Genomic DNA, 109,064 nt, shown 5'->3' on the forward strand with positions numbered 1-109,064 from the left:
TGATTACAAATAGTTTCAAACATAAGGAAACTTCCATGTAACACATTTGAGTTTTCACAGGTACTTACTATTTCAGCCAAATTGCATTTTGCAGTCAAGAGCTACAACTGTTAACATATCATAGGTCAGTTGTATCTCTTCACGTCTCTACCTAGTGTTTGTCCATGATGCTTAGGACTAGTTTGACACATGAGGAGAATTGCATCAAACACATTTGGGTTTTCACAGGTCAACCAAATTCTCTTATTTGCACCCACGATCTAAAACTGTTAACATATCGTAGGTCCCTGGGATCTGTTCACGTCTCCACCTAGTGTTGGTGCATGATGCTTAGGACTAATTTGGTGCATGATACTTAGGACTACTTTGATACATGAGGAAACTTCAATCTAACACATTTGGGTTTCCACAGGTACTATTTCAGCCAAATTTGCATTTTGCAGTCAAGAGCTAAAACTGTTAACAGATCTTAGGTCAGTGGGATCTCTTCAACTCTCCACCTAGTGGGATCTCTTCAACTCTCCACCTAGTCCATGATGCTTAGTACTAGTTTCACACATAAGGAAACTTCCATGTAACACATTTGAGTTTTAACAGGTACTTAATGTTTCAGCCAAATTTGCATTTTGCAGTCAAGAGCTAAAACTCTTAACATATCATGGGTGAATGGGATTCTGTTCAAATCTCCACGTAGTGTTTGTCTATGATGTGTGCTAGTAGTTTGACACTTGGGGAAAACTGCACCAAACACATTTGTGTTTTCACAGGTACTTATCTCGTTTTGCAATCCTGTGGTAAAACTGGTAACATATCATAGGTCAATGGGATTCTGTTCAAATCTCCACCTAGTGTTTGTCTATGATGCGTGCGAGTAGTTTGACATGAGGAAAACTGCACCAAACACATTTGTGTTTTCACAAGTACAAATCGTGTTTTGCAATCCTGTGCTAAAACTGTTAACATATCATAGGTCAATGGGATCTCTTCCAGTCTCCACCTAGTGTTTGTCTATGATGGTTATGAGTAGTTTGACACACGAGGAAACTTCCGCGCAACACATTTGTGTTTTAAAAGGTACTTACTATTTCAGCCAAATTTGTATTTTCCAGTCAACATCTAAAACTGTTAACATATCATAGGTCAATGGGATCTGTTCAAATCTCCACCTAGTGTTTGTCTATGATGCGTGCGAGTAGTTTGACATGAGGAAAATTGCACCAAACACATTTGGGTTTTCACAAGTACAAATCGTGTTTTGCAATCCTGTGCTAAAACTGTTAACATATCATAGGTCAATGGGATCTCTTCCAGTCTCCACCTAGTGTTTGTCTACGATGGTTATGAGTAGTTTGACACACAAGGAAACTTCCGCGCAACACATTTGTGTTTTAAAAGGTACTTACCGTGTTTCCCCGAATATAAGACAGTGTCTTATATTAATTTTTGCTCCCAAAGATATGCTATATCTTATTTTCAGGGGATGTCTTATTTTTCCTGTGTTCTGTTCTTCGGGCATGCTTCCAAACAAAAACTTTGCTATGTCTTACTTTCAGGGGATGCCTTATATTTCACACTTCAGCAAAACCTCTACTATGTCTTATTTTTCGGGGATGTCTTATATTAGGGGGGAAAGGGTACTATTTCAGCCAAATTTGCATTTTCCAGTCAACATCTAAAACTGTTAACATATCATAGGTCCGTGGTGGCGAACCTTTGGCACTCCAGATGTTATGGACTACAATTCCCATCAGCCCCTTCCCATCAGCCCCAATTGGCCCAATTGTAGTCCATAACATCTGGAGTGCCAAAGGTTCGCCACCACTGTCATAGGTCAATGGGATCTGTTCAAGTCTCCACCTAGTGTTTGTCTATGATGCTGAGGACTCGTTTGACACATGAGGAAACTCCCATCTAACACATTTGGGTTTTCACAGGTACTTACTATTTCAGCCAAATTCGTGTTCTACAATCCTGATGAGCGACTTGGGACTCTCTACTGTCCACTCCTTTCTGGGCATGGAAGTCTCTGAAGAAGGGGCTAGAAAAAATCTAACAGATAAAGCCATATCTTAAAAATTGGTTGCTGCCCACCCATACCAACACACAATGCCAAACAGGCTTGAGGAACAATCTGGCTCTCTCCCAGCCACCTGGAAGATGTTCCACCGGAAGACTAGAGCACCTGGAGTCCTGTGTTCAGTTCTGGTCGCCACATCTCAAAAAGGATATCGAAGAGGTAGAAAAAGTGCAGAGAAGGGCAACGAGGACGATTGAGGGACTGGAGCACCTTCCTTATGAGGAGAGGCTGCAGCGTTTGGGACTCTTTAGTTTGGAGAGGAGACGTCTGAGGGGGGATATGATTGAAGTCTATAAAATTATGCCTGGGGTAGAAAATGTGGACAGAGAGACATTTTTCTCTCTTTCTCACAATACTAGAACCAGGGGGCATTCATTGAAAATGCTGGGGGGGAGAATTAGGACTAATAAAAGGAAACACTTCCACACGCAACGTGTGATTGGTGTTTGGAATATGCTGCCACAGGAGGTGGTGATGGCCACTCACCTGGATAGCTTTAAAAGGGGCTTGGACAGATTGATGGAGGAGAAGTTTATTTATGGTTACCAATCTTGATCCTCTTTGATCTCAGATTGCAAATGCCTTAACAGTCCAGGTGCTTGGGAGCAACAGCCGCAGAAGGCCATTGCTTTCACCTCCTGCATGTGAGCTCCCAAAGGCACCTTGTGGGCCACTGCGAGTAGCAGAGAGCTGGACTAGATGGACTCTGGTCTGATCCAGCTGGCTTGTTCTTATGTTCTTATGTTCTTATGTTGAGGCAGAAGTTAGCTGTGAGATACGTTCTAATCCCATTGAGCCAGAGAGACAAGTTCTGGAAGGTTTGAGAGACTTTAAGTGAATAATAATAACAATAATTAATCAAAGTGTTCAAAAGCATTGTCTGCCTGCTGAGTAATCCTCGGACACTCTCAGAAGGGTCAGGTTGTACATGAGGTCTGTGTTTCTTGATCCACTGTTGCAAGTGATGGCTGATGTTTCTTCAGCTCCTCTTGGTCCTGGGCAAGGTGGAGGGTTCCAGCAATATTTGGGTGGACCTCTTGAAAATATTTCTCCAGCAGAGGCCACAGATATTCAAAGTCCCTGAGGAACTGGATTGGCGAGACAGCGTTGAAAGGCAGGGTGTTGGGGTCCCAAATCTATGTTCTGTCTCAGCCGGGAACCGGATGGAAAAGAGAGGCCACCAATGGAAATCATTCTAACCATGGAATTCTGGGAACTGCTGTTCTAGGAAGAAAATGGGGGGGGGTGCTTATAGCCCAGATGAGGTCGTGGCAGCTGTTGCAATAGCCAGCCAATCCATTACCTGCACAGCCAGGGGAAGAAATGAGGGGAAGGGTTGAAGATTTACTGAAGCTAATCTGCTCTTCACACAGCTGGCCTCTTCTGGAAACAGGGAGAATCCGTTTTTCCCCCTTGGGCCCTGGATGGATCTCATGCCTAATTTCAAACCAGGAACGGAGTTTGGATCCCCAGTGGACTCGTGGCTCAGGAGTTCGTGTGTTCAGGCTATCTGTAGAAGAACCTGTGACACAGTTTCTGTCACACCGTAAATTTTTGTTCTGAAATAATGACCAAGAGGCTACTGAAGACATTTGTTCTGGTTTCTCATTTATTGCTCTCTCTGGCTGACAGGTTCTTGCCTGCCCATTGAATTCTTCTCTCTTCCCCCTGACTCCTCAACCGACCGGCTTCTCTGACCATCTGCCCAGCTTTTATCTTTCCTTCAAGGAATCACTTACTAGGACCTCTAGGTGCCCTTTGGGGTTTTCTCCTGGTGAAGACCCAAATTCCTTCTGGGGATCAGAATCCAATGGCTCATCCACACCCCCTTCCACTACATCCTTTCGACTCTCCTTGTCCTCCAGTTTTTCTTGTTGTTGTACCTGGGAAGCCAAAAGGTCCAGAGTTTCACTCCTCCACGCTTTTTCTCCAGCGTGGCACTATGGGGGCAGGACGTGCCCCCCCCCCATCCTTGCAAATCTGACTAGAAGCCTCTCTCTCTACCATATCCTGTCGAGAAATGGAGCTCCTTGCAATGAAGGAAGCAGTTCAGTTTTATAAATGTTAAAAATGGCACCAGGTGTAACTTGGTTTTTAAGCAGTACACAAGTTAGGCGGTACTCTGCTAGGTCTCTTTAAGAACATAAGAACATAAGAACAAGCCAGCTGGATCAGACCAGAGTCCATCTAGTCCAGCTCTCTGCTACTCGCAGTGGCCCACCAGGTGCCTTTGGGAGCTCACATGTAGGATGTGAACGCAATGGCCTTCTGCTGCTGCTGTTCTCGAGCACCTGGTCTGCTAAGGCATTTGCAATCTCAGATCAAAGAGGATCAAGATTGGTAGCCATAAATCGACTTCTCCTCCATAAATCTGTCCAAGCCCCTTTTAAAGCTATCCAGGTGAGTGGCCATCACCACCTCCTATGGCAGCATATTCCAAACACCAATCACACATTGCGTGAAGAAGTGTTTCCTTTTATTAGTCCTAATTCTTCCCCCCAGCATTTTCAATGGATGCCCCCTGGTTCTAGTATTGTGAGAAAGAGAGAAAAATGTCTCTCTGTCAACATTTTCTACCCCATGCATAATTTTATAGACTTCAATCATATCCCCCCTCAGACATCTCCTCTCCAAACTAAAGAGTCCCAAACACTGCAGCCTCTCCTCATAAGGAAGGTGCTCCAGTCCTTCAATCATCCTCGTTGCCCTTCTCTTCACTTTTTCTATCCGATATCCTTTTTGAGATGCGGTGACCAGAACTGGACACAGTACTCCAAGTGCGGTCGCACCACTGCTTTATATAAGGGCATGACAATCTTTGCAGTTTTATTCTCAATTCCTTTCCTAATGATCCCCAGCGTAGAGTTTGCCTTCTTCACAGCTGCCATGCATTGAGTTGACATTCCCATGGAACTATCAACTAAGACGCCCAAATCCCTTTCCTGGTCTGTATTATACCCTGCTGAGGTACAGCCCCTCCCCAAGCCCTCCCCTCCCTGTGCTTCACCCTTAAAATGCGCAGGTGTTTCCCAACCCAGAGCTGGTAGCCCAAATACAGGAGCGACAGGATTTGGGCACAAGCCAAAGGAGAGGCTTTTGTGCTCTGCTGCTGAGCTTGAGAGATCTGCCCAGCTAATGTCATAGTGCAGAACTCATTCAGGCTAATGTGCCCAGGAGGCGCGTCACGTTCCTCCCCAGGGTTGGAGTCCCACAGCCCCCCTTTCTCCAACCTTCCAGAACATGCCTCTTTGGTGTGGAGTTTATTTATTTTATTTTATTTATTTATTGTTTAGTTTTATATACCGCCCTGTCCCCGAAGGGCTCTGGGCGGTGTACAACAGTCAAATCATAATACAACTAAATACAATTAAACTGAACAATTAAATTCCAATATAGATAGATTACTAATCCCCTTTCAAAAACCCCTTTAAAAACAGCGGTTAATACAATTAAATCAAAGTCAAGGCACTCGGTAAAATCTATTTTTAAACCCCTCCCTAAATGGGAAGACTGTTGGCTCCATCAATAAAAGATGTAAACAGAGATGGGAGCAAAAAAGGAGGGGAGGGGCGGGGAGGGGAGGGGAGGGGAGGGTGGCACCATCAACGGCTGGTTACTCCAAAGTTAGCACAGACCTCATTGGTACCTCCTTCCCCAGTGACCGGTAGATTGTTCAGATTGTTCTTCAGAGAGGACAGCCATCATAGGTTAGAATGGATGGAGACCTACCCAGTTCCTTTATTATGGCCTCATCTTTTAAATTTTTCAACCCCTTTTTTTAGCCCAGAAAGTGATGGACAGCGGGATCCGTGGGTGCTTCTCTGGTTGCTCCGTGCAGGGAGGATTGGCAGCCTTAGCCTGGTATGTGGGGAGCCGGCTGGACAGGCGGTGGCCGGGAAAATATCCCACGGAAGCCCCAGAGTCCTGCAGAAGATCTTTGTTGTCTGTTGGGCAGCAACTGTCTTATTCCAAGTGTCCTCCTCCAGGAGACTCTTGCCTCTGTGATTTTGGGCTCTGTTCATGACTTGTAGCATTCAAGACTGGAAATCGAGGGAATCTGGAAGGGAAAGAGATTGTAAAGCAAAAGCTTCAGACCACACAGAAGTGCATGTGGTCAGATTCTTAACAGAGGGAGCCGCAGTGTCCTCTATTCCCTCAGTGACAAAGGCCCAAGATGCGAGGAGTCGGTTGCCAACTGCAGCCTGGGAAATTCGTGGAGGTGGGGCCTGTGGAGGGGGGGTTTCGGGAAGGGGGGGAGCCTTGCAGAATCTTGGGATAAAAAGATCTCAGGTGTTAGAAAATGCCTTTCTCTGCCCAGTTGCCTCGGGAGCCAATGGAGAGCACTGAGCTAGATCTGACTCAGCCTCTCAGGTTGAGCTGGTTTCCCAGTTGCCACCAACAAGAAAACATTTCTTAAAAGTATTTGTTTCCCTTCAGCCTTTAGATGGTGAAGTCTATTTTCTTCCAGTTTTGGAGGTTTCCACAGCGGATGGATTCATAAATAAATAAATATTTAAAGAAAAAAATTAAATAGAATATATAACTGAATAAACCTTCATATATAAAAATGACAAAAAGTACACGTGTGTGTGTATAGAGTCTTGACTTTAATCATTTTCTAAGTTAAATAAAGCCATTCTTATCTATCACTATTCCAGTAACATAACTCTAGTAAGATTAACCTTTTATAGATCAGAATAGATGACATATCTACTACACATTAATTAGAGTACCAGTAACTACAAATCAAACAGTTGCCCCCTTATCAAAAACATGTAAGATAATAGTATATTGGATCTATTTTTAAACATTAATGCCATGTCTTTGTTGCCTTTTTTCATTCTCCAAAACATTATTTAGACCTATTTGTACAATGGAGGAAATATAATTTCCATTTCTGATGAAACTCCCATTTGGGGTACTTGTCTACTACACTCATAAGCTTTGGCATGGCAGCTTGTGTAGGGATGGAGTCTTGACCAGTGAACAGTCCAGAGCCCATTGTGATGTCACCTTGGACCCTGGCCTGCCTTGTCAGTTGGGTGTCCAGTTCTGGTTCAATTGTCAACGGACAGAGGGACTAGCATCCCTCTGACAAGAAAAGCAGTATTATTTATTGAAAGATAAAACAGTACTGCATACAGTTATTACAGTATTGTATCAATATACTACAGCGCTTTAACTGTTGTACAATAACTACAGTACAAAATCTATTATGCAATAATATACTGTAGTACAATATCTGTAGTTCAGAGACCTGAATAATGGCTGAGAACATGGTAAGGAAGATTTCCTTTCTCTTTCTAAAGGTTGGAAGGATGGGGGCAGGGGGCTGGCATATGCTGGTGCAAGTGGAAGACCAGAGAGATTTGGCTGGGCAAAGGGGGGGGGGGCCAAACGGACAAACCCTTGGATGGTAAAATGTTCTTATAAATCAGTTACCTCCTCTTTTTTGAGAGGGTAGCCGTGTTCTCCTGACCTGCTATTCTTCTGTAGATCATGTTAGATCTGTTACTAGAAATAAGGTGTCGAGTAGGCAGTTTGGTGCCCTTTCAGGGTTATCAGTAGAGTAATGTGGGTCACCTTCCATTGCAGAAAAGTAAAGTTTGCCCCAATCTCTGGGGATTTCATGTTGGCTTTTTTGAGCTGTGCCTTCGGGGGGAACACCGGACACCCCGCCTTTAAAAAAAAGACCTCCTCTTCTGACCTTCCCAAAAGCTGCTGACCTGGTGATCTCTGCTCCCATCCAGGAACCGAGATTTTTTGAAAGAAAAATGCCCCCGTTGGCCTTTTCTTCCACACGCAGACGACCAACACAACACAGGTGTTTTTTTCCTCCTCCATTTTTTGGGAACTTGTGTTGGCAATCACAAGGACATTTTTCCAAGAAATACCTGAGTTTAGGGAAGCCCAAGGATCAAGGTGAGGGGACACATGGAATTGGGGGGCAGCCCACTCACCCACTCCATCTCACCTGGATCCAGCTGCCATGAGGCCATTTGCCTTGTCTTTCAGTTGCTATTCCTACCAAATCAGTGTAAGCGCAGAAGAAAGAAAGAATGATAGAAAGTGGTAGAAAGTGAGAGAAAGAGAGAGAAAGAGAAAAAGGATTTCAGATTTACCAGAAGGTTATTTCTTCCTTTTCTCCATTATTTAGGGAAAATAATGGAGAGAAAAAGATTCTGACAGAAATACAGCTTAAAGTCATTTCACAGAATCATAAAAAGTGTCTTTGTTAAGAAAAAAGCTTTCAGTGTTCCTACATTCCAGAAAAAGATACATCTTATGCTTGTGTGAAAAGACAAAGCTCATGAAAATAATGTCTTCAACTAAAACATATCTAAAGCACAGACCCAGAAATTAGAAAATAGAAATAAAGCATTTAAACATTTCAACTGAAGTATACTTATATGTAACTTAAGCAAGTTTTCTTGAAGACATTTTAGTATTAAGAATTATTGCTCAGAGATAGCAAAACAGCCCCTATTGTCTCTTCCCACATGCCAAAGAAAAGATACTTTCACTTAGCAACGAGCTGAGAGGGTGTGTGTAAAGGAGAATAACTGGTCAGCAGAATTAAAGCAAAGAGAGAGAGAGTCAAGCCATGTGAGAAACTATATTCTTAAGAATGCTATTTAACAATGTATCGCCATGATTAACAATGATGGGAATACTGAAACGTCATGAATTGACAGGGTTTGGCTTTGCAACATTTATGATGCATCAGCTGTCTTCATCCTATAAGAACTGTGACTTTTGTATACTCAGCGTGACTCCTCTGATTCTAAAGCAGACCCTCTGAGGGTTTGGAATAAAAATTATTTATTTAATTATTCCTTGTCAGCTCAAGCTTATTAGCTTACTCTTATTAAACACGTTACTCCGTGCTAACATCAGGATACCTGGAAAGTGCTTGGGGGAGAAATATTAGGGAGATGGTCTTCCAGGGGGACTTCTGCCCACATAAATCTCTAGAAGTGCTAGGGTTGCCAACTTCTGGTTGGCAGATACCAGGAAATTGAGGGAGTGGAGACTGAGAACGGTGGGATTTGGGGGGGGGGGGGTTCCGTGGGTTATAATGCCCTGGAATCCACCCTCCAAAGCAGCCATTTCCCCCCGAGGAAGTGATTTCTGTCACCTGGGCATCAGTTGTCACCTGAAGAGATCTCAAGCCCCCACCTGAAGGTTGGAAACGCAATGTAGCATTACACAGGTTAATTTGTCCCACCTATTCCAGGTGCTTTTAACAAGACATCTAAGTCAGTGTCTATCTTGGCATGCCAACCACATGCTAATCGTAGGTCCCCCTGGCAGAGAAAAGTGGGGGAGAAACGTAATGACTAAAACAAATACATTTTTTTCATTCTTATTTGTTTGTGAAGGAGTCAAGGGTCTTAAATGAGACTCTGGAGCTTTTGACTTCCCAGCTGCAGCAACAAGAAGAACTGGAGGACAAGGAGGCCCCCCAGGAGAGTCGAAAGGATGTAGTGGGAGTGGCTGTGGATGAGCAGTTGGCAGCTGACCCCCAGAAGGAGTCTGTTCCTTCACCAGGAGAAAACCCCAAAGGATACCTAGAGGGCCCAGTAAGTGATTCTTTGAAGGAAAAACTCAGAAAAGCTGTGACTAGCCCAAGGTCACCCAGCTGGCATGTGTGGGAGTGCACAGGCTAATCTGAATTCCCCAGATAAGCCTCCACAGCTCAAGTGGCAGAGCAGGGAATCAAACCTGGTACCTCCAGATTAGAATGCACCTGCTCTTAACCACTACGCCACATTGAAAGTGATGCTGTTTCAGGGTGGGGGATAATCCACCCCCAAACAGCGTCACTTTCAATGTTGTTTAACTAGGGACCCCAGATTCTCCCTTTAAGGTGGATCTAGTTTAAACACCACTGAAAGTGATGCTGTTTGGGGGTGGATTCCTGCATCACAGTGGCTGCCCCGGGGGTGGGGGGGCGGCGCAAAACTCAGATTTTGCACCAGGCTCCATTTTCCCTCTATGCCTCAGCCCAGAGGGGAGGGGCAGGGGAGGGCAGGGCAGGGGAGTCTGCCATCCCCGACCTCGGAGAGCTGCTTTTATAAGCACTAGGCCTGGGGCGGGGCTTGGGGAGGCGTGGCCATGCCCTGGGGCGGGTGGGGGTGTGGCCCCACCCCGAACCCCCCCATAAAAAAACTATACCTACGTCCCTGAACAGAAGACAGTTCTTGAGAGCAAATTAAAGAACTAAAATAGCGTTCAGTCGCTTTTCCTACTAGATCTGTGTACCAGGAAGCACTTGGGAAGGGGAATGGGGAGGAATCATAAAGGGAAAGTCTCCCGGTGGACCTTCCAGCCACCGAAATCTCTACTGCCTCTAAGCCAGGTAATTTGTCTTAGCTGCTTGGAGCTCTTAGTTCAAATAGCTCAAACAATTAAATTTCCATTGTGTTTGTAGAGAAGGCAGCTGTGATGATTCTCAGAAGGGTCTTGAAACCTTGTCAGGATGTTTTGGTTTTTCAGCAGCCAGAGCCGGAGCAAGAGAAAGAGGAGGCCCCCCAAGGCAGCACAACAGCCGGGCCAGGAGGGGCTGCAGGTGAACCCCTGAGTCATGACGCCAAGGGGCAGTTTTTGCCTCAGCCGGGGGAGAAGCGAGAACACCTGGAGGTCATCGTAAATGTGGTGAGTCCTCAAAGAAAAGACAGAAGCTGGGCAGATAACCAGCGAAGCGAGTCTGCTTTGGGGTTGGGGGAAATGAAGAAGAGAGAAGAGTTTTGGATTTATACCCCCCCCTTTCTCTCCTGCAGGAGACTCAAAGGGGTTTGCAATCTCCTTGCCCTTCCCCCCTCACAACAAACACCCTGTGAGGTAGGTGGGGCTGAGAGAGCTCCGAGAAGCTGTGTGTAAGGAATTCCATAGAAGCAGAAATAAAAGGCTTTTGGAGTAAAAGTCCATTTATTAAGACATCTTAGAAAGCTCAAATACACGCAGTGGCAGGAATGACACTTCCCGCCAGAAGCACAGGTTATAATACCAGTCACCCCATCCCCCCTTCCTGCTTCCCATGGGAACAGAGGCTTCATCTCCCGCGCAAAGATAAAGTCTCCGCCGATGCATCTGGCCCATCGCCCGGGCTGTGGAATGCACTCAAGGTTACCTCACCATCAACACCATTGAATCCTTTACACTGTGACTAGCCCAAGGTCACCCAGCTGGCGTGTGTGGGAGTGCACAGGCTAATCTGAATTCCCCAGATAAGCCTCCACAGCTCAGGCGGCAGAGCTGGGAATCAAACCCGGTTCCTCCAGATTAGATACACGAGCTCTTAACCTCCTACACCACTGAACAAATACATGAGCTCTTAACCTCCTACGCCACTGCTGAGAGAAGAATTCAATGGGTGGGCAAGAAGCTGTCAGTCCAGGAAAGCAATAAACCAGGACAAAGGGAAGGTGTTTTAGGTCAGTCAAAGCTGTAACAGGTGAATGACAGGAAAGACCTCAGGGTGAATGCACATTTTCACCCATTATTTATACAACAAACTATTATCAAAATGCTCAGGGTTTATCCCTGAGGAAGACATGGGCTAGGTATCATCCCATGAAAATAAGTTACAGCTCCAAGACCACAGAATGAATGAGAGGGTCTGTCAACAGCCAGGAAGGCCCAAATCTTCATGCGAAGCTGCCTGACGCGGCTCCCAAGTGCCCACGCCCGTAGTCTTGTGTCCTATGACTGGCACCTCTCTTGAGCAGGGAGTGCTCTTCTCCAGCACCCAGGAGCCCTGTGGTAGCCAGGTTAAACCTTCCACTTGTACAACTTAGGCACGGGGCCTTCCATGAACATCAGAAGGGGCCTTATGAACAGACGGACACTTGGTCTGCCTGTCTTTAGTATTGTCAACTCTGACTGGCAGCAGCTCTCCGGGCAGATAAGTCCTTCCTCAATACCTGCTGCCTGAGACTCCTTAAGTGGAGGCTCCTGAATCTGATACCTTCTGTGTGCAAATCATGACCACTGAGTGGCCACCAAGAAATGGGTCCTGCTCACGATCAAACATCCCCTGGGGAACCAAGGCCTTTCCCACACAAACGTCTTGTTCAAAGCCACTTAATCCGTTAACCTCACGGCTCTTTGCCCTTGCGCTGCTACATCAGGGTCCCCCTCATATTGAGGGGCCCGCCGTCCCCCTTCTTGGGGTAGGTTTTAATTGGGGTTTTCTGGACGCCTCTTGCTTATTTATTTATTAATTATTAACCGCTGTTTTATAAGAGTTTTTAGAATAGAATAGAATAGAATAGAATAGAATAGAATAGAATAGAATAGAATAGAATAGAATAGAATAGAATAGAATAGAATAGAATAGAATAGAGTCTTTATTGGCCAAGTGTGATTGGACACACAAGGAATTTGTCTCCGGTGCATATGCTCTCAGTGTACATAAAAGAAAAATACATTTGTCAAGAATCATAAGGTACAGCACTTAATGATTGTCATATAGGTCTAGTAAGCAATCAGGAAACAATCAGTAGTAATGAAAACATAAAATGTAAAATCATAAAATAAATGAAATGAAATGTCAGCACAGGCTATAGTCATACAGTCATAAGTGGGAGGAGATGGGTAATAGGAATGATGAAAAAAGTAGTGCAGTAATTATATAATATTATATAATTATATAATAAATATATAATAAATATATAATAAATTTAAGATGTTTTATTGATTATCAATGAGATGGAGCCTATGTGTTTGTGTACTATATATGATTTGCTCCTGTTTAATATTGTTTGATTCTTGTTGTTCACCGCCCGGAGCCCTTCGAGGATCGGGCGGTTTAGAAATTGAAGAAATAAATAAAAATAAATTAAAATAAATAAATAAACTAAAGGCAGCGGATCAACCCCACTCATGGTTCTGTGCCAAATAGGACTGCCAGGCCCTCCACGCAAACGGAGATTCCCGGTCATTCCCAGTTGATCTCCTGAGCACACAATTCAGTTCTGAGGAGAAAATGGGTGCTTCTGAGGGTTGGCTCTTGGGCGTTAGACCCTGTTGAGGCCCCTGCTCTTCCCAAACTCTGTCCTCCTCCGTGGGCCCCACAATCTCCAAGAATTTCCTACGTGCAGCTGGCAACTCTTGTGCCAACGCCTCACATCTAGGGCCTTTGTCACTGAGGAGGGAAGAGAGGACTTTGCGGCTCCCCATGATAATCACCTGACAATACCCATTCTTGTATGGTCTGGAGCTTTTCTCTGGTTTTACATCCTCTTTCCCTTCCAGGTTCCTTCAATTTACAGCCCTGACCGCTGTGAGCCAGTGACAGGTAGCCCAAAATCACGGAGGCCGGAGTCTCCTGAAGAACACCTACAGGAAGACAGTTGCTACCTGAGGGAAGATGAGGGTCTCCTGGAGGACTGTGGGGCTTCCATGGGGTACTTTTCCTTCTACCACACATCTAGCCATCTGCGTCCATACCGGGCCAAGGGTGGCGATTCCTCCCGCAGTGGAAAGCCTCTGCAGCCCCAGAGCAGTGGTGAGGTACGTGCTAACCCTGTCTAGCCAGAGGCAACTTCTGGAAGGTTGGAGAAAGGGGGACAGGGGGCCTAAAAGGAATATACCTTGGGGAAGAGTGGAACACTGCTCCTGGTCACATCAGTCTGAATAGGTCCTGCACGGCGATAGTAGCTCAGGAGAAAGATACCGTAAAAGGCTTCTAACCTTGTCAAATTTGCTAGGATGGGAGGCACATCCTGCCCTCACGGTGCCAAAGTGGAAGAAGGAAAATTTCCTAAGAGTAGCCATCGACACATAAAACGGCGAGCAAACAGAACCGCAGAAAGGAAGGACGTTCAGTGTCTTGACTTATCTGTCTCACTGACTCTCTTGTGGTTCTCCTCTGAGGCCCAGGTTCAAGAGATAGCACAAAGGGCTTCCCTTCCAACACAGCCCACCCCTCCAAAGTAGACATTTTCTCCTGAGGAACGGAGCTTCATCGTCTGAAAATCAAATGTCACAGCAGGAGATCTCCAGGGGCTACCAGGAGGTTGGCAACCCTTTCCTATTTGCACAAGTTCTAAGTAGCTCTCTAAATGGTTGAATCTTAAATTTGTCTGCTTCAATGGGTCAGTTCCTCTGGCAGCTCCACCCTCTAGAGCAGTGGTGGCGAACCTTTGGCCCTCCAGATGTTATGGACTACAATTCCCATCAGCCCCTGCCAGCATGGCCAATTGGCACTCCAATTGGCACAACCTTTGGCCCTCCAGATGTTATGGACTACAATTCCCATCAGCCCCTGCCAGCATGGCCAATTGGCACTCCAATTGGCACATGCTGGCCCATCCATGGGATGATGGGAATTGTAGTCCATACTCATCTGCCAATAGAAGGGCCAAAGGTTATCGCCAATTCGGAAGGTCTGGTAACCCATGCCTAACGAAATAGATACTGATCCAACTCCTCTAGAGAAATTCACAAAGTATCCATGTTGCTAAATCCTAGAAGGGTGGCAAATTTTGCCTCTTACAACCCCCCCCCCCCCAAAAAAAATGGCCCAATTTGCGGCAAACAGTATCCAGCTCTGCTTTTAATCCAAAGGATGTTTGGTTTGTGTGGGAATGTATGAAATCTGGAGGACGTCATTTTATCGGTAAAAGGTATCCTGGTCCTCACTGTGTAGCGATACCTTTGAAAAGGTGTCTCAAGCGGCTTAGTCCACATCCTTTCAGGCTGCGTCAAGGAATCACGTAGAACTTTATCCACATAAGCAGCTGCCTTTAATTCTGGCCTCCCAGAGTCGGTGAAGGATGAGCAACCCCAGTTTGGTTTGTGGGGCAAAGAGGTGGGGCGAGGGAAGGGAGGAAGACAGTTTCCTCAAACAAACCGCAGCCAAAGCCAGACCCCCCACTCCCAAAGCCCATCTTGACCTCTTGGTCCAAAACCAAACCTCTGTTCCTTGAGGAGAGATTCCATTCCCATCTGCATAGCCCAACCCTGCTTTGGGCTTCTTGGTCACTTTACGGTGTGACAGGCTGTTTGACAGATAGCCTGGACACATGAACTCATGAGCCACGAGTCCACCTGGGATCCAAACTTGTTCCTGGTTTGGAAATAGGCATGGGATCCATCCAGGGCCCAAGAAAAAAACCCAATTCTCCCCATTTCCAGAAGAGACTGTATTCACGTTTGTATAGCTTATGCCAGTGATGGCGAACCTTTTCGAGACCAAGTGCCCAAATTGCAGCCCCAAACCCACTTATTTATTGCAAAGTGCCAACACGGCAATTTAACCTGAATACTGAGGTTTTAGTTTAGAAAAAACGGTTGGCTCCAAGGTGCTCGTTGCTCAGGAGTAAGCTTGGTGAAGCAACTGTTCAACACTTCGAATGGGTGCATCACGACCCTAGGAGGGTTTACTCAAAAGCAAGCCCCATTGCCAGCAACCGAGCTTACTCCCAGGTAAAGGATTGTGCCCAGGACAGCCTAGATGTGTGTGTGGGGGGGGTGATTTTCCACCCCCCCACATGATGAGCTCTGGGTGGGTGTGCCCACAGAGAGGGCTCTGAGTGCCACCTCTGGCACCTGTGCCATAGGTTCGCCATCACTGGCTTATGCCAATAAAGGTCTATTGTGATTGTGTGACTGGCTGTGTGAACAGCAGATTAGCTTCAGGAAATCTTCAGCCTCCCTTCCCCTCATTGCTTCACCTGTGCAGGTGACGGATTGGCTGGCCATTGCCACAGCCACCACTACCCCACCTGAATTATAAGCGCACCCCATTTCCTTCCTAGAACAACAGTTCCCAGAATTCTTTGGTTAGAACAATTTCCATTGGTGGCCTCTCTTTTTCCTGCAGTCCCCGGCTGAGACAGAAGATAGACGGGGGACGCCACCACCCATCCCTTCAACGCCGTCTCGCCAGTCCGGTTCATCATGGGCTTTGAATAATTTCGCCCTCTGCATGAGAAATATTTTCAAGAGGTCCACCCAAATATCAACGGAACCTTCTGCCGTGCCCGGGACCAGGAGGAGCCGCTGGAACCTTGGCCGTCGTTTCCAGCAGTGGATTAAAAAACACTAACAATGTGTCCAGCCCCACCCCTGCTGAGGGTGCCTGAGGAGAAATCAGGAGGCAGGGAATACTTTTGATCAGCATTTTAGTATGTTTTGTTACAATATTCACTCATTCATTCATTATATGTCTGTACAGTTTTTATTCTATTTATTCTCATTCCTCTGTTTCTTCTTATTGTTTTCTGAATAAAAGCAGTAATATTGAAAGCCATTAAACCCACTTCCAGTGATTGCTTGTTATTAGTAGCATTCTTTGATTCTGGTTTTATTATTATTAGTGATAATACTTTCTTATTCTGAAGAACAAGGACTTGGGACTATTCCCCTGGGACTTTAGAGTACGGCATCCCTTCGTCTACTGAAGTTCCCACCACCAAACAAAGAAGCTGGACAGATTTGCTCCCCCCACCATTGGGAGTTTTTTTTTTTTAGCCTTTATTGGCATAAAATAAACATACAAAATCAGCATACAAAATTTGCCCATTATTGCTCACAATTATAGACACTGGTACTAAAATACTAAATACTAAAATATATACATGGTCCTTCTGTAACTATATGACATTCCTTCAGCTAAGTTAACTCACTTAAACGTCATCGGATACTGACAGAAGCTAGAAAAATTACTGCTGGCTATATGTGGTCATAATACATAGACATTGGTTGGTATTCATCTAGACTTACGTCTATTATTGTTAGCAGAAATTTTGCTACATTCTCACACACTGTGGGATCCATGTTGTTCAAAAGCATAGGTATCTTAAGAGCATCAGTTAGATTGTTATACAGAAATGGGATAAGTGCAGATTGTGACATTCTGATTTTTGCAAACCTTACACAATGAAAGAGGGTATGATCGAGTGTCTCCACCTGACCCATATTGCATGGACATAGCCTCCTCTGTTTATCAATTTGTTGATATCTGCCATAGAGCAGCATAGACCATTGGGAGTTGAAGGTCCCTCTTGAGGTGGACTCCACCCCCACCCCAATCCTTGGCCACAGGTGCTCCTCAGAACATGGCCAGCAGCACAGAGGCAAAGGCGGGCATCTGCTCCAAACCCCAAGTGGGCGTCCACCCCAACAGCCCTGCCATTTCTCAATACATGGAACCCCCCAAAGGCAAGAAGCAGCGTCTAATTGGTGAGGCTGGCCGCTGAGTCCGCCCTTCTTCGTTGCTCCTTACAGCTTTGTCATCTGCTGACTGAATATCGGCCAGTCCCCTCCCGGGGAGGTTAATGCCAGACATCATCTACTTATTTTAATTGTGGAAGATCAGTGCTGCTCGTGTTTTAATGTTTAATTTATTTATTGTTTTAACTTAAACTATTTGTTGTATTCAAATGGTGATTGTTTTATGAACCGCCCTGAGCCCTTCGGGGGTAGGGCGGTCTATTAAATTTAATAAATAAACAACAACAACAACAACAACAACAACAACAACAACAACAACAACAACAACAATAATAATAATAATAATAATAATAATAATAATAATAATAATAATAATAATAATAATAATAATAATAATAATAATAATAATAATAATAATAATAATAATAATAATAATAATAATAATAATAATAATAATAGGCACTTTACAAAAGGGGCCTAAGCCAGGCTGGGCAAAGACTCCCGCTAATTGGCTGATCTGCTTGCCCTTAACATGGATCAATTCCTTACAATTTTCAGGGCAAGCAGATCAGGCAAAGATTCACTATTTAGACACCATGTTGTGTATCAATGAGTTTAGGAGAATTGAACTTCAGCCTTATCAAAAGCCAACTGAAAAAAACAGGGCATTACATTTTGCATCTTTTCATCCTAAACATTTAAGAGTCAATCTTCCATTCAGTCAACTCATTAGGGCCAAACAGAACTCTACTAAGGATAGTGTGTTTTTTAAAGAAGCTAACCACATCATGCAAAACTATTTTTCTAGAGGATATCCCCAGTCAGTACTTAATAGCGATGGCAACACATGAAGAAGGTTAAAAGAGGGGATCTGCTGACACCTAGAGTCCAATTGGCAGCACAACGCCTCACTTGGCACTGGATTTTACAAACAAGGCTGTGGATATCAAACAGATAGTATATATATAAGCATTGGGACTTGGTCAGGGATATTCTAGGTTGTTCAACTCCACCTCGAATAGGTTATAGAAGTACATCAAATCTAAAACAGAGACTGTTAAAAACTAACCTAAAATTCGAGGAAAGCTATAAAACCTATTTTGACTGGACACTATAGATGTGGAGTTTGCAAACAGTGCCCCCTGTCTTTGAACATTAAAACAGTCAATGATGTATTAACATGGAAATTAACTGGATTTTCTAATTGCAATACATCACAATCCATATATATATTATTTTTTGCCCCTGTAAAAAAAATTATCTGGGAATGACAATGGGTCCGGTCAGAGTGTGCATAGCTGAACACAGAAGCAATATCAGAAATCAAAATATGGATGAACCTCTGGTGACACATTTAATTGAAGCAAACCATAGGGACACTGATCTTAGGTTTGCAGTTCTGCAATATTTTCCAGCACCTCTCCCACGGTAGAAAGGGATGTTGGAGCGTGAAAAAGGATCAGCCTTTTTGTTGGCATTTGTAAGTATCGGTCACAACCCAGTCCTGAAAGGGTTAACTGGTTGTACATAAACAAGTTGCTGAAGTCACTGTTTATGACCTGACCTATTGATTAGTTATTGGTCAGTCAGATTGCCTTTGCTTACAGGTGAGCATGTACACCAGAAGTTATAAAGTTAACTTGTGTTCTTTGTTCTAGAGGTGAGACAGCAAAAGAAGAGCAAGATGTAGTCTTAAGTGTACAGTTAGTACTATAAATATGTGACAGAGCAGGACAACGTTTGTTTTTATTCCATGTAACCTTACCCTTTTAGTTAGTAAACTTTTAAAGCAACTCAAAATATCTCTGGCTATCTTCTTACTGGATGCTGCTTCCACATCTCTGCTAATTAAGTTTCTCTTTAAATACATTCCTACTCTTCTGCAGTCGGCATATGATAAAGTTACTTTGGTTACGAGGCTCTTGTGCTTCAAGACCAGTCCAGTTCTGCTAACTCAGCCAAAGGAAGATGTCTAGGAGCTCAGCCACCGTGTAGCAGCAGTCTTGTGACAGACGCTGTGTGAAGAATGCCCTTCATTACAATCTTGCTCCTTGTGCTACGTGGGATGAATAGCCAGCCCCATCCCACACCGGATGCTTCTTCCGATGAATGGCCGCTCAGACTGATTGAGGGTCTTCTCATTCAGAAGGCTCCTTCATCCAGAAGAGCAGATAAATAATTTCCCAAGCGCTGCTCAAGACGGGAAATTCATCAGATAGGGGGAAGGTGGCCTTTTCACACCAGGCAAAGACTCCCACTAATTGCATGAGATCTGTGACTCGTGGAAACCCTCTTTGTTCACCACCAGCTGAGCAAAAAGATGGCAAAGCCCACCCATCCTCCCACTTAGGTTTTTTTTAACTGAATGATCCAGACATTATCTCATACCTGGCACTCAGAAAGCATAAAGACTTCACAGCCACTGATGAGGATAGGAAAAACGGGTGGGGATGAAGACAACTGTGCCCCCCCCCCCCCTCACCTGGCCCAACCGGCTCTTTCAAGCTTCTTAACATGCAGTTCCACAGACTTATGTTTTTCAAAATCTCTCGTAACGTGCCTGGATAGTAGGGAAAGCGGGGACTGGTCTAGATTAAAACAGTCCTTCCTCAAGGCCAGCACAGGATTTTTCAAAAAGAACTTTAACTCTCTGTGGAGTGAAAAGAGTGGAATCTAGAATGAATGTTTCACTTACTGGGCATTCAAAACGAAACAAACAATATCAAACGACATCAAATAACAATATCAAAGCTAGCACACTCATCACTTCTTTTGTGTCATGGCTGCCCCCCAATTTATTTATTTTATTTATTTATTCGTTCCACTTTTGTACCGCCCTCCCCCAAGGGGCTCAGGGCGGTTTACATCATAATATAAACAAGCGGATAAACAAAATAAAATATTAAAATTCATATCAGTTAAAATGCAGCATTCCAAATTCATAATCAATTAAAAACAGATGGCATTAACCCAACCCCCACAAACAACTAGTTCCAGTCCAGCCAGAGGCAGAGCACTCACGCAAGCCAGCTGGTCACGTGGGGGGTGGAGAATTGCCCCCCACACTCCCCTCGGCCCCACCCTGCCAGGCTGCTCCTTCAGCCGGCAAAGCAGCAGCCTGGCGGGGTAAGGTAAATGGGGCGCAGCGGGGTACCTTACCTGGCGGGGTAAGGTAAATGGGCCCACTAAGGTAAATGGGGCACAGCAGGGGGAGCAGGGGATGGGGCGCCTGGGGCAAATGTTGCCCCGGGCGCCATTCCCCCCCCCCCCAACACCTCTGAATCCAGCCCCTGCAGGTGACAGGTCCAGCCCACCTGGCTCTCCCAGCCTGGCTGTTGGCAGCAGACTGCTCGCAGTGGAGAAAGCTGACGCTTGAGCAGGGCTAGGAAGATGAAGGGGGAAAGCTAGTTGGCAGGCTTCCCTTCAGCATCCAGGAGAGGCTCCCAAGAAAGAGGATGCTCCTTGCTTTTTGGTACCTATCGAAACCTGGCCCCTAAGGCTAGGTTTGCAGAGTGGTTGGGCTGGCCCTGGTTCTTCTCCTACAAATAGGCTTGCCAACTTCCAGGTAGTAGCTGAAGATCTCCTGGGATTACAACTGATCTCCAGGCAACAGAGATCAGTTCCCCTGGAGAAAATGGCTGCTTTGGAAAGTGGTCTCTATGGCACAAAAACCCATTTTAAAGCCCCTCCCCTCTCCAGGCCCCACCCTCCACAGCCTCAACCCCAGACTCCAAGTATTTCCCAACCCAGAGCTGGCAACCTACCTCCGGGACACTGAAACTCACTTTGTGGCACATAAATAAAGTACGTTAATCTGTAGCAGGGTTAACAGAAGGAATACAGAATGTGTAGAATGTGTAGCTTGAAACATGAAGAGTTTGAAGAAGAGTTTGGATTTCTATCCCCCCTTTCTCTCCTGCAGGAGACTCAAAGGGGCTGACAATCTCCTTTCCCTTCCCCCCTCACAACAAACACCCTGAGAGGTGGGTGGGGCTGAGAGAGCTCCAAAGAACTGTGACTCGCCCAAGGTCACCCAGCTGGCATGTGTTGGCATGCACAGGCTAATCTAGTTCACCAGATAAGCCTCCACAGCTCAAGTGGCAGAGCAGGGAATCAAACCCGGTTTTCCAGATTACAGTGCACCTGCTCTTAACCACTACATCACGCCCTTAAGCAGGCAGGGGAGCTAATTGTGTATATAGAAATTAAATTAAATTAAAAATATGATTTAAAGCCTTTGGTTTGTGTGGCAGGGAAGTGATGCTGGGCCTAAACAGATGTGTTGACTAATTATTTGGGAAACGGGAGTCTTGTGGATGAAAATGCAGGTTTCCTTAAAAAATGGTGGATCTTGAAAGCAACTCGGTTCCTCTTTTTTTCTGCAACAGGGAGATGGGGGCTGCTCAAGAAGCGGCAGCCAGAAATGCTATGTGGCTCATCAAATACATTTGAGAAGAAGGCAGTTGGGATCATAGATGTGAATGAGCAAATGAGAAAAGGATGCTATTCTACCTTTGGATCCAGCCATCTTTGTTCTAGAATGCTCTGCTTAGATCTTAGGGCCTACCTAGTTCTGTCCAGAAGGCACTAGAACCCAAACGTAACAGTACCTCTCTGTTTTGCATTGTTAGACCTCACCTGGAGTACTGTTTCCAGTTCCGGACACTGAAATTAAAAAAGGATATTGACAAGCTGGAACAGGTCCAGAGGAGGGTGACCAAAATGATAAAAGATCTGGATTTCATGCCCTACAAGGAGAGACTTAAGGAGCTGGGTATGTTTAATCTGGAGATGAGAAGGTTAAGGGGTGACATGATAACCATATTTAAATATTTGAAGGGATATCATGTGGAAAAAGCGAGCAAGCTTGTTTTCTGTTGCTTCAGAGACTAGGACAAGGAGTAATGGATTTAAGGTACAGGAAAATAGATTCCTCCTCCTCCAATTCTATGGTTCTATGGATTCTAGTGTACTTAAAAACTTTTTTTTTGGCTAAAGAATGTTAATGTTCAACCCTGATGCTGAACGTTCAGGAAGCTGGAATGGTTCCCTTCAGTGGCTTCTAAAATGCTTCATTTTTTATATTTGAACTTTTAAGCGCTGTAGATATTTTTATGTTTGTAATCTGCCACCAGGAGCTGTGTGGCGTAGTGGTTAAGTGCTTGCACTGCCACTCACACGGTCAGGAGTTCGAGCCCCCTGTGGGTCAGATATCCTGGCAGCTGGCTCATGGTCAACTCAGCCATTCAACCATTTCTTGGTCGGTAAATGAGTATCAGCTCATAGCTGGGGGTTAAGAATAGCCGGGGAAAGCAATGGCAAACAACCCCACAAAAGAGGCTTGCCTACGAAATCACTGCTTGCAGTGGTTCCCCAGGGTCGGACACGACTGAAGGGGAAACTGTACCTTTACCTTAATCTGCCACCTTGCAAACATAGTCTGCTTAGTAAATGTTGTGGAAGATGGGGGGGGTGGGGGGGGCGGTAAAAAGCGAGCCTCAACTCTTTGCTTCACTTGTCCCGCTGTTGCTGGACGTTCTTTATCTGCCAGATTTTTTTCACCGCTTTGATTTTTGACACAAATGCAGTTTGGGGATCATTCATTCTTTTCATCCCTTGAAACGACATTTCATGTTTAGCGGCACTTTTTCAAAATGGCAGCCCTCTGCCAGCATAACTTTGGAAATGAATCTGACACCAGATTTCACATCATGGACTACAATTCCCATCAGCCCCTGCCAGAATGGCCAAGTGGTAGGACTCATGGGAATTGTAGTCTCTGAACATCTGGAGGGCCATAGTTTGAAGTAAGATTAATATTCGACAGTTAGAGGTGAACAGCCTGAAGTCACATTGATTGTCTACTATATCATCTGCACGTATCGTGTTTTTCTTGTTATTCCATGTGCTTATTTGTATTTTTCTTTTTTAAATAATAATAAAGATTTATATAATAAAGGTATATATTCGAAAAAGATTATATATTTGGAAAAAGATATATCACGGGAAAAAATTAAATACATAAACCTCCTAACGCCTCGCAACAAGAGTCATAACATGACCCCCACCCGCCCCGCGGAAACCCACCCAATAAGCTTTGCCCATGCGCAGAAAGGAGTGCGGGGAAACTCACCGAGGGAGCCGCGCAGGCGCACTGCAGCGCAGGCAGGGCCGCGTCTGGTTATTCGCGACAGTTGCTTGACGGCCGGAGACGTCAGTGTCGCAAAAGCGCCATCATGGCGGCCGGGACGCCCACTTATCCTGCCTGGGTGGCGCGCTTGGGTACGGCGACGAGGCGACGTGGCGAGCCGACCCCGGTGAGGGTGGCCCGGCCATTGGTGCTGGCCAACCGTGTCGCGAACCGGCGCAGAGGCTTGGGAGGTGAGTGGGTGGTGCGTGCCGCCGCCCCCCCCCCCCCTCCAGCAGTGAGCTGCTAGCCAGACATCTTCCGGGCGAAGGCTGCAGCCCCGCGAGCTCTTTCCTGGGAGTAAACCCCATTGAACCACACGGGACTTGCTTTGGAGTAGGCTTCCTTGGAAGCGCGCCCAGCCTCGCCTTGGCGCAGAGGATGGTTTGGAGCAGGGGTCTTCAAACTATGGCCCTCCAGATGTTCATGGACTACAATTCCCATCAGCCCCTGCCAGCATGGCCAAGTGGCAGGACTGATGGGAATTGTAGTCCATGAACATCTGGAGGCTGAAAGGCTCCCCTAATGACTGCACAGCCCGCACTTGCTCCTCGGGAGCAAGAGGATCTCCTCTGGGCAAAAATCCTACCGCACAAGTCGAAGCGCGAGGGGGATATTTTACTTGGGTTTGGATTTTGATCATTTGTCGACTGTTTTGCTCGCTGAGAGTCAGGGTGCATCGGGGTGTCAAACTGACCCTCCAGATCACAGGTGTCAAACTCTTGGCCCTCCAGATGTTATGCTGGCAGGGGATGATGGGAACTGTAGTCCATAACCCTATTGAAAATAAAGGTATTCCCCTGTACAAGCACTGGGTCATTACTGACCCACTGGGTGATGTCACATCACAACATTTACTCGGCAGACTATGTTTGCAGGGTGGTTTGCCATTGCCTTCCTCTATTGTCTATGCTTTACCACCAGCAAATTGGGTATTCATTTTATCGACCTCAGGAGGAGGGAAGGCTGAGTCAACCTTTAGCTCACTACTGAAACCAACCTCCGATGGGATCTGTTTACTGTTTACCTCTCTGTGCCAGGGAGTTCACCACAGACCTATTACCCATGTAAAAAGGCCCTCCTGGATAATTAAGTTTTGTACAGTTTGTGGAAAGCCAGAAGAGTGGGAGCCTTCCTGACCCACTCAGGCAGGCTGTGCTGTAAGAGAATGCACATGGATGGACAGTCGTTCATTTTGCCCGTTTACAGGATGACACCTGTGAAGGTCTTGCTCAGAGGGGAGAGCGTAGGGGAGAGCAATCCTAGATACCATGGACACAGGCTGTGAATGGATTTGTATGTGATAACCAATACCTTAAATTAAATACAGTAGATTAATGTGATTTTTAATTTGTTTTGCTATCTTTATGGCCAGGTAGGACCCAGACTTACAGTGGGAAACCTGCAAGGAATTGCGGGGTGGGGAAAACATCTCGCACATATTGCCCTTCTTACTGTCCCAGGGCTAGAATTTTTGAATCCCACCACTGGAGCTTTTTTAGGAAGACATGAGCGACAGCCAATTTTTACTTTATTGAGTTACACCTAGTTCCTTCCCAAGATATTTTTGCCACAGTGTATTGCCATTTTATATGGGCTTAATCTTGTTTGTGCTTCTGTCAAGAATTGCTGTCCTCCATTCACTCCTTGGTTGTGAACCTTGAAGAAATACGTTTTGTGTTTTTTGTACAGCACACATAGGTACCGCTTGTCTGTGTAGGTTCCTGTGAAGTATTTAAGTGTGAAACTGTTTCTTCGCAGAAATTCCAGTATCCTTCCTCTGTATTAAGAAACTCTTTGCACTTTATGCCTACCACCAAGTCTCCTGAGATGATTTCTTTTCTCATCAAACTGTTCTTCATTTATTAATTTGCATGGGCAGGGACTGTGGCAGGGCAAAACCAGAGCAAACTCTAGATCTTGCCATGTGCAGAAATGGTTAAGTGGTGACAAGCAACCAGATTCAGCTGTCTCTAGAATGCAAAATGGATATTCTGCGCATTTAGAAAAGGAGCAGCAGTGGCATAGGAGGTTAAGAGCTCATGTATCTAATCTGGAGGAACCGGGTTTGATTCCCAGCTCTGCTGCCTGAGCTGTGGAAGCTTATCTGGGGAATTCAGATTAGCCTGCGCACTCCCACACACACCAGCTGGGTGGCCTTGGGCTAGTCACAGCTTCTCAGAGCTCTCTCAGCCTACCCACCTTACAGGGTGTTTGTTGTGAGGGGGGAAGGGCAAGGAGATTGTCAGCCCCTTTGAGTCTCCTGCAGGAGAGAAAGGGGGGATATAAATCCAAACTCCTCCTCCTCCTCCTCCTCTTCTTATTCTTCTTCTTCTTCTTCTTCTTCTTCTATGCTGCCTCTCCAGAGTTCAACTTAAGTTTGGTTAGAAGTTTAAAAAATCATAACCATAAATTATCAATGTCAAAACAAAACTATTAAAAACAAGGCATAACAGACAACCATTGAGCAGTTTTTTTAAAAATCTCCATAAATCCAGGAGAAAACTGTAAAAGGACTAAAAAGATGAAACCCTTAGTCAGAAGCTGACCCGAATGGTAGGCAGCTGGCAAGTCTTGGGAGGGGGGGGGGTGCTATCCAGAGGCCAGGTGCCACCAGAGAAAACGGTGCCCATTCTTAACTGGCAGGCTGGACAGTGTAGGAGGAGATGGTCACTCCCGGCACAAATCATCCAGGCACTGTAAAGGATTCAATGGTGTTGATGGTGAAGTAACCTTGAGTGCATTCCACAGCCCGGGCGATGGGCCAGCCTCATCGGCGGAGACTTTATCTTTGCGCGGGAGATGAGGACTCCGGCTCCCATGGGAAGCAGGAGGGGGGATGGGGTGAATGGTGTTATAACCTGTGCTTCATGGCGTGGAAGTGTCATTCCCAAGCCACTACGCGGCATCGCGGAGCTTTCTAAGATGTCTTAATAAACGGACTTTTACTCCCCAAAAGCCTTTTATTTCTGCTTCTATGGAATTCCTTACATTGTGGCAGGAATCTTTAATTCATCTATATTCCTAGTGCAGTGGACCTCTGGTGTCTTGACATGGAGAGGTTGAATGTTACTGGCGGGAAGGTTGCGCGGTAGCTCCCAAAGAGGGCTCCGACCTTTCCCTTCTGGATCTGGAGGAACCGGCAGGAGAACGGGCCTTCGCTGGTGGCTCTTTTTCCCTCGGCCTCCTCGTGATCAGCGACGAAGTCTTCCTCTTTACCTCGTTGGAACGCAGGGACGTGACGACGCACTTTCACTGGGGACTTCCTATGAGCCGCTTGGGGCGCTGGGTCTATGGATCGAAGCGCCTGTGGATCGGATCTCTACCCGCTTGCTCGTAGGATTACAGCAAACCTCAGATGCAACCTGTCATGGAGGGAGACGGCCTGACCACCTTTCATGCGGCAACTCCAGGAATCCATTGAATCGATTCCTGGACTCGCCAGATTTCGGTGATAAGCTCCCAAAGAAACCACCGTGGCGGGTTACAGCTACTGGGGCCCGTCCGAAGGACATACTGGGACTAAAACCTGGGATTGGGAGGGGTATCCGTGATCCGCCTTTCCAATCGGACTTCTGGATCCCGGGCCAGCGACCGCGACCTGAGGTGTTCCCGGGAGCCACCGGTGGCTACGGGTGTCTCCGATGTCTTCGGCCTTTCCAGACGGTATTTAAGAAAGTCCGAAGAAAGCCTGCACTCCCAGCCGGATCTGTTCTCCCTCCCATCGAAGGAGACTCTGGGATGAAGAAGTGGGCGCAACTGCGCAGATGCCTGCTAAGAAGCATGGACCCGCGGAACGCCAGCTATGGGGAGGGGAGGAACGGGCACAGTTGCAGCAAGAGCGCCAAAGCTGCAGAGGGGACCGTGGAACGGCAACGCGAAAGAAGTCCAACCTCGAAGTTGGACCGTAAGCAAAGATGCGCCTCCAACGGACAATATGCTCCAGAATCTGTCGGGTCCATGATAAAGTCCTGGAACACTCCAGACTGGATTTTCTTACAACGGGCAACGCCGAAGCTGCTTTCCAGGCTCTATGGCGCGACGCGAAAAGTGAGCTCTACTGGAAGCTCTTAAACGGGATCTAACTGGCTAAATTGGAACGAGAAAAGCTGCTCTGCATGCGCACTCAGGATGCATTGACCCGCCAAGCGAAAGGGGAGCTGGCTGGGCGCTTGGAGAGGGAGCTAAGGAGGCAGCAGACCAGGAAGCCCCAAGTTGGAGTCTATGCTGTTACTGGATCACGCCGGCGCCTAGGGGCCAATGCATCTGGGTCCTTGCCACCCAAACGCCAGCGGCACCGGGCCAGCTTCGATTCGCCCCCCCCCGCATAACAGCTGCCTGGCCAACCTGCTCAACCCTCGCCAACCACCGCCCCAGCAGGCTTAAGAGTCGTGGAACGGGGCTACTATCGTCCCCCCCCGATACCAGCCCTCCGCCTTTTGATGGGACCGCTTCCAAACTTCCCTACTTCATTTTGCAACTCAATGCCCACTTGGAAGCATCTATATGATGATTTATAACCGTCTCAGTCTGAGCTAAAAAAATACGTGGACATCGGGCTCAGTCCTGGATGGGGCAGCAGTTTCCGACTGGTTGCGGACTCCTTTGGATTTGCAAGATGAAGACTCTCGGCGACGGGTGCCCGCGATTCCTCCAAGCTTTAAGAGCTGCTGGCTTCCAAGATCATCCAGGGCGCAGAGAATGAAGCGCTTATCCGCATCCATCAAAACTATCCAGCAAGGCAACCGCCCGCTTGCAGAATTTGCCCGCGGAATTTCGTATGGCGGCTGCCTCGAACTTCCTCCTGAGTGGCCTGAACGCGATGAAATGCGCATTCTCGATGCTGTGGACGCAAGTAAGCTGCGCGGAAACGGTAAGTTTTAATCTCGGGTTCCTCGCATTCTATTGCAGATTGACGATCCAGTTGGGGTCCCAGGTGGCGCCTCGCTTGGAATACGCTGCGTCCGGAGGCCGCCCACGCCCAAAACCTCGCCATCTGTGCCCACCGCTGGCCAAGCCCAGTCCGCTTTCTACCGAAACCACCTCTGAACGCCGGGCCGCCGACTGGGATTGTGTCTTTTACTTCGCCGCGAGGGCCAGGTCATCTAGCCGGCCAATCTGTCCCAAGAAACAAAAAACCAACCGCTGCCAGCTACGCTGCGACTCCATCTGCCAAGCCACCACGCAGGATCGGGTCCGCCTCCGACGGCTCGCTCGCCTTCTTTAAAGCGTGTCATCGGTTAGCGCAACCCTGGAGGAGGAGGGGAAGCAGCTGTTTGCCTTTCTTCAGCCCCCCCCCATGGACATGGGCTCCGACTCCTGACGCCTGGGTGGAGTGAAGGCAGCGCCCCATTACTGTCCAAGCTGCTTGCCAACCCCGCTTAAACACACTTCCCCGCATTATAGCCTCGCCGGCCCTTGTGGGATTCTGGCTGCTCCCACTGTTTAATGCGGCCCCAGGTGGCAGAGGAGCATAGGGTCTGGACCAAATTCCCCTGGCTAAGCCTTCCATACCATTCACTCCAAATGGACGGCAGCCCTCGGAATCGCAAGGACCGCCCAGTACAAAACACAGCCGGTTTCCCTCCTCCTCGCTATACCGCACCATTGGGAGTAGAAAAATTAGTTTTATTCTTGGCGCCAGTGGCCAAACTACTCCATAGCCTTCTTGGGCATGCCATGGTTATTGTTACATGAACCAAAGTGCTCATTTGGAAAGAACGGATCTTAGAATTCACTGACCCCTCCCCGCGGTGAACACATGAAATTGGGGAAACCCAACTTCTCCTGACACACCCTCCCTGGCTTCTTCAGTACGCATTGCTCCCCGATTCTCCTATTGACATCCCACTCATGTGATCAAGTGATTTAGCCAGAGTTTTTCAGGGAGCAAGAATCGCCATCAGTTGCCACCCCCCACAGAGACACTGGACTGCAAAATCGTTATACAAACCAGGGCTGCGAACTGCCCAAAGGTAGAATCTTAACCGCGATGAGTCCCAATGAGGAGAAGGAACTTCGCCGGTTTCTTGGACAAGAACCTCGCCATGGGTTCATAATCGGGTATGGGCTACCAAAACACACCACACGCTGCCTTCCCGCTTTTGTTTGTAAAAAAGAAAGATGGGTCTCTTTACGGCTTTGCACAGATTATCGAGGTCTCAACGCGGTCTCCCCTGTCCGTTAATAAATATCCTTTGCCTTTGATCAAGGACCTTTAGATGCACTCGCAAGCAAAGGGCGATTATTTTACTAAATTGGACTTTAAGAGAAGCTTACTACAGGGTCAGAATTGCTGAAGGCTATGAACACTTATTTGACTAAGCGCTTAACACAAAGTTTTGGACAGTTTGAATACTCTTGATAATGCCATTCGGGTTAAGTGGGGCCCCCCGGGCTTTGTAGTATGGTCCCTTATCAACTAAGTTCTCCATGATTTATTGTACAAGGGAGTTGTGGTATACTTAGATGACGCTTTTGATTTACTCACAAAACCATAGAAGAGCATGAAAACATTGGTTCGAGAGGTATTGAAAACGCTTTGCTCGACAATTCTCTCTCTTGCCAAACTTCCAAATGCTGTTTTCACCAGACCTCCATTGACTATTTGCTTACCGGATCTCGCCTTCGAGGGCTTGAAAATGGATCCTGCTAAGATTGACGTGAGTCCTCCAAATGGCTCTGCTCCCCACCAACCGCAAAGAGCTCCAATCTTTCTTCTTTGGTTTTGCTAATTTCTATCGTGTGGACTTTTATACCTCCACCACCCGCTGAACTTGCACTTCTCCCTCTCACAGACTCTCTTACGCATCTAAGGGTAAAGATCCACTGTCCGGCCAAGCCCGGGCCCCTTTCCTGGTCCCGAGGAGTAAGTCAAACAGCCTTTTCAACTCTTTAAAGTCTGGCGCTACTACCTCCGAACCTATCCTAAAGCACCAATCTCTGACCCAGATCTCCCGCTTGTGGTTCACGTGGATGCCTCTCGGACAAAGCAGCACTTGGGAGCAGCCCTGTTGCAGAAAAAAATAAAGATGGTAGGCTGGTTCCGCGGTGCTTATTTGTCTAAGAAATTCTCTTGGTGCTGAACTCAACTGGACTGTAGGGGATAAAGAGACTGCGGCCATTAAAGTGAGCACTTCCACTTGGCATGCCACTGGCTGGAGGGGGGGGGCTAAACACCCTCTTTCCAGGTTTGGTCGGATCACAAAAACCTGGCAGCTCTTTTCCACCCCCCCCTCAAGATGTCCGCGAAAACAACTTCGCTAACGATTTCTTTTCTCGCTTCTTCTTTTTACAGTCCATTTTTTCCCCGAAAACCAATAAACTGGTTGATGCGCTCGCTACTACCCGGAGGGGGGGTGGAGCTGCCTTACGAGACATTCCACGCGACTGTTCTCTCCCTTCCTCCCAGTTGGGGCTGGCTGTCACCCCGATCTCAAACGCCCACTCCTCCCTCCACCCCCCATTCCTAGTCTCGCTCTCCTTTCCTGCGGGAACTCGAGGAGGCGGGCTGCACGGAGCCTCCAGCCGGAAGAAAGTGACTTGGCCACCATTGGCGCTTGAGAGATCATGGAGTTTGGCGGAGGGGGGAATGTTGGTATCGCGGCTCTCCCTCCTCCGCCAAGTAGCAGGTAGTTCTTGAAGCTTCGCCACGCATGCCCGCCGGCTGGACATTTTGGCTTTCTCTGAAAACTCTGCATTTGGCCCGGCCGGGCAGTTCTTCTGGTGGCGCCCATGCGAATGCGCAAGGCGACATTGAGAGGCATACATTAAGGGCTGCTCGGTTTGTGCAGAAGCCAAAACCATCTCCGAAAGCCCCTATGGACTGTTGAAACTTTCCCGGTGGCCTCCCTCGCCTCTTGGGAAGTCATCTCCATGGATTTTCATTTAACGGATTTGGCCCGAAAAGCTTCATGGCAACACGGTTTTGTGGGTGGTGGTAGACTTCATTTTCTAAACAAGCTCGCCATTTTTATTCCATGTGCTTCCATCCCTCCGTACTCCTAAGTTGGCAACGACTGTTCATTCAACATGTTTAATACCGCCTCCATCTCCGCCTACAAGTGGGTGGTCTCCGACCGCGGCCCCCAATTCGGCATTTGCAAAGTTCTGAAGCATGCTTTTGGGGTTGTTAGGTCGCCGCCGCCGTCAGCCGCCCTCTACCATCGCCTTCCGTAAAGCTGTAACGGCGCAGACGGAGAGAACGAACAGAACCCTAGAGCAGTATTTACGCGAAATACACCAACTACCACTCAAGACAATTGGTGCTGGAAGCTTATTCCGCTTATGGAGTAACTCTTCTATAACAATGCGTGTTCTATAGCAGTACAAAGAAAACCCCTTTGAAATTCATTTCATAGGTCTGGTCGCCTCTTCCCGCCATAAGGTTAATAAATCCAACTACCCAAGCGAGCAGCTTTGGGATCCTCCAGAGTTTTGCGCTAACAATGGATTTCATCCCCTAGTCGAGGGATTCGGAAAACGGTCCAGGACCGGCCTTTACAACAAGCTAAGGGACTCCCCAAAGCTGCAGCGGGATAAACACCGGCCGGATTTCGCTCTGCGTGTGGGCTCGTAAGTGTATTTATCTACAAAAAAATCTTAGGAGACGCAGTGCATATAATTTCTTCTAAACTTTGGCAAAAGATTCGTGGGACCTTTTCAGATTACTAAAGTGATTAATGATGTCACTGCCCGCTTTAGATTTGCTCTAATCTCTCTTAGTAAAACATTCATCCTGTCTTCTTCCATTCCAGCTTGCTCAAGGAGGCTCCCGGCCTGACGATGCCTCGGCACGACTGGGCCGGAGAGGCCTCCCCACCGACTATTATTGATGGTCACAAGCACTACGTAAATTGACGCTTATCCTGTGGACTCTCGCTTTAATCGCAAAACGCTTTTGCAATATTTTAGTCTCTCTTTGGGTGGGATATTCCTCTCTGGGTATAACTTCAATGGGTTTATTCCTCGAAAATATTGGACGCTTCCACCCTTTATTTCTGCTTTCCACCGCTACTTTCCAAGCATAAAACCTGGGGAGGGGTCTTCTTTAAGGCGTAGGTGCAGAGTGTAAAGGATTCAATGGTGTTGATGGTGAAGTAACCCTTTGAGTGCATTCCTACAGCCCAAGGGCGATGGGCCAGCCCTCATCGGGCGGAGACTTTATCTTTGCGCTGGAGATGAGGACTCCGTTCCCATGGGAAGCTATGGAGGGGGGATGGGGTGAATGGTGTTATAACCTGTGCTTCTGGCGGAAGTGTCATTCCTGCCACTCACGCGGTAATGAGCTTTCTTAAGATGTCTTAATAAACGGACTTTACACCCAAAAGCCTTTTATTTCTGCTTCTATGGAATTCCTTACATTGTGGCAGGAATCCTAATTCATCTATATTCCTGTGCAGTGGACCTCTTGTCTTGCGATGGAGAGGTTGAATGTTACTGCGGAAGGTGCGGTAGCCCCCAAAGAGGGCTCCGACCTTTCCCTTCTGGATCTGGAGGAACCGGCAGGAGAACGGGCCTCGCTGGTGGCTCTTTCCCGTCCTCGTATCAGCACGAGTCTTCCTTTACTCCGTTGGAACGAGGGACGTGACGACGACCATGGGGACTTCCATGAGCCGTTTGGGGCGCTGTCTATGGATCGAGCGCCTGTGGATCGGATCTCTACCCGTTTTCGTGTGGATTACAAACCTCAGATGCAACCTGTCATGGAGGAGACGGGCCTGACCACCTTTCATGCGGCAACCCAGGAATCCATTGAACGATTCCTGGACTCGTATTTTGGTGATGCTCCCAAAGAACCACCGTGGCACAGCACTGGGGCCCGTCCGAAGGATACTGGGACTAAACCTGGGATTGGGAGGGGTATCCGTACCGTCTTCCAATCGGACCCCCCTGATCCCGGGCCAGCGACCGCACCTGAGGTGCCCCGGGGAGCCACCGGTGGCTACGGTGTCTCCGATGTCTCGCTTCCAGACGACGAAGAGTCCGAAGAAAGCCTGCACTCCCAGCCGGATCTGTTCCCCCTCCCATCGAAGGAGACCTGGGATGAAGAAGTGGGGCGACTGCGAGATGCCCAAGAAGCATGGACCCGTGAACGTCAGCTATGGGAGGAGGAACGGGCACAGTTGCAGCAAGAGCGCGAAAGCTGCAGAGGGACCGGGAACGGCAACGCAAAGAAGTCCAACTCGAGTTGGACCGTGCCAAAGATGCGCTCCAACGACAATATGCCCAGAATCTGTCGGTCCATGATAAAGTCCTGGAACACTCCAGACTGGATTTACAACGGCAACGCGAAAGCGTTCAGGCTCTGCGCACGCAAAGTGAGCTCACTGAAGCTCTTAAACGGGACGAACTGGCTAAATTGGAACGAGAAAAAGCTGCTCTGCATGCGCACCAGGATGCATTGACCCGCAAGGAAAGGGAGCTGGCTGCGTTGGAGAGGGAGCTAAGGAGGCAGCAGACCAGGAAGCCCCAAGTTGGAGTCTATGCTGTTACTGATCACGCCGGCGCCAGGGGGGCCACGTACCTGGGTCCTGCCACCCAAACGCCAGCGGCACCGCCAGCGCCCCCGATTCCGGCCCCCCCCGTACAACAGCTGCCTGGCCAACCTGCTCAACCCGCGCAACCACCGCCCCAGCAGGCGCCAAGAGCCGTGGAACGGGGCTACTATCGGCCCCCGATACCAGCCCGTTTTGATGGGACCGCTTCCAAACTTCCCTACTTCATTTTGCAACTCAATGCCCACTTGGAAGACTATGATGATTTATACCGGTCTGAGCGCGAAAAAATACGGGACATCGGCTCAGTCCTGGATGGGGCAGCAGCCGACTGGTTCGTGACTCTTTTGGATTTGCAAGATGAAGACTCTCGCACGGTGCCCGCATTCCTCCAAGCTTTAAGAGCGCGCTTCCAAGATCCAGGCGCAGAGAATGAAGCTATCCGCACCATCAAAACTATCCAGCAAGGCAACCGCCCGTTTGCAGAATTTGCCCGTGAATTTCGTGCGGCGGCTGCTCGACTTCCTCCTGAGTGGCCTGAACGCATGAAATGCGAATACTTCTCGGATGCTGTGGACGGCAAGCTGCGTGAAACGGTGTTTTTAATTCGGGTTCCTCGTACTATTGCAGATTGGATCCAGTTGGGGTCCCAGGTGGCGTCTCGTTTGGAATACGCTCGTGCCGGAGGCCGCCCACGCCCAAAACCCGCCACTGTGCCCACCAAGCCAAGCCCAGCCGCCCCTACCGAAACCACCTCTGAACGCCGTCGCCGACTGGGATTGTGTCTTTACTGCGGAGGGCCAGGTCATCTAGCCGTCAACTGTCCCAAGAAACAAAAACCAACCGCGCCAGCTACGCGCACTCCATCTGCCAAGCCACCACGCAGATCGGGGCCCCCCCCCCCCCACCCCCCCCCCCCCCCACCCCCCCCCCCCCCCACCCCCCCCCCCCCCCCCCCCCCCCCCCCCCCACCCCCCCCCCCCCCCACCCCCCCCCCCCCCCACCCCCCCCCCCCCCCACCCCCCCCCCCCCCCACCCCCCCCCCCCCCCACCCCCCCCCCCCCCCACCCCCCCCCCCCCCCACCCCCCCCCCCCCCCACCCCCCCCCCCCCCCACCCCCCCCCCCCCCCACCCCCCCCCCCCCCCACCCCCCCCCCCCCCCACCCCCCCCCCCCCCCACCCCCCCCCCCCCCCACCCCCCCCCCCCCCCACCCCCCCCCCCCCCCACCCCCCCCCCCCCCCACCCCCCCCCCCCCCCACCCCCCCCCCCCCCCACCCCCCCCCCCCCCCACCCCCCCCCCCCCCCACCCCCCCCCCCCCCCACCCCCCCCCCCCCCCACCCCCCCCCCCCCCCACCCCCCCCCCCCCCCACCCCCCCCCCCCCCCACCCCCCCCCCCCCCCACCCCCCCCCCCCCCCACCCCCCCCCCCCCCCACCCCCCCCCCCCCCCACCCCCCCCCCCCCCCACCCCCCCCCCCCCCCACCCCCCCCCCCCCCCACCCCCCCCCCCCCCCACCCCCCCCCCCCCCCACCCCCCCCCCCCCCCACCCCCCCCCCCCCCCACCCCCCCCCCCCCCCACCCCCCCCCCCCCCCACCCCCCCCCCCCCCCACCCCCCCCCCCCCCCACCCCCCCCCCCCCCCACCCCCCCCCCCCCCCACCCCCCCCCCCCCCCACCCCCCCCCCCCCCCACCCCCCCCCCCCCCCACCCCCCCCCCCCCCCACCCCCCCCCCCCCCCACCCCCCCCCCCCCCCACCCCCCCCCCCCCCCACCCCCCCCCCCCCCCACCCCCCCCCCCCCCCACCCCCCCCCCCCCCCACCCCCCCCCCCCCCCACCCCCCCCCCCCCCCACCCCCCCCCCCCCCCACCCCCCCCCCCCCCCACCCCCCCCCCCCCCCACCCCCCCCCCCCCCCACCCCCCCCCCCCCCCACCCCCCCCCCCCCCCACCCCCCCCCCCCCCCACCCCCCCCCCCCCCCACCCCCCCCCCCCCCCACCCCCCCCCCCCCCCACCCCCCCCCCCCCCCACCCCCCCCCCCCCCCACCCCCCCCCCCCCCCACCCCCCCCCCCCCCCACCCCCCCCCCCCCCCACCCCCCCCCCCCCCCACCCCCCCCCCCCCCCACCCCCCCCCCCCCCCACCCCCCCCCCCCCCCACCCCCCCCCCCCCCCACCCCCCCCCCCCCCCACCCCCCCCCCCCCCCACCCCCCCCCCCCCCCACCCCCCCCCCCCCCCACCCCCCCCCCCCCCCACCCCCCCCCCCCCCCACCCCCCCCCCCCCCCACCCCCCCCCCCCCCCACCCCCCCCCCCCCCCACCCCCCCCCCCCCCCACCCCCCCCCCCCCCCACCCCCCCCCCCCCCCACCCCCCCCCCCCCCCACCCCCCCCCCCCCCCACCCCCCCCCCCCCCCACCCCCCCCCCCCCCCACCCCCCCCCCCCCCCACCCCCCCCCCCCCCCACCCCCCCCCCCCCCCACCCCCCCCCCCCCCCACCCCCCCCCCCCCCCACCCCCCCCCCCCCCCACCCCCCCCCCCCCCCACCCCCCCCCCCCCCCACCCCCCCCCCCCCCCACCCCCCCCCCCCCCCACCCCCCCCCCCCCCCACCCCCCCCCCCCCCCACCCCCCCCCCCCCCCACCCCCCCCCCCCCCCACCCCCCCCCCCCCCCACCCCCCCCCCCCCCCACCCCCCCCCCCCCCCACCCCCCCCCCCCCCCACCCCCCCCCCCCCCCACCCCCCCCCCCCCCCACCCCCCCCCCCCCCCACCCCCCCCCCCCCCCACCCCCCCCCCCCCCCACCCCCCCCCCCCCCCACCCCCCCCCCCCCCCACCCCCCCCCCCCCCCACCCCCCCCCCCCCCCACCCCCCCCCCCCCCCACCCCCCCCCCCCCCCACCCCCCCCCCCCCCCACCCCCCCCCCCCCCCACCCCCCCCCCCCCCCACCCCCCCCCCCCCCCACCCCCCCCCCCCCCCACCCCCCCCCCCCCCCACCCCCCCCCCCCCCCACCCCCCCCCCCCCCCACCCCCCCCCCCCCCCACCCCCCCCCCCCCCCACCCCCCCCCCCCCCCACCCCCCCCCCCCCCCACCCCCCCCCCCCCCCACCCCCCCCCCCCCCCACCCCCCCCCCCCCCCACCCCCCCCCCCCCCCACCCCCCCCCCCCCCCACCCCCCCCCCCCCCCACCCCCCCCCCCCCCCACCCCCCCCCCCCCCCACCCCCCCCCCCCCCCACCCCCCCCCCCCCCCACCCCCCCCCCCCCCCACCCCCCCCCCCCCCCACCCCCCCCCCCCCCCACCCCCCCCCCCCCCCACCCCCCCCCCCCCCCACCCCCCCCCCCCCCCACCCCCCCCCCCCCCCACCCCCCCCCCCCCCCACCCCCCCCCCCCCCCACCCCCCCCCCCCCCCACCCCCCCCCCCCCCCACCCCCCCCCCCCCCCACCCCCCCCCCCCCCCACCCCCCCCCCCCCCCACCCCCCCCCCCCCCCACCCCCCCCCCCCCCCACCCCCCCCCCCCCCCACCCCCCCCCCCCCCCACCCCCCCCCCCCCCCACCCCCCCCCCCCCCCACCCCCCCCCCCCCCCACCCCCCCCCCCCCCCACCCCCCCCCCCCCCCACCCCCCCCCCCCCCCACCCCCCCCCCCCCCCACCCCCCCCCCCCCCCACCCCCCCCCCCCCCCACCCCCCCCCCCCCCCACCCCCCCCCCCCCCCACCCCCCCCCCCCCCCACCCCCCCCCCCCCCCACCCCCCCCCCCCCCCACCCCCCCCCCCCCCCACCCCCCCCCCCCCCCACCCCCCCCCCCCCCCACCCCCCCCCCCCCCCACCCCCCCCCCCCCCCACCCCCCCCCCCCCCCACCCCCCCCCCCCCCCACCCCCCCCCCCCCCCACCCCCCCCCCCCCCCACCCCCCCCCCCCCCCACCCCCCCCCCCCCCCACCCCCCCCCCCCCCCACCCCCCCCCCCCCCCACCCCCCCCCCCCCCCACCCCCCCCCCCCCCCACCCCCCCCCCCCCCCACCCCCCCCCCCCCCCACCCCCCCCCCCCCCCACCCCCCCCCCCCCCCACCCCCCCCCCCCCCCACCCCCCCCCCCCCCCACCCCCCCCCCCCCCCACCCCCCCCCCCCCCCACCCCCCCCCCCCCCCACCCCCCCCCCCCCCCACCCCCCCCCCCCCCCACCCCCCCCCCCCCCCACCCCCCCCCCCCCCCACCCCCCCCCCCCCCCACCCCCCCCCCCCCCCACCCCCCCCCCCCCCCACCCCCCCCCCCCCCCACCCCCCCCCCCCCCCACCCCCCCCCCCCCCCACCCCCCCCCCCCCCCACCCCCCCCCCCCCCCACCCCCCCCCCCCCCCACCCCCCCCCCCCCCCACCCCCCCCCCCCCCCACCCCCCCCCCCCCCCACCCCCCCCCCCCCCCACCCCCCCCCCCCCCCACCCCCCCCCCCCCCCACCCCCCCCCCCCCCCACCCCCCCCCCCCCCCACCCCCCCCCCCCCCCACCCCCCCCCCCCCCCACCCCCCCCCCCCCCCACCCCCCCCCCCCCCCACCCCCCCCCCCCCCCACCCCCCCCCCCCCCCACCCCCCCCCCCCCCCACCCCCCCCCCCCCCCACCCCCCCCCCCCCCCACCCCCCCCCCCCCCCACCCCCCCCCCCCCCCACCCCCCCCCCCCCCCACCCCCCCCCCCCCCCACCCCCCCCCCCCCCCACCCCCCCCCCCCCCCACCCCCCCCCCCCCCCACCCCCCCCCCCCCCCACCCCCCCCCCCCCCCACCCCCCCCCCCCCCCACCCCCCCCCCCCCCCACCCCCCCCCCCCCCCACCCCCCCCCCCCCCCACCCCCCCCCCCCCCCACCCCCCCCCCCCCCCACCCCCCCCCCCCCCCACCCCCCCCCCCCCCCACCCCCCCCCCCCCCCACCCCCCCCCCCCCCCACCCCCCCCCCCCCCCACCCCCCCCCCCCCCCACCCCCCCCCCCCCCCACCCCCCCCCCCCCCCACCCCCCCCCCCCCCCACCCCCCCCCCCCCCCACCCCCCCCCCCCCCCACCCCCCCCCCCCCCCACCCCCCCCCCCCCCCACCCCCCCCCCCCCCCACCCCCCCCCCCCCCCACCCCCCCCCCCCCCCACCCCCCCCCCCCCCCACCCCCCCCCCCCCCCACCCCCCCCCCCCCCCACCCCCCCCCCCCCCCACCCCCCCCCCCCCCCACCCCCCCCCCCCCCCACCCCCCCCCCCCCCCACCCCCCCCCCCCCCCACCCCCCCCCCCCCCCACCCCCCCCCCCCCCCACCCCCCCCCCCCCCCACCCCCCCCCCCCCCCACCCCCCCCCCCCCCCACCCCCCCCCCCCCCCACCCCCCCCCCCCCCCACCCCCCCCCCCCCCCACCCCCCCCCCCCCCCACCCCCCCCCCCCCCCACCCCCCCCCCCCCCCACCCCCCCCCCCCCCCACCCCCCCCCCCCCCCACCCCCCCCCCCCCCCACCCCCCCCCCCCCCCACCCCCCCCCCCCCCCACCCCCCCCCCCCCCCACCCCCCCCCCCCCCCACCCCCCCCCCCCCCCACCCCCCCCCCCCCCCACCCCCCCCCCCCCCCACCCCCCCCCCCCCCCACCCCCCCCCCCCCCCACCCCCCCCCCCCCCCACCCCCCCCCCCCCCCACCCCCCCCCCCCCCCACCCCCCCCCCCCCCCACCCCCCCCCCCCCCCACCCCCCCCCCCCCCCACCCCCCCCCCCCCCCACCCCCCCCCCCCCCCACCCCCCCCCCCCCCCACCCCCCCCCCCCCCCACCCCCCCCCCCCCCCACCCCCCCCCCCCCCCACCCCCCCCCCCCCCCACCCCCCCCCCCCCCCACCCCCCCCCCCCCCCACCCCCCCCCCCCCCCACCCCCCCCCCCCCCCACCCCCCCCCCCCCCCACCCCCCCCCCCCCCCACCCCCCCCCCCCCCCACCCCCCCCCCCCCCCACCCCCCCCCCCCCCCACCCCCCCCCCCCCCCACCCCCCCCCCCCCCCACCCCCCCCCCCCCCCACCCCCCCCCCCCCCCACCCCCCCCCCCCCCCACCCCCCCCCCCCCCCACCCCCCCCCCCCCCCACCCCCCCCCCCCCCCACCCCCCCCCCCCCCCACCCCCCCCCCCCCCCACCCCCCCCCCCCCCCACCCCCCCCCCCCCCCACCCCCCCCCCCCCCCACCCCCCCCCCCCCCCACCCCCCCCCCCCCCCACCCCCCCCCCCCCCCACCCCCCCCCCCCCCCACCCCCCCCCCCCCCCACCCCCCCCCCCCCCCACCCCCCCCCCCCCCCACCCCCCCCCCCCCCCACCCCCCCCCCCCCCCACCCCCCCCCCCCCCCACCCCCCCCCCCCCCCACCCCCCCCCCCCCCCACCCCCCCCCCCCCCCACCCCCCCCCCCCCCCACCCCCCCCCCCCCCCACCCCCCCCCCCCCCCACCCCCCCCCCCCCCCACCCCCCCCCCCCCCCACCCCCCCCCCCCCCCACCCCCCCCCCCCCCCACCCCCCCCCCCCCCCACCCCCCCCCCCCCCCACCCCCCCCCCCCCCCACCCCCCCCCCCCCCCACCCCCCCCCCCCCCCACCCCCCCCCCCCCCCACCCCCCCCCCCCCCCACCCCCCCCCCCCCCCACCCCCCCCCCCCCCCACCCCCCCCCCCCCCCACCCCCCCCCCCCCCCACCCCCCCCCCCCCCCACCCCCCCCCCCCCCCACCCCCCCCCCCCCCCACCCCCCCCCCCCCCCACCCCCCCCCCCCCCCACCCCCCCCCCCCCCCACCCCCCCCCCCCCCCACCCCCCCCCCCCCCCACCCCCCCCCCCCCCCACCCCCCCCCCCCCCCACCCCCCCCCCCCCCCACCCCCCCCCCCCCCCACCCCCCCCCCCCCCCACCCCCCCCCCCCCCCACCCCCCCCCCCCCCCACCCCCCCCCCCCCCCACCCCCCCCCCCCCCCACCCCCCCCCCCCCCCACCCCCCCCCCCCCCCACCCCCCCCCCCCCCCACCCCCCCCCCCCCCCACCCCCCCCCCCCCCCACCCCCCCCCCCCCCCACCCCCCCCCCCCCCCACCCCCCCCCCCCCCCACCCCCCCCCCCCCCCACCCCCCCCCCCCCCCACCCCCCCCCCCCCCCACCCCCCCCCCCCCCCACCCCCCCCCCCCCCCACCCCCCCCCCCCCCCACCCCCCCCCCCCCCCACCCCCCCCCCCCCCCACCCCCCCCCCCCCCCACCCCCCCCCCCCCCCACCCCCCCCCCCCCCCACCCCCCCCCCCCCCCACCCCCCCCCCCCCCCACCCCCCCCCCCCCCCACCCCCCCCCCCCCCCACCCCCCCCCCCCCCCACCCCCCCCCCCCCCCACCCCCCCCCCCCCCCACCCCCCCCCCCCCCCACCCCCCCCCCCCCCCACCCCCCCCCCCCCCCACCCCCCCCCCCCCCCACCCCCCCCCCCCCCCACCCCCCCCCCCCCCCACCCCCCCCCCCCCCCACCCCCCCCCCCCCCCACCCCCCCCCCCCCCCACCCCCCCCCCCCCCCACCCCCCCCCCCCCCCACCCCCCCCCCCCCCCACCCCCCCCCCCCCCCACCCCCCCCCCCCCCCACCCCCCCCCCCCCCCACCCCCCCCCCCCCCCACCCCCCCCCCCCCCCACCCCCCCCCCCCCCCACCCCCCCCCCCCCCCACCCCCCCCCCCCCCCACCCCCCCCCCCCCCCACCCCCCCCCCCCCCCACCCCCCCCCCCCCCCACCCCCCCCCCCCCCCACCCCCCCCCCCCCCCACCCCCCCCCCCCCCCACCCCCCCCCCCCCCCACCCCCCCCCCCCCCCACCCCCCCCCCCCCCCACCCCCCCCCCCCCCCACCCCCCCCCCCCCCCACCCCCCCCCCCCCCCACCCCCCCCCCCCCCCACCCCCCCCCCCCCCCACCCCCCCCCCCCCCCACCCCCCCCCCCCCCCACCCCCCCCCCCCCCCACCCCCCCCCCCCCCCACCCCCCCCCCCCCCCACCCCCCCCCCCCCCCACCCCCCCCCCCCCCCACCCCCCCCCCCCCCCACCCCCCCCCCCCCCCACCCCCCCCCCCCCCCACCCCCCCCCCCCCCCACCCCCCCCCCCCCCCACCCCCCCCCCCCCCCACCCCCCCCCCCCCCCACCCCCCCCCCCCCCCACCCCCCCCCCCCCCCACCCCCCCCCCCCCCCACCCCCCCCCCCCCCCACCCCCCCCCCCCCCCACCCCCCCCCCCCCCCACCCCCCCCCCCCCCCACCCCCCCCCCCCCCCACCCCCCCCCCCCCCCACCCCCCCCCCCCCCCACCCCCCCCCCCCCCCACCCCCCCCCCCCCCCACCCCCCCCCCCCCCCACCCCCCCCCCCCCCCACCCCCCCCCCCCCCCACCCCCCCCCCCCCCCACCCCCCCCCCCCCCCACCCCCCCCCCCCCCCACCCCCCCCCCCCCCCACCCCCCCCCCCCCCCACCCCCCCCCCCCCCCACCCCCCCCCCCCCCCACCCCCCCCCCCCCCCACCCCCCCCCCCCCCCACCCCCCCCCCCCCCCACCCCCCCCCCCCCCCACCCCCCCCCCCCCCCACCCCCCCCCCCCCCCACCCCCCCCCCCCCCCACCCCCCCCCCCCCCCACCCCCCCCCCCCCCCACCCCCCCCCCCCCCCACCCCCCCCCCCCCCCACCCCCCCCCCCCCCCACCCCCCCCCCCCCCCACCCCCCCCCCCCCCCACCCCCCCCCCCCCCCACCCCCCCCCCCCCCCACCCCCCCCCCCCCCCACCCCCCCCCCCCCCCACCCCCCCCCCCCCCCACCCCCCCCCCCCCCCACCCCCCCCCCCCCCCACCCCCCCCCCCCCCCACCCCCCCCCCCCCCCACCCCCCCCCCCCCCCACCCCCCCCCCCCCCCACCCCCCCCCCCCCCCACCCCCCCCCCCCCCCACCCCCCCCCCCCCCCACCCCCCCCCCCCCCCACCCCCCCCCCCCCCCACCCCCCCCCCCCCCCACCCCCCCCCCCCCCCACCCCCCCCCCCCCCCACCCCCCCCCCCCCCCACCCCCCCCCCCCCCCACCCCCCCCCCCCCCCACCCCCCCCCCCCCCCACCCCCCCCCCCCCCCACCCCCCCCCCCCCCCACCCCCCCCCCCCCCCACCCCCCCCCCCCCCCACCCCCCCCCCCCCCCACCCCCCCCCCCCCCCACCCCCCCCCCCCCCCACCCCCCCCCCCCCCCACCCCCCCCCCCCCCCACCCCCCCCCCCCCCCACCCCCCCCCCCCCCCACCCCCCCCCCCCCCCACCCCCCCCCCCCCCCACCCCCCCCCCCCCCCACCCCCCCCCCCCCCCACCCCCCCCCCCCCCCACCCCCCCCCCCCCCCACCCCCCCCCCCCCCCACCCCCCCCCCCCCCCACCCCCCCCCCCCCCCACCCCCCCCCCCCCCCACCCCCCCCCCCCCCCACCCCCCCCCCCCCCCACCCCCCCCCCCCCCCACCCCCCCCCCCCCCCACCCCCCCCCCCCCCCACCCCCCCCCCCCCCCACCCCCCCCCCCCCCCACCCCCCCCCCCCCCCACCCCCCCCCCCCCCCACCCCCCCCCCCCCCCACCCCCCCCCCCCCCCACCCCCCCCCCCCCCCACCCCCCCCCCCCCCCACCCCCCCCCCCCCCCACCCCCCCCCCCCCCCACCCCCCCCCCCCCCCACCCCCCCCCCCCCCCACCCCCCCCCCCCCCCACCCCCCCCCCCCCCCACCCCCCCCCCCCCCCACCCCCCCCCCCCCCCACCCCCCCCCCCCCCCACCCCCCCCCCCCCCCACCCCCCCCCCCCCCCACCCCCCCCCCCCCCCACCCCCCCCCCCCCCCACCCCCCCCCCCCCCCACCCCCCCCCCCCCCCACCCCCCCCCCCCCCCACCCCCCCCCCCCCCCACCCCCCCCCCCCCCCACCCCCCCCCCCCCCCACCCCCCCCCCCCCCCACCCCCCCCCCCCCCCACCCCCCCCCCCCCCCACCCCCCCCCCCCCCCACCCCCCCCCCCCCCCACCCCCCCCCCCCCCCACCCCCCCCCCCCCCCACCCCCCCCCCCCCCCACCCCCCCCCCCCCCCACCCCCCCCCCCCCCCACCCCCCCCCCCCCCCACCCCCCCCCCCCCCCACCCCCCCCCCCCCCCACCCCCCCCCCCCCCCACCCCCCCCCCCCCCCACCCCCCCCCCCCCCCACCCCCCCCCCCCCCCACCCCCCCCCCCCCCCACCCCCCCCCCCCCCCACCCCCCCCCCCCCCCACCCCCCCCCCCCCCCACCCCCCCCCCCCCCCACCCCCCCCCCCCCCCACCCCCCCCCCCCCCCACCCCCCCCCCCCCCCACCCCCCCCCCCCCCCACCCCCCCCCCCCCCCACCCCCCCCCCCCCCCACCCCCCCCCCCCCCCACCCCCCCCCCCCCCCACCCCCCCCCCCCCCCACCCCCCCCCCCCCCCACCCCCCCCCCCCCCCACCCCCCCCCCCCCCCACCCCCCCCCCCCCCCACCCCCCCCCCCCCCCACCCCCCCCCCCCCCCACCCCCCCCCCCCCCCACCCCCCCCCCCCCCCACCCCCCCCCCCCCCCACCCCCCCCCCCCCCCACCCCCCCCCCCCCCCACCCCCCCCCCCCCCCACCCCCCCCCCCCCCCACCCCCCCCCCCCCCCACCCCCCCCCCCCCCCACCCCCCCCCCCCCCCACCCCCCCCCCCCCCCACCCCCCCCCCCCCCCACCCCCCCCCCCCCCCACCCCCCCCCCCCCCCACCCCCCCCCCCCCCCACCCCCCCCCCCCCCCACCCCCCCCCCCCCCCACCCCCCCCCCCCCCCACCCCCCCCCCCCCCCACCCCCCCCCCCCCCCACCCCCCCCCCCCCCCACCCCCCCCCCCCCCCACCCCCCCCCCCCCCCACCCCCCCCCCCCCCCACCCCCCCCCCCCCCCACCCCCCCCCCCCCCCACCCCCCCCCCCCCCCACCCCCCCCCCCCCCCACCCCCCCCCCCCCCCACCCCCCCCCCCCCCCACCCCCCCCCCCCCCCACCCCCCCCCCCCCCCACCCCCCCCCCCCCCCACCCCCCCCCCCCCCCACCCCCCCCCCCCCCCACCCCCCCCCCCCCCCACCCCCCCCCCCCCCCACCCCCCCCCCCCCCCACCCCCCCCCCCCCCCACCCCCCCCCCCCCCCACCCCCCCCCCCCCCCACCCCCCCCCCCCCCCACCCCCCCCCCCCCCCACCCCCCCCCCCCCCCACCCCCCCCCCCCCCCACCCCCCCCCCCCCCCACCCCCCCCCCCCCCCACCCCCCCCCCCCCCCACCCCCCCCCCCCCCCACCCCCCCCCCCCCCCACCCCCCCCCCCCCCCACCCCCCCCCCCCCCCACCCCCCCCCCCCCCCACCCCCCCCCCCCCCCACCCCCCCCCCCCCCCACCCCCCCCCCCCCCCACCCCCCCCCCCCCCCACCCCCCCCCCCCCCCACCCCCCCCCCCCCCCACCCCCCCCCCCCCCCACCCCCCCCCCCCCCCACCCCCCCCCCCCCCCACCCCCCCCCCCCCCCACCCCCCCCCCCCCCCACCCCCCCCCCCCCCCACCCCCCCCCCCCCCCACCCCCCCCCCCCCCCACCCCCCCCCCCCCCCACCCCCCCCCCCCCCCACCCCCCCCCCCCCCCACCCCCCCCCCCCCCCACCCCCCCCCCCCCCCACCCCCCCCCCCCCCCACCCCCCCCCCCCCCCACCCCCCCCCCCCCCCACCCCCCCCCCCCCCCACCCCCCCCCCCCCCCACCCCCCCCCCCCCCCACCCCCCCCCCCCCCCACCCCCCCCCCCCCCCACCCCCCCCCCCCCCCACCCCCCCCCCCCCCCACCCCCCCCCCCCCCCACCCCCCCCCCCCCCCACCCCCCCCCCCCCCCACCCCCCCCCCCCCCCACCCCCCCCCCCCCCCACCCCCCCCCCCCCCCACCCCCCCCCCCCCCCACCCCCCCCCCCCCCCACCCCCCCCCCCCCCCACCCCCCCCCCCCCCCACCCCCCCCCCCCCCCACCCCCCCCCCCCCCCACCCCCCCCCCCCCCCACCCCCCCCCCCCCCCACCCCCCCCCCCCCCCACCCCCCCCCCCCCCCACCCCCCCCCCCCCCCACCCCCCCCCCCCCCCACCCCCCCCCCCCCCCACCCCCCCCCCCCCCCACCCCCCCCCCCCCCCACCCCCCCCCCCCCCCACCCCCCCCCCCCCCCACCCCCCCCCCCCCCCACCCCCCCCCCCCCCCACCCCCCCCCCCCCCCACCCCCCCCCCCCCCCACCCCCCCCCCCCCCCACCCCCCCCCCCCCCCACCCCCCCCCCCCCCCACCCCCCCCCCCCCCCACCCCCCCCCCCCCCCACCCCCCCCCCCCCCCACCCCCCCCCCCCCCCACCCCCCCCCCCCCCCACCCCCCCCCCCCCCCACCCCCCCCCCCCCCCACCCCCCCCCCCCCCCACCCCCCCCCCCCCCCACCCCCCCCCCCCCCCACCCCCCCCCCCCCCCACCCCCCCCCCCCCCCACCCCCCCCCCCCCCCACCCCCCCCCCCCCCCACCCCCCCCCCCCCCCACCCCCCCCCCCCCCCACCCCCCCCCCCCCCCACCCCCCCCCCCCCCCACCCCCCCCCCCCCCCACCCCCCCCCCCCCCCACCCCCCCCCCCCCCCACCCCCCCCCCCCCCCACCCCCCCCCCCCCCCACCCCCCCCCCCCCCCACCCCCCCCCCCCCCCACCCCCCCCCCCCCCCACCCCCCCCCCCCCCCACCCCCCCCCCCCCCCACCCCCCCCCCCCCCCACCCCCCCCCCCCCCCACCCCCCCCCCCCCCCACCCCCCCCCCCCCCCACCCCCCCCCCCCCCCACCCCCCCCCCCCCCCACCCCCCCCCCCCCCCACCCCCCCCCCCCCCCACCCCCCCCCCCCCCCACCCCCCCCCCCCCCCACCCCCCCCCCCCCCCACCCCCCCCCCCCCCCACCCCCCCCCCCCCCCACCCCCCCCCCCCCCCACCCCCCCCCCCCCCCACCCCCCCCCCCCCCCACCCCCCCCCCCCCCCACCCCCCCCCCCCCCCACCCCCCCCCCCCCCCACCCCCCCCCCCCCCCACCCCCCCCCCCCCCCACCCCCCCCCCCCCCCACCCCCCCCCCCCCCCACCCCCCCCCCCCCCCACCCCCCCCCCCCCCCACCCCCCCCCCCCCCCACCCCCCCCCCCCCCCACCCCCCCCCCCCCCCACCCCCCCCCCCCCCCACCCCCCCCCCCCCCCACCCCCCCCCCCCCCCACCCCCCCCCCCCCCCACCCCCCCCCCCCCCCACCCCCCCCCCCCCCCACCCCCCCCCCCCCCCACCCCCCCCCCCCCCCACCCCCCCCCCCCCCCACCCCCCCCCCCCCCCACCCCCCCCCCCCCCCACCCCCCCCCCCCCCCACCCCCCCCCCCCCCCACCCCCCCCCCCCCCCACCCCCCCCCCCCCCCACCCCCCCCCCCCCCCACCCCCCCCCCCCCCCACCCCCCCCCCCCCCCACCCCCCCCCCCCCCCACCCCCCCCCCCCCCCACCCCCCCCCCCCCCCACCCCCCCCCCCCCCCACCCCCCCCCCCCCCCACCCCCCCCCCCCCCCACCCCCCCCCCCCCCCACCCCCCCCCCCCCCCACCCCCCCCCCCCCCCACCCCCCCCCCCCCCCACCCCCCCCCCCCCCCACCCCCCCCCCCCCCCACCCCCCCCCCCCCCCACCCCCCCCCCCCCCCACCCCCCCCCCCCCCCACCCCCCCCCCCCCCCACCCCCCCCCCCCCCCACCCCCCCCCCCCCCCACCCCCCCCCCCCCCCACCCCCCCCCCCCCCCACCCCCCCCCCCCCCCACCCCCCCCCCCCCCCACCCCCCCCCCCCCCCACCCCCCCCCCCCCCCACCCCCCCCCCCCCCCACCCCCCCCCCCCCCCACCCCCCCCCCCCCCCACCCCCCCCCCCCCCCACCCCCCCCCCCCCCCACCCCCCCCCCCCCCCACCCCCCCCCCCCCCCACCCCCCCCCCCCCCCACCCCCCCCCCCCCCCACCCCCCCCCCCCCCCACCCCCCCCCCCCCCCACCCCCCCCCCCCCCCACCCCCCCCCCCCCCCACCCCCCCCCCCCCCCACCCCCCCCCCCCCCCACCCCCCCCCCCCCCCACCCCCCCCCCCCCCCACCCCCCCCCCCCCCCACCCCCCCCCCCCCCCACCCCCCCCCCCCCCCACCCCCCCCCCCCCCCACCCCCCCCCCCCCCCACCCCCCCCCCCCCCCACCCCCCCCCCCCCCCACCCCCCCCCCCCCCCACCCCCCCCCCCCCCCACCCCCCCCCCCCCCCACCCCCCCCCCCCCCCACCCCCCCCCCCCCCCACCCCCCCCCCCCCCCACCCCCCCCCCCCCCCACCCCCCCCCCCCCCCACCCCCCCCCCCCCCCACCCCCCCCCCCCCCCACCCCCCCCCCCCCCCACCCCCCCCCCCCCCCACCCCCCCCCCCCCCCACCCCCCCCCCCCCCCACCCCCCCCCCCCCCCACCCCCCCCCCCCCCCACCCCCCCCCCCCCCCACCCCCCCCCCCCCCCACCCCCCCCCCCCCCCACCCCCCCCCCCCCCCACCCCCCCCCCCCCCCACCCCCCCCCCCCCCCACCCCCCCCCCCCCCCACCCCCCCCCCCCCCCACCCCCCCCCCCCCCCACCCCCCCCCCCCCCCACCCCCCCCCCCCCCCACCCCCCCCCCCCCCCACCCCCCCCCCCCCCCACCCCCCCCCCCCCCCACCCCCCCCCCCCCCCACCCCCCCCCCCCCCCACCCCCCCCCCCCCCCACCCCCCCCCCCCCCCACCCCCCCCCCCCCCCACCCCCCCCCCCCCCCACCCCCCCCCCCCCCCACCCCCCCCCCCCCCCACCCCCCCCCCCCCCCACCCCCCCCCCCCCCCACCCCCCCCCCCCCCCACCCCCCCCCCCCCCCACCCCCCCCCCCCCCCACCCCCCCCCCCCCCCACCCCCCCCCCCCCCCACCCCCCCCCCCCCCCACCCCCCCCCCCCCCCACCCCCCCCCCCCCCCACCCCCCCCCCCCCCCACCCCCCCCCCCCCCCACCCCCCCCCCCCCCCACCCCCCCCCCCCCCCACCCCCCCCCCCCCCCACCCCCCCCCCCCCCCACCCCCCCCCCCCCCCACCCCCCCCCCCCCCCACCCCCCCCCCCCCCCACCCCCCCCCCCCCCCACCCCCCCCCCCCCCCACCCCCCCCCCCCCCCACCCCCCCCCCCCCCCACCCCCCCCCCCCCCCACCCCCCCCCCCCCCCACCCCCCCCCCCCCCCACCCCCCCCCCCCCCCACCCCCCCCCCCCCCCACCCCCCCCCCCCCCCACCCCCCCCCCCCCCCACCCCCCCCCCCCCCCACCCCCCCCCCCCCCCACCCCCCCCCCCCCCCACCCCCCCCCCCCCCCACCCCCCCCCCCCCCCACCCCCCCCCCCCCCCACCCCCCCCCCCCCCCACCCCCCCCCCCCCCCACCCCCCCCCCCCCCCACCCCCCCCCCCCCCCACCCCCCCCCCCCCCCACCCCCCCCCCCCCCCACCCCCCCCCCCCCCCACCCCCCCCCCCCCCCACCCCCCCCCCCCCCCACCCCCCCCCCCCCCCACCCCCCCCCCCCCCCACCCCCCCCCCCCCCCACCCCCCCCCCCCCCCACCCCCCCCCCCCCCCACCCCCCCCCCCCCCCACCCCCCCCCCCCCCCACCCCCCCCCCCCCCCACCCCCCCCCCCCCCCACCCCCCCCCCCCCCCACCCCCCCCCCCCCCCACCCCCCCCCCCCCCCACCCCCCCCCCCCCCCACCCCCCCCCCCCCCCACCCCCCCCCCCCCCCACCCCCCCCCCCCCCCACCCCCCCCCCCCCCCACCCCCCCCCCCCCCCACCCCCCCCCCCCCCCACCCCCCCCCCCCCCCACCCCCCCCCCCCCCCACCCCCCCCCCCCCCCACCCCCCCCCCCCCCCACCCCCCCCCCCCCCCACCCCCCCCCCCCCCCACCCCCCCCCCCCCCCACCCCCCCCCCCCCCCACCCCCCCCCCCCCCCACCCCCCCCCCCCCCCACCCCCCCCCCCCCCCACCCCCCCCCCCCCCCACCCCCCCCCCCCCCCACCCCCCCCCCCCCCCACCCCCCCCCCCCCCCACCCCCCCCCCCCCCCACCCCCCCCCCCCCCCACCCCCCCCCCCCCCCACCCCCCCCCCCCCCCACCCCCCCCCCCCCCCACCCCCCCCCCCCCCCACCCCCCCCCCCCCCCACCCCCCCCCCCCCCCACCCCCCCCCCCCCCCACCCCCCCCCCCCCCCACCCCCCCCCCCCCCCACCCCCCCCCCCCCCCACCCCCCCCCCCCCCCACCCCCCCCCCCCCCCACCCCCCCCCCCCCCCACCCCCCCCCCCCCCCACCCCCCCCCCCCCCCACCCCCCCCCCCCCCCACCCCCCCCCCCCCCCACCCCCCCCCCCCCCCACCCCCCCCCCCCCCCACCCCCCCCCCCCCCCACCCCCCCCCCCCCCCACCCCCCCCCCCCCCCACCCCCCCCCCCCCCCACCCCCCCCCCCCCCCACCCCCCCCCCCCCCCACCCCCCCCCCCCCCCACCCCCCCCCCCCCCCACCCCCCCCCCCCCCCACCCCCCCCCCCCCCCACCCCCCCCCCCCCCCACCCCCCCCCCCCCCCACCCCCCCCCCCCCCCACCCCCCCCCCCCCCCACCCCCCCCCCCCCCCACCCCCCCCCCCCCCCACCCCCCCCCCCCCCCACCCCCCCCCCCCCCCACCCCCCCCCCCCCCCACCCCCCCCCCCCCCCACCCCCCCCCCCCCCCACCCCCCCCCCCCCCCACCCCCCCCCCCCCCCACCCCCCCCCCCCCCCACCCCCCCCCCCCCCCACCCCCCCCCCCCCCCACCCCCCCCCCCCCCCACCCCCCCCCCCCCCCACCCCCCCCCCCCCCCACCCCCCCCCCCCCCCACCCCCCCCCCCCCCCACCCCCCCCCCCCCCCACCCCCCCCCCCCCCCACCCCCCCCCCCCCCCACCCCCCCCCCCCCCCACCCCCCCCCCCCCCCACCCCCCCCCCCCCCCACCCCCCCCCCCCCCCACCCCCCCCCCCCCCCACCCCCCCCCCCCCCCACCCCCCCCCCCCCCCACCCCCCCCCCCCCCCACCCCCCCCCCCCCCCACCCCCCCCCCCCCCCACCCCCCCCCCCCCCCACCCCCCCCCCCCCCCACCCCCCCCCCCCCCCACCCCCCCCCCCCCCCACCCCCCCCCCCCCCCACCCCCCCCCCCCCCCACCCCCCCCCCCCCCCACCCCCCCCCCCCCCCACCCCCCCCCCCCCCCACCCCCCCCCCCCCCCACCCCCCCCCCCCCCCACCCCCCCCCCCCCCCACCCCCCCCCCCCCCCACCCCCCCCCCCCCCCACCCCCCCCCCCCCCCACCCCCCCCCCCCCCCACCCCCCCCCCCCCCCACCCCCCCCCCCCCCCACCCCCCCCCCCCCCCACCCCCCCCCCCCCCCACCCCCCCCCCCCCCCACCCCCCCCCCCCCCCACCCCCCCCCCCCCCCACCCCCCCCCCCCCCCACCCCCCCCCCCCCCCACCCCCCCCCCCCCCCACCCCCCCCCCCCCCCACCCCCCCCCCCCCCCACCCCCCCCCCCCCCCACCCCCCCCCCCCCCCACCCCCCCCCCCCCCCACCCCCCCCCCCCCCCACCCCCCCCCCCCCCCACCCCCCCCCCCCCCCACCCCCCCCCCCCCCCACCCCCCCCCCCCCCCACCCCCCCCCCCCCCCACCCCCCCCCCCCCCCACCCCCCCCCCCCCCCACCCCCCCCCCCCCCCACCCCCCCCCCCCCCCACCCCCCCCCCCCCCCACCCCCCCCCCCCCCCACCCCCCCCCCCCCCCACCCCCCCCCCCCCCCACCCCCCCCCCCCCCCACCCCCCCCCCCCCCCACCCCCCCCCCCCCCCACCCCCCCCCCCCCCCACCCCCCCCCCCCCCCACCCCCCCCCCCCCCCACCCCCCCCCCCCCCCACCCCCCCCCCCCCCCACCCCCCCCCCCCCCCACCCCCCCCCCCCCCCACCCCCCCCCCCCCCCACCCCCCCCCCCCCCCACCCCCCCCCCCCCCCACCCCCCCCCCCCCCCACCCCCCCCCCCCCCCACCCCCCCCCCCCCCCACCCCCCCCCCCCCCCACCCCCCCCCCCCCCCACCCCCCCCCCCCCCCACCCCCCCCCCCCCCCACCCCCCCCCCCCCCCACCCCCCCCCCCCCCCACCCCCCCCCCCCCCCACCCCCCCCCCCCCCCACCCCCCCCCCCCCCCACCCCCCCCCCCCCCCACCCCCCCCCCCCCCCACCCCCCCCCCCCCCCACCCCCCCCCCCCCCCACCCCCCCCCCCCCCCACCCCCCCCCCCCCCCACCCCCCCCCCCCCCCACCCCCCCCCCCCCCCACCCCCCCCCCCCCCCACCCCCCCCCCCCCCCACCCCCCCCCCCCCCCACCCCCCCCCCCCCCCACCCCCCCCCCCCCCCACCCCCCCCCCCCCCCACCCCCCCCCCCCCCCACCCCCCCCCCCCCCCACCCCCCCCCCCCCCCACCCCCCCCCCCCCCCACCCCCCCCCCCCCCCACCCCCCCCCCCCCCCACCCCCCCCCCCCCCCACCCCCCCCCCCCCCCACCCCCCCCCCCCCCCACCCCCCCCCCCCCCCACCCCCCCCCCCCCCCACCCCCCCCCCCCCCCACCCCCCCCCCCCCCCACCCCCCCCCCCCCCCACCCCCCCCCCCCCCCACCCCCCCCCCCCCCCACCCCCCCCCCCCCCCACCCCCCCCCCCCCCCACCCCCCCCCCCCCCCACCCCCCCCCCCCCCCACCCCCCCCCCCCCCCACCCCCCCCCCCCCCCACCCCCCCCCCCCCCCACCCCCCCCCCCCCCCACCCCCCCCCCCCCCCACCCCCCCCCCCCCCCACCCCCCCCCCCCCCCACCCCCCCCCCCCCCCACCCCCCCCCCCCCCCACCCCCCCCCCCCCCCACCCCCCCCCCCCCCCACCCCCCCCCCCCCCCACCCCCCCCCCCCCCCACCCCCCCCCCCCCCCACCCCCCCCCCCCCCCACCCCCCCCCCCCCCCACCCCCCCCCCCCCCCACCCCCCCCCCCCCCCACCCCCCCCCCCCCCCACCCCCCCCCCCCCCCACCCCCCCCCCCCCCCACCCCCCCCCCCCCCCACCCCCCCCCCCCCCCACCCCCCCCCCCCCCCACCCCCCCCCCCCCCCACCCCCCCCCCCCCCCACCCCCCCCCCCCCCCACCCCCCCCCCCCCCCACCCCCCCCCCCCCCCACCCCCCCCCCCCCCCACCCCCCCCCCCCCCCACCCCCCCCCCCCCCCACCCCCCCCCCCCCCCACCCCCCCCCCCCCCCACCCCCCCCCCCCCCCACCCCCCCCCCCCCCCACCCCCCCCCCCCCCCACCCCCCCCCCCCCCCACCCCCCCCCCCCCCCACCCCCCCCCCCCCCCACCCCCCCCCCCCCCCACCCCCCCCCCCCCCCACCCCCCCCCCCCCCCACCCCCCCCCCCCCCCACCCCCCCCCCCCCCCACCCCCCCCCCCCCCCACCCCCCCCCCCCCCCACCCCCCCCCCCCCCCACCCCCCCCCCCCCCCACCCCCCCCCCCCCCCACCCCCCCCCCCCCCCACCCCCCCCCCCCCCCACCCCCCCCCCCCCCCACCCCCCCCCCCCCCCACCCCCCCCCCCCCCCACCCCCCCCCCCCCCCACCCCCCCCCCCCCCCACCCCCCCCCCCCCCCACCCCCCCCCCCCCCCACCCCCCCCCCCCCCCACCCCCCCCCCCCCCCACCCCCCCCCCCCCCCACCCCCCCCCCCCCCCACCCCCCCCCCCCCCCACCCCCCCCCCCCCCCACCCCCCCCCCCCCCCACCCCCCCCCCCCCCCACCCCCCCCCCCCCCCACCCCCCCCCCCCCCCACCCCCCCCCCCCCCCACCCCCCCCCCCCCCCACCCCCCCCCCCCCCCACCCCCCCCCCCCCCCACCCCCCCCCCCCCCCACCCCCCCCCCCCCCCACCCCCCCCCCCCCCCACCCCCCCCCCCCCCCACCCCCCCCCCCCCCCACCCCCCCCCCCCCCCACCCCCCCCCCCCCCCACCCCCCCCCCCCCCCACCCCCCCCCCCCCCCACCCCCCCCCCCCCCCACCCCCCCCCCCCCCCACCCCCCCCCCCCCCCACCCCCCCCCCCCCCCACCCCCCCCCCCCCCCACCCCCCCCCCCCCCCACCCCCCCCCCCCCCCACCCCCCCCCCCCCCCACCCCCCCCCCCCCCCACCCCCCCCCCCCCCCACCCCCCCCCCCCCCCACCCCCCCCCCCCCCCACCCCCCCCCCCCCCCACCCCCCCCCCCCCCCACCCCCCCCCCCCCCCACCCCCCCCCCCCCCCACCCCCCCCCCCCCCCACCCCCCCCCCCCCCCACCCCCCCCCCCCCCCACCCCCCCCCCCCCCCACCCCCCCCCCCCCCCACCCCCCCCCCCCCCCACCCCCCCCCCCCCCCACCCCCCCCCCCCCCCACCCCCCCCCCCCCCCACCCCCCCCCCCCCCCACCCCCCCCCCCCCCCACCCCCCCCCCCCCCCACCCCCCCCCCCCCCCACCCCCCCCCCCCCCCACCCCCCCCCCCCCCCACCCCCCCCCCCCCCCACCCCCCCCCCCCCCCACCCCCCCCCCCCCCCACCCCCCCCCCCCCCCACCCCCCCCCCCCCCCACCCCCCCCCCCCCCCACCCCCCCCCCCCCCCACCCCCCCCCCCCCCCACCCCCCCCCCCCCCCACCCCCCCCCCCCCCCACCCCCCCCCCCCCCCACCCCCCCCCCCCCCCACCCCCCCCCCCCCCCACCCCCCCCCCCCCCCACCCCCCCCCCCCCCCACCCCCCCCCCCCCCCACCCCCCCCCCCCCCCACCCCCCCCCCCCCCCACCCCCCCCCCCCCCCACCCCCCCCCCCCCCCACCCCCCCCCCCCCCCACCCCCCCCCCCCCCCACCCCCCCCCCCCCCCACCCCCCCCCCCCCCCACCCCCCCCCCCCCCCACCCCCCCCCCCCCCCACCCCCCCCCCCCCCCACCCCCCCCCCCCCCCACCCCCCCCCCCCCCCACCCCCCCCCCCCCCCACCCCCCCCCCCCCCCACCCCCCCCCCCCCCCACCCCCCCCCCCCCCCACCCCCCCCCCCCCCCACCCCCCCCCCCCCCCACCCCCCCCCCCCCCCACCCCCCCCCCCCCCCACCCCCCCCCCCCCCCACCCCCCCCCCCCCCCACCCCCCCCCCCCCCCACCCCCCCCCCCCCCCACCCCCCCCCCCCCCCACCCCCCCCCCCCCCCACCCCCCCCCCCCCCCACCCCCCCCCCCCCCCACCCCCCCCCCCCCCCACCCCCCCCCCCCCCCACCCCCCCCCCCCCCCACCCCCCCCCCCCCCCACCCCCCCCCCCCCCCACCCCCCCCCCCCCCCACCCCCCCCCCCCCCCACCCCCCCCCCCCCCCACCCCCCCCCCCCCCCACCCCCCCCCCCCCCCACCCCCCCCCCCCCCCACCCCCCCCCCCCCCCACCCCCCCCCCCCCCCACCCCCCCCCCCCCCCACCCCCCCCCCCCCCCACCCCCCCCCCCCCCCACCCCCCCCCCCCCCCACCCCCCCCCCCCCCCACCCCCCCCCCCCCCCACCCCCCCCCCCCCCCACCCCCCCCCCCCCCCACCCCCCCCCCCCCCCACCCCCCCCCCCCCCCACCCCCCCCCCCCCCCACCCCCCCCCCCCCCCACCCCCCCCCCCCCCCACCCCCCCCCCCCCCCACCCCCCCCCCCCCCCACCCCCCCCCCCCCCCACCCCCCCCCCCCCCCACCCCCCCCCCCCCCCACCCCCCCCCCCCCCCACCCCCCCCCCCCCCCACCCCCCCCCCCCCCCACCCCCCCCCCCCCCCACCCCCCCCCCCCCCCACCCCCCCCCCCCCCCACCCCCCCCCCCCCCCACCCCCCCCCCCCCCCACCCCCCCCCCCCCCCACCCCCCCCCCCCCCCACCCCCCCCCCCCCCCACCCCCCCCCCCCCCCACCCCCCCCCCCCCCCACCCCCCCCCCCCCCCACCCCCCCCCCCCCCCACCCCCCCCCCCCCCCACCCCCCCCCCCCCCCACCCCCCCCCCCCCCCACCCCCCCCCCCCCCCACCCCCCCCCCCCCCCACCCCCCCCCCCCCCCACCCCCCCCCCCCCCCACCCCCCCCCCCCCCCACCCCCCCCCCCCCCCACCCCCCCCCCCCCCCACCCCCCCCCCCCCCCACCCCCCCCCCCCCCCACCCCCCCCCCCCCCCACCCCCCCCCCCCCCCACCCCCCCCCCCCCCCACCCCCCCCCCCCCCCACCCCCCCCCCCCCCCACCCCCCCCCCCCCCCACCCCCCCCCCCCCCCACCCCCCCCCCCCCCCACCCCCCCCCCCCCCCACCCCCCCCCCCCCCCACCCCCCCCCCCCCCCACCCCCCCCCCCCCCCACCCCCCCCCCCCCCCACCCCCCCCCCCCCCCACCCCCCCCCCCCCCCACCCCCCCCCCCCCCCACCCCCCCCCCCCCCCACCCCCCCCCCCCCCCACCCCCCCCCCCCCCCACCCCCCCCCCCCCCCACCCCCCCCCCCCCCCACCCCCCCCCCCCCCCACCCCCCCCCCCCCCCACCCCCCCCCCCCCCCACCCCCCCCCCCCCCCACCCCCCCCCCCCCCCACCCCCCCCCCCCCCCACCCCCCCCCCCCCCCACCCCCCCCCCCCCCCACCCCCCCCCCCCCCCACCCCCCCCCCCCCCCACCCCCCCCCCCCCCCACCCCCCCCCCCCCCCACCCCCCCCCCCCCCCACCCCCCCCCCCCCCCACCCCCCCCCCCCCCCACCCCCCCCCCCCCCCACCCCCCCCCCCCCCCACCCCCCCCCCCCCCCACCCCCCCCCCCCCCCACCCCCCCCCCCCCCCACCCCCCCCCCCCCCCACCCCCCCCCCCCCCCACCCCCCCCCCCCCCCACCCCCCCCCCCCCCCACCCCCCCCCCCCCCCACCCCCCCCCCCCCCCACCCCCCCCCCCCCCCACCCCCCCCCCCCCCCACCCCCCCCCCCCCCCACCCCCCCCCCCCCCCACCCCCCCCCCCCCCCACCCCCCCCCCCCCCCACCCCCCCCCCCCCCCACCCCCCCCCCCCCCCACCCCCCCCCCCCCCCACCCCCCCCCCCCCCCACCCCCCCCCCCCCCCACCCCCCCCCCCCCCCACCCCCCCCCCCCCCCACCCCCCCCCCCCCCCACCCCCCCCCCCCCCCACCCCCCCCCCCCCCCACCCCCCCCCCCCCCCACCCCCCCCCCCCCCCACCCCCCCCCCCCCCCACCCCCCCCCCCCCCCACCCCCCCCCCCCCCCACCCCCCCCCCCCCCCACCCCCCCCCCCCCCCACCCCCCCCCCCCCCCACCCCCCCCCCCCCCCACCCCCCCCCCCCCCCACCCCCCCCCCCCCCCACCCCCCCCCCCCCCCACCCCCCCCCCCCCCCACCCCCCCCCCCCCCCACCCCCCCCCCCCCCCACCCCCCCCCCCCCCCACCCCCCCCCCCCCCCACCCCCCCCCCCCCCCACCCCCCCCCCCCCCCACCCCCCCCCCCCCCCACCCCCCCCCCCCCCCACCCCCCCCCCCCCCCACCCCCCCCCCCCCCCACCCCCCCCCCCCCCCACCCCCCCCCCCCCCCACCCCCCCCCCCCCCCACCCCCCCCCCCCCCCACCCCCCCCCCCCCCCACCCCCCCCCCCCCCCACCCCCCCCCCCCCCCACCCCCCCCCCCCCCCACCCCCCCCCCCCCCCACCCCCCCCCCCCCCCACCCCCCCCCCCCCCCACCCCCCCCCCCCCCCACCCCCCCCCCCCCCCACCCCCCCCCCCCCCCACCCCCCCCCCCCCCCACCCCCCCCCCCCCCCACCCCCCCCCCCCCCCACCCCCCCCCCCCCCCACCCCCCCCCCCCCCCACCCCCCCCCCCCCCCACCCCCCCCCCCCCCCACCCCCCCCCCCCCCCACCCCCCCCCCCCCCCACCCCCCCCCCCCCCCACCCCCCCCCCCCCCCACCCCCCCCCCCCCCCACCCCCCCCCCCCCCCACCCCCCCCCCCCCCCACCCCCCCCCCCCCCCACCCCCCCCCCCCCCCACCCCCCCCCCCCCCCACCCCCCCCCCCCCCCACCCCCCCCCCCCCCCACCCCCCCCCCCCCCCACCCCCCCCCCCCCCCACCCCCCCCCCCCCCCACCCCCCCCCCCCCCCACCCCCCCCCCCCCCCACCCCCCCCCCCCCCCACCCCCCCCCCCCCCCACCCCCCCCCCCCCCCACCCCCCCCCCCCCCCACCCCCCCCCCCCCCCACCCCCCCCCCCCCCCACCCCCCCCCCCCCCCACCCCCCCCCCCCCCCACCCCCCCCCCCCCCCACCCCCCCCCCCCCCCACCCCCCCCCCCCCCCACCCCCCCCCCCCCCCACCCCCCCCCCCCCCCACCCCCCCCCCCCCCCACCCCCCCCCCCCCCCACCCCCCCCCCCCCCCACCCCCCCCCCCCCCCACCCCCCCCCCCCCCCACCCCCCCCCCCCCCCACCCCCCCCCCCCCCCACCCCCCCCCCCCCCCACCCCCCCCCCCCCCCACCCCCCCCCCCCCCCACCCCCCCCCCCCCCCACCCCCCCCCCCCCCCACCCCCCCCCCCCCCCACCCCCCCCCCCCCCCACCCCCCCCCCCCCCCACCCCCCCCCCCCCCCACCCCCCCCCCCCCCCACCCCCCCCCCCCCCCACCCCCCCCCCCCCCCACCCCCCCCCCCCCCCACCCCCCCCCCCCCCCACCCCCCCCCCCCCCCACCCCCCCCCCCCCCCACCCCCCCCCCCCCCCACCCCCCCCCCCCCCCACCCCCCCCCCCCCCCACCCCCCCCCCCCCCCACCCCCCCCCCCCCCCACCCCCCCCCCCCCCCACCCCCCCCCCCCCCCACCCCCCCCCCCCCCCACCCCCCCCCCCCCCCACCCCCCCCCCCCCCCACCCCCCCCCCCCCCCACCCCCCCCCCCCCCCACCCCCCCCCCCCCCCACCCCCCCCCCCCCCCACCCCCCCCCCCCCCCACCCCCCCCCCCCCCCACCCCCCCCCCCCCCCACCCCCCCCCCCCCCCACCCCCCCCCCCCCCCACCCCCCCCCCCCCCCACCCCCCCCCCCCCCCACCCCCCCCCCCCCCCACCCCCCCCCCCCCCCACCCCCCCCCCCCCCCACCCCCCCCCCCCCCCACCCCCCCCCCCCCCCACCCCCCCCCCCCCCCACCCCCCCCCCCCCCCACCCCCCCCCCCCCCCACCCCCCCCCCCCCCCACCCCCCCCCCCCCCCACCCCCCCCCCCCCCCACCCCCCCCCCCCCCCACCCCCCCCCCCCCCCACCCCCCCCCCCCCCCACCCCCCCCCCCCCCCACCCCCCCCCCCCCCCACCCCCCCCCCCCCCCACCCCCCCCCCCCCCCACCCCCCCCCCCCCCCACCCCCCCCCCCCCCCACCCCCCCCCCCCCCCACCCCCCCCCCCCCCCACCCCCCCCCCCCCCCACCCCCCCCCCCCCCCACCCCCCCCCCCCCCCACCCCCCCCCCCCCCCACCCCCCCCCCCCCCCACCCCCCCCCCCCCCCACCCCCCCCCCCCCCCACCCCCCCCCCCCCCCACCCCCCCCCCCCCCCACCCCCCCCCCCCCCCACCCCCCCCCCCCCCCACCCCCCCCCCCCCCCACCCCCCCCCCCCCCCACCCCCCCCCCCCCCCACCCCCCCCCCCCCCCACCCCCCCCCCCCCCCACCCCCCCCCCCCCCCACCCCCCCCCCCCCCCACCCCCCCCCCCCCCCACCCCCCCCCCCCCCCACCCCCCCCCCCCCCCACCCCCCCCCCCCCCCACCCCCCCCCCCAATTGTAGTCCATAACATCTGGAGTCCCAAAGGTTCGCCACCACGGGAATAAATGGACCCAGTGGGGACTTGAGACCAAGACGCGATGGCCTCCATAAGCTTGTCTTAGCTTTTCATGTAGCCAGCCTGGCTGAATCACTGTTTTGCTTCTAGGATCTTCTGCGTGTGGAATGAAGTCCTCCGGGTATTATAATGGGTCTCTGTCCTTGACGGTCTCTGGGCTGCCGTGCTTAAATTGGTTGGACTTCCCTGATTACATTCTGCAGTATCCAAACCGAGGATTGGGGAACCACAACTACTGTAGAAATCCAGATGGCGGAGAGATGCCGTGGTGCTTTTATCAGCTTGCTTCTGGAGCTATTGGCTGGGCCAACTGTGACTGTAACCAGGGTATGTATCAAATGCTACATCTCCCGGTCATGTTTGGATTGTCATTGGCGTTTTCTGCACGGACCATGTATCCTGGGATGGGGACGTGAACATCCTGGTTTGAGAATGACTTCCGCATGGCTTCTGGCCCTAAATCGGGCCCGCCTCACAAGATTTCCCTTATCCCGAGGTTTTTGAAAACCACCAAATCGGCAGTTCTTTTGGAAAACTCCGCCCTGCTCCCATGCAAACACTGCAGGAGACGGACCGGTTTATTTTCCCCATCTCGCTGCCTGCTCTCCCCGCCCCACAGTTGCAGCCAATCAGAACTTCGGAAAAATGGGAATGTCCGCGCATGCATGGAGACTTTGCTGTGGAAAATGGGGGGGGGGGGGGAACGGGGACTCGTGCATAATTACCTGAAAGTTCTTCGTCTTAACGCTATAACTGGCAGACGCATGAAGGGAGAAACCGAGATAGAAACAACCTGGTATGTATGATCCCGGTTTTCCCCTGGGATATTATGTCCATCCAGAAAATGCCGTTGACTGCTGGAAAAAAAACAACAAATTTTAGTGGAATATTCCAAAAAGCCTTTAGGATAGTTACGGAAGTTCTTGGAAAGGCATTTTTCACTTGGAAGAGCTTAAAACAGCCGAAAGCTGAGATTTTAGACAGAAACTTCAGCACAAAGTTGTCAAAATAATCCTGTGGCTCTTTCTCCTATTTTGTATTGACACGTTTAACTCTGTGAAACTCGGAAGTGTAAATAATGGATAATTCCATAATGGACAATTTCATCTTTCACTCTTCAGTGCAGTAAATAAATAAATATTTGGTTTATTTATCAAAATACATTTTGTTAGTCTATGGTACAGTGTGGTAATTTAATTAATATACCACCCTCTTCCAAAAGGCTCAGGGCGATGCGCAACAACATAATAACAACAGCAATAAACATAACAGCAACAGCTATAAGGTGCCACTGGACTTTTGTTTTATTTGGTCACATGGAAGCCACAGTACAGTGCAGAGACAGGAATGCTTCTCAGATCTATTTATTTATTACATTTATACCCCACCATATCTCTACGACTCAAGGCAGCTTACAACAAAACAATCAATAAAGACAGTCGACGTGTGTGAGTCCGTTCCCATATGCATCGCTTGCAAGTTAAGGCCTTTGGTAGGTTACATCCCCGTGTGTCTTCTCTCTCACCACCCTCCCCCCCGTTCGTCCTCACAGGTTGCTTTGAATGCTCCAAAATGCTACACAAATACTGTGCTTTCTTCTTGCGTTTATGCAGCTTGGAGAACCCGTTGAACATTATTGACCCACCCGCTGGTGAAATGAAGGGAAGCGTTGCTCCAACCTCGTTTCTCTCCATCCTCTTAATCGCCGTACCAGGCCATGCAAAGCAGGAGAAGGTTTACAGCTGCTGACTCCCACACAACTGCCTTGGTCACCCCCGAGGGAAACAAGCAGGAGGCCAAACCCCTCGGCAGGAAGAGAAACAGACCTCGAGAGCTGCCAGGCCTTCTGAAGGGCTCATTGATCCAATCCTTTTGGCCTCTCTGTTTTGACAGGAGCTGTGCGGTTGGAAGAGGATGGCCGGGTGGAAGTCTATTTTCGGGGCTTGTGGGGCGCGATCTGTGGGGATGAGTGGACAGAAAGGGACGCCAGTGTGGTCTGCCGGCAATTGGGTCTCAGGTAGGAATGGTTTGGGGACAGGAGGCTGAAGCAGAGGGCCCCTTTTCACAAGAGGAACTCCCTATTTTGGCAGTCCACAATCCTCAATGGCAAAGATGTTTATTCCTTTTGAAGTAGGAATTGCCTTTTTGAGGAGTGTATCCACAATGTTGGGTGGAGAGTAGCCCTCTCCTTTTGACAGCGGAGGGGAAGGATCACACCATGCCTTCTGCTGAATATTCCATTGCAGCCACTTTTAAAGGGGGCAGGCCACTGTGGGGTGTACCATTTCAGAAAGGTTGTGCCTTTCATAAGATATCCCTGCTTGCTGTGAAAAATTATCCCTCCCTCCAGATTCAGCATCACCTATATCTGTGGTGGTGAACCTTTGGCACTCCAGATGTTATGGACTACAATTCCCATCAGCCCCTGCCAGCATGGCCAATTGGGGCTGATGGGAATTGTAGTCCATAACATCTGGAGTGCCAAAGGTTCGCCACCATTGACCTATATAAATTAAACAATCTGGCCCAAAATAACAGAGCAGTGTCTGGTACAAAGGTACGACAACTTGAAATAAGTACATATTACAGATTCTCATTTTGCGCTGTCGTAGCTTCAAAGACACCTCCCTCAAAACAACACGTCAAAAATGACACACGCGCCGAATCCGCAGTGAAAACTAACTTTATTAATGTACTTTTTACATGGAAATGGCGGGTGGATAAGCTGTAAGCAGAGGAAACCTCTGAGGGAAACCTTCACCAAACGGTGTGTGGCACAAAAAAATCACAAGCGGACAAAAATGCTGGGCACGAGCTTTGGGGAAAATGGAAATGAAAGCTAGTAAGAGGGAGACGGGAAAAAGAACCGCTTTCCCTCGCAACACTTTTTTGGGTCTGCGCTTTGTGGACAAAAGAAGCCAAAACGGTTCTTTTAAAAACGTTTGCCAGACATTTTTTTTTGTGCTGTGCAGAAGTGGCCGTGACCTTATATTAATTCAGCAGTGTGACCCAAAATAACAGGAAATCAAAAATATTTAAACATACTATGTGCCACAAACCAGTCTGAACGAATAAGCCTAAGCATAAGCATTTTATTGTCATTGTGCACGCACAACGAAATTTACAGCAGCATTCCTTGATGCACACAATTTCAGACTCATACCCCATCCTCCCTTTCCCCTTCCTCCACCCATCCCTACACAGCCCCAAACACATCAACATGAAGCCGCGGAGTTCAGCATAGCCACAGCTCTAGAGTAGAAGCTGTCTCTAAGCCTCTTTGTCCTGGTTTTGATAGACCTGTATCGTCTGCCGGATGGCAACAGTTCAAAAAGAGAGTGTGCTGGATGAGACGGGTCTCTCAAAATATTTTGGGCTTTCTTTAGGCTTCGGGAATGATAGAGTTCTTCCAAGGAGGGGAGAGGGCAGCCGATAATCCTCTGTGCAGTAGTGATCACCCTTTGGAGCGCCTTCCTATCTGCCACTGTGCAACTGGAGAACCATACACAGATGCAGTAGGTTAAGACACTCTCTATAGCACAGCGGTAAAAGGACACCAGGAGTTTTCCATTCAGTTGTTGTTTCCTCAAAAGTCTCAGATTTGGATCCAGCAGCAAATGAAAGGCCAACAAGAATTTGGGAGAATAAGCTTTTGACTGTCAAAGTTCCCTCCATGATGAAGGCAGCTTTGCCTGTTGAAAGCTTATACTCTGGAAAAACTTGTTGCTCTCTGAGGGGGTGCTGGACTCGAATCTTGTTCTTCTACTGTAGACCAACATGGCTGCCCTCTGCAATTAGTCTGGAAGGAAAGCACTTTTCCTGGAGATGTCCAACGCAGTGAATGTCATCACTGTGGCCTCCACCAATGGCTTTCTAGCACCAGAGGCATAGGGGGGGAAACGCCCCTGGGGCAACACTTGCCCCGGGTGCTCCTGCACCTCCCCTGCTGTCCCCATTCCCCCTGTACTCCACTTACCTTAGCCGGCGGAAACCTGCCAAGGTCCGCCCCTCAGCCTGGCCCCGCCAGACTTCTGCTTTGGCCGACGGACACCCCACTGGTTGACGGAGCAGCCTGGTGGGATGGGGCCAAGGGGAGGGATGGGGGTGTGATTCTCTGCCCCCCCCACGTGATCAGCTGGTGTGCACCTGGGGACACGTGACCCCACATGTCCCCATGAGCGCTCTGACCCTGCCTCGCACCCATTTCTTTATTCTGCAAATTATCCTGCTCTGAAGGAAACAGCCAGTGCTGGCTTTCCTATAACTTGGTGGAGTAGGACAGTGGTGGCGAACCTTTGGCACTCCAGATGTTATGGACTACAATTCCCATCAGTCCCTGCCAGCACGGCCAATTGGCCATGCTGGCAGGGGCTGATGGGAATTGTAGTCCATGACATCTGGAGTGCCAAAGGTTTGCCACCACGGGAGTGGGAGGTAGAAGAATTCGGGAGGCATTGCTGTATCTGCAGAGAACACCATTCCTAGGGAGATGTGCGGTTTGGAACTTCGTGACATTCTGTGACTGGTCCCAGAACCTCACGGCAGCCATTTAGAGAGGATGGCTACTCAAAATCCCCAAAGTACCCATAGACCAGTGATGGTGAACCTATGGCACGGGTGCCAGAGGTGGCACTCAGAGTCCTCTCTGTGGGCACGCACGAGTTCATCATGTGGGGGGGAAATCGCTCCCCCCCACACACACATCTAGGTTGACCTGGGCCGCTCGGCTTGATTATTAGCATTAAACCTAAGACCTAGTTTTGGGGAAGCAGTGTAGGCAACCCTGTTAAGCGCTGTTAAACCCACTGATTTTCATGCAAAGAACTAAAGCGCGATCCTTTACCTGGGAGTAAGCTCGATTGCTGGCAATGTGGCTTGCTTCTGAGTAAACCCTCCTAGGGTCGTGATTCACCCGTTGGAAGAGTTGCACGGTTGCTTCAAAGCAAAGCCATCGACTACCACCAAGCTTACTCCCGAGTAACGCACGCCTCAGAGCCAACCGTTTTTTCTAAACTAAAACCTCAGTATTCAGGTTGAATGGCCGTGTTGGCACTTTGCGATAAATAAGTGGGTTTTGGGTTGCAGTTTGGGCACTCGGTCTCAAAAAGGTTCGCCATCACTGCCATAGACTCACCAAAAGTGTGGCGCTAGCTAGTCAATGCAACAGGTACAAAGATGGTTAGGTCTGGTTTACAAATTCAACCCATTGAGTTGGTAATAAGCTGGCAAAGTGCTGAACTAGTAGAGTAGACTGTCCCACTTCGGACTGCTAGGGATTATATTTTTCAAGGTTTGCCATAGGCAAGCCTGTCTCTGAAAGAAATTCTGCAGCTCTGGGTGGCCTCCAGGGCTTTTGGTGCATAGAAGGGGTCCAGAATGAGACTTCCCCATAAGATCATAAGGAACGACAGTTTTATATCATGTTGATTCTCCTATGTCCGTGGTGGCGAACCTTTGGCACTCCAGATGTTATGGACTACAATTCCCATCACCCCCTGCCAGCATGGCCAGTTGTAGGGGCTGATGGGAATTGTAGTCCATAACATCTGGAGTGCCAAAGGTTCGCCACCACTGTCTATGTGGTCTTTTGCCTAGCTCCTCCATGCTACCCAGCATGGTGCCAGCATGGTATTGTGGCTAGTAGCAGGCAGACTCTAACCTGGAGATCCAGGTCTGATTCCCCACTCCTCCACATGAGTGTCTGATTGTTATCTGGTGAACTGGATTTGTTTCTTCACTCCTCCACATGAAGGAGTGACCTTGCTGGGTGACCTTGGGCTGGTCACAGTGCTCTCAGAACTCTCTCAGCCCCACCTGCCTCACAAGGTGTCTGTTGTGAGGAGGGGAAGGGAACAAATTTGTGAGCTGCTTCGAGATTACTTACAGTTCATAAAAGCAGACTATAATCCCAAACTCCTCCTGCTCCTGCTCCTCCTGCTCCTCCTGCTGCTCCTCCTGCTCCTGCTGCTCCTCCTGCTGCTCCTCCTCCTGCTGCTCCTGCTCCTGCTCCTCCTCCTGCTGCTGCTGCTCCTGCTCCTCCTCCTGCTGCTGCTGCTCCTGCTCCTGCTCCTGCTGCTCCTCCTCCTGCTGCTCCTGCTGCTCCTGCTGCTCCTGCTGCTCCTGCTCCTGCTCCTCCTGCTCCTGCTCTTCCTCCTGCTGCTCTTCCTCCTGCTGCTCCTGCTGCTGCTGCTCCTGCTCCTGCTGCTCCTCCTCTTCCTGCTCCTCCTCCTGCTGCTGCTGCTCCTGCTGCTCCTGCTCCTTCTTGTCTCAATATGGGGTTAGAGTGGCTATTTTAAGAGTCTGTTATAACTGCAACCAGTGCTCAGCTGTAACTTGATTGAGATGTACAAGCCACAAAAAAGTACTTTTCAGGCCAGTGACTTGTTTCGTTGTGGCTGAGGAAACTGAGGCTGCTGAGAGAAACTGAAGTTGTCCCTTGGCAGGGATATTCATTGTGGTTTTTCCATTCTCTTTCTCTCCTGCCTCACTAGTGAAATTGGCACAGCTCGGTGGGTGAGCTATTCCACTCTCAGCCCGATGCCCTTCCACCTGCAGTCTGCAAATTGCCGCGGGAATGAGAAGACGCTGTTGCAGTGTGCATACCAAGAGATGTTCGGAGCCTGTACCCAGGGAGTTGGGGCAGCAAGCTGTGTTCCTCCTCAAGGTACACTTTTGAACAGACTCCCCTCATTCCAATCCTTTGCAGTTTAACACCTGTGATCATTTCTAAAGTGAATTGCTGGTGGCCTGAGAACTGCATTCTTGCCCATGGCAATTGCGGCATGTTCACTCCTCTGAATCTACTGAGGGTGGGTAGGTTTTTGAGCTAGCATGGTGTAGTGGTTAAGAGCAGTGGGCTCTAATCTGAAGAACTTGGTTCGATTCCCTTCTCCTTCACATGAGCAGAGGATTCTAATCTGGTGGACTTAATTTGTTTCACCACTCCTACACATGAAGCCTGCTGGTTGACCTTGGGCCAGTCCCAGTTCTCTCATAACTCTCTCAGCCCCACCAACCTCACAAGATTAGAATTGTCTAGATCAGGGGTCAGGAACCTTATTCACTCAAAGAGCCATTTGGCTCGCTCGCCCACCCCCCGCTCACCCCCCCTGCCCGCTTGCCCCCACTCCCCCACCCGCTTTCCCACCCGCCCACTCGCCGCTTGCTTGCCCCCCGCCCGCTCCCCCGCTCACTCGCCCGCCCGCCCCCTGCTTGCTTGCTCGCCCCCCGCTCACTTGCCTGTCCAAACTTTCGCTCACCGCTTGCTTGCAGCCCGCTTTCGCTTGCCCGCCTGGCTTGCCCCGGCTCACTTGTCCGCCAGCTCCGGCTTCGCCCTGGCGGCATCCCTCACCCTCGGCAGCGCCGCCTGCTGCCCACTGCCCCGCTTGCTCGCCCGCCCACTCACTTGCCCACTTACTCGCTTGCCCGCCCGCCCCCTCGCCCCCTCCGCTTGCTTGCCTGCTTACTCGCTCCCCCGCCCGCCACTGCTTTTCAGCTTGCCCGCCCGGCCCTTGCCGGCTTGCTCGCTACAGCTGCTCGCTTGCCCACCCCCCCGCTCGCTTGCCCGCCCGCTCACTCGCCCACTCACTCACCCTCGCTTGCTTGTCCGCCCGCTCGCCCGCTCCTCCGCCCACTCGCTAGCCCTCGTTCGCTTGCCCAACCGCCCGCTCGCCCACACACACCACGCTCACTCGCTTGCCCCCACCCCCGCTTCACTCGCTTACCTGCTTGCCTCGCTGGCTTTAATTTCTGCCTGTGCTTGCCCGGGAAGGGGCAACCACGCCGGGAGCCGCAGGAGAAGCAGTGACGAGCCGCTTGCGGGTTCCCGACCCCTGGTCTAGATAGGCTATTAGACAGTGCTGGGGTGGAATCAGAGGCTGTGGTCCACATTGGCACCAACGACATTGGGAAATGTAGCCGGGAGGTTCTGGAGGCTAAATTTAGGCTGCTAGGTGACAGGTTGAAGTCCAGGACCCCCAAGGTGGCATTCTCTGAAATGCTACCTGTTCCAAGCGCAGGGCGAGCTAGGCAAGCGGAGATACAGAGTCTAAATGTGTGGATGAGAAAGTGGTGTAAGGCAGAGGGTTTCAGATTTGTCAGGAACTGGGGAACCTTTTGGGACAAGGCAGGCCTGTACAAAAGGGACGGGCTTCATCTTAACCAAAGAGGGACCAGGCTGCTGGCGCTCCACATTAAAAAGGTGGCAGAACAGCTTTTAAACTGATCACTGGGGGAAAGCCGACAGGAGCTGAGGTGACTTCGGTTCGGAATACAGTATCTATGGGGATGCAGGCAGAGAGGGAGGAACAACAATACAGAAAACTCAATGCAGGTTTGGTGCAGTTTGGTTCAGGGGGGCAAAAGTTATGGATCCTCAAAACTGTAGCCCCCATCTCCTATTAGCTCCCATTGGAAACAATGGGGGATGGGGCACCCCCTTTGGGAGTCCATAACTTTGGACTCCCTGAACCGAACCCTGCATTTTGATACCCCCACAAGGTGGTGCCCTGGGCAGCTGCCCACCTTGCCCAATGGGCATTACGCCCCTATTCAAGCACAATAAAAATGTGTTTAATAGTAGGGTGAGTATGCAGATAACTGACAACGCTGTTTGCCTCCCCTCGAATTCAGCCCTGAGGAAAAGAACTCTTTTCAGTCATACTTGCAGTACACTGCTGGAGACCCAAAACACACATCATAGGACAAGCTGGATATTTTCATGATTTATGATTAGCATGTGAAACAAATTGTGGAAAGATCTAATCAAAAGAAGTGTGCAGGAAAAGAGTTGTGAACTCTTTGCCGGAAAAGGGTTGCAGGAAAAGGGTTATGAACTCTTCCCCACTGGTCTATCATAATGATTTATACTCCGAGATAATGATCGCAGGTTTACATGGTTCTTTCTTTGCCTGTTTTGCTTTCATACACCCACACACCCACACACAAAAACACAAACACGTACATCTGTCCGTCCGTCCGTCCGTCCGTCCGTCTGTCCGTCCGTCCGTCCGTCCGTCCGTCTGTCTGTCTGTCTGTCAAATGAATGTCTGTCTGTCTGTCCGTCTGTCCGTCTGTCTGTCTGTCAAATGAATGTCTGTCTGTCTGTCTGTCTGTCTGTCTGTCTGTCTGTCAAATGAATGTCTGTCTGTCTGTCTGTCTGTCTGTCTGTCTGTCTGTCTGTCAAATGAATGTCTGTCTGTCTGTCTGTCTGTCTGTCTGTCTGTCTGTCAAATGAATGAATGTCTGTCTGTCTGTCTGTCTGTCTGTCTGTCTGTCTGTCTGTCAAATGAATGAATGTCTGTCTGTCTGTCTGTCCTTCCGTCTGTCAAATGTCTGTCTGTCTGTCTGTCTGTCTGTCTGTCTGTCTGTCTGTCTGTCTGTCAAATGAATAAGTAAATAACCGTTGTTCTCAGCCACCGGAACCTTATTTGAATTTTCCCCTTTATCACTCTCCTCTCCCTTTCCTGAAGAGCAGGTGGAGGGACCCCACTTCGCCTGGTGGGGGGAAAGGAAAGCTTTGAGGGGCGAGTGGAAGTCTACTACAATGGCCGTTGGGGCACCATCTGTGATGACCAGTGGGATGACCAGGATGCCGAAGTGGTCTGCAGGCAGCTGGGCCTCAGGTCAGTGAGTGTTGGGCTGCCCAACCAGCTCGGCATTGAAACCAGCCCGAACGGATGCGTGACCTTCATGCTTTTCTTCTCTCCAGTGGAAACCCGAAGGCTGCGCCGTGGGCTCGCTTTGGGCAGGGGCTGGGCCCAATCCTGCTGGATGAGGTTGCGTGCTCAGGGAATGAGCTTTCCCTGGACCAGTGCAAGAAAAATAACTGGGGAGAGCACAACTGTGACCATGTTGAAGATGCTGGGGTGACCTGTGACCCCTTTGCAGGTAGGGATCCCTTCAGCATTCCATCAATGGCAGGGGAAAACTTAATGGAACCCCCTCCCTTATTATATATTGCATGACTCTTGTGGCTGCTTTATCATTGCTTTATCATATTGCTGCTCTTGGGTCTGCATCTGGCTTCATGTTTATAAAAACTGAACAATGAGCAATCAAACACAACCAACTTGTACTTCGTCTGCAACTGAATGTTAGCTAGTTGAGGCCGCTATAATTTTAACTCTTGTCCAATTTCCCAGGATTTATACGGTAATTAGAAACATTGTGATAACTTTGTTGCAATGGTGTTTAATTGCCCTAAACATGTTTGCCTGCCAACAGTCTTATTTATTAAACAGTGGCCTGAAACATGGGAGAGACGTCTGTGGAGTGGGTGGGGGAAGGAGGGAAGAGTGAGAAAATTCAAAGAAATCTAAACCCACCCTGATCTCCACGTTTGTTGGGAAAGGAGAAGAAAAGCTGCACTTTCAAAAACCACGGGATTTCCTGATCTGAGAGCGCAGTGAGTTCTGAAGAGAGAAAAACACGTGTGTAACTGAGATGCAAACTCAAAGGGAATGTGTGCTCAAAGCAAGGAGACCACAAGTGCGTAAATGGCTATGGATTGTGTGATACATATTGAAGACCCTGGTGTTCTCACTTTTATATTAAACTTGTTCCTGGGCTGTCTAGTTTCAAATTGCAGGTCACGGTTCATATGATGGAATACAAATTAGCCTTCTCCTTGACCCTCCAGTTTTCTATGTGCAGGGGTTTCCAAAAATATGTTTCATCCTGTGAACCCTTTCCTGCAGTTTGAAGTGGTACAGCCCAGACACAAGTTTACAGTGAGGTGCTGGCGTTGTTCCCAGTGTGGCATTCTCTCTCTTTTCTACCCCATAATGCCTAGCAAAAATGTTGGCAGGGTAGATTTACAGTTCCCTCCTTCACTCTGCTGAAGTTGTTGGGGAAGAGATTCTCTAAAAGGCTGATACACTCCCTAAATATCATATTCAGAATTTCAAAAAGAAAGGTGTAACGAGAATAAATGCCATAAATGAATTCAGATTTTGCAGGCAGTTGAATTACTTGGGTCACTCTGGCTGCTTTTTGCAGGAAAGGAAGGCTTAGGCATTGTGGGATATTGGGTTATAATAATTCTGCAATCAGCAAGAGAGTGGTTTAACAGGTAATTGAGCAGGCACATTTGTCTCTGTGTGTGAGTGTGTGAGGACTGCAAACTCCCATCCTTCTGACATGTGGAAAGTGCATAGGTCGTTTCTGGTTTACGACTTTATGGAAACCATACACGCTTCCAAGTTCTCTGCTACTGTAGGTATACCAGGGGCCATAAAGTTGCTGGATTCTTTAAAACAGGAAAGTTAAGGTACTCGGTGTGCTCGGTTAAATGCCTATTCCGGAGCCTGCATTACAATAAGATGGCAGGGAGTGGTTTATTTGGGCAGGAGAAATGGACCACTGTTTTATGATGCCAATGCCATGCTCCACCTTCTCAGGGTTATTAAAACGTGGAGGGTGGGAAGAGGTTTTTCTCTTCAAAGGCAAATTATATCTGAGGCTGCGACTGCTGATTGTTTCACTTCACTCTTTCTTTTCCAGCTTTTACATTACAACTGACCAATGAATATAATGGCAACTGCACAGTTCCTCTATCAGAATTGCAGTTCCATTTGTCGAAGAGGGACAACTATTTCTACCAATTTTCCCAGTGTTTGAACAGAGGACTGACTACCTTTACCTTTTTAATACATTAAATTACAAGAAATACATTACAGATGTTTAATTCAGAATATTAAATTCTTTAAAACCACGGGATGAAATCCAGTTAATACATCAACCCTCTCCCCTCTGTCTCTTTACCCCCAAGGTGGGTGGGTCACGGCCACATGAGGGACTTCTTTCCCCCTCCCCTCCCCTCCCCCCAGGGTGGGTGGGCCCTGACCAGATGACCTTTCCCCCTCCCTCTTTCCTCAGGGTGGGCGGGCCATGACCAGATGACAGACTCCCTCCCCCTCCCCCTCCCCCTCCCTCCCCTTCACCCCAGGGTGGGTGAGCCACTGGACCACGACCAGATGACAGGCCTCCTCCCACTCTTCTCCTTCCCTTCCCCCCATGGTTAGTGGGCCACAACCAGATCATGGGCCCCCTTTCCCTCTCCTTCCCTCCATTGCAGACCCATTGTCTCAACTAGGACAAATAATTAGGACTCTGCTCTGTTCTGCTGTGTATGTTGTAAACAGGACCCTGTTATGTAATTTCTAGATAGCTTCATGTGTCCTGTGAATATTTGTGCTGTGCTTCAGTTCTTTTTGGTGGTTCCAGAATACCAGAGTCCTAATGCAGCAGTTACTAAACGTCTCATTTTGATTCTACTGACCCACTATAGTTCATCTGCCTGAGAGAAAGTTGGACTATAAATAACACAAATAAATAAAAATAGGAAAGTCTGTGGTCAAATGTTGTGCCTTAAAACTAGTGGGAATTAGGAGGTGTCCATCTATTGCAGGGGTAGGGAACCTGCGGCTCTCCAGATGTTCAGGAACTACAATTCCCATCAGCCCCTACCAGCATGGCCAATTGGCCATGCTGACAGAGGCTGATGGGAATTGTAGTTCCTGAACATCTGGAGAGCCGCAGGTTCCCTACCCCTGATCTATTGAAACAGAAGTGCAACCAGATTCTGTGCACTATAGTATAGTGCAGTGATGGCGAACCTTTTTGAGACCAAGTGCCCAAATTGCAACCCAAAACCCATTTATTTATCACAAAGTGCCAACATGGCAATTTAACCTGAATGCTGAGGTTTTAGTATAGAGAAAACGGTTGGCTCCAAGGCACACGTTACTCGGGAGTAAGCTTGGTGGTAGTCGGTGGCTTTGCTTTGAAGCAACTGTGAAACACTTCAAACGAGTGAATCACGACCCTAGGAGGGTTTACTCAGAAGCAAACCCCATTGCCAGCAACCAAGCTTACTCACAGGTAAAGGATCACGCTTTCTTCCCATGAAAATCAGTAGGGTTTAACAGCGCTTAACAGGGTTACCTACACTGTTTCCCCAAAACTAGGTCTCAGTTTTAATTCTAATAATCTCCCTGAAATAATTACACTATTATCACATGACGAACTCTGTGCACGCGTGCCCACAGAGAGGGCTCTGAGTGCCACCTCTGGCACCCGTGCCATAGGTTCGCCATCACTGGTATAGTGGGATGAGTGCGCTACGGATGAATGTGAGTCAAGATCGTGTGTGAGCAGAACTAGTCTAAATCCATTTATGTTTCCACTTGTGCATCCATGCTGTTTGAGCCAAGACCTTTGTGGCTTTCCAGCAGAATGTCATGAAGTTCTGAAGTTCCAGGTGACAAGATGGTTGTTGTCCAGTGTGGTGAGAGCCACCATAGTGCAGTGGAGAACCAGTGTGGTGTCGTGGTTAAGAGTGGTGGACTCTAATCTGGATTACCAAATTTGATTCTCCTCTCCTTTTTAAGAAGCCCGTTGGGTGACCTTGGGCCAGTCAAAGTTAGGCAGAAAAAATGAAACGCACAAATATAGGATGGATGACACTTGGCTTGACAACACTACATGCGAAAGGGATCTGGAAGTCTTAGTAGACCACAAACCGAACATGAGTCAGCAGTGTGATATGGCAGCCAAGAAAGCCAATGCAATTTTGGGCTGTACCAATAGGAGTATATTGTCTAGATCTGTGGTGGCGAACCTATGGCACTCCAGATGTTCATGGACTATAATTCCCATCAGCCCCTGCCAACATGGCCAATTGGACATGCTGGCAGGGGCTGATGGGAATTGTAGTCCATAACATCTGGAGTGCCAAAGGTTCGCCACCACTGGTCTAGATTGAGGGATGTAATTGTACCTCTCTATTCTGCATTGGTTGGACCTCACCTGAAATATTGTGAACAGTTCTGGGTACCGCAAATCAAGAAGGATATTGACAAGCTGGAACAGGTCCAGAGGAGGGCAACCAAAATGGTTAAAGGTCTGGAATCCATGCCCTATGAGGAGAGACTTAGGGAGCTGGATATGTATAGTTTGGTGAAGAGAAGGTTAAGAGGTGACATGATTGCCCTGTTTAGATATTTGAAGGGATGTCATGTCAAAGAGGGAGCAAACTTGTTTTCTGCTGCTCCAGAGTCTAAGACCAGGAGTCATGGGTTCAAGGTGAAGGAAAAGAGATTCCACCTAAACATCAGGAAAAACTTCCTGACAGTAAGGGCTGTTTGACAGTGGAATGCACTGCCTCGGAGAGTGGTGGAGTCTCCTTCTTTGGAGGTTTTTCAAGAGAGGTTGGATGAGCTTATGTCGGGAGTGCTTTGATTGAGCTTATGTCGGGAGTGCTTTGATTGTGTCCCTGCACTGCAGGGAGTTGGACTTGATGGCCCTTGGGGGTCTCTTCCAACTCTATGATTCTAAGGTTCTCTCAAAACTCTTGGCCCCAGCTGCCTCACAAGGTGCCTGTTGTGGTTGTGGGAAGGGAAGTCGAATGTAAACTGCTTTGAGACTCCTTAAAGGTTGAGAAGAGTGGGGTGCAAATCCAAACTCTTCTTCTTCAAGATAATTCTAAAAAGCTAAGGTTAATGAGATGCTCCCCTGTGCCAGACACCCTGCATCGTCGACAAGAAGACAGGGTGGGAATTTTCCTGGCTGATCACTTGTTTATCTGTGTGTCTCCCTTCCCAGCAGAAGGCAGCATCCGTCTGGCAGGAGGCCGTGCTCCAAACGAAGGGCGGGTGGAGATATACCACAGTGGAGAATGGGGGTGTGTTTGCAACGACCGCTGGACGGGTCTCGCTGCCCAGGTGGTTTGCAGACAGCTCGGTTTCAGGTAAGTCAAAGGCCTCTGGAGTACAATTTAGGAGAGAGCTTCCTTCAAGCAAAGTTGCTGTGGCTCAGTTCTGGTGTCACACTAATCTGGGGTCGCCAATATTTTAGAGTCTGTGGGCACCTTTGGGCACCTGTGGGCACCTTTGGAATTCTGACAGAATGGCTGCTACAGCTAACCTTCAGTCATGCAGATCATTCTTCTGTGGTGGCAGCTGCTGCCAAAGCAAAAAGATGCAAAATCTGCATGGAAAATTAGAAACCATGGCTCATTCCGCACATGCAGAATAATGCACTTTCAAACTGCTTTCAGTGCTCTTTGAAGCTGTGCGGAATGGCAAAATCCACTTGCAAACAGTTGTGAAAGTGGTTTGAAAACGCATTATTTTGCGTGTGTGGAAGGGGCCCATGCTGGGCCTGCCTATTTCTAAAAGCACTTAGGCTGCTTTTGCACAGATGAATTACCCCGGGGTTGAGCAGGGATCATTTTATCCTGAGCTATTTTATCCTGGTTTCTGCGTACACATGGTTCCCCGCAGTGGTGTAATGCCAAGGGGGCGCCGGTGCAGGGGCATTCTGGGGCATGGCAGGGGCGCAGGGCACACGCGTGCCCTGGGCGCAATTCCCCCTTGCTACAGCTCTGGTTCCCCGCTTCTGCCTAGGAGCAGAGTTAGTAATGCTCCAGTTTGCTCCACACTACCTGGACTTCTGTATTTGCTTCGGAAGCATTTCTGAGCATGCCAGTGTCCCATGTTCTGATTGGCTATTTCTTTTGAGTGGCAGCTTGAATGGATGTCAGGCAGGGAGATCAGCCGGCTGGGTGGGAACAATACACTTGGTCTGCCCCCGATTGGTGTTTTCGTGTATGTGCTGTGGGAATGGAAGAAATTGATCAGTGTTTTTAATGGTTTAAAATAAGATTTTGCTGTCAGAGGGAGAAAACTAGTGAATAGATCTGCTAATTGATTTAAAATAAAGCTTGTACTGAGGAAAATAGATTGTTTTTGCATGGTGATTGTTCTGATTGGTTGTTGGACTTGATGGCCCTTGGAGTCTCTTCCAACTCTATGATTCTATGAATTAACTCCCTACTGGGGTCATTTCAGCTTCTGAAAATGAGGGGTGGGGGTGGAATACCTCGTTCCAGCATGCCACAGTTCTGAACTGAAAAGGGCTCTCCCTGATCTTTAAAATAATAATAAGAAGAGTTTGGATTTATATCCCCCCTTTCTTTCCTGCAAGAGACTCAAAGGGGCTTAAAATCTCCTTGCCCTTCCCCCCTCACAACAGACACCCTGTGAGGTGGGTGGGGCCAGGGACGTAGGTAAGGGGGGGTTTCTCGGGTTCAGATCCCCCCCCCGCATTCATGGCCGAAGCTCCGCCCCTCCTTTTGAGTTTTTAAAACATTTTAGTGTTTTTTCGGTTTTTGGCCTGCAGGGGGCGCATTGTTTGGTGAGGTTTGGTCCAGGGGGTCCAAATAAGAGTCTCTTATTGATACCACCCAGGTTTTGTGAAGTTTGGTTCAAGGGGTCCAAAGCTATGGACTCCCAAAGGGGGTGCCCCCATCCCCCATTGTTTCCAATGGGAGCTAATAGGAGATGGGGGCTACACCTTTGAGGGGCCATAACTTTGGACCCCCTGAACCAAACTTCACCAAACCTGGGTGGTATCATTAGAAGAGTCTCCTAAAGATACCCTGAACATTTGGTGCTTCTAGCTTAACAATTGCACCCCTGACAGCAGGCACCCCCCCAAATTTCCCCAGATTTGCCTTTTAAATCCATCCCCTTCGGCATAGATTTAAAGGGAGAATCTGAGGTCCTCAGTTTAGAACAGGGGTAGGGAACCTGCGGCTCTCCAGATGTTCAGGAACTACAATTCCCATCAGCCCCTACCAGCATGGCCAATTGGCCATGCTGACAGAGGCTGATGGGAATTGTAGTTCCTGAACATCTGGAGAGCCGCAGGTTCCCCACCCCTGGTTTAGAAGAAGAAGAGTTTGGATTTATATCCCCCCTTTCTCTCCTGTAGGGAGCTTACAATCTCCTTGCCCTTCCTCCCTCACAACAAACACCCTGTGAGGTGGGTGGGGCTGAGAGAGCTCCGAAAAGCTGTGACTAGCCCAAGGTCACCCAGCTGGCATGTGTGAGAGTGCACAGAGCAGGGAATCAAACCCGGTTCCTCCAGATTAGAATGCACCTGCTCTTAACCACTACGCTACATTGAAAGTGATGCTGTTTCAGGGTGGGGGATAATCCACCCGAAAACAGTATCACTTTCAATGTTTTTTAACTGGGGATCCCAGATTCTCCCTTTAAGGTGGATTTAAAAGGAGAATTTGGGCTCTCTAGTTTAAACACCATTGAAAGTGATGCTGTTTCAGGGTGGATTCCAGCATCACAGCGGCTGCCCGGGGAGGGGAGGGGGGGCGCAAAACTCAGATCTTGCACCGGGCTCCATTTTCCCTCTATGCCTCTGCCCAGAGGGGAGGGCAGAAGGAACTGCCGGCTGCTGGCTGGGAGCCCAGCTGGTGGGGGGCAGGGGAGGGGAGGGCAGGGGAGGGGAGTCTGCCATCTCCGGCCTCGGAGAGCTGTTTTTAGAAGCGCTAGGCCAGGGGCGGAGCTTGGAAAGGTGTGGCCATGCTCTAGGGGCGGGTGGGGGTGTGGCCACCCGGTCTTGGCAGCCTGCACTGTGAGGATATGATGTAGGGAAGAAATTGTCACTCTGAGCTCCTTGTGGGGGGGACGATGGGGATAAAAGCTGGAGAAATGGTTGACTGGAAGGATGCCAGTTTTCCTGTCTCTTCTCTAAGCCCAGCAAAACCTAACAAAAGTCCCACTGGTTTGTTTGAAGCAAATGGTGAAGCGAATGCTGAGAGGCTGGTTGGCTCTTCTCTCTGCTCACCTCCTTCTTTTTGTCGTTTGGAGGTCAGTGGTGAGATGAGTCATAATTCCAAGAGATCTCCAGGCTGCCAACCCCAGAACTGCAAGTGGATACGGACGGGGCCACAGCTGGTTGCTGGAAGAGGAAGGGGGCTCTGCAGGCCAGACCTGTGGGCTGTGTGTCATCTCTGTGCTCCTTTTTCCAGGGGACCAGCCCGGCTGGCATCTGAGGGGGAATTCCCACCTGGTCAAGGCTTCATCTTGCTGGACGATGTGTCCTGCATGGGCACTGAGCTGTCCCTCCTGGATTGCTCCCACACCAGCTGGGGACAACATGACTGTTCCCATGAGGAGGATGTGGGAGTCCACTGTTCCCCCGAAAGCAACAAGATTACGGAGGAGGCACCAGGTAACACCCCACAGACATTCCTGCCAAAAGAGGATTTTCATCCTCCAGGTGGTTAGGACAATCTCTGGGCAACACGAACTGATGAAATCAATATAGCAGAACAGTGTGAAGGCTGATAAAGTTAATATAGCAATGTGAAGAATATATATATATATAGTTTATATGAATATATATATAGTTTATATGAATATATATATATATATTCATTTATTCATACATACATACATACATACATACATACATACATACATATATATATATATATATATATATATATATATATATATATATATATATATATATATATATATATATATATATATATATATTTATTCATTTATTCATTTATTCATTTATTCATTTATTTATTTATTTATTTATTTATATATACCCCCGAAGGGCTCTGGGCGGTGTACAACACAAACTTCATATAACATGTACAAGCAAACCCCATTAATTAATTAATGTAAATATAAATTTAAAATTTGAAATTTAAAACATTTAAAACACAGCAGTAAATTCAATAAAATGGTGTCAGCAATAACCCCAATTAAACCCTCCCAAAGAGGGGGAAACAGAAGAAAAAGTGGGTCCCCTAGATGACAAGGGGGCTCTGAAACCGGGGAATGGAAGGGGCAATATAATATGCTGATCTGAGTTTACTGTTCTATGCTACTGCAATAAACCACTTAATTTAGTATCTCCATTTTGTCTTTCATTATGAACCAAAAATCAGTTTAATCGGTTGGCTGACCTTCAGTGGGATCCAAAAATTTTAGCAACAGGTTCCCATGGTGGTGGGATTCAAACTGTGGCGTAGCGCCAATGGGGCTGGGCGGGGCACGACGGGGGCGTGGCCGGGCATTCCGGGGCAGGGCATTCCTGGGCAGGGCTATGGCAAGGACACAGCCACTGCGCCGATCCTTGGGCGGGAAATGAATGCGCACAGGCGCAGGCTGCCACGCACGCCGGTGCAGCTCCTGCTAGACTGCTTCAAGTTCTGCGCGCTACTGCTGAGAGGAGGGGCGTAACTTAGGCAAAAATCACGTGGCAAAATCACCCATTAGTAACCCCCTTTCAGCACACACAAATAATTAGTAACTTACTCTCAGAAACCTGTGAGAACCTGCTGGATCCCACCTCTGCTGACCTTGTGAAACTTAAGTTACAGACTCATGAACTTAAACATTTTTACATCCCTTTTTAAAATGGGGACAGAACACTGGGATCTCATTATATGTATGGATATGTATATATATATATGTATATGTATATGTAGTAGATGGGAAATCCATTTAAGGAGATGCCTTAAGGAATTGACTTAGGCTTGAACCCTCATTCAAGAGACTAGAAAGTGGGGGTTCTAGTTTTAAAAGTAAAAGGGAATATGTGCACATGTGAGTGTGGAGGGGGTCCTTCGCCTCTGTTGCCTCCCTTCCCTATACTTAGGTCGATTCCCCACTGAGGATTAGATGCGTGCTCGTCACACAAAATATCCAGGTTTCCAGCAGAATTCCTCACTGCACCAGCGCCGAACACGCTTTCATCCCGTTGCTGGCGTCCCCGCCACCCCACCTGCCTCAGCACGTGTTATTTTAGAACCTGGAAGAAAGTAGACCTTTTCAAAAAAACGTGTGGGCAATCTGGAGCGATGGGGAAGTTGTGGGGGTGAATCCGAATTCGTTTTTCCCACCGCTGGTAGTGACCTGGAGCCTGCCATCCAATGAGAACGCAGTGGGCTGTGTGCGATGTATGCGCAGTGGGTTTTTTTAATTTTGCGGACCGGAGATCCATGTGGATACAAAGAAGAAGAAGAAGAGTTTAGATTTATATCCCCCCTTTCTCTCCTGCAGGAGACTCAAAGGGGCTTACAATCTCCTTGCCCTTCCTCCGCCACAACAAACACCCTGTGAGGTAGGTGGGGCTGAGAGAGCTCCAAGAAACTGTGACTAGCCCAAGGTCACCCAGCTGGCGTGTGTGGGAGTGTACAGGCTAATCTGAATTCCCCAGATAAGCCTCCACAGCTCAGGCGGCAGAGCTGGGAATCATACCCGGTTCCTCCAGATTAGATACATGAGCTCTTAACCTCCTACGCCACGGCTGCTCCTAGCAACATGGGGATGGTTTTGACAGATTGACTGAGTAGAAGGCAATACAAAGCAGTTCTACACGTCGTATCCACGTGGATCCGACTACATCAGTGGTTCTCAACCTGGGGGTCGGGACCCCTTTGGGGGTCGAACAACCGTTTCACAGAGGTCGCCTCTCTGCATCAGTGTTCTCCATCTGTAAAATGGATGAATGTTTGGGTTGGGGGTCACCACAACATGAGGAACTGTATTAAAGGGTTGCAGCATTAGGAAGGTTGAGAACCACTGGACTGCATGGAGGTGTGCCAAAACAGGGCTTTGCTTTAATCGCCCGTTTCTTCGTCTCCGCGTAGAGTCGTTCTGCGCATGCTCGCGCAGACGTGGATCCGCAAGGTTAAAAATAAAAATTACCGCCCCGACACAACGCAGCAACCAATCAGGGTAGCCCCTGAGTGGATCGCATGTTCAATCCGCCTCAGTGGAGAATCCTTCCGTTGCTGCTGCATTTCTGGGAATAAGGATCGTGGGGCGCTGCAGCGGGGACGCTGAAACCGTGCTCAAAAGGTCCCGGGTTTTTCCCAAACCGTTTAGTATCTACATTCATTTTTCCGGTGGGGATTCGACCTTAGTTGTTCTAGTTATTTTTCTCTTTACATGGTCAGCGTGTCAGGGCTGGGATCTGGATTCAAGTCCACAATCTGCTATGAAACTTGTTCGGGTGCCCTGGGGCCAGCCATTCTCTCAGCCTAACTTAACCTCTCAGGATTGTTGTATGAAATTGCTGAAGGCAGAGCCACGAAGCCTTTTTGGAGCTCCTCAGAGGAAAGGTGGAGATACACGTTTTCTAGAAATGTAGAAAGGAAGTTACAGCTACCAACTGTAGGGTGGGATGAAACATCAGGGGGAAAGTCTGCTAACCCTTTTTGATGGGATTTGGCAAGTGCCAGTAACACAATCCAGTAATGAAGGAGTTAATTGTTGCATGCTAATTAGTTAGTGAGGTCAGAAGTCAGTGACCAGGTAATTGATACCTATTGGTTGGGTGGGCTACATGAAGGTCTGCACGTAGGCTTTAGATATATCTTCTTTGTGTTGCACTCTGCACGTGTTCAGTTCAGTTCAGTCTATAGCTTAGTAGCCATGTAATAGTCTAAGCAGCAAGCTGGCTGTTGGTGCTAGCTAGTGAGAAAGATGGTTATTGCTTTTCTTCCAAGTTTCCCTTCCCTGTAGTAAGTAAACTTTATTTCAGTAAAGCAACTGGTCTCTGCCTCATTATTGCATTAACTCTGCTAATTAAGTATTTGTCCACACGACACTTTTCCATGTGTCTTTTTAAATGTCCTCAGTCACTAGTTTTTGCCCAGAAATGACATCGTGGGGTGAATGATGCTGTCCACCCCGTGCCTGTTCCCTCCTGCTGCCAAATGGATTGTTGGCAGGCACGGATGCAGTAGCAGGGCGCCCCCCCCCCCCCCCGGTAACGTGTGAAAACAAACCTTAGTCTGCCAACATCTTGCTTAGCTTGGCCTTCGGCACCTTGATGTGCCAACCTTGCTCTACTCATTGGCTCACACTGTCTTCTGCCTGTCTTAAAAATCGCTTAGGGCTCCCAGTGCGTCTAGTGGACGGGGAGAACACCAAAGAGGGGCGTGTGGAGGTCTTCCTGAACGGACAGTGGGGCAGCGTCTGCGATGACGGCTGGACGGACAGAGATGCGGCCGTGGTTTGCAGGCAGCTGGGTTACAGGTAAGAGGGTGACCAGGTGCAGCTGAAAGGCAACCCTGCTGCGAACTGAACAATTCCTGGAGATTTCAGGGAGATCCCTGGGGCGGGATGGGGGCATAACTCTATCTCACTGGGACATAATTCTATCAAATCCAAAGCAGCTGCTTTCTCCAGGAATTGACTTTGCCAAGTGTGCTGCTTGGATGCCTATTCAATAAACACTACTGATCAATACTTCAGAGTCTGTATATTAAGAACATAAGAACATAAGAACAAGCCAGCTGGATCAGACCAGAGTTCATCTAGTCCAGCTCTCTGCTATTCGCAGTGGCCCACCAGGTGCCTTTGGGAGTTCACATGTAGGATGTGAAAGCAATGGCCTTCTGCGGCTGTTGCTCCCGAGCACCTGGACTGTTAAGGCATTTGCAATCTCAGATCAAAGAGGATCAAGATTGGTAGCCATAAATCGACTTCTCCTCCATAAATCTGTCCAAGCCCCTTTTAAAGCTATCCAGGTTAGTGGCCATCACCACCTCCTGTGGCAGCATATTCCAAACACCAATCACACGTTGCGTGAAGAAGTGCTTCCTTTTATTAGTTCTAATTCTTCCCCCCAGCATTTTCAATGAATGCCCCCTGGTTCTAGTATTGTGAGAAAGAGAGAAAAATTTGCAGTGATGGCGAACCTATGGCACGGGTGCCAGAGGTGGAGTCCTCTCTGTGGGCACACACACAGAGAGTTCGTCATGTGGGGGTGGAAAATCACCCACACACAAACATCTAGACTGGCCTGGGCCACTGAGCACGACGTGTGTGCACCACGGTGAGCAGGGAGGACTCGGCTGGGGGGCCTGGTGCCTGTGCTCCAGGTGGCTTCTGCCTGGGGGGTGGCGCAGAGGAGGCAGAGATGCTACCGTGTTTCCCCGAATATAAGACAGTGTCTTATACTAATTTTTGCTCCCAAAGATGTGCTATGTCTTATTTTCAGGGGATGTCTTATTTTTCCTGTGTTCTGTTTGTCGGGCATGCTTCCAAACAAAAACTTTGAAGAAGAAGAAGAAGAAGAGTTTGGATTTATATCCCCCCTTTCTCTCCTGCAGGAGACTCAAAGGGGCTTACAATCTCCTTGCCCTTCCCCCCTCACAACAAACACCCTGTGAGGTAGGTGGGGCTGAGAGAGCTCCGAGAAGCTGTGACTATCCCAAGGTCACCTAGCTGGCGTGTGTGGGAGTGTACAAGCTAATCTGAATTCCCCAGATAAGCCTCCACAGCTCAGGTGGCAGAGTGGGGAATCAAACCCGGTTCCTCCAGATTAGATACATGAGCTCTTAACCTCCTACGCCACTGCTGCTCCCTTTGCTATGTCTTACTTTCGGGGGATGCCTTATATTTCGCACTTCAGCAAAACCTCTACTATGTCTTATTTTTCGGGGATGTCTTATATTAGGGGAAACAGGGTAGAGAGGCACAGAGTGGTGCACGCAGGACTTGCTGGAGGCTAGAGCAGGCTGGCCCCTGCTTGAGTAGGTGGGGCGGAGGAAGAGGGAGCCAATTGGTTTTTTCTAAACTAAAACCTCAGCATTCAGGTTAAATTGCCGTGTTGGCACTTTGCGATAAATAACTTGGGCACTCGGTCTCAAAAAGGTTCGCCATCACTGTTATATTGGCTTAAGGCTGTGAGACTTAACACTGACCCTGCCTTTCCCTTCTTCTTTCTGCAGTGGGGCTGCGAAAGCCAAGAGCATGGCTTATTTTGGGGAAGGCCACGGACCCATCCACCTAGACAACGTGGAGTGCAGTGGCACGGAGCACTCCTTGGGGGAATGTAGCATCCCCAAGAGCGGCACGCACAACTGCTGGCACGGCGAAGATGCTGGAGTGATCTGCAACTACGTGGAAGGGGAGGTTCAGGACATCAGAAACGTGGGTGTGTGCCTAGCCCGTTGCTCACTGAACAGTTTAATATTATTGTCGTTTTTGCAACTGATAGCTCTCTAAAATTATCCTTTCTCACGGTTTGGTTCTACTGAAAACGTCTATAGCTTTAATACAGCAGTAATCTATTAGTTGCTCTAACATATCTCAGAACCCAGTTGGAAGAAAAACAGTTTGCATGTAGTTGGGGAGGGATTGTGGGAGAAATGAGTTGCCCCAGAGGCAAGAGGTGCAGTTGCCAACCTGCAGGTGGGGCCTGGAGTTATGACTGATCTCCATACTGCAAGATCCATTTCCCTGGAGAAAATGGCATGGCATCACATGTCTACAGAATTCCCTCTCCAAACTCCATCCTCCTCAAGCTCCCCGTCCTCCAGATCGCCAGAAATCCCCTTGCCCTCCTGACTTCTCATGTGACTGCAGGGCTCACCAATGTTTTTAATAGCCAGGACTTCAGGAAGCAGTTGGCCTCTAGCTGACATTCTGATTGCCAAAGAATGGTGGTTTTCACTAAATCAACTGCAGTCTCCCTCTCTGTTTTGTAGAAGGTTAGAAAATGAGATGTGCCTCTCTCTGTGTGTGGCACCCAGTGTCACGAGGAGAAGCACTTCTTGCCACGACATATCTCTGAGAGGCAAAAACCACCAGACCCTGGCCACGTGGCCCAGAAAACCCACCACAGCCAGTTTATACAATTGTGCATGGGTTGGAGAGAGTTGGCAGAGAGAACGTTTTATCCCTGTCATAAAAACGCTAGGACTTGAGGACGTCCAATGAAGCTGATGATGGGCGGTAGATTCAGGCTGTTCACAACAAGTGGTCAAATGTGGAATTCGCTGCCAGAGGATGCAGTGACGGCCACAGGCATATAAACACCTTTGAAAGGGGATTGGACATAAGAACATAAGAACATAAGAACTAGCCTGCTGGATCAGACCAGAGTCCATCTAGTCCAGCTCTCTGCTACTTGCAGTGGCCCACCAGGTGCCTTTGGGAGCTCACGTGCAGGAGGTGAAAGCAATGGCCTCCTGCTGCTGCTCCCGAGCACCTGGTCTGTTAAGGCATTTGCAATCTCAGATCAAGGAGGATCAAGATTGGGAGCCATAGATCAACTTCTCCTCCATAAATCTGTCCAAGCCCTTTTTAAACCTATCCAGGTGAGTGGCCATCACCACCTCCTGTGGCAGCATATTACAAACCCCAATCACACGTTGTGTGAAGAAGTGTTTCCTTTTATTGGTCCTAATAAAAGCAGCAGTGGCGTAGGAGCAGCAGAGGAACTGGTTGGCCACTGTATGAGACAGGATGCTGGACGAAATGGATCACTGCTCTGATCCAGTGAAGGGAACCAATTGTTAACAAGGATTCAACGTCATGTTTATTCTAACATATCCATGCATGTTTCTCAGTGGTAGTCAAACTCCACTAACCCTGAATATGAAGCCAGGGAACATCATTCCATTCCATATTTTCCTCCAAAACCATGAGGCGCTTCACAAATCATTTCCTTGATGACTTCCACAGATCATCAAAAAGTAGCTTTTGTCCTGACTGACTGTGGGGTAGCACTTACTTGTTTCCCTTTGTCGGCAGGTGCAGTGCCTGGCATGTGTGGCCTTCGCTTGCTCCATCACCGCAGGAAAAGGATAATTGGTGGAAAGAAATCTCTCAGGTATCTCACTTGCCCTTTGTAGCCTGGGATGGCGGAAAGGTTGTTACCTGGTTTTAGCTCATATTGGTTGCCGGGCAATCCCCCAAACATTTATTCCTCTTCAGAAACCTGTTTCCTGGTTCAGAGGGTGATGAGGCCTCTTGAAAGCTGTCAGCTCTCAGTAGAGTACCTGAATCATGAGATACCCATTCTGCTGCTGAACGTTCCTAGTACCAGGAAGGGGATAACTTTCTCCTGTTTTGGTGAAAGACCTCCTGCTGGCAACTCATGTTGCCCACAGCTGCTCCTCACATCGGTGGTAGGAATTTTTTTTTTTAAATAGACCTGTGTTGTTCACAGTGTGATGTCAACTAGGTTTTCCTTGGAAATGACATCATATTGCTCTGGGAATCTCTGAAAGCAATAGTCGTTTCTGCACAGCAGAAATAAAACATCTTGCAGATGTTTTTAAAAAATCCATTTTGGCTTTTTGTGTTCCCACAGTGCAGAGAACATCAGCATTGCCAGCCAAAACGGTTCTTTTCCCTGCCTGCTGGCAGGTGCCCAGTTCTGGTCAATTTCAGAGTCGTGCCGGGCATTTTGTATGCTGCTGCTGCAGAGATTCTCCTGCTTTTGCCATTTGGTGGAGGTTTTCCACAGAGGTTTCCTCTGCTTGGAGCTCATCTGCACCTCATTTCTGTAAACCAATATGCGGATGACACCCAGCTCATTCTGTTGATGGAGGGGGGAGCGACCTCCGCCCCTGCAGCTCTACAGCACTGTCTGGAGTCGGTTGCTGGTTGGTTGAGACAGAGTAGGTTAAAGCTTAACCCAACGAAGACGGAGGTCCTTTGGCTGGGCCGGGGGGAGAGACCGAGGGAATTTCAGCCGCCGAATCTGGAGGGGGTCATGTTAGCCCCAACATCTCTGGCTCGCAGCCTGGGGGGTCCGCCTGGACTCTTCATTATCTATGGAGAACCAGGTGGCCCATGTTACCCAGGTTGCGTTCTTCCACCTTCGCCAGGCACGGCGGCTGGCTCCCTATCTCTCCCAGTCCGACCTGGCCACTGTGATCCATGCGACGGTCACCTCGAGGCTTGATTATTGTAACTCACTCTACGCGGGCCTTCCCTTGCGACTGATCCGGAAGCTGAAGCTGGTCCAGAATGCAGCGGCACGGCTTCTAACAGGTGGTGGTTATTCAGATCATATCACCCCTGTGCTGTGCCGTCTGCACTGGCTTCCGGTGGAGTTCCGGATCGTTTTCAAGGTGCTGGTTTTAACCTTTAAGGCCTTACGCGGCATGGGGCCCACATACCTGCGGGACCGCATCACCCCTTATGTCCCACATAGGTCGCTGCGCTCGGCAACGGCAGATCTACTGGTGACCCCTGGTCCTGCAATGATACGGCTGGCCTCAACCCGGGCCAGAGCCTTTACGGCTCTGGCTCCCGCCTGGTGGAATGCCTTACCTCCGGCAGCGGGCCCCCGCGGGACCCTTAATGAGTTCCGCAGGGCCTGCAAGACGGAGCTTTTCCACCGGGCTTTCGGGGAGGCCGGCCGTGGATCTACTGCCCCCTATCGACACTGGAATTGAAATCAAAACTGAGACTGCCGTTCCATTCTATTAAAGCTGGGCCTGTCTTACTTATAAATTCCATCCCAGGCCCTACTTACTCCCTCCCCTTTTTCTTCTTTTAATGGCCTTCGGCGGGGCGCCTGTCTTAATTAATTTATGAACTGGGTTGCTTAACCTATAGTTCTGTAGTAAACTGCTGCTTAGTTCTTAGGTTTTAATGATTTTAGTATTTTATGTTGTTGATTGCTGTCTATGTAACAGCCATGTTGGAAGCCGCCTTGAGCCCTTTGGGGATAGGCGGCCTATAAGTTTAATAAAATAAATAAATAAAAATAAATAAAAAGTAGATGCATGAAGTTTTTTTCTGCTGAGCAATCCCATGCGCATGTTGTTTTTCCTTTTATTTGTTTTGAGGGGATGTCTGTGAAGCTATGATTATTTTATTTATTTTTATTTATTATTTCGATTTTTATACCGCCCTGTCCCCGAGGGGCTCCAGGCGGTGTACAACAAAATTGATACAAATAAGTTAGGGGCAAACCATACAATAAAACAACAGCAGCCCATAAAACTCCAACATTAAAACATACTGAATTTCATTAAAACAGCGGTGATTTCATAATAAAGGCACCCAGAGAATCCTTTCCTTTAAAACCCTCCCCTAGGGAGCAGTCGGACTCCTCCATAGGAGGATAATCTTGATGGAATCGAACAGGGGCACCATACTATGTACATAAATGTACATAAATGTACATAAATATGTACATAGTCAAGTCAAGTAATAATTATTGTTTGGGCCATTGGCTATAACATCCAAATATGTACATATTGCAGCTTTACAGACATACCCCTCAACAAAAAAAAACACAACAGTGTGCGGGATCGCCTGGCAAAGCCAACTTTATTCATTTACTTTCTACACGGAAATTGTGCATGGATGAGCTGCAAACAGAGGAACCTTCATGGAGAATCTGCTGCAGCACACAAAATGGTGGGCACGAATGGCAAAAATGAAAGTAAGAGGTTTGGCCAGGAGAAATAAATCATTTCCTGCCTGCTTTCATTTGCACCAGACAGGAAACATCTTCAATCAGGTTGAGGGGAAACGACTGCTAGCAGAGGCATATCTGCCCATTGACATGGGGTACCCAATGTCCCTCGGTGAACGCCATCTAGTCACGTGGGGAGGTGCAAAATCGGCCCCCCATTGTGACCAGTGAGTCAGCCGCCACAGGACTCATGAGGTGGCAAGTCATGGAGGCTCAGTGCGCGTGTGGCCATAGATGACTTCACAAGATTCATGTCTTGCAAGGGCAGGGGCCGGACGGACCAGCGCCTCCAGCAGCGCCCTCCCCTCCACTCACACCACTGCACATCCGAGAAGGTGAGGATCACTAATGGTCATGGCAATAAACAACACTAGCAGCATAAACTGGACATAATAAATAGATGGCGACATATCCCAGGACTAATTTTAACAATAAAAATAACGTTAGCACTAAACAACTCAGCTCAGCTACTAAGAAAAAATACACAATAACCTCAATCTAAAAGCTAAGCCTAACCTCAACTAACCTAAGCAGTAATACTAACTTCTTAAATACCTAACTACTCACTAAAGTGTAACAGCAATCAGAAGAAATAAATCACAACTACACTTAATTGTTACACTAACCTAATCTCTCTAAACCTATAAGAGAGAAAATTAACTACATTTTTTTGCCAGAAGCAAAGAAGAGTCAGTTGTAATGGTGCGGGGAACATCAGGGTAGTATGTATGTATGTATGTATGTATGTATGTATGTATGTATGTATGTATGTATGTATGTATGTATGTATGTATGTATGTATGTATGTATGTATGTATGTATGTATGTATGTATGTATGTATGTATGTATTCATTCATTCATTCATTCATTCATTCATTCATTCATTCATTCATTCATTCATCCATTCATTCATTTATTTATTGACAGCGAATCACAACATACAAAGATTAGCATGGAGCCTCTGGGTAACTTCCCAGCATGGCCATGTGTTAAGATGGCCTTGTCTTTTCTTCCAAGGGCCTCACTACACACTGCACAATTCTGGTGTCTGCCTTATCCTTTGTGACTCTGCAACTGCTCCTGGGCCTGCATGTGGCTTCCTGTTTTTCAGAACTGAATAACAAGTGATCAGATCATTGGATTCAGCATCTAGGCCCCTCAACCTGTTCTGGATCTGGGGGATTTAGCAGACTGTCCAAAGACTTACTGCCCACTGGGAGGGCATGCCCAGGGACATAGGGTACCCCATGTCCCCTAGGTAAATACGCCACTGGCAAAACCAGTTCTGATGAAACTGGCATTTGCAGTCCCCTTTATTCCCTTCTGGGTTTCCCAAGAATTTGTGAAAAACAGTCTTTGGAGGCCAAGGCGCCCCAAGGTCGGCGGCAGATATTAAGAGAGAGCCACCTGGCTTCCTGCCCCACAAGATAATGGATGTAATTCCTTTCTCACGAGACAGAGGTGCCAAGGAAAGCCTGGTTTTCTACAAAGCATGTGAAGCCATAAAGTAAAGATCAAGAAGGAGGAGAGCGACTCATAAAATGAATGAATGAATGAATGAATGAATGAATGAATGAATGAATGAATGAATGAATGAATGAATGAATGAATGAATGAATGAATGCACAGATGACAATGGTTTCATATAGCAGGCTGGTTACATATATCTTTCTAACAGCACTGACTTGTTATTTTAAGCGGTTACATAGAATTGGGAACACATCGAAATCACACAGATAACATCCCCCTAACACTTCCATAAAAAGAACAGCACTTTAAAAATTAAAAGATCTGTATGGGTTCACTATAACTGAAGAATGGTATCTCACGATGGGAATTTTGACTCTCAAATTGTTATACCTTGAAAATTTTGTTGGTCTCTTAAAGTGCTACTGGGTCAAATCTAGGTGTTCTGCAGACCCACTCACAGTGTATATCTCTACATTTGTTGCTAAAAATGTAACCTGAAGGTATTACTCTTTAGATATATGATTCAGTTGGTTTTGGGTTGGCAAGCAATTTTCTCATTCTTACCTAAAACAACACAGAAAGATACAGAAAATATAAATAAGTACATTTATAAGGATTCCAAATTTTGTCTGCATCGAGTATTAATTCTGAAAAATAAACCTCTTGATCGAGTTGTATCTTTATAAGCATTACTGATAAACTGATAAACATCACACTTTTCTCTACTAAATCTCATTATAAAAGTCCAGAGCCCCCCGGGGATGGGGCGGTATAAAAGCTGAAACAATAAATAAATAAATAAATAAATAAATAAATAAATAAATAAATAAATAAATAAATAAATAAATAAGTCCATTAACCTTCAAAGCCACCAGACATCAGCTCATTTCTTCTTTTTTATCTTTATAGTCTATCATAGGTTTCCAATTATCCAAAATTGATTAAAGTTCCTTTCTTTAAGTAACAAAGTGAACTTAACCATCTTTGCTAATTCTAATACCTTCAACTGCCATTCTTCAATTGTAGGAATAGCTGAAGTTTTCAATTATTGCACATACATTATTGTTGGTCCTGTTGTCATATATAAAAACAAAGTTCCATGTTTTCTTTCCAAAGTTCCATCCATGAGTCCCAACCAAAAAGCCTCTGGTCTCATTTGTACCTTTAAAATCCTGTAGATGATGGAATGTCTTAATCTCCACAATTCTCCAGCCTTATCACAAGGCCTTACTACATGGCAGGTTTAATAACCTGGACAAATCTAAAAGGTTGTGTAGCTGTAATTCTAAGGTAGTCGAAACATTGGCTCACCAGCTATTACATTGCACTAAATTTGCTAAAATTAGATCTAAATATGTCAATCTACACCCTCTCTTCCAATCTGAGTTCACAGATTCGATTAGATTATTTCTCTTGTTGAACAATTCTGACTCTGTTTTTTGTGAAGAGGTTGTAAGCTTTGTTACGGAAATAATTCAGAGCCAGTAATAATATGTATATATCTGAGGTTATCCTTTTTGCCTTTTAAATTTTTTATGTTTGCTGTGTTTTGTTACTGTTGTTCTATGTATGCCAATAAAGGCTTTGCTTTGCTTGCTTATCACAAGGCCACTGTGAGCGATAGATTGTCTCTTCTGGCTGTTTGCATTTCCAACACTTATTCGAAACATTTTCAACACTTATTCGAAACATCGATGCATTTTAGCCAATTATCTGGGGTCATATACCAACGACACATCATTTTATAAAAGTTCTCTTTCAGATTAGCAATTTCCCTACTGATCAGAACAAACCGTAGGGAGAATAGCTTACTTGCTCTTGCCAGTCTGTTTAGGTGAGGATGCTGTAACTCCCCTATGGCGTAGGAGGTTAAGAGCTCGAGTATCTAATCTGGAGGAACCGGGTTTGATTCCCAGCTCTGCCGCCTGAGCTGTGGAGGCTTATCTGGGGAATTCAGATTAGCCTGTACACTCCCACACATGCCAGCTGGGTGACCTTGGGCTAGTCACAGCTTCTCGGAGCTCTCTCAGCCCCACCTACCTCACAGGGTGCTTGTTGTGAGGGGGGAAGGGCAAGGAGATTGTCAGCCCCTTTGAGTCTCCTGCAGGAGAGAAAGGGGGGAAATAAATCCAAACTCTTCTTCTTCTTCTTTTCTCCACCTATCTTACAGGGCCATAAAAGAGGTATAAGTTGACACCAGAGCACATGGATTGACTAGCGTGTAGTGAGACCCCAGGTTAGGTGAGGGTGAGGCGCAGGACAGGGCTGAGCCTTCCAAGTGCCAAACTGTCCTTTGGTGTTGGCACTGCTGCCCGTTTCTCTTTCAGAGGAGGCTGGCCGTGGCAGGCTTCACTACGGCTGAAAGGTTTTCACAGGGATGCTCGTCTGCTGTGCGGAGCAACGCTTATCAGCCACTGCTGGGTGGTGACGGCAGCACACTGCTTCAAAAGGTAATATGGAAGAACAGTTAAAGGACTGGACTGGTAAAGCACCGTTACCCTGAACTTGTCAGACTCGGCTGAGGGATTCCTCACTTCCCTAAAATATCTGCCCCGAGAAACCATATTTTCTGAGCACGGACTGCTGGAGTTGGTGGGGGTCTGTGTTTATTTATTTCTACAGTGCCATTTATATGATGCCGTTAGCATGGAGTAAGAGTAAGCTAATAAGCTTGAGCCGACAAGGAATAATTAAATAAAACCCTCAGAGGGTCTGCTTTAGAATCAGAGGAGTCGCGCTGAGTATACAAAAGTCACAGTTCTTATAGGATAAAGACAGCTGATGCATCATAAATGTTGCAAAGCCAAACCCTGTCAATTCATGACGTTTCAGTATTCCCATCATTGTTAATCATGGCGATACATTGTTAAATAGCATTCTTAAGAATATAGTTTCTCACATGGCTTGACTCTCTCTCTCTTTGCTTTAATTCTGCTGATCAGTTATCTTTCCTTTACACACACTTTCTCAGCTCGTTGCCAAGTGAAAGTATCTTTTCTTTGGAATGTGGGAAGAGACAATAGGGGTTGTTTTGGAAAGCAAAGTGCCCTTTTTTATCTCTGAGCAATAATTCTTAATACTAAAATGTCTTCAAGAAAACTTGCTTAAGTTACATATAAGTATACTTCAGTTGAAATAATCATTTATATGCTTTATTTCTATTTTCTATTTTCTGGGTCTGTGCTTTAGATATGTTTTAGTTGAAGACATTATTTTCATGAGCTTTGTCTTTTCACACCAGCACAAGATGTATATTTTTCTGGAATGTAACAAAGACACTTTTTATGATTCTGTGAAATGACTTTAAGCTGTATTTCTGCCAGAATCTTTTTCTCTCCATTATTTTCCGAAATAATGGGGAGAAGGAAGAAATAGCCTTCTGGTAGATCTAAAATCCTTCCCCTTTTCTCTTTCTCTCTACTTTCTACCACTTTCTATTTCTTTCTATCATCCTTTCTTTCTTCTGCGCTTACAATGCTTTACAAGTCAACATGAGTAACAAAAAATGTAAGACCATCAGAAGAGCCCTGCTAGATCAGACCAGTAAAGGTCTATCTAGTCCAGCATCCTGTCTCTCACAGTGGCCAGTCAGTTCCTCTGGAGGGCCAACAACAAGGCAAAGAGGCAGTGCCCTTTTAATGATGTCACCTCCTCGTGCTTGGTTTCTGAGGTCGGCTGCCTCTGAATGTGGAGGTTCCATTTAGTCACATCTAGTGGCCATTGATGGGTCTAACCTCTGTGCAGATGTCAAATACCCTTTTGAAGGCAGCTAAGCCTGTGGCTGTCACTAGGCCCTCTGGCAGAGAATTCCTAATTTTAATCATTTCTGTGTATTGTACCTTCGGGACCGCATTACCCCATATGTCCCTACTCGGCCTCTGTTCTCAGCAGAGGCCAATTTGCTGGTAGTCCCTGGCCCCTCCATGATGCGGCTGGCCTCCACTCGGGCCAGGGCCTTCTCGGCCTTGGCCCCCGCCTGGTGGAACACTCTCCCTCCAGCTGTCCGGGCCCTGCGGGATCTTGGTGAGTTCCGCAGGGCCTGTAAGACTGAGTTGTTCCACCGGGCTTTTGGAGTGTCCGGCCGCTGAAGTGCCCCCTCCCTTTTATTCCTCCGACTTGGAGTTCCTTTGCCATCTAGGGGACCCACTTTCCTGTTTTGTTTCCCCCCCCCCTCTCTCTGGGAGGGTTTTAATTGGGGTTTATCGCTGACGCCATCTTTGTTAATTACTGCTGTGTTTTAATCTAACTTAATCTAATTTAATGGGGTTTTGTTTGTATATGTTGTATGAGGAAATTATGCTGTATGAGGAAATTATGCAGTATACAAAACCCATAAATAAAATAAAAATTAAAAATAAATTTCCATTTGTGTGTCCTGAATCTAGTTCCCATCTATTCTATTGGGTTTCCCTGAGTTCTGTTGTTATGAGAGGGGGAGAAAAAGCTCCCTCCACCCCATACATAATTTTATAAATCTGTATCATGTCTCCTCTTAGCTATCTCTTTTCTAGACTAACAAAGCCCAGACCTCCCAGCGGTTTCTCATAGGGAAAATGCTCCAACTGTCTAATTATCTTGGTTGCCCTCCTCTGTACTTTCCCCATAACCCTGCTCAAAAGAATCCAACGGAAAATCAGCATGAAGCCAGTAGGGTTTAGTGGGCAGAGCGTTGGACTGCGACTGGGGAAACCCAGGCTTCAAACCCCCATTGGGCCATGAAACTGACTGGGTGACCTTCTTTCAACCAAACTTACCTCATAAGAATTGTTGCGAGGATAAAATTGGGAAGGAGAAGCAGGAGGAAAGGTGGCATTGATGAAGTGCTAGAGATGAAGTATAACATACAGTGTTGCCAGGTTTTGTGTAGCAGCCCTTGAAGTACATTGCAGGATGGTCTGTGCCATAGAACAGACTTAATGACTATTAATTGTAGTCTTTTATTTGCTAGTTTTACTGTTCCCTTTTGTCTTGTTTCCTTTAAATATGTATGCTCTTATTCCATCCGCTCTGTGCTCCCCATACCATTTTTGTGTTCCCAAATTTTCTTTTGCCACTAGGTTCTTGTAGATACATATTTATAGATTTAACATATTTTATCCTTTTAACTGTGAGCGTCTTATCTGCCTTATGCTGGTATATGCTGATCTATGACTGTAATAAAGATCGATCGATTGAGATGAAATATGGCCCATTCCGCACAAGTCATTGAAAATGTTTTGTAAATGTTTGCAAAATGTTTTCAATCTCCCCTATTGGTTCACACTCACCCTCTCAAGATTCCTGGCAGCCATTTTGTGGTTGTTTTGGATTTTTTTCTAAACCTCCATGGATCCGATGCTACAAGGCTTCAAAGTCTCATGCTGTGATTCTCTAGGGGTCATGTCTGATGGAATGAGCACATGTCTGGGCCAGGAGACCGTCCACGAACTTCCTTTTCTTTTCCATGCTGCGTAGGAGGTTAAGAGCTTGTGTACTCTAATCTGGAGGAACTGGGTTTGATTCCCAGCTCTGCCACCTGAGCTGTGGAGGCTTATCTGGGGAATTCAGATTAGCCTGTACACTCCCACACACGCCAGCTGGGGAACCTTGGGCTAGTCACAGCTTCTCGGAGCTCTCTCAGCCTCACCCACCTCACAGGGTGTTTGTTGTGAGGGGGATGGGCAAGGAGATTGTAAGCCCCTTTGAGTCTCCTGCAGGAGAGAAAGGGGGGATATAAATCCAAACTCTTCTTCTTCTTCTAAATCTAACAATGTCTTCATAGTGTGAAGACATGATCCTGCTCCCAGCCCCAAAATTTGAAAAAAACAACAACCTGTGAGAAATTCATGGAGACGGCTGGCAGCCGTTCAGAAAACGGTGCCAACAAGGAAGTCCAGGAGGCATGGGAAACATCTTAAAGAGATCGCACAGCAACTGAAAACATTTTAAAAACATTTTCAGAAAATAATTGCTAGAGAACAGGATGCAAATGAAATGTTTTGAGGCTGGAAATAAAACTTAGTGGACTAAAAACTTTGCAGGACTCCACATAGGAAACATTTTATTTCCTGTCTTAAAACGTTTTATTTTGGCTGTGTGGAATGGACCTACGGTGACAAATAATGAGCTGACTTCTCCCTTGTGAACAGGTTTGGGGTAGACGTGCGCCGCTACCTGCTGCGGGTTGGGGATTACCATACCGGCGTGAGGGACGAGTATGAAAGAGAACTGCCAGTGGAAAAGATTATCCTCCACAGGAACTATCAGTCCAGCAGCAATGACAATGACATCGCCCTGGTCAGGATTCGGGGGATCGATGGCCGTTGCCTCTCCTTCAGCCACCACGTCCTTCCCATCTGTCTGCCTAGCAGGAAAGAGAAGTCTGCCATTGACCGAAAGGCTTGTATCATATCTGGCTGGGGAGACACAGGTGAGGGGGGTGGGCATCGTTTTAAGATCTCTTGTAGAGGAACCCTTGATGAGAGTTAATAAGAGCTGGGAGGCCAGTCCTTTAGAGACCCAACCACGAACCATCTTTTAGGCCACAACTATGATCACAAAGAGGCTGCTATGTTTTCAAATAAAAAGCATAGATTACAGGTGTCAAACTTGCGCCCCTCCAGATGTTGTGGACTACAGTTCCCATCATCCCCTGCCAGTATGATGCTGGCAGGGGATGATGGGAGCTGTAGTCCACAACATCTGGAGGGCCGCGAGTTTGACACCTATGGCATAGATTGTTTAAATTTTTGTTTTGCCAGATTAATGCACAATTCAGATAAAGTCCGTCAAACGAGATGACTGCAGCAAACAAAACTGATGGTTAGAAGCTCTGGCAGTTGAACGAAAGGGGTTCTCCGGAGAAAGTAGGCAATATCGTCAAGATTCCCAGGTTGTTTGCCCAACATAGAAGCTATTGGGAGGCAAAGGTTTCTCCTGCTTCCCAAAAACATTAAGGTGCTTCCAGGTACCTCTGGAGTTCCTCCCATCTTTTTCAAACCTGCTTTACTGTGAGGTTTTGGCAAAGCTGTACAACTGTGCGATTTTTGGTGTGCTTTTCCTTGCCCAGGTCCCTTGGAAGCCATTCATTCTCCATCAAAGTGCTATTTGAAACATCAGACATTGAGATATTGTAGTGGTGTTAAAATGTTGTAAAGATGTGACTATCAAGAATGCCCAGGTTTTGTTTGACAAAAATGTAACCCTCTAACCCTTTTCATTGCAGAGATGTATGATATAAGGCACTGCTCCACAAAAAAAGCAGTTACGTGATTAGAACTTTTCATATATATGAAATTAAATCACAACTGCACCAGGAATGTTAAAATGGGATAGTATCTTAGCAGTGTCCTCTGCATTAGCTGGGGTGGTTTCCCACTAACATATCTCTGAACCATTAACTTTGGATTTACTGTGTTAAAAAGTGGTATATATGATTTTTTAAAAAATGAAATCCATATAGTAGTAGCTCTTGCACGCCTGGATTTTTATGGATACACATTTTCTGCTCCACTTTTCTGCCCTGGGAAAGGCAAGCAAGGCCGCTAACAAATTTTTAAAAAACTCACAATAAAATGTCATCTTAAAAACCATTAAAACCAACCAAACCAACTGTTGGAGTTTACTGCACAAAGAAGCGACTAACACACTGATTAAAAGGGCAAAAGGTAAATGTTTATTAGGAACTGTTTAGGATAGGAAAGAGGGACAGAGAGCGTGCTGCTCTCTTGCTCACTAGGAAGAGTCTCTGCAACCGGCTTTTGAGAAGAAGCATCAGTCCAAGGACAGAGAAGATGTGACACAAAAGGAAAGAGGGGACACACTAAGAACTCTACAGCCTCCTGTAACTGACCACTCTTCTCAGTTCCTTTGCGCATTAGACATTGCCACATCGAATACCAACAAAACATTACGATTGTTGAAACCGGAGCTCATAATAAATATGAAAACAGCAATTGAAATTATTGGGCAGGAAGGTAGGATCACTGAGGAAATGTCAAGTGAAATTAAAAGTTTTTCCTGGGCTGTCAAAAGATGGCAGCAAAAGAGGACAAGGGCGTCCCAGGGGAGAGAGTTGCAGAGTTTGAGTGCCACAGCCAAGAAGGTTCTCTCCTGGTTTGCCATCCGCCTGATTTCAGAAGGCAGAGGCACCTGAAACAGGATCTCTGAATATGACTGTAGCAGTTGGGTAGGCTCATAATATAGCACAATATTAAGTACTATTTGAAACTGAAGTGGCTTACAACTAGGTAAAAAGGTAAAGGAGCAGCAGTGGCGTAGGAGGTTAAGAGCTCGAGTATCTAATCTGGAGGAACCGGGTTTGATTCCCAGCTCTGCCGCCTGAGCTGTGGAGGCTTATCTGGGAAATTCAGATTAGGCTGTGCACTCCCACACATGCCAGCTGGGTGACCTTGGGCTAGTCACAGCATCTTGGAGCTCTCTCAGCCCCACCTACCTCACAGGTGTGGCAACCAGAACTGAACACAGTACTCCAAGTGCCGTCACACCACGGCTTTATATAAGGGCATGACAAGGTGAACTGATAAGCCAGCTGTGGAAAAAGACCAAGGAGCAAAAGCATTGCATAGCTGAAAGCCACAGTTCCCCAGGCAGCTGCCATCCTGACAGATGATGACATTAAAATTCACATTTAATAAAACCGTGTTTCTCATCTAGAGAAGGAATTTTTCTTGCCTGAACCTCTTTATAGTAGTCCTTTCTTGGTGAGGGGGTGGGAGGGTAAAGGTTGCTTTTCTGTACCTCAAGCTGTGCTAATTGTCCTCTATTCTTCTTCCAGGGAAATCTTATTCGAGGACGCTCCTCCAGGGCTTGGTACCCCTGCTCTCCCAGAAAGTCTGCAGGTCCCGTTATGGAAGAAAGTTCACGAATCGTATGCTTTGTGCCGCAAACCTTTCTGAGGATAATCGAGTGGACAGCTGCCAGGGCGATAGCGGGGGGCCACTGATGTGTCAAAGGTCAAGTGGACACTGGGTTATTCTGGGGATCACTTCCTGGGGTTATGGGTGCGGCCAGAAAGATTCCCCCGGGGTTTACACAAAAGTCAGCAAATTTGTGCCTTGGATCAAGAAGGTAACCAAACTGAAGTGAAAGCAGCTAAGCCAGTTTCACCTAATTGAATCTAAAACTATGGCCCGCTGGTTTCATTTCTAACTGTATTTCGTTGCCGACTGCTGCCAGTGGAACCAAAGAAGATTTGTTCTAAATGCTCCCCAAGAACTTACTTTGGACCACTAATGTCATTTTGAAATCTTACATTTGGTATCTTCACATTCATTTTAAATCCTGTAGGTCAACGTATTCCTTCAGGATCAGCCAGGACTTGAGGTGTTGCTATGATCTCCACTACGATCCAATGTTGGCATATTTATACATTTCACGACTGTGGTAGAATGAAATTGCTTAGATGGTATCTGCAATAATCCATTTGCATGCAAGTCAGCATTACTGTAATCCAGATTCATCAGCACTGTTTACACTGGACCGCACCGAACCTCAGTGCGAACAAACCGTGCTTTCTGAACCACTTCATCAGCTCCAACTTTGGGTTGCTAGTTGATCACAAGCAGTGGTTTGGTGTTATGTCTGAACTGAGCCAATGCTGTTCTTTTCAGTTTTCTTAAAAAGAAACCATGGATGGTGGTGGCTGAAAAAGAGACCCTGTATGTATACGTTTTTCAGCTTGGGGAAGTGGCGTGCGTGGGAAAGCTTCTCCATGTGTACCAATCTGAATTGGGTGCACACATGCATTGGAAACGTGGAACATTCAGTCCACATATGATCCAAAGTCCTTGAGGCAGCCAGGAGGATTTTGTATTGTGCAAATTGGTTCTCAAGATACTGGAAAGGGTGATATGGCTCTGCTCCAGTGGCACTCACACCATGCTACCACATGAGCTGAGGAGCAATGGAAGCTGCTGTAATAATTAGATAATTGCATACACAACGATATCAACATGTCAGTTTCTTGGGTGTACTTAGGGCAACGGAGCCTAGGTTTCAAAGCTTCTGCTTTTACAGCCACTATGGTTAGCTATTTTGTTCTTCGTTTTGATTGGTTGTTGTGTTGGGGCGAGAACAACACCCCTCTTCTCTGCTTGTTTTTTTTTTAATTTCGTGCAGCTTCGTAGAAGCGCAAGTAGTCTTTTTTACCTTGTGCCAGCCATGGCGACTCCCGTCGTTGCTACACAAGCATACATGCTCTTTTCAGGAGCGCTTCTTCATAGCCACGACCAGCACACACACAAAAATTTAAAAGGCTTCATGCGCTCTGTGCCCAGCTCACTGCGCTCTGATTGGCTGGAACGTTTCACGTCACTCCCTAGGGCGGGAAAAATAAACCAATTGTCTTCCCCATGTCTCCCACTGATCTGGCCTCGGACTGCATTTTTCAAAAAGTTGCACCTTCCTGCCGGTTTTTGAAAAATGCGGGATGAAGGGGAGAGCACGTGCCAGGGCTGGGATAAAGCCAAGTTGGGCACCATGGGGAATCACCCAAAGAGGAACATCCCACTCAAGAGATAATACTTATGCGCACAGGGTGATTTCATGCTGCCCCACATGTCCAGACATGATCACTCATTCCACCACTTCTTACAATCCTTACATGACAAGAAAAGACTTCAATAAAGCAGAAATTGCTGTTATCCCAAAGGCAATTTGCTATATAACTCTGGAAGTATTTGTTTATTCATTTAGGTCAATTAATTCCAGCTGTCCCCAGATGGGAACTCAAAGCAGTTTACATCATTCCCTTCTCCATTTTGCTCTCACAGCAGCACTTTGAGATAGGTTATGGTGAGACTGTATGGCCCCTTCCGCACAAGCAGAATAATGCACTCTCAGTCCACTTTCAATGCAGTTTGCAGCTTTGTGGAATAACAAAATCCATTTGCAAACAATTATGAAAGTGGATTGAAAGTGCATTGTTCTGCATATGCAGAAGGGGCCTTTGACTGACCCAAGGTCAGCAAGCTTTCATGGCACAGCTGGGAGTCCAACCTGGGTCTTCACACTAACCACCGTCGCACAACTTGACTGCTTTCTTGCCCCACACTGCCCCACACTGCCCCACACTGAAGCATTGTCAAGGGGAAATGTTCTCTTCTCTGGTGGTTGTTTTTTGGCGCATTAGAATTTGTTTTTGGGACTCAGATTAGGGCTACATTTTTAAAAAAATAAAGTGTATTAAGATTTCCAATTACAGTTGTTCAAAATAAGAAAACGAACTTAGATAGAATTCGATAGTCAATACATAACACATTTCAGATAATAATTAAGTAATTATACCGTCTTTTGATTATCTTCATTACTATTTTAGATACAAATACTAATCGTAACTTTATCTCCCCGTCTATATAGTTCTAACCGTCAAAGCAAAATGACATGTTCAAATATAAAAAAGAAACTCAACAACTTTTGTTCTTTTTAACTAATTGCTTTGTTTCTAAAGAAAAACTAAATGTGGTATGGCATTGGCGAAATAAAATAAACACAAACAGGTGTGCGGCGTGAAACTGATAACCCAGGAAATAGTGCAGCACACCGGCTGGCTGGTAGTGAAAACATCAACAATTATAGTCAAATAAATAGTCTACTATAGTCTCAAAACTCAAATGTATCTTATTGACATAAGTTCTTAAACTGTAATACAATTTTACATAACAATGTGCTGAAATGCACCACAAATCCTAAACATAAAGAGGTATGGTTCATAAGAAGCTAAACTCCTTATTCAGTGCTATATATCTGAAACAGCAGAAAGCAAACTGCAAAAGTCCATAACAGAGTGCGGTGCCAGCAATATCTTGCCAAAGAGTTTGAGTGCTGCTCCGCTGTTGCGAAAGTCAAGCGTCACTGTCTGTAGGCTGCTCTGCTTCAGTGAATAATTCAATAGTTCAATTCATTCAAACGCAATCGCGTATTTGCGTTTTCAATCGTCCATCTTCTTCAGGAACATGTTAGTTTAATACAACTTAATTAAGCCAGCCGGCTGTAATATTAGACAAGATGTCTTAGACCTCAGCCTTTAGCTATCTATGGACTCCCAAAAGGGGTGCCCCATCCCCCATTGTTTCCAATGGGAGTCTTTTACTGATACCACCCAGGTTTTGTGAAGTTTGGTCCAGGGGGTCCAAAGCTATGGACTCCCAAAGGGGGTGCCCCATCACCCATTGTTTCCAATGGGAGCTAAGGAAGATGGGGGCTACACCTTTGAGGGTCCATAACTTTGGACCCCCTGAACCAAACTTCACCAAACCTGGGTGGTATCATTAGAAGAGTCTCCTAAAGATACCCTGAAAGTTTGGTGCTGCTAGCTTAACAATTGCATCCCTGACAGCAGGCACCTCTCAAATTTCCCCAGATTTCCCTTTTAAATCCTCCCTCCTTTGGCATGGATTTAAAGGGAGAATCTGAGGTCCCCAGTTTAAACATTGAAAGTGATTCTCTTTCAGGGTGGGGGAGAATCAACCTCAAAATAGCATCACTTTCAATGTTGTTTAAACCGGGAACCCCAGATTCTCCCTTTAAGGTGAATTTAAAAGGAGAATCTGGGCTCCCTAGTTTAAACACCACTGAAAATGATGCTGTTTGGGGGTGGATTCCAGCATCACTTGTTTAAACTAGGGAGCCCAGATTCTCCTTTTAAATCCACCTTAAAGGGAGAATCTGGGGTTCTCAGTTTAAATAACATTGAAAGTGATGCTGTTTCCCCCAATTGGGTAGACTGGATACAACACCATAAAATGTTTTCATAGCAGTAATAAAACATTTTGAAAGCATTTCGACAATGTTTTCAAAAATATTATTTCTGCTGTGTGGCAAGGCTTATTGCTGTGCTCAGATTTGTGAGTTGGGGCATGTTCTATAATGTGACTTTGAAACGACCTGGTGTAAAAAATCATTGCTTGGTCACAGTGGGGAAGGGCGGCTGCCCGGGGGTGTGTGTGCCAAACTCCAGTTTGCCTAGATACACCACTGGGCGTAGCTACAAGGGGGCTGGGGGGTGCACGCGCCTGGGGGGGCATCAAACTCAGGTTTTGCCCAGGGCTCCAGTTTGCCTAGTTACGCCACTGTTCTGGTGGGAAGGACACAGTGTGTAACAGACTTCCCTCTGTGATACGCCTCTGAAGATGCCAGCCACAGATGCAGGTGAAACATTAGGAACAAGATCCACCAGACCACGGCCACGCAGCCCGGAAAACCCACCAGAACCAGCTACTGTTACGTTTTTCTCAACAGTGGCCAAAAAAGGTTTCTAGGTACGAGATTTCAAGAGTCAAAGCTCAATTTGTCAGACACAGGTAAGAATGGGGATCTTTCCATCACAGAATGTAGGAGAGGGGTTGTAAAGAAAGCTTGCAAAGAATGCAGAGGCATGATGTATATTGTAATCAGTTTCATTAGAGCAGAGGGGGAATGCTTGGGGCAGAAAAGTGGCATCTATACTTAGATCAGAATCCTACCTCCCTAATTGGCCCTGGGAGGTCCATTGTTCTGAACTTGTGAATTAACTTGACTTCAGCAATCTCATGTTGTCATTCCCCTTTGAAACTTCTCTTTCTGAGGATTGCCCGGTCGGCAATGGAACAATCAGGAATATTAAAATGTTCTTTCACTGGTTTTTGAATATTGCAGTTTCTAATATCAGGATTTATGTCCATTAATTCTTTTGTGGTTTGTGTTGAGTTTACATTATTGATCACTATTCGATCAAATGCCAGCTGTCATTATTCTATGCTGTTTTGGTGGATGATGGAAGGAGAGAGTAAAAATCATTTTTTAAAAGTTTATTTATTGCTTTTGCCAGTTAAAAACAGAACAAAAACTATCCATATAAAATAAATTACAATACAATTAAAACAAATAAAACCGGGATTCACAGGATTAACCCAACTAAAACAAGTAAAACCGGGATTCACGGGATTAATTAATTGAAGATACAATGGGTCAGATCAAATCAAATTTTATTTTATTTCTGATCCCTTCAACCATAGGTTTATAGGATTATAAATAAAACAAAAATGGGGGTATTGCAATAAAACAATAAATACAAAGATAATTTAAAAACAGATGCAAGAAATCTGGCTATGGCTGTTAACCAGCCCACATAGTTTGAAAAGAATAGTTTCAAAGTAATATAATTACTGGTACATAAGACTACAGAGATCCCAATATATGACTCCTAGCTACTGTAAATAGAAGACAATTTAGCAACACATTTGAGATGGTCTCATTAGACCCAGTGGCATAGGAGCAGCAATGATGTAGGAGGTTAATTGCTCGTGTATCTAATCTGGAGGAACCGGGTTTGATTCCCTGCTCTGCCACCTGAGCTGTGGAGGCTTATCTGGGGAATTCAGATTAGCCTGTACACTCCCACACACACCAGCTGGGTGACCTTGGGCTAGTCACAGCTTCTCGGAGCTCTCTCAGCCCCACCTACCTCACAGGGTGTTTGTTGTGAGGGGGGAAGGGCAAGGAGATTGTAAGCCCCTTTGAGTCTCCTGCAGGAGAGAAAGGGGGGATATAAATCCAAACGCAAACTCCTCCGCCTCCTCCTCCTCCTCCTCCTCCTCCTTCTTCTTCTTCTTCTTCTTCAGTGCCTTTCAGTCCAGGGGAGAGTAAATATCAAAGCCAGGGGACAGAGGTCAAGGGAAGGGAGGTAAACTTTGCTCTGGGCAGCAAAGCCTTTCACTTGATGGCTGATTCACACATTACACAGGGGGACCAGTGCCCATCAAGGATACTTGGATCAGACTATGCCTGGAGTGCCATTGGTGGGAACTCTGTTCCCTGGTGCCAGTTTTGGATAGGGACTGTGGCATTCACAGAGAAGGGCCTTAACCCCCTCCTCCCCCCCCCCATTTTCTTGAACTGAACAGAAAGCCTTTATTGGCATATTAAAAAAACACAATAGCTACAAAACAAACCAATACAGCAAAACACATCCAATGCAAACCCGCATGACACATCGATCCATGTTCACATCTTCAACAAAAAGAAGGCCCCCAGTTCTCATTCCACTGGGCCCGAACCACCCAACAACAAGCAAATTCTGTCTGCATCATACTGACCATGTTTGTTATGATTACTATTAGCAAGAGACAGAAATTGAAACACATATTACATCTAAAATTAATACCACAGATAAACATTTCAGAGCTGCTACAGAGACATGCTAAATTCCCAGGTTAATATATTGTAGTATAGCAATAAAATATTAAAGTAAGGTGGCGTGATAAGGAAGGGAGAAGTTAATTACTTATGCTCTAAACCTACTTAGACCCATTGCTGGATTATTTGCATTCAATTATTTCAAGGAGAAAGTTTGCCACAATCTCAGGGTTGGTATTATTCAGAAGAATTGGAATTGCAACCAAGTCAGCAGGGGCCATGGTGAGTAGTGGTATGGAATTTACATATCGATCTCTGACTCCCTTGGTTCTCGAGCAGTGAAACAGAGAATGGGCTATGGTTTCAATCTGCGTTTGGTTGCAGGAACATAATCTTTGAGTTTTATCAAGATTATTGAACCTGCCACGCAAAAAAGCGGAGGGCATAACATTAAATCTGGCAAGCGTCAAGGCTCGCCGTTGTGTTGGGTTAACCAGAGTAATTAAATAGTTAGCCATTTGGCCTTGGATTGGGGGTATTGCTAGATTAAGTGGTGAGCATGTCCTTTTTGCTGCCTTGGTCAGTGTTTGGAATTCCACATCAAGCAGTTTCACTTTCAGGGTGTTATAAGCCTCAGTAAGGGTAAGCATACTGAGCGATTCCAAGGATAGACCAATGGTTTCAATTTTGTTTTTGATAATATTTGACCATAACATTGATTTGCTATCTTGTAGAAAAAAGTGAATGAAACTGGAAGAGTCCTGTTGATAATGTATTTTGAGCCAATATTTGAATGCTCTTAACCAAGCCAAGGTCTCAAAAGTGATCTGTCCCGTTTCCAGGCAAATAGCAGCAAAGGGAACACAGTTAGGTAGGCCCATTATTTTGTGTAGAAATTTGGATTGTAGAGTGTTAATGGTTTTATTAACTGCAGAGATCCAAATTGGGGACCCGTATAATATCTGTGCTCCGACTTTGGCATTAAATACCTTAATTGCTGCAGGTATATATCTATTACCAGTGTTGTAAAAGAAACGGGAGACTGCTCTCACGCTATTGGAGGCCATGGTTGAGGAAAGATTGCGATGCGGGCGCCAAGACAGATTATAAGAGAAGGTGATTCCTAGGTATTTAAATTGTTTGACCTGCTCCAGAGTAATATTATTGACTTCCCACTTGTGCATCTTCAACCGTCGTGAAAAAACTAAAATTTTGGATTTGTTATAATTAATCTCCAGTTTATTAGTTTTACAATACTGGATGCATCGCCTAATCAAACGGAGAAGGCCCACTTTAGATCTTGAAAGTAAAACTGCATCATCCGCATATAACATTAATGGTATTGGCAATGCATTTAGAATAGGAGGATGACTATTGGTTTCTGATAATGCAGGGGCTAAATCATTCAAAAAAATATTGAACAGTGTGGGGGCTAGTATGCAGCCTTGCTTGACTCCTTTCGTGATTGCGATATTTTCTGTTAGCAGGCCCTCTTGCGAGCATTTGACCTGGCAAGATGTATTCGAGTGGAGTTGTTGGATCAGGAGGAGCAGTCTTGGGTCAATTCTTAAAACCCGGAGTTTCTGCCATAGAAGTTCTCTAGAGATGGAGTCAAAGGCTCCCTTAAGGTCAATGAATGCTGCATATAGTTTGCTCTTTCCCATGGTAACATACTTGTTCGCTAGATGAAACAAAATAAGGCCGTGATCTAAAGTTGCTTTTCCTTTACGGAAGCCAATTTGCTCAGCTCCAAGAATTTTATTGTGTGCCAGCCAAGATTCTATTTTGTTCAGCAGGAATTTGGAATAAATCTTTCCGGCCACTGATAAGAGAGCAATCGGACGGAAATTTGTGGGATCACTTGGATCTCCTTTTTTGTATATCGGCACAAGTATGGCAGAAAGCCAAGATTTAGGGATTTGGCCTGAGTTGTTGACATGGGTAAAAAGCGCTGCTAGCAATTCAGCCCACCAGTTCGAATTTAGTTTGAAGATTTCTGAAATAAGTGCATCAGGGCCTGGGGCTTTCCCCTCTTTCATATTATCAATCAAGATGGTAACTTCTGCAGGAGTAACTGGAGGCCAAATAGGGAGTTGGTCAGTGTCTGGCCAGTCAATTTCATTAGATGTCTGATCATGAAAGAGGTTTGAGAAATAATTAAACCACCTGTCTGGGGAGATAGAAGAGGTAGAAAGCTTATGCAGGCCTGTGGTGTTATTTACCAATGCCCAGAAGCACTTTGCATCCTTGTCAATGGAGGCTTGTAATAGTTTATTCCATTGCAATATTACAAAATCTTGGTGCTTCTGTTTGGTTAAGGTTTTGAATTCATACTTAAGAGTGGCAATTTGAGACAAAATGTCCTTGGAGCCCGTATGACGATAATACCTATATAGGGCTCGGATATTGTTGTTGTAAGTAATACAGTCTCTGTCAAACCAATCCCTTTTCCCCCGCAGATTGCTCGTATCTTGATTAGTAATGGCAGAGTGTTGATAAATGGAGGCATTTATAAAAGTTTTGATTAATTGTTCATAACTAGAAATGCTGAAAGTAGGTAGCTCAGTGTTAGTTATGGAATTTTTGAGAGTAGTGGTCAAAGGGGAGTTAAACCAAGCCATTATTTTAGACTTGGCATGTGAGGACCAGACTGTCCGCGGAAAATAATTTTGAGAAGTTGTTGAATTAACCAGTACGGGTTTTTTTAGGTTAGTATTCAGAGAGAAGCATAGTGGGAGATGATCACTTAACAGGAAGTCACCTACAAAAAACGATTGAATCGAATTCAGTAAGAGTGGGGAGATAATAACATAGTCGATTACACTTTGGCCCCAAGTAGTTACCCTAGTATAGTCCTCAGCATTTTTAAAAGTGCTAAGACCATTTAGCCAAAGCTTATTATTTTTGATGGCGAATTTAATTAAGTTCACACCAGCTGAGTTTAGTGTATGGTCTTTGGAAGTGCGCTGGTGCGGAAGCAACAAAAGGTGTATATAATCATCATCTAAACCTTCTCTTGTTAAAAACGCCATTAAATCATTGCCAACACGGGCATTAAAATCACCAGCTAAGATAAGTTCGGCAGTGGGATGACTCTCTTCAAGCTCTTCTAAATAGTTCGATAGCGTATTCCAAGTAGTGGAGAGCGAATCCGAGTCCAATCCTGGGGGAAGGTATACATTAATAAAAATTAATGGGGTATTCTCAGTATAAATTAAAACTGCTTGTGCAATGGAAGAACAGTTGGGTAGGAATTTCTTAACAATATCATTTCTTGTTAGAATAGATAGGCCTCCTGAGTAACGTCCATAATGTGAGGCCTTGATTGCTGGTAAGGAGGATGCAGTGTAACCATCCATCATGATATTCAAGTTAGACCAAGTTTCTTGAAGAAGAATGATATTGAAGTCTGTCAGAAAGTTCATAAAATATCTGTTTTTTACTTTGTTACTCCAGCCTGCAATGTTCCAAGACAGGACAGAGAGTTTAAAGTGCCTCTGGCGTCATTCTAATTGGGGAAGTTCTTCAATAATTATTGGTGCATGCTGGATACATCCATTAGTGGTATTTCCTCTAGTTCTAGCACCAACAGTTTTTGGGGTAGCTATGGTATCAAAAGTAATTAAATCATGTTCATCAGTGCTAGATGCTCTCTCCATGGATTGAGGATTATTTCGAGGGGGGATAGCTGGTATATTTCCACTACTGTGTTCCTCAGATGAAGGAGGACTTAAGCAAGTTATGGCCGATGAATGTTTCAGAGGATTCATAAGTTGGGCAAATTTATTTCTTGTTGCCTCAAGCTTGTCTAACACTTTCTTTTGTTCAGGATGTGGTAATTCCTGAAATCCCTCGAATACTTCCTTTTGCCAAGTAGCAGATTCATTTTGATTGTCAGTATCATCTACCTGTGCATCACTAATTAGATTGGTCTCCATGCTTGTTTGTTGATCGGACATTTCTACCATTCCCTGGGGTGTCTCCAGTTCTCCAAGTTCTTGCGCCCATGTTTTCTCATGATCGTTATAGAATTTTTCTTGGTGCAGGACTCTTGACGATCTCATATCAAGTTCGTAATCTGCTATTGTAGTTTGAGAATCGGAATGGCCTTTAAGTTCTGCTTGTTTATTAAGTACTGGACTCTTCACGTAAGGAGAGGGAGTTTGAGGTAGTAGGCTTGAGGTAGGTGCAATGCCTGTCAAATTTACTGGTTCAGTGCTAGTTGCACTGAGCTTATCTCTGCTTAGATTCTCTTTCTGAATAATAGAATCATGACTACTTGAAATGGATTGGAAAAGCGTTCTTCTGATAGAATGTTGGCAATCCACGATCTCTTTAACATCTGCCTCAAGAGTCTTCCAGTCATCCAGGATTTCCTTAATCTCTTCCCTGTTAGTCACTGGTATTTTGACTGGAGAGGCACGATGCTCTCGAAGTTCTGAGTGGGCCTGAATAAAGGGTACATTCATATGTAACCTCTAACTGTGGGTTCGGGTGGGGCAAGAACTTGGAAA

The 109,064-nt window shown here is 57.4% G+C and overlaps 1 protein-coding gene across 2 annotated transcripts; it reads left to right on the forward strand.

Annotated features, from left to right (window-relative positions):
- Positions 1 to 59,968: 59,968 nt before the first annotated feature.
- LOC125436113 (neurotrypsin-like) lies at positions 59,969 to 100,241 on the forward strand. Of its 2 annotated transcripts, none has more exons than XM_048502747.1 (13): positions 59,969 to 60,227; positions 61,794 to 61,917; positions 66,392 to 66,564; positions 69,376 to 69,523; positions 69,610 to 69,788; positions 74,505 to 74,649; positions 77,734 to 77,936; positions 81,631 to 81,772; positions 83,473 to 83,678; positions 85,280 to 85,358; positions 91,764 to 91,886; positions 95,565 to 95,845; positions 98,213 to 100,241. In XM_048502747.1, the coding sequence occupies exons 1-13, from the start codon at positions 60,008 to 60,010 to the stop codon at positions 98,521 to 98,523; spliced, it is 2,334 nt and encodes a 777-aa protein (XP_048358704.1). In that variant the 5' UTR covers positions 59,969 to 60,007; the 3' UTR covers positions 98,524 to 100,241. The 2 variants fall into 2 exon arrangements, with proteins under 2 accessions (XP_048358704.1, XP_048358705.1); XM_048502748.1 differs by having other exon boundaries at positions 74,508 to 74,649.
- Positions 100,242 to 109,064: the final 8,823 nt, after the last annotated feature.

The sequence above is a fragment of the Sphaerodactylus townsendi genome, linkage group LG07, assembly GCF_021028975.2.
Source record: "Sphaerodactylus townsendi isolate TG3544 linkage group LG07, MPM_Stown_v2.3, whole genome shotgun sequence".
Lineage (NCBI taxonomy): Eukaryota > Metazoa > Chordata > Lepidosauria > Squamata > Sphaerodactylidae > Sphaerodactylus > Sphaerodactylus townsendi.

Bases quoted from the DNA above. Each gene is read 5' to 3' on its own strand.
- LOC125436113 (XM_048502747.1), top strand. From the start codon at position 60,008: ATGAAGTCCTCCGGGTATTATAATGGGTCTCTGTCCTTGACGGTCTCT. The intron at 69,789-74,504 runs GTAGGGATCCCT...CTCCCTTCCCAG, and splicing joins GACCTGTGACCCCTTTGCAG to CAGAAGGCAGCATCCGTCTG. The intron at 81,773-83,472 runs GTAAGAGGGTGA...TTCTTTCTGCAG, and splicing joins TGCAGGCAGCTGGGTTACAG to TGGGGCTGCGAAAGCCAAGA.